Source organism: Bidens hawaiensis, unplaced genomic scaffold (assembly GCF_021521415.1).
Source record: "Bidens hawaiensis isolate Kalapana, Puna unplaced genomic scaffold, B.hawaiensis_p1.1 tig00017667_1, whole genome shotgun sequence".
Taxonomy (NCBI): Eukaryota; Viridiplantae; Streptophyta; class Magnoliopsida; order Asterales; family Asteraceae; genus Bidens; species Bidens hawaiensis.
In genome coordinates this window covers 162,027-306,205 of record NW_027492667.1, presented here as the reverse complement: position 1 = coordinate 306,205, position 144,179 = coordinate 162,027, and positions in this window count along the sequence as shown.

Here is a 144,179-nt window from a genome sequence, read left to right as displayed (position 1 = left end):
TAGGTTGCAACATAGGGAAGGACTGTGGACCTTGTACGTGTTGTGGATGTAGGATGGTATAGGGAAGGACTGCGGAGCTTGCACGTACCCTAAATGGTGAACGCTATTTAAGGTAGCTTGTCCATGAGGCTCTCGATGTCTCAAGTCCCGTCTCGTCCTTCCAAGGGCTTCCTTTCATGCTTTTGTGACAGTTTGGCAACTCTCTTAGCATATATGACTACAAGCTCCAAGCGTGACTTCTTCATTACTTTTTGCAGTTGGAGTCATGTTGTTTTCGTATATCGCTCTGCCTCAGATCCTTCTCGTGTCTGCCTCTTTTGTAACAGTCATCTATCCTATCTCTAAGGAAACACAAATGTTATCACTCTAGGAATTATTTAGCACGCGATTCGTAAGGTAAGTAGTTAATGACGTTGATCAAGTGTAATTAACTATTTGCGTTACTCCTCAGGTTCTACATACTTCCCTTCATGATTTCACTTGTGCTTGTTTATACTCTTAAACAGTTAATCAGTTAAGATCAATTAATCCTATCCCTAACCTGCACTCATTCTTCATTTAGCAAATAAGCCAACATTAACATACACCATTTACCATACACTTTACCTTTACTGAGCTTGCTTGAGTGACACATGGCTATCATGAACTGGCATCTTCTTTCTTTCTCATTTTAAATCTCATTCTCTGTTCGAGTCTAAGCATGTAGGATGCTTAAATCTCTCGAACTTATGCTCTGATACCAACTTGTAAGGCCCCGAACCCGGTAGCCCTACTTTAGCGTTGGATTTACTCATAAACACAGTTCTTACAAATCAGAGTTCATTAAAACTTTTGCGGAATATAAAAACTTTCATGAAACATTACAGCAATCCAAAACTTGCCTTAATTAAACATTCTTGTCTTTCAAAATAAACGTCAATTACATTAAAACATTTTGTGTCTTCAGATGCCAGTCTCCTATTCGCCCACCATGTGCCCGCTCAAGCTAGCTGTCTCATTCTACTCACCTGCGTGCATACTAAAAGTCAGCTACGCTGAATGAGTTCTAGTTAATCGGACGCCATACAATACATACACATACATACATATCCGAAGATACATATCCATACTTAACTAGTTACCCTTCTGTTCTACATACATACTTACTACCATACATACATACATATCTACAATCACTAACCTCAGTCTACCGAGAGTACGTTCATAGTCCGCCTTCTATACCTGTACTTAAGGTCGAGAACACGTAAAAGGTCCGCAGTCCTTACCTATGTTCACCATTTAGGGTACGTGCAAGGTCCGGAGTCTTTCCCTATACCATCCTACATCCACAACACGTACAAGGTCCACAGTCCTTCCCTATGTTGCAACCTAATTCATAGCACGTACGAGGTCCGCAGTCCTCCCCTATGCTACCACATCACAAATACAGCACGTATAAGGTCCACAGTCCTTTCCTATGCTGCAACCTAATTCATAGCACGTACGAGGTCCGCAGTCCTCCCCTGTGCTGCCACATCACAAATACAGCACGTATAAGGTCCACAGTCCTTTCCTATGCTGATGCCTATCTATAATATGTATAAGGTCCACAGTCCTTAACTACGTTGTCGTCTATTATCTGTAACACGTATAAGGCCCACCGTCCCTATCTACGTTTACATCTATCATCTACATTACGTATAAGGCCCACAGTCCTTAACCACGCCATCACCAGCCGAATCTATGTCCGACAGAAGCTAGAGGGATTTGCCATCCTAACTTACTATGTCGAACATAGAACTCACATACCATTCGTGTACCTGTATACACATACTTCACATATACAATAATTACATTATAGCATAAGAACACTCTAGGCGTTCTTTACATCATTCATTTAACAACCATGCCCCTTGTCGATACGTGCAATATCCGAAGATCGTTCACGCCCCGACAAGTATTCATTTGTATTGTTCATACATCTTCGATATATAATATTCGTACCTTTATTTTTAATCTGACAGTACGCGCAATATCCGAAGATCGTTCGCGTACCGACAAGCAATCATTCATATCCATCACATATATCACATATGGCATACACTTATCACTTAGGATAAATGTATTAACAACACATCGAGTATGCACATAGCCCCGAAAACATAACAAGGAATGGGGCTAGAAACTCACCTGGATCCTGTTTCTCTCCCCGTTTATCGTAATTCCCTTCTTTAATTGTGCCCTGCTAACTGTATATAGGATACACGTATTAATATCCGTACTTGGTCTGGAGTAATCTATGGGCATTGTTTTAGATTACTTTATACTTAGGTTATTTGTATAAGTCCAAGGTGTACAGCTTTTAATTATTTAATATTCCAACTTTCTTTCTTTAATGTTTTAACTTAACACCCTAGATTATTCTTTTGACGTATAATGACATGGGTACGGGTATATGTATGTTTAATAACCCATATTTAACTCGAGGGCACTTATACGTACTTAATACCATGAATTTGGGTCTTTATTATTTTTAATTATATTATCAATAAGCCAAGTCATTGTAAACAAGTTCAATTATTTATTTTGCGATCGAGTTCATAAGTTCCAAGTGTTTTAGGTTTCGGGTTTACATTCAGGCCTGGTTAGAAGTCGGGTTTGCAATTGGGCTTGGCTAAGTTCTAAGCCAAGACATTGTAGACAGTTTGGGCTAGGGGCAGGTCCTTGGTGCTAGATCGTCGTGACGAACCAAAGCAACATCAGAGACCAGCTCGTGTTCGTAGTTCGACTCGTTTACGGTACGTTTATATCGAGAACTTGTTCGTTTAGGTTTGGATTAGTATAGAAATGATAGATCGGTGTTTGTATGGTAAAAACGAATCCTACAAAACTAAACTTACTGAAAATGGTTAAGATTCGATGGGTTAATCGATTGATAAAAGAACCCGTAACCTATATGTCTAAATCGCACCCTTTAAACATCGATGTTAGGTTGATTTGATGGTTGGGGTTTGTAGGCGCTGGTCAGACAATTCCGTGGATACCTAAATCGAGTTATTTGGTTAAGAAACGAAGATGATTAAGGGATTCAAGAACGAACAGTAGCTGCAGTTGGACAACTTCGCCTGCAAAACTAAGTTCGCCTGATGACAACTTCGCCTGCAAAGCTAAGTTCGCCTGATGACAACTTCGCTGCAAAGCTAAGTTCGCCTGATGACAACTTCGCCTGCAAAGCTAAGTTCGCCTGATGACAACTTCGCTGTAAAGCTAAGTTCGCCTAATGACAACTTCGCCTAAAGCTAAGTTCGCCTAAGGTTTAACTTCGCCTAAATCTAAGTTCGCAAAAGGTTTAACTTCGCCTAAAGTCAAGTATGATTAGAAAATAAATTAAAAACTATAAGTAAAAGTAAGCTAATACTAGGCCACCAGATTAGATCAGGCGAGTATTGATACGTGTAACTTATACAGTCAGCCGAGCTCAGTTAAAGAAGGGATTTACTACTATCGGAGGAAGAAGCAGAGTTTAGTTGAGTTTCTAGCCCCATTGCTTGTTATGTTTTCGGGGGCTGTGTGCATACTCGATGTGTTGTTAATACATTTATCCTAAGTGATAAGTGTATGCCATATGTGATATATGTGATGGATATGAATGATTGCTTGTCGGTACGCGAACGATCTTCGGATATTGCGCGTACTGTCAGGTTAAAAATAAAGGTACGAATATTATATATCGAAGATGTATGAACATTACAAATGAATACTTGTCGGGGCGTGAATGATCTTCGGATATTACACGTATCGACAAGGGGTATGGTTGTTAAATGAATGATGTAAAGAACGCCTAGAGTGTTCTTATGCTATAATGTAATTATTGTATATGTGAAGTATGTGTATACAGGTACACGAATGATATGTGAGTTCTACGTTCGACATAGTAAGTTAGGATGGCAAATCCCTCTAGCTTCTGTCGGACATAGAATCGGCTGGTGATAGCGTAGTTAAGGACTGCGGGCCTTATACGTAATGTAGATGATAAATGTAAACGTAGATAGGGACGGTGGGCCTTATACGTGTTACAGATAATAGACGACAACGTAGTTAAGGACTGCGGACCTTATACGTAATTACTTTATATGAGTGATGTGAAGAATGCCTAGAGTGTTCTTATGATATGATGTAATTATGTTATATGCGAAGTAGGTGTATGCAGGTACACGAATGGTATGTGAGTTCTACGTTCGACATAGTAAGTTAGGATGGCAAATCCCTCTAGCTTCTGTCGGACATAGACTCGGCTGGTGATAGCGTAGTTAAGGACTGCGGGCCTTATACGTAATGTAGATGATAGATGTAAACGTAGATAGGGACGGTGGGCCTTATACTTGTTACAGATAATAGACGACAACGTAGTTAAGGACTGCAGACCTTATACGTATTATAGATAGGCATCAGCATAGGAAAGGACTGTGGACCTTATACGTGCTGTATTTGTGTTGTGGTAGCATAGGGGAGGACTGCGGACCTCGTACGTGCTATGAATTACGTTGCAACATAGGGAAGGACTGTGGACCTTGTACGTGTTGTGGATGTAGGATGGTATAGGGAAGGACTGCGGACCTTGCACGTACCCTAAATGGTGAACATAGGTAAGGACTGCGGACCTTTTACGTGTTCGCGACCTTTAGTACAGGTATAGACGGCGGACTATGAACGTACTCTCGGTAGACTGAGGTTAGTGATTGTAGATATGTATGTATGTATGTATGTATGGTAGTAAGTATGTATGTAGAACAGAAGGGTAACAAGTTAAGTATGGATATGTATCTTCGGATATGTATGTATGTGTATGTATTGTATGGCGTCCGATTAACTAGAACTCACTCAGCGTAGCTGACTTTTAGTATGCACGCAGGTGAGTAGAATGAGACAGCTAGCTTGAGCGGGCACGTGGTGGGCGAATAGGAGACTGGCATCTGAAGACTCAAGAAGTTTTAATGTAATTGACATTTATTTTGAAAGACAAGAATGTTTAATTAAGGCAAGTTTTGGATTGATGTAACGTTTCATGAAAGTTTTTATATTCCGCGAAAGTTTTAATGAACTCTGATTTGTAAGAACTGTGTTTATGAGTAAATCCGACGCTAAAGTAGGGCTACCGGGTTCGGGGCCTTACAAGTTGGTATCAGAGCATAAGTTCGAGAGATTTAAGCATCCTACATGCTTAGACTCGAACAGAGAATGGGATTTAAAATGAGAAAGAAAGAAGATGCCAGTTCAAGATAGCCATGTGTCAATCAAGCAAGCTCAGTAAAGGTAAAGTGTATGGTAAATGGTGTATGTTAATGTTGGCTTATTTGCTAAATGAAGAATGAGTGCAGGTTAGGGATAGGATTAATTGATCTTAACTGATTAACTGTTTAAGAGTATAAACAAGCACAAGTGAAATCATGAAGGGAAGTATGTAGAACCTGAGGAGTAACGCAAATAGTTAATCACACTTGATCAACGTCATTAACTACTTACCTTACGAATCGCGTGCTAAATAATTCCTAGAGTGATAACATTTGTGTTTCCTTAGAGATAGGATAGATGACTGTTACAAAAGAGGCGGACACGAGAAGGATCTGAGGCAGAGCGATATACGAAAACAACATGACTCCAACTGCAAAAAGTAATGAAGAAGTCACGCTTGGAGCTTGTAGTCGGATATGCTAAGAGAGTTGCCAAACTGTCACAAAAGCATCAAAGGAAGCCCTTGGAAGGACGAGACGGGACTTGAGACATCGAGAGCCTCATGGACAAGCTACCTTAAATAGCTAAAACACATGACCACCATTCGATGGCTGCAAGGTCGGGAGTAAGAAGGATAACTCAGAAAGCAAAGGTGATTCAATAAAGTGTGCGACTATAAAGAAAAAGGTATTCCTTTTACATGAAATAAGCTAGGTTTCGGGGACGAAACCTCTTTAAGGAGGGAAGACTTGTAACATCCCGAAATTTCTAAAGTAATATTTAATATATTATTTTGTCGGGTGAAATAAACGAGTTAGTGGAACGATAATAATAATAGCAAAATATGAAGACTTAGTAGGATAATTAGATGGGATTAGATATGGACCAAAATGAAATATGGGCCCTCGGTCCATGGGCTTAAGGGAATATAAATACCCCCTTAAACCCTTGTCCTTTCCATTCCATCCATTTATCCATCCTAATCTCTACACACTCAAAAACACACACAACCTGAACCAAGATCCAAAGGCGAGGACCCGAGCTTGTTGGTGCTAGATCGTCGTGACGAACCAAAGCAACATCAAAGACCAGCTCGTGTTCGTAGTTCGACTCGTTTACGGTACGTTTATATCGAGAACTTGTTCGTTTTGGTTTGGATTAGTATATAAATGATGGATCGGTGTTTGTATGGTAAAAACGAATCCTACAAAACTAAACTTACTGAAAATGGTTAAGATTTGATGGGTTAATCGATTGATAAAAGAACCCGTAACCTATATGCCTAAATCGCACCCTTTAAACATCGATGTTAGGTCGATTTGATGGTTGGGGTTTGTAGGCGCTGGTCAGACGATTCCGTGGATACCTAAATCGAGTTATTTGGTTAAGAAACGAAGATGATTAAGGGATTCAAGAACGAACAGTAGCTGCAGCTGGACAACTTCGCCTGCAAAGCTAAGTTCGCCTGATGACAACTTCGCCTGCAAAGCTAAGTTCGCCTGATGACAACTTCGCTGCAAAGCTAAGTTCGCCTGATGACAACTTCGCCTGCAAAGCTAAGTTCGCCTGATGACAACTTCTCCTGCAAAGCTAAGTTCGCCTGATGACAACTTCGCCTGCAAAGCTAAGTTCGCCTGATGACAACTTCGCTGCAAAGCTAAGTTCGCCTGATGACAACTTCTCCTAAAGCTAAGTTTGCCTAAGGTTTAACTTCGCCTAAAGCTAAGTTCGCCTAAGGTTTAACTTCGCCTAAAGTCAAGTTCGATTAGAAAATAAATTAAAAACGATAAGTAAAAGTAAGCTAATACTAGGCCACCAGATTAGATCAGGCGAGTATTGATACGTGTAACTTATACAGTCAGTCGAGCTCAGTTAAAGAAGGGATTTACAACTATCGGAGGAAGAAGCAGAGTTCAGGTGAGTTTCTAGCCCCATTCCTTGTTATGTTTTCGGGGCTGTGTGCATACTCGATGTGTTGTTAATACATTTATCCTAAGTGATAAGTGTATGCCATATGTGATATATGTGATGGATATGAATGATTGCTTGTCGGTACGCGAACGATATTCGGATATTGCGCGTACTGTCAGGTTAAAAATAAAGGTACGAATATTATATATCGAAGATGTATGAACATTACAAATGAATACTTGTCGGGGCGTGAACGATCTTCGGATATTACACGTATCGACAAGGGGTATGGTTGTTAAATGAATGATGTAAAGAACGCCTAGAGTGTTCTTATGCTATAATGTAATTATTGTATATGTGAAGTATGTGTATACAGGTACAAGAATGGTATGTGAGTTCTACGTTCGACATAGTAAGTTAGGATGGCAAATCCCTCTAGCTTCTGTCGGACATAGACTCGGCTGGTGATAGCGTAGTTAAGGACTGCGGGCCTTATACGTAATGTAGATGATAAATGTAAACGTAGATAGGGACGGTGGGCCTTATACGTGTTACAGATAATAGACGACAACGTAGTTAAGGACTGCGGACCTTATACGTAATTACTTTATATGAGTGATGTGAAGAATGCCTAGAGTATTCTTATGATATGATGTAATTATGTTATATGCGAAGTAGGTGTATGCAGGTACACGAATGGTATGTGAGTTCTACGTTCGACATAGTAAGTTAGGATGGCAAATCCCTCTAGCTTCTGTCGGACATAGACTCGGCTGGTGATAGCGTAGTTAAGGACTGCGGGCCTTATACGTAATGTAGATGATAGATGTAAACGTAGATAGGGACGGTGGGCCTTATACGTGTTACAGATAATAGACGACAACGTAGTTAAGGACTGCGGACCTTATACGTATTATAGATAGGCATCAGCATAGGAAAGGACTGTGGACCTTATACGTGCTGTATTTGTGTTGTGGTAGCATAGGGGAGGACTGCGGACCTCGTACGTGCTATGAATTAGGTTGCAACATAGGGAAGGACTGTGGACCTTGTACGTGTTGTGGATGTAGGATGGTATAGGGAAGGACTGCGGACCTTGCACGTACCCTAAATGGTGAACATAGGTAAGGACTGCGGACCTTTTACGTGTTCACGACCTTGAGTACAGGTATAGACGGCGGACTATGAACGTACTCTCGGTAGACTGAGGTTAGTGATTGTAGATATGTATGTATGTATGGTAGTAAGTATGTATGTAGAACAGAAGGGTAACTAGTTAAGTACGGATATGTATCTTCGGATATGTATGTATGTGTATGTATTGTATGGCGTCCGATTAACTAGAACTCACTCAGCGTAGCTGACTTTTAGTATGCACGCAGGTGAGTAGAATGAGACAGCTAGCTTGAGCGGGCACGTGGTGGGCGAATAGGAGACTGGCATCTGAAGACTCAAGAAGTTTTAATGTAATTGATGTTTGTTTTGAAAGACAAGAATGTTTAATTAAGGCAAGTTTTGGATTGCTATAACGTTTCATGAAAGTTTTTATATTCCGCGAAAGTTTTAATGAACTCTGATTTGTAAGAACTGTGTTTATGAGTAAATCCGACGCTAAAGTAGGGCTACCGGGTTCGGGGCCTTACAAAATTCAAGTTATACATATGCAGAAGAATTAAACATAAAATTAATTTAAAAATGAATATGAAACAAAAATAAAAAAAAGGTTAAAAAGGAAAAAAAAAACCCTTATGTGGTATAGTATATTTAAATCTAATGGTTAAAATCACTTCCTACACTTTTTGGGAAAAAGACATTTCTTATTTTAATATTGCTATATATATATATATATATATAGGATGAGTATCATTACATAACTGTTAAATTATTTAAGACCTTGAAGGAACCATTGAAACCTAACGTTTTTTATAAAAATTTTGTATGTTAATATTATTTGAGTGTAGTTTCATCATTTTGTATATCTATAATTACAATTACAATTTTGAAAATTATTTTTTTACATATCTATGTTTTGTGTTACACATATGTAAATTTGATAGTACATAAATTTTACACATATGTAAACTTATGATTAATATGTGTAATCAAAATTTTTTATATTAAATATGATAAAACTACTCTTAAATAATGTTAGTATATAAAAAAATTAAAAATTTTTTTGATTGTTTAGAGTTCCTAAAAGTTCTTAACTTTTTTAGAGTTCTTAAATGATACCAACCCTATATATATATATATATATATATATATATATATATATATATATATTGAAATTTGCTCATACCTGACGGATAATTACCCTACAAATACCCAACAGATTATGGACTTTGATAAGTGGGTATTGGAATACCTAAACTTGTCTCAAACCCAACTCATTATCATCCCTACTAGTACATGCAAAAAGAACTAATAAATAAACAAAAATAAATGATTTAGTGACTTGGGCTATATTAAAATGGGTAAAATTGTATCTTTATTATAACTAGTAAACGGTCTATGCGTTGCTGCGAAGCGTTGAAGCACGTTAAGACATAAAGTTATTAACCTTTGTACGCACGTAATGACATGTCTGGTTTTAACAAATCTATATCAAAACGCAGATAGAAATAAGAAAATATTTATACAAAATTAAGTTGTCGTGAAGAAAGCATAAAAAATATATAATATTTAACCATTTAATTTGGTTGCGCATTGGTTGAGCTTGTAATTGAATAAAATTTTATTAAGGCTATGTAGAAACATTAGGGTTTTTATTCGATATTTAGAGTAGCATTACTACATGAAAAGATTAAAAAAATATATTATATTTGACCCAGATTGATTTCGAATGAAATTTATACTGAAACGTAAATATAAATAGTCACGTCACAATTGTGTATACATAATTTAAGAAACATAATATTTTCAAAGATAAAATATGTCAAATGTTAATTATAAAAGTCTAATTTTGTAAACGCATTGAATATGAAATATATGAAATAATATCAAAAATCAAGCTTCAAAATAACTACCACAAAATGACTTGTAATAAAGTAATTGGCTTATTTCATGAATAGTAAATTTTGTGAGTTAACCATTTTATAGTTTTTAGGGTTGAGTTATTCTACAAAAGCCAATAAAAATGAGAAGTGTGGAAAACTATAATAAATTGACATGTGTCAAGTAAGGAACCAAAGGAAAAATAATATAAAGATAATAGTACACATGTTCTCTTTTCACATTCAAGTGACATGGTAACTCTCTCCATCATTTTTAAACATCTAAAATTTTTTCATATGATATATATTTTTTTAAAGTAAAATTCAACATAATAACAAGGGTTTTTTATCTTTAATATAAGTATGATTTTATTATATAAAATAAAATAATTACTTCATTGTGTATTTTTGCTTACCATTGTTTTTCGTCATTGTGTCTTTCTTTTTATCATTGTGTTTTTTTCGCCATTGTGTCTTTCAACCGAGCATAGTGTTTTTTTTAAATACTAATAACACCATTGGGTAATAATATGTAAATATAATGAAAAATACCAACAAATTGTTTTATATATAAAACACAATGATGAATACACATTACACAATAATCTGAAACGTAAAACACAATAATGAATACATATAACACAATGGTCTGAAACGTAAGACGCAATGGTAAATATATATAACACAGTGACCTGAAACGTAAAACACAATGGAATCTACATATTACACAATGACTTGAACGTAATAGACAATGAACATAATATTATTTTCTCAAATTAAGTGAATGTTGAGCACAATGACTGAAACACAATGATAAGTAAAAAGACAAATGTTGAGCACAAAGACACAATGACGAACAGAAAGACACAATGACGTAATATTTATTTTATTTTTTATCTTTAATATGAGTATTAACTGAAATAAACAATGACCAAAATCTATAACAAAATGCATAGAAAAACTCAATTAAAAAACACAATGGACAACCAAATAACACAATATAGAAAAACCCACTATTTTTTTATTTTTCTATACGAATATGATATTAATATTAAAGATAAAAAAACGCTTATTATTATGATAAAAAAATCTTCTAAAAAAATGTCGTATGAAAAAAATTATGTACGTTTTGAAATGATGGATAAATTGACATGTGCCTTGCATGTAGAGAGAGAATGTCATCATAAGTTGGTTACTACCTTCATGTCTTTTTCATCAATTTTTATTCTTAAATTAATCTCCACCATCCAATCTACGATCAATGGATTAGATTTATTTTCATCATTCTCATTTTTGTTGACTTTGTATTTTAATTTTACCAATGAATTTATATATATATATATATATATATATATATATATATAGGGTGAGGTTAAAATAAGAATTAGGGTGTGTCTAAGAAGGGTAAGAAGTAATCTGGTGCATTAGATATGTTGATCTGATGGTGGATATAAAAAGTGTGTTTATTGTGCGGTGTGTTTTATTTTAGTTGCGGTGTATGTATTGTGCTGTGTGTTTTATTAGATATAATGGTGAAAAACACCTTCTACACGTTTTAGGAAAAATCTATTTCTTATTATAACCTTGTTATATATATATATATATATATATATAACTAGTTTTAGAGCCCGTGTAACACATGAGATTATTCAAATTATAAAATTGAGTTAAGTGCCATTTTAATACCTGTGGTTTGGCCAACTGCGCAACTTTAGTACCTATTCTTTATTTTGTGCAAATGGCTACCTTAGTTTTAAAAAACTTGCATTTTTAGTATTTTTTTTCTAACCCCGTCTATTTTTTCCATTAAGTTAGAGATAATTTGATAACTTCGTTATTTTCTTTGTATTTTTCTTTTCTTTTTAACTCTTATATCTTATATCTTGTAAACCCTAAATCCCAAATCATAACATCAAAATCCAAATCCAAAATCCCTAAATATCGTAAAAATTTAAGCCCTATGATGATATGGAGAAAGGGTTTGGGATTTAGGATTTGGATTTTGATGTTATGATTTGTGGATTTCGTATTTATAAGATATAAGCGTTTAGAAGAAAAGAAAAAAACAAAGAAAATAATGAAGTTACCAAATTATCACTAACTTAACGGAAAAAATAGACTGGGTTAGAAAAAAGTACTAAAAATGCAAGTTTTTTGAAACTGAGATAGCCATTTGCACAAAATAAAGAATATGTACTAAAGTTGCATAGTTGGCCAAACCACAGGTACTAAACAATGTCATTTAACTCTTATAAAATTATAAGTAAAGAAAATAATTGCATAATGTATATGAAAAAAATTACTACATCTATGCTTGTATCAATACTATATGTATAAATTAATTTTATTTATATCACAAAATAATTTTTTTTAAATGAACTTAATAAAAAATACACGGATAAAAACGTACCCGAGAACGCTCCTTTAATTGAAACTTTCATTGTCAGTATCATATATGTATAAATGAAAGAATTCAGAAAGAAGACTTCTCATACAATAGTCATACAATTGTAATTATGATCACTCAACCTAAATACTGAAAGGACGTTACCTTTATTGATGTATTTATCAATTTATAACCCATAGAAGGAAATGAGAATATTAAATTATAACGACGGATGTTCTTCAAGTACTATGCTTTTCTGAGCTAAACCATGGAAATGATTTTGATAAGTTAGAGAACATAAAAAATAACATGTTAACCCATTAAATTTTGTTAATATTTTGCTTCATTTGAGAATAGTTTTGCATGTCATGATTTCCACACAATGCTCTGGTCACCATTGAAGGAAAAATTAATGCTGACACAAATGTTCAAATTTGATACAAGTTAGAAGCATTGATAGGTCTGGGGTGGCATGACGTAAGTGTCCACTATCTATTTTTAAATTTTAATAGTCGAGGGAAAAATAAGCAATTTACCAAATCTCGACCTTTTGATTTTTTTTTTTCCAAAAATATCATTGAAAATAAATTTGAAACCCAAATCATTTTTAAAATTCTAACTTTCATCCATTTTACATTTCAAGTCAACACTTTGAACCCGTAACAAATTTGACAATAAATCTATTTGCATTCTCAAATTTTTAAAAATACTTATATTTCTCAATTTTGACCCATAACCTCAAATATAGTTAACATGTACCAAACAATCTATTTACCATTTTTTTACTTTAAAAACTAAATTTAAGTTTTACAAAACCCGAAACAATCCTTGATAAAAAAACCAAGAAATTAAATATGATAAACTTTATTATATATGACAGTGATTGGTATATATATACTAAATTAACTGAAAATATATATAGTTTACTAAATTAACCGAAAAATAAATTGATGGATTTAAAACATATATTTATAATTTACAATTTTTAATGCCAATTTACAGAAACAATAATAATAATAGATAAATGGATTGATTTTTAAAAAATGGATCAACTTTTAAGCATAAATTTATGATTTCATAATTAAAAAATTACTTCATAAAATGAGAGCATGTTCGTGTTTTGTTATTCTTTATAATATTCAACAATATACAAAAAATATGTTAATTATAACATTTAAAATTATATCTTCTTTTCAATCTTTAACAAATTAACATGGTGTTTGTTGTTAATTTTTGGATTTCACCAAGTATTTTGAAATACATTGTAAAATAATATGTTAATAGTTATTTTTATAAAAATGTGTTTATATAATATAAATAAAATGTAAAAGGAAAGTGAATATGGACATGTATTAGGGTCAATTAAGATATTAGTTTTGAAGGGAAAAAAGTTGTAAAGTTTAACCATAAACTAACACGTGTAACAATTATTTTACTTTATTAGAAATTTAGAATAGATAGATTTTCTCTTCTATAAGGGTGTGTGAAATGGGAAGGAGAAGGGGGCGACAAATGGGAGTTTTGGGGCGATAAGGGGCTACAACACCTCCCCCCTGACTACAAATGGTCGATTTTTTTTTTGGGGGGGGGGGGCGACAATTGTTTCTCGCCTGTTCTCTCTTTTATTATTATTATTATATTATAATGTGTCCTATATATATATTATTATTATATATATATATATATATATATATATATTATATTATATATATACAACTGTTTCTCGCCTGTTCTCTCTTTTATTTTATTATTATTATATTATAATGTGTCTTTTATATATATATATATATATATATATATATATATATATATATATATATGGGCTACAACACCATTACACCCAAAAAGTAAAAATTATCCTTAGCTGACTGGGCGTCACATGACATAAAACATCCCACTTTATAGCATCTCCACTACACATAACCTAACAGATTCCTATTTAAATAGAAGTACTAAACTCTTCAACATATTATCGCACCATGGTGAGGCTTGTGGCTCATTTATTGGTGGTTTGTTTAATCTTTCTTGTTTTGTTGGTTCCTCATCGGTGTAAATTCGCTAAAATCTTTTTCGATTTTCCAAGTAAAAATTAAATTTTGGATATTACTTTAGTCTTATACTCATTCGAGTTACCAATAATAATGAAATAAATAATTTATAGTTGACAAAGTTAAACATATATATTTATTATTATATGCATGCATATAACTTTAGGTTTCCTCTATATTTTTTCTCTGTACGATTTAATTGTTTTACATACTTTTTGTAATCAATTGGCTTCTAATAAATCAACAAAATATCATATCATATTGGGAAATGCTTTTTTTTTAAAAAATCTCATCCTATTTAAATGAGGGAAGAAAGTAATACAAAAAAATATCGTTGCACTTCCATATTTTATGTAAGGCCTCGTTACCGGTAGCCCTACTTTGTACGTTGGATTTACTCAAAAACGCAGTTCTAAATATCAGAGTTAATAAAAACTTTCGCGGAATAATAAAAATTCAACCATAACATTTTTCATAACCATCAAATCATGTCTTATAAAACATTCGTAGTTAATTAAAACAAAACATAGTCTTTAAAACATCACAACATTTCTCCGAGATGCCAGTATCTTCGATTCCATGTCATGTGTCTTCAGTCACGCGAGCTGCCTCAACCTATTTGCCTGTGTGCATACTAAAAGTCAGCTACGCTGAGTGAGTTCTAGTTAATTACATAACTTACTTTTCATACGCATATACGTGCCCGAAGGTACGCATTACATACATATCATGATCAGCATTCGTCCATACACATTCATATCTAATCATACATTATAAAGGGCGTTTCACCCTACATACCTCGGATATTATTAGGGTCCGGTCACCCTTCATCCTCGGATATTATTAGGGTCCGGTACCCTTTCTTCCATCGCTTCATACTACACCTGTTCTTAAATACTCTTCCTGACAATACGTGCTATCTTCGATGAGCGTTCACGTACCATTAACATATCATACGTACATTATGCATACATCATATATATTATACATGTTCTTAGATACTTTTCCTGACAATACGTGCAATCTCCGAAGAGCGTTCACGTACCATTAACATATCATACGTACATTATGCATACATCATATATATTCATTCATGCATTTTATCTTACATCGTACATAGCAATCACATCTTTAGCTACCACCTGACGGTACATGCAATATCCGAAGATCGTTCAAGCACCGTCAAGCAATCATCATACATACATCATTAGGATTTTGAACCATTAAATAATTTGCTACTTAAAGTCCAAGGGCTTCTTTGTATTTAAATCATTCTTTTCTAAGTCCAGGGACCATTTCTGCCATTCTGGTAAACTTCTAGTTCGTTACCTATTCTTAGCGAATTGGGTTATCATAACGAACTGCTTCTCATAGCGAATTGACCCCTTTAACGAACTGGACTTCTTAACGAATCAGTCCATAGCGAAGCGGTCCAAGTAGCGAACTGGACCTTCTAATTCGTTATCTCTTTTAACGAATGACTATAACGAATTTGGGACTAATTCGTTATCTTTTAGCTATAGAGAATCAAGGGTAATTCGCTATCTTTTCCCTTAACGAACTGAAGCTAATTCGTTACATTTCTACAAACGAATTAGCTTAGCGAATTACTTCTAATTCGCTAATTACCCTTAGCGAACTAGGGTTAGGTCAAGGAATGTCAGAACATTCCCTGACATTCCTTATCCTCGTACCACTATTCCGGCGCCACCTTTGCCGGAAAGCCGCTGGAAAACGGCGAACACGTCGGAAAAACGAGTTTTAACTCGTTTTTCACCGTTTTTCGTCCCGTTCGATCCAGATCTGAGCTAGGGTGACCCCTAAGCTCATCATAGGTTCGGTTTATACCCGATTCCACCCGGATCTCGTGACTTAAACGGTTTAACGGTGTCGGCTCGTCGTTTCGTGACCATAACTAACGGATTTAAGCTCATACAACAAAATACTATCATACCTTGGGTTGGGATCCGTTTCTTCCTATATATTTCGGCTAGAGTGAGAGAGAAACTAGAGAGAGCTTAAGTGTGTGTTTTGGTGGTGTAAGGGATATGTGTAAATGAAGGATTAAATGAGTAATTAATGGTTTATATAATTATTGATCATGGGCTTAAGCCAATGGTCTTTCCTTATTTCTTCCATAACCCAAATCCATAACCCATATCCATTTATCCAACACTAGCCCGACTCATAACAACTCATATTTCGTTTATTAACTGAAATCAGAAAACGGGATGTTACAATTTATAGAGAAGATAGTGCTAGCAACAAATATATATTTTTATGAAATGTTACTTTTCAAAATATTTATCAACTAATTCATCAATTTGCACTTTATTTTTTTTAAACACATGTTATCATTCATAAAGATTTTTCAAGCCTTATAAATATATTCAAATTTAGTGAAGCAATATTTGTTTTCTTTTTCATATATTACCTAATACTCTATATATTAAAAGTCATGTTTTTAGTAACAACCTAATCAACATCTACATTTTTGGATTTGTAGGTGAAAATGATGAAGTAAGGATCATCATACCCTTTAACGCACCACCACCAAAAAAAATACGTTGTGTTAAATCAAACAATGGATATGACTATTGTTGTTGTAACGACCACAGTGATGACGGGAAGTGGTGCATTAAGGATGAGAACATGTGTGAAAAGAGATGTAAATGTTATAAACCTAATTGATAGTATTGTGGTATAATTATATTATCAAGAAAGTTATATATATAACGTGCTAAACGTGAAAATAAAGTAGAGTAATTATACATACAAGTAGAGTAATTATGAAATTACTCTATGATAGTTACTCTATGATGTAATTACATAATTACTCTACTTGATTCTCACGTTTAGCACGTTAATTTCATTTGTACGTTAACATTCCCATATATATATATATAGGTATTGGATCATTTATACATTAAAATATCATCTATATCATTTTTAATTGCATGAATATACACACACGTCACACGACACACATTAAACACAAACACAATTTTTTCAAGACTTTACCTAAGTTACTTATGTATTATTAAGTATGCTAAACCACTTTCCGGACATCCAATGTATTTATCAATACAACTTACATTTATTAGTGGGTGTCTGGCTCTCTGCGACGGGATTATAAGAGTTAAATCAAACCAAATGTTTAATCTAACTTGCCTTAAACATCGATTATATTTGAGTACTAAGTTATTAACCCGTGTACAGCGCGGGTGGAAATATAAACAAGGTCAAATAAAAACACAAACACATGAATATATAAATGTAATAATAATTGTGTAGTCGTGTTATCGAACTAAAAGTAATAATTATTGGTACTACACGACCACACAGGAGGGAATATAAGAAGGGAAAATTCTAAGTATAACCTTTTAATGATGGGAGATTCCAAATTTGTGCCCTCAACATCGTTTTTCCAGATTTGTCCATTTTTTAACGCATTGCCGACGATGTGTTAGTTAGTCTCGTCGACGAGTTAGCTAACACATAGTCAACGATGTGTTATATCTCAAAACACATAGTCCACGATGTGTTATACCTCAAAACACATAGTCAAAGATGTGTTAGGCATCCAAACACATAGTGAAAGATGTATTAGTCTCTTCTTTATTTTTTTAATATTATAATATTACAATTAATTTTACTTATATTTTGTTTTCTTTTATAACTTTTAATTTTAATATATAAAGTTTTATATAATTTCGAATATACCGTCGAGACATGTTTTTTTTATCTACATGTTGATATAATTTTTTTTAAACCATGTCGGCTCATTTTCGAGTAAAATTTATGTCAGCCCGTAGATAAAAAACACGTCTTAATGGTATATTCAAATTATATAAAACTTTATATATTAAAAGTTTTAAAAGAAAACAAATTATAAGTAAAATTAGTTATGATTTTATAATATTAAAAAAAAGAAGCTAACACCATGTGTTTGTATGTCTAACATATCTTTGACTATGTGTTTTGAGTAACATATTGTTGACCATGTGTTTGAAAGCCTAACACAACATTGACTATGTGTTAGATAACTCGTCGGCATGACAACTCAATACATCGCTGGTGATGCGTTAAAATAGGACAAATCTGGAATAATAATTTTGAGGGAACAAATTTAGAATCTCTTATCATTAAAAGGCTGGAATTTTCCCATATAAGAATCGTAAAACAAAGATAAATATAAAATGCACATATGTTTTAAGATTATTTTCATATTAATATTATATTATTATAATTAATTTTACTCATCATCATATTTCGTTTTTCTACTTTGGTGATCCGCCTATCCCTATAGAATATAAATGTCAAGGTATAGAAATTTGGATCGAAACCTGGTGTTATAACAACAACAAACCCATTCAGTCGTGAAAGGAATGAGATTAAATTGATTTTTTTGCAATGATGTATTACTTCATGTTGTCAGTGTAATACATGTGTTGGTTGGAAATATATACACGTGAATGATATAATTTGAAAGATATCACATGTTCAAGGTGATACACAAAGATCAGTTAGCTCGAATTCATAAGATAATTACCAAGTTTTCATCAACGGTCAAAGCAAATAATAACATTGTTTTACAAAAGTCAACAACCGTCTCAATGCCACATCTTCTTTCTTTTAATATCATTACAACCAAAAACCCGAATAAAATGCCCTTTTACCAAATTTGAAACCCAAGACCAAAATCTAATCTGAAATCTGTTATAAAAAGTTGTTGTAACCCAAATTCCAAACTTGAAACATATCACATTACCTGTGAACCAAAAATTAATTAACTCAAAATGACCACTTTGAATCAAATGACTTATATAACTCGAACCAAAAATATCTTAGGTCTCTTTACCAATTTATGATATTGAATCTCTGATGCGTGTTTAATGAATGCCCTTTTTAAATAATCCACGACTAAGCTTTAAATTTATAAACGAAAATTCTAACGAATCCATACACAACCGGCAAGTGTAACGATCACTAATAGTATAAACCTAAGGAAGTCCGAGTGTCGAACACAAGGACACGTGAAAACGTGTTTAGCACTAACCCTAACCAAGACTTACCTAAGAATAATAATTTTTTAATTGATTTTAATTATTAACTACTTGACCTAACTTACTTTAATTAACTTAAAAGACTTAAATTAACAAGACTAGACAAACCTTTGAGAATAAGGCTTATCAATGGAGAAAATGTCTACCTAGGTAAGAATCCTATTGAAGGTATAATAAGCTAATGGATTGTAGAATCTCACGACACCGGTATCTAAGGATGACACAACTAAGGTTCACTCCGGAAAGCTAGATCACCTCTCGGTCTCACTAACAAACCCTAACCTACACTTAGTTGATAAGAACTAACCGGGTAGCGAATTGTTAAAGTGTTCTAATGCCGACTCTCCTCTCGGTCTCACCGACACACTACCCTAATGGAGACGAATACTACGCAAACAAGGATAGAGGAACAATTTAGTTTAACTTAAACTAGGTCAACTAATCGCTCATAAACCCAAACCCGACAAGAACCAAACCCGCTCTTGCGCGATCCTAATCCTAACAAGTAAAAGCTATGAGACGACCCTTCTTCCTATCACCTCCCGGTCTCTAAGAAGGTTCCTACCCGCTGATTTTAACTAATTAATATACCCAACTAAACCCTACGGTTGATCACCCCGCAAACAATCTCTAAACACAAAGTAAAGAGTTCAAACAAGCTAAAATTAACCAAAACCGATTCAATCAATCAAAGCAAGAGGTAATTGAGTATAATTAATCAAAACACAGCCAATAAACACAACCTAATTCAATATTAAACCAAACTTTTCATTAACAATTCAAGTCATGATCATCAACAATCCAATTTACTCATTAAAACCTAACAATATTCATCTAACCTAGGTAGAACTAACTAGTTTAGCCTAACATTAGTTTTGGACAGCAGCATATATTCAAGTTAAACATCATAAACATCAATATAAACATAAGTAAACTCATTCAAGATTCAATAACAATAAAACACAAGTCAATCTTCAAGTTACTTGCAAAACAAACCAAAGTAAAAGATCAAATTAACTAGTTAAGTATCTTGAACAAAAACACAAAGTTTATGAGTGATTACTTAATGATTATGGCTGAGTTTATGGATGTATATTACCCCTAGCTGCTGTACCAAACCCTCCTTGGTCTTCTTCTCTTCTCCCAGCCGTCCTCTAGCCACCACACAGCCGCCACTTAGCTTTTTTGTTTCTTTCCCTTGCTGCTGATTGCGATCGGAAGTTAGGGCAGGAGTTAGGGTTTTTATTTTTTTTATTTTACTTAATATAATATGCATGTAAGGCTTGTAACTTGTGGGCTTGGGTCGGGCCTTGAGTTGTAATAAAAAACTTGATCAAATAAGCCCCTAGAGTCCCCTAGAGTCTCCAAACTTTACTCTTTTTTCCTTAAAACACAAAACCTACAAGTAATCTACTTGTCTACAACACACTTCCTATCAGTTTAACATTTACATAATAAGCAGGTCACACCATACCATTCACACACTTATAATCACTTAGAGACCATTTCTTTTGCCGACACGTGCAATATCTGAAGATCGTTCACGTACCGACAAGCTTTCTTTCATAACGTTCATACATCATCTTTACATTACATACAATATTCATATCTTTATTTATAACCTAAAAGTATGTGCAATATCCGAAGATCGTTCACGTACCGACAAACAATCATCTGTATCTATCACATATATCATACATGGCATACACTTACCATTTAAGGTAAGTTTATTAACTATCACATCGAGTATGCACACAACCCCGAAAACATAACAAAGAAAGGGGCTAGAAACTCACCTGGATCCTGTTTCTTTCTCCGTTTATCGTGACTCCCTTCTTTAATTGCACTCTGCTAACTTTTCAGTTCGTTTGTTGTCGTTTGGCTTAGTTATGATCTCTAAATCTTGGATCTATCTTATATATGGAAGATCTAATAATATTTAGCGTTTGATCTTGCTTCTCCTCTCTTTCTTTCTCTCGACCGTTTATAGTAAGGTGTGTGTGTGTTCTTGAGTGTGTGTAAAGATTATGGAAGATGGAATGGGGATTTAGGGTTTTAGGATGGTTTAAGAGGATATTTATATCCCTTAAAGCCCAAGGACCTAAGGTCCATTACCTTTTAACCCACCTTAATTATTCCAAGTCCATGCTCATTTCTTTCTTTAATACTAATTAATTATTTTACTCACGACAACTTAACGAAATCTTTCTTTATTTAATATTAATTAAATATTAACACACGATATCTAAACGCGACTTTCTTTATTTAATATTAGAATATTTAGGATGTTACAAGTCTTTCCTCCTTAAAGAGGTTTCGTCCTCGAAACCTAGCTTATTCCTTGTAAGGGAACACTTCTAATATTCACACACTTGCCGAATCGTCTTGTTTTCAGGGCTATCCTTCTTTCTCCTGACTTGCATTCACCGAGCGACATTCACGGGTTTTAGCTATTTGCGGTAGCTTGTCCATGAGGCCCTCAATGCACCAAGTCTCGTCTCGTCATTTCAAGGAACGTTGTTTCATACTATCTAGCACTATTGTTTAAAACGACATTTTATCATAACATAATAATCATTCAAAACCAAATTCAATATATTACACGTCATATATAAGCATAAGTTTTAAACCTTAACACAGAACAAGTTCTTAGGCAATCGTACCTAAAACATAGTAAAACTATTACGTAAGCAATTATTCTCCCAACGAGCGCTGCTCTCTGCAGTTTCCTAAGCCTTTTCTCTTTCGCACCTCACGCCTCTATTCCCTTGCATTACCTAGCTATGTGACCTGACTTACCGCACTTGTAACACTTCTGGTCCTCGGTGCATTCACGAGAGATGTGTCCCTTCTTCCCGCATCGGTAGCACTAGTTCGGACCAGCCTTGCATTCTCCCAAGTGCATTTTTTCACACACTTTGCATGTTTCATTGCCTGCAATCTTTTGTGTCTTCTTCCCTGTATACTCCATGACATCTGCAGACCATGTGGTTCCTTTCCCTCCTTCCTTATTTTCAACTTCCACATCATCCGCCGCCAGATCGTCATAAACCATCTCTGCTAACTCAACTACAACTCAAAGGTAGCATGTTTGTTAGCCTTGACTAACGTTCGGACCTTCTGGGGAAGCCCCCTAATGTAGCACTTGATCCGTTTAGCCTCAGTGTTCACCATGTCAGGCACCAGCCTAGACATGCGGTTGAATTCAATGGTGTACTCGCGATGTGTCATCTTGCCCACTTTCAGATTCAGAAACTTCATCTCGGCCCTCTCAACCTCGGCATCAGCACATAACCTTTTCATCACTAACTCTTTCATATCCTCCCACCTAATTGCCCTATTCTCCTCCTGACCTTTCCTCTGTTCGACCGTCTCCCACCAGTACATTGCTTCATCGCCGAATGATTGAGTAGTATAACCCACAGCTTGATCAGGATGGCATTCGCTAATGCAATGATTTTATCCATGGCGGTTATACATTGAAGAGTAGCGATTGCGTCTTCCAATCCAGTTAGCTTTGGCGGGTCACATACTTTGAAGGACTTATAGTTGCACCCACCTCAGCCTCTCTTCCTGTCGTCGAATTTCACAGACTTAACCCCACTCGAGGCCTCCCTCTCTCCTTCCTCATATCTCCTACCATCACCACTCACCCCTTCACCAGTTCTTTCATGGCTTCCAGCAGACCCTTCAGGAGTCATATTGTTCACAGCAGTGGCTACAGCTTGATCAATAGCTGCTTGAATTGCGGGATGCAGTTGAACCCCTTCATTGTTGTTCGGGTTTCTTCCAGCTGCGCTTCCTTCATCTCCGGTGTTGGAAGCTGTCTCAACCGAAGGTTGTTGGGTACGACGACTCCTGCCACGACGTCCAGTGCGACCTCCAGCTCTCATAATTCCTCCAGCTCCCATATTACCTCCCGTTCCAGCCATTGTATTCTAAAAGGGAAAACACAAACGTCATCACTCAAGGAACTATTTAGTACAAGGATAGTAAGGCTAAAAGGTAATAACAGTGGTCAGTTGTGATTTGGTCAGTTGTGATTAGCTGATCACGTTACTTTCCGTGTCCTATACACTTCCTTTTATGAATCTATTGTGCTGCTTCTAGTCTCAAACAGTTAAACAGTCAAACAAGCAAGAAATTCTATCCATATTAATCAAGATAGCATTAACATTTATTATTTAACCATACACTTTACCTTTACTGAGCTAGCTTGAGTGACACATGGCATTCTTGAACTGACATCTTCTTTCTTAAATCCCATTTTCTGTTCGAGTCTAAGCATGTAGGATGCTTAAATCTCTCGAACTTTGTTTTGATACCAACTTGTAAGGTCCCGTTACCGGTACCTCACATTTGGACGTTGGATTTACTCAATAACAGAGTTCTAATCATCAGAGTTAATAAAAACATTCGCGGAATATAAAAACTTTCATAAAACATTACATAACAATTCATAACTTATCTTGAAACATTCATCTTGTCTTTCAAAATCAAAACATAACTTATAAAACACAACAAGTCTTCAGATGCCAGACTCTTATTCTTCTGCCAAGTGTCCCCGCTCAAGCCAGCTGTCTCATCCTATTCACCTGCGTGCATACTAAAAGTCAGCTACGCTGAGTGAGTTCTAGTTAATCAAGCAACTTATATACAACCATTACATGCAATTATATACGTTTCCGAAGACACATAATTCACTATCTATACTTCTTACCTTACCGCTTAACCACTTACCTGTCACTTACGTCTTAGCCACTTTTTTGCGGGAGTACGTAGAGGCTTACCCTCCCACGTTCTCTCGTTATGCCACTTTAATAACGGAGGCACATAGAGGCTTGTCCTCCCACGTTCTCTCATTATTCCACTTTAATAATGGAGGCACGTATAGGCTTACCCTATCACGCACTATCGTTATGCCACTAACACCCTTAATAGACCCCTCACCACTTCTATCACACTTTCATCTACTTGTCTACAACACACTTCCTATCAGTTTAACATTTACATAATAAGCAAGTCACACCATAACATTCACACACTTATAATCACTTAGAGATCATTTCCTTTGCCAACACGAGCAATATACAAAGATCGTTCATGTACCGACAAGCTTTCTTTCATAGAGTTCATACATCATCTTTACATTACATACAATATTCATATATTTATTTATAACCTGACCATACGTGCAATATCCGAATATCGTTCAAGTACCGACAAGCAATCATTCGTATCTATCACATATATCATACATGGCATACACTTCCCATTTAAGGTAAGTGTATTATGTAAGGCCCCGTTACCGGTGCCCTACTTTGGACGTTGGATTTACTTATCAACACAGTTCATAATATCAGAGTTAATAAAACATTCGCGGAATATTTAAAACATTCAAACCATTACATTACATAACTATCCTTTCCTGTCTTAACGGGCATTCAAATTACTTAAACATAAAACATTGTCTTTAAAATAACATAATATTTCTTGAGATGCCAGCTTCTTCAAGTTCATGCCGTGTGCTTCCTCTTATGCAAGCTGCCTCAATCTACTCACCTGCGTGCATACTAAAAGTCAGCTACGCTGAGTGAGTTCTAGTTAATCATACAACATACAATCTGTTCTCATACTTGCACACGTGCCCGAAGGGGTGTACATTATTCATACTTACTATTCATATATAACTATCCATCCAATTTAAAGAGCCTTCCGCCCTATAACCTCACAGATATTATAAGAGTCTGGTCCCTAACATCACAGATATTATAAAGGGTCTGGTCCCCAACATCACAGATATTATTAGGGTCTGGGCCTACCACCACATATATTATTAGGGTCTGGTCCCTACCATCACAGATATTATTAGGGTCTGGTCCCTACCATCACAGATATTATTAGGGTCTGGTCCCTACCATCACATATATTATTAGGGTCTGGTCCCTTTGTTTCATACAACTGTACCATACCTGTTCTTACATACTTTCTTTGACAATACGTGCAATCTCCGAAGAGCGTTCACGTACCATCAAAATAGCATACATACATTATGCATACATCATACATATTCATACATACATCATATCTTACATCATATATATAAATCATATCTTTAACTACCACCTGACGATACATGCAATATCCGAAGATCGTTCACGCACCGTCAAGAAATCATCATACATAAATCATACAAGGTATACACTTACCACTTAGGGTAAGTGTATTAACTATCACATCAAGTATGCACACAGCCCTGAAAACGTAACAAGGGAGTGGGGTTAGAAATTCACCTGAACGCGATTACGTTCATCGTTTATAGTTAATCCTTTCTTGAGCTGAGCGTGACTAACTGTATAACAATTACACGTATCAATTAACTATCACTACTCACATCGCGTTTCTAGTATAATTATTACCCTCAACGAACGGGGGTCCGGGGGCAGCGCCCCTGGAAACGGGGTCTAGGGGCGGCAGCCCCTAGTAGGGTCCAAGGGGCAGAGCCCCTAGCTAGGGTCGAGCTGCGAGGTCAGCTTGGAATAATTTTATTTCCATTAACTGTCTTAACACATTTTCCATTAGAAATTTTGAATCATTAATTAATTGGCTAACTTAAGAGTCCAAGGGCTTCTTTGTAATTAAATCATTCTCTTATAAGTCCAGGGACCATTCTGCCATTTTATTAAACTTCTAGTTCGTCCCAGTCTTTTAACGAATGGGGTTCATAACGAATGAACCCATTCGTTACTTTATAACGAATCGGACCTCATTCGTTTGGTCTGGTTAACGAATTGAACTCTTATAACGAACCAGTCCTCATAACGAAAGACCTTTTAACGAACTGGTCATCATAACGAATTGGACTCTTTATAACGAACTGGCATTATAACGAACCGCTTAGTGAATGAGACTTAGTTCATTATTCCTCCCTTAACGAACCAACATACGAATTACTTGCTAATTCGTTACGCCCGCTAACGAACTAGGGTTAGGTCAGAATATCAGGGAAATTCCCTGATATCCTTACCTCGTACACCATTTCCGGCGCCATCACCGGAAAACGCGGTTTCGCCGAAAAAACGAGTTTTGACTTGTTTTTCACAGTTTTCGCCCCATTCGATCCAGATCTGAGCTAGGGTGATCCCTAAGCTCATCTTAGGTTCGGTTTATACCCGATTTCATCCGGATCTCGCGGCTTAACTGTTTAACGGTGCCGGCTCGTCATTTCATGACCATATCTAACGGGTTTAATCTCATACAACATCATACTATTATTACCTCGGGTCGGTGTTTGGTTTTCTTCTTGATTTCGGCTAAGATAAGAAGAGGATTAGAGAGAAGGCTTAAGCGTGTGTTTTGGATGGTGTATGAAATATGTGTAAATGAGGAATTAAGTGGTGTTTATTTATGGATCATGGGCTTAAGCCCATGGTCTTTCCTCCTTTCCTCTAACCCAAGTCCATGACTCATCTTCATTTAACCAACACAAGCCCAACTCCTATTCTATTTATCTAAACCGATAACGACCCACTATAAAAATAGACGAAATTCATTTATTATTATAACAAAAAGTAGGATGTTACATATTAACTATCACATCGAGTATGCACACAGCCCCGATAACATAACAAAGAAAGGGGCTAGAAACTCACCTGGATCCGTTTATCGTAATTCCATTCTTTAACTGCGCTCTGCTAACTTTTCGAGTTTGTTTGTTGTGGTTTGGCTTAGTTATGATCTCTAAATCTTGGATCTATCTTATATATGGAAGATCTAATAATATTTAGCGTTCGATCTTGCTTCTCCTCTCTTTCTTTCTCTCGGCCGTTTATAGTAAGGTGTGTGTGTGTGTGTTCTTGAGTGTGTGTAGAGATTATGGAAGATGGAATGAGGATTTAGGGTTTTAGGATGGTTTAAGAGGATATTTATATCCCTTAAAGCCCATGGACCTACGGCCCATTACCCTTTAACCCACCTTAATTATTCCAAGTCCACGTACCTTTCTTTCTTTAATACTATTTAATTATTTTACTCACGACAACTTAATGAAATCTTTCTTTACTTAATATTAATTAAATATTAACACACGATATCTTAACGCAACTTTCTTTATTTAATATTAGAATATTTAGGATGTTACATGTTACCTATATATATTGAAGCCTCACGAGCATCATAACCATGCTAGAAGTATCGGCCACAACGGTAGTATGTTTCATGACAGATTCTTCACGCCCATCAGGCGATGTCGTAGTTAATTAAGGGAAATTCATGAGAACCTGCCCAGTTATTATAAAACATTAAAGAAAAGTGTAAATCTATTAATGACATAAAAAAAACGTATAGAACATATTTTCAGTAGGATTAGAATCCCACGACTTGCAAGCTGCAAAAAACTATAGAAATCGTTCAACTAAGTGTGCTTATTATACATCATAAAATTAACATATCTCACTGTTGGCGGTAGCTACAAATAAAGTTTACAAATAAACCATTAAAATTAAAATGACATAAAAAAATACCATCTTGTCTTGCAAAATCACCTCAATGGATCATTCTTCACCGGGTTTGTTATTGTCCTTTAGACGCCCTAACTTCAGTATACGGACCATGAGGATGCAATCATTGTTAAGGACATCCAACTCGTTGAACATGATAATGTTTGTTGGCTCTATTGTGTTGTTTGTAAAATAATAAGAAAACAAACAAAATATTAAATTGATAATAATTATAATGCATGATCAAAAGAAATAATATGAAAGAATTAAATAAGTAGATCAAAAATAAATGAACCTTGCAAAGAAATTTGAAATTGTCGAAGGTGATGTGAAAATTCTTGTGTCAAACTTACAGTATATATAGATAGGTATTTGATTAGTATTTTTTGGATAGTTAAATAAAAAAATAATGTTAACCTAAATTTCAGTCATTGTAATCCGTTTAATATAATTTTGAAATTTGAAACATATTGAAATATAGGATTAATATTTTTGGGTAGTTAAATAAAAAATGAATGTTAACCTAAATTACAAGTCAAGGTGATCCATTTAATATAATTTTGAATTTAGAAACAAATTGAAATATGGTACAAAATTAGGAACCTTGAAATCTATAATCAATATAATCAATTATGAAACGGTTTTAACTGTTAAAACCGATTTCATATTGATTTGATTTAAGATATATGTATATATCTACCTATTTAAAAAAGGATTGAATAAAATTAAAGAATATAACATATATACCATATAAAGGTTTTGTAAATATTTCTCAAAAATACAAAAGATCATAAATGCAAAACTGGTGAGTTATTGAAATATTTTTTTATAAAACAACTGTTTTACAAACTAATAATTAGATGTTTTCAAAGTTAAGGTATTCGTAATGTAAATACCGGAATAAGCATACAATTGTATAAATGATTAATCGGTTTTATTAAATAGTTAAACAAATATTTACGTGTAAATATAACTATGAAAGTTTTGGCTGTTAACAATCTGAAATATAAAATTGTGACCCACGTTCCCATTTCATAAAAGACTAAATAACATAAAAAATCTAATGGAACAATGAAGTCAAATTGTAAAACAAAATTGGGAAAGTATAACTTGAACTAAAGTTTATTTTCGCAATCTGAAGCCAAATTCACGTCCTAGTGAAACAAATTACACATATAATGGTACACATAAAGAAGTAAATATAATCATTCTGCCAAAAGTGAACGTCCTAGTGAAACAAACTACACATATAATTGAAACGATTAGTAATTCATTTAATTGATGCAGAAAACACCATTTTTTTGGAAAATTAGCGTTTATCAAAGTATCGACATTAAGCAATAAGGATGTATAAACGAATAATTGAGACAAAGTAAGATTATATCGATATCATCCATCAATGAAATCAAAACCATTTACTACCGGAAAACAGTAATCGGGGTTTGAAAGAAAATTTACAGAAAGAATTAAAATCGAAATAATACACTAACCTTGTTGATTATCAATCTTTATTATGAATATGCGATTGATTGAAGGAGATTATGCAGAATACAACACTATGTTGAGAGCGGCGGAAAGGAAGTGGTGATTGAGATCGTGAATTAGGGTGAAGTTGTGTTATGTTAGGTAATCTGATGAATGTATTCAATGGGGTTATGAAAACACAGAATTTCGTTCAGGATCTGGAATTGGATTTTGAATAACCGAAGTTAGTTGATTAAAAACTGTGCAGATAAAAAAGGGAGGATGATAGTGGCGAGAAAGATGCTAGTGTGAGATGGTGAATTAGGGTAAACTGGATACGTTATTTGATGACGAAAGATAATGGGTGTGAGGTCTTACATAAGCTAAATGGGTTATTGATTATTTTAATTAACTTTTGAATTATTTAAATGTTAAGAAATTCATAGAAGTGGATGCTATATATGGAAACAATAGATTTGGTTCAATAAGAAAATGCCAAGTGTACACAAACTCAATTGTTTTAATAGTATAAGTAGATTATTACAATTTTTTATATAATAATAATTATTAGAGGTTGCATTAAATAATTTAGTGAATTAAATATGTATATGCATTATTTAATAAAGCATTTTAATTATTAGTGGTTAAATAAGACAGTTTTACCTTTTAAAAAATAGTATTGCTTAAAGTGAATGCATCAAGTGTTGTACTATATGAATAAAAATTTATAAAACTCTTAAAAATAAAAAAAATTCTTAACATATACCTCCCAAATGTAGTGTTGGATTATATTTTAATACTTAAAACACTTTCAAATTAACAAAATGTTCTGACATTTAAGGATTAGATACACATTGATTGAATTTATTCCTATGTGAATTGTCAGGTCCCCGATTTCAGCTGGATCTTACTCAAATCATGTCATAACTCACACAAATAAATGTGTCGACAAGGGAGTTAATGACGGGTTGCTATATTTTGAAAGATTACTGTTTATTAAAGGCGGAATCAATAATAAACAGGGTAGTTGCTATCAATAATCAAAGGTAACTAACACACACAAGATTCACTCAAAATATTTTCATTCATACAAAGTTAATCATACAAAAGGATAATCGATTTAGGGTTTCTTGAAGGAAAGTTATGTCCGTACTATTCTAAGACAGCCGTCACACTCAAATATTCTTTATGAATTAAATGAGTCTGTCTGCCTTGCCTTAGTAGGCGTGCCCTAAATTATTCTTTTTATAGGCCTGACACCTCCTTAACAGCTGTCATTCCTTCTAAAAACCCTAAATACTATAACATATTCTAATTACATATTCAAAATTATCCTATGTGTAAAACAAGTCCTCCGGGTAGTCTTTGCATCAATTTTGTCTTTCCGAGTAAGCTGTGTGCTCTGCCATCCTTCAGAACTTGGTAACATAGAATTTTGCCTGGGATCAGTTTCTGGGTAGACTTTACTTGAAGAGTATTTTACCAAGTAAACTACTCACCGGGTAGACTTCAATCTTTTTGACTTTGCCCGACTTTGCCCGACAAACCCTTACGAGCAACCTTGTTCTAAGGTGTGTACGGTTCCATACTTAGTCATTTCTGAGGAGGTTGAGAAGATTCCAATCTTCAGTCTGATCAGTTTTGGATCAAATCTTGACTCAACAATCTCCCCCTAGATTTGAACACCTCAGCTGTCCCAAAACACCTCTACAGTTACTTACACAGGATTAAAAATACACATCATATTCAAAATCAAATTACATATTCAAATGACATAAACAATTACATATTCAAAAGCTGTCTAAAGACATTACAAAATAAAGCCTACTCTATGAGTCTTGTCTCTTCCTTTCATTGTAGGCAGCCTGTCTTCTGTCAACTATTACTGATGCAGCTCTTAGCTTAAAAATATCAAGGATTTGGTAGTGAGTGTGACTTTCTGGAATGACCAAATCCCTTATATCCATCAGATCTTCATTATGCAAATAAGTCAAGTCTTCATCTCTTTTGATTATCCCCAGTACCTTTCCATCAGAGTTTCTCAGCACATAATGATCAACATCTTCTTTATATTCAATCTCAGTTATGATGCCATTTCTTTGAACTGTGTAGTTGGGGCGTGTCATTATTCTTTGAAGACTGATGCATGTATTCATGTTTGACAAGGGATTCCTATCTCTGACATTCATCTTGTAGTTAGTTTCAGCAATGTCCATTTTCTTCAACTTTCCAGTCCTCTTAGATCTGTGAAATTGGATAGTTTTCCAGCTTCTTTTTTTTTTAGGAATCTGAATCCCTTGTCAGCTTCACCTTTCAGCAATGTCCATTTTCTTCAACTTTCCGGTCCTCTTAGATCTGTGAAATTGGATAGTTTTCTAGCTTCTTTTTTCTTTTAGGAATCTTAATCCCTTGTCAGCTTCACCTTTTAAGAACTTAGAGAGATCATTCATTTGTCTTCCAACCATCTAATTTCTGTTTCGATAGTCATACAAATTGAGTGTGGCCATTCTTTCCAGCTGTTCTTGAGTGTACTCATAAAAATCACTACTCACAACTATGTCTCTAAGCTGTCTGCTCATCATAATCAGTTTCAGTGTTTCGGTGACAGAGTCATAGTAGAGTTCCTTGGAAGATCCACATCAGACTGTGGTCTTTCTGTTCTTTGAGATCCGTCCCTACTAGATTCACCTCTTCCACCTCTTGGATATCTTCTTGAAATTGGCGGCCTGAAAGGAATAGACTTCATGGGTTTTCTAGGACCCAAATTGAAAGTTTTTTATGTAGATTGACTCTACCATTTTAGGTGGAATGTGAATAAGTTCATCAATATTGTGTCCTGCCACTTTCCAGAGAATTTTTATCATATTTTGTATCCCAGGATTGTTTGACTTTCCTGCAGGCACAAATACTCCGTCAACAAAGCTTCTAGGGTTCTCACTTTCCCATAGAGCCTTTTCCCAATCAGCCTTTTGAATGTAGAAAAGATTTCTCAAATCTTCCTTTTCTAAGCATCAAATGAGGCTTCATCCATTCCCATTTGATTAATCATTATGCCCCTTAGAATATTGATCATCTCTTCATTCTCCCAAGGAACAATTGGTTCATCTTCAGGTTCAGGCTTGACTTCTTGTGGGGTAGGGGTTTCAACCGGTCTGACTTGTTCTTTTAACTTTTCCCTCAAGGTTTGAATTCTTCTTTTCTTTGTTTGAGGTTCATCAGTTGGTTCAGACTGCTTGGATGAGCTCTCAGTTTGTAACCTCTTCAATTTTTCTTTTCTTTTAAGTTTATTGTACTGGTGCAACACTGATTCTCTTGATAGACTGTCAACTATTTCAGGCTTCAATCCCTTTTCCAAAAGGTATCCACACATGCCTCCAAACTTATTTTTTTAAAGTTTCCATATTTTCAATCTTTTCATTCTCCTTGACACATTTTTCTATCACTTTTGCTCTTTCACTGTTATAAAGGTCTTGGAGTTTGTCAAATTGGAAGTGTGTGAGATCCTTTTCTGAATAACCATGCCTTCTAAGATATTCTCTGTATTTCTGATCATCTCTGTTTTTTTGTTGCATGGCTCTTTTGATCCTTTCATTTTCTTCCTCAAGTCTCTTATTTAACTCATTATCATTTATATGAGCAACACTTTCAAATTTCACACCAAGTGCCTTCAGCTTCATAATCAAAGGATTGTTCATTTTGGCATTCAACAAACTCTGCTAAATGTTATCCCTTTGTTTATCAGTCATTGTCACATTTGGGGACTCAACATTGGCAGTCTTGGCACATTTTCTTTGATCATCATTGTCATCATCATCATCAGATTCATCAGAATCATCCTCTTCTTCAGTTGAGTCATTTACTGCATCTATTTTGGGTTCATCAGAAGGTGGATGATCTGGGATTGGCACATTTGGCACTCCTTGGATGTGTTCTTCAGGCCTTAAGGTTTGCAAAGGTATTGCCCTGATTGGACTTGCCTCATCATCAGGAGTCTCTACAAAGTATTTATTTTGATTATCCTATCTTCCTTTCTTTGCAGACTCAGTTCCTTCAGCTGGCATAAATGATTCTGGTCTATCCCTTTTTCTTGAGTATTTCTTTCCATACTTGGGATCATCCACACACTCCCATTCATTTGGGTTCTGTCTGATGTCATCTTCAATCTGTTGAGCCCATTTCTTTGCAGCCATTGAGGCAATGGACTCACCAATCTCCTCTTCAGTTATCATTTTAGTATTCAAATATGTAGGTTCAGCAGTTTCATTTGATTTCTTTTCAGGTTGGCTTTGGGATTGAAACATACTAACCACCATAGTTAAGGAATTGTCTGCTTCCTCATCCCTTTTCAAATTAATCAAAGCTTCAATCACATCTTGATCAGCCTCATCTTCATTTAACATTATGGCAATATTGGCCTGAGTGATCGGTGCTTCTTGTTCTGCCAGCTCCTCTGGAGTCAAGGTTTGGGCCAAAATTTCCTTCTCCCTTGTTTCTCTCAAAATATTTTCCTGTTCTTTTCTGGAAGCAGCAGAGGCTTCTTCATCATCTCTAAACAAAATGTCTTTTTCAGGATAAGCTTTAACAGACTCTTCTTCTGTCACTTTTTCTTTACCTTTATTCATTCTTTTCTGCACTACTTCCTCTTCATCAGTTTGATGATAATTATCAATTTGTTTCTTAAGAGCTTCTAACTCTGAGTCATGCTCTACTCTCTTGGAACTTGCTTGTTGATCAATTTCAGTTTCAGTGAGTACAAGTTCCTCAGTAGAAGCTCCTTCATCTATTTGAGCATTTGTTGGCACATCAGTTTCAGTCACTAATTCATCAGTTGCAGCATCTTGATCTGTCAACTCATCAGTTTGAATATCAGTGGCTACATCAGTGTTTGCCACATTGTCTTTAACATTTATCTTTTCAATTCCTTCACCAGTTTATTCTTCACTTCTCATTTCTTCATCCTCCTCACTCCATACCACAGTCATAACTTCATCATTCACATCATAATTTTGCTCTCCTATATTAGAAGAATCTGCTTCATAATTAACATCTTCCAATCTCCTTTCATCACTTTCCTCACCATCATCATATGCATTCAGGATGCATGTCAATCCATTAAAAGTCTCTGCACCTGTTTCCTTCTCAGTTTCAACATTTATTACATCATCAGCAGTCATATTCACATTCCCCCCTGTTTTGGGGAAGCTGAGGTTTTCTCAACCTCCTGCTCCAGGGCTTGAATTCTCATTTTTTCTCTTACTAACTGATCTAAGAACATCACATTTTCCATGGTCACCTCCTCATTCCTCTTTCTCAATTCAGAATTCTCTTTTAACAAATTCAAATTTCTTTGGAATAAGTCTGTGTCAGTGGGTGATGTTGTAGGTGGTGATGTAGAGAAAGGTTCATAATCAGGTTGTCCTTGAGTTGTAGTTTGAGTTTGAAGTATGGATTGTGGTGGTGATTGTGTATGAGATGTGCTTGGAATAAATGGATCAGTGTGAATTGGGCTAGTGGTTGGTGGTGTTTGTGGTGTTGGGGATATATGAGTTGATGTTTTAGGCTAGCTCATGGTTAAGATTTGGGTTGGAGATTGAGTGGTTTGATGTGTTTGTGAGTGTGGTGGTGATGGTATAGGTTGGTCAATGGGTAATGGCGATTGTGGTGGTGATGGAATAATGGGTTGGTCAATGGGTAATGGTTGGTGTGGTGGAGTTTGTGGTGGCTCTTCAGATTCTTCAAGTTGCTCCCCTTGATCCAGTGCAACATCATCCATGGCTACTCCAGCCCCTTCATTATTTCCGTCATCATCATTATCTCCATCATCAGAATCATCACCATCACTCTCAACATCATCATCCTCTACTTCCTCCTCTGAGCTAAACTCAAGTACCGGCATAATCTCCAAATCATGGTTCAATAACCACGGCAAAATTTCAAATGGAGTGTTGGGATTGAATCTGTTAGCACTTCTCGGATTTGCAATTCTTTTATATGTGTTGGGATTTTGCAACAGATGTGTAGTGCCAATAGTAGGTAAGTCTTGCAATTCCCTGTTAAATATTATCTGTAAGAATCTGGGATATTGAAGAAATCTATCAGCTTCGGCCTTCTTCAAGTTTCCAACCATGCCATCAAATATCATCTTTGAAAAATTGAAAGGCAGATCATATATAATACCAACAGTGGCATTTGCTAAATCACGACTCATCAGAGTCCATGATCCTTTTCTTGGAGCAAACCCCTGTATCACATGGTGAATTAAGAACCTATACAACATAGGGAACATCCCCTTTTGAAATTTTCCATCATGGACAGTTCCCTGATACCCCATCGTCTGCTCAAAGATCCTCATAAAATGATCAGTATTGAAGTTTATATGGTTATGGTCATCATCACGTAACTGCAAACATCTTCTTATCATCATTTCTGTTACATGTATTTCATGGCTTGCAACAGTTGCTTCGATTCTTTTCCCATTTATGTCATAAACAAGTCTTGCAGATCGCCAGAAATATAGTGAATGATTTCTGTAGATGATTGGGCATTCTGTGAAAGCAAAGCTCACATTGGATCTAGCCATCCAAGTAATCATCCTCTCAACTGGCTCATTTCAGGAGTGACCTCTAGCAGTGCGCACAATATGTGCTTTGGTTCAAAGGAATATTTAGGTTGAACTTCTTCTTCTTCTGCTATATCTGAACATCACAATGAAACACATTCAAAGTGAAATTAGCATAAAAGTTCATTACTTTAAGCAATTTCAAGTTATAAATTTGAAGAAGAAAAAGAGAAATTTTATTAAGAACCTATTCTTCGACAAATTAATAACCTAAACACAAAAACAGAGTGTTAGAATATAAATACATAATCGAAGCCCATTATAGTTTAATCGTTATTAGAAAACACATTATCATTGCTTACCGAGTCGGAATTAGGGGCTGATTAAAATTAGGGTTTGTATTAGAGACGAATATGATAAGTCAGTTTGGGTTTCTTTGAGAGTAAGCAATTATAGTGGAAGGAGAGAGAGAGAGGGAAAATAATGTTGAAAATATCCCTAACTCCCTCTTATACACCTTTTGAAAGTGGGTTTTAAATGCATTTTTTCGTGTAGTGAATTATTAGCTGTCAAACATAATAATCTTATCCAATTTAAAACCTTACCCGATATAAAAAAGGTTAAACTTTGCTCGGAAAAATTTTTATTATTAATTGACAAAGTTTACCCGGCATCTTCCACTTACAAACCTTGCTTGGTCAAGTTAACTAATTTAAAGTCAAGTAAAGATGAAGAAAGCTTATCCGAAATACCAGATTTCTTGAGAACTTAATCACAAGACAAATAATCAAGTATAAAATATCAAATAAGCATTCTTGCTAGGAATCAATTAAGATACCCAAATAAATTTCTCAAATATAAATCAAGTAACTCAATCTAGCATAAACCCAATCAAAATCAGAAACTCATTCAATCAAGTGTACTTTGATGCATAGTGTGCCCGAGCAACCTTCCTAATGTATAGTGTGCCCGGACAACCTTTTTTTCAAAGTATACCCGAATAACCTTTCGTAGAGTATAAAGTGTGCCCGAAATGATATCTAGCAGACAGTGTACTCGAAAAGTTAAATTTTGAAATTACCAAGTATATTGAGGGAACAATAGTGTGCCCGGAAGACAAAGTCTGCCCGAAAACACTTGTAATTTCAATGCAATCATAATCACAAATAATACATAGCATTCCTGGAAATAGATTAAACATAAAACACCTAAGTGTGCTATAGTCTAAAATTTCAAAGCTTGCTAGGATAATCATATTCAAACATCAGGTATGTTTGGGAATTAAACTTAACAGTGTACTCTACCCGAGAAACTTCAAAACATCAAATCATACCCGAAAATGACAAACTTAGATAAAAACATCTAAGTGTGCCCGGATAGGTTAAAAAGCATAAGACCTTACCCGAAAAACATATTCAATCATAAACAGTCAAGCTTGCCCGGAAAGTGACTAATCTTAGTAAACTCTACCCGAAAAGTATTAAATACTTAAAAGCATGCCAGAAAATAGTAAACTTAGATAAAAGTATCTAAGTGTACTCGGAAAGGTTATAAAACATTAAACCTTACCCGAAAATACATATTCAACTGTTTTGTGTCCGGAAAGGTTAGAGAGCATCAAACCTTACCCGAACTTACATATTCAACCTATTAAAGGCAAAAATGCAACACTTTTTGACTTAAACAATTTGTCAAAGACATTTGTTAGTTATGTATCATTACAGATTACAGTTTAAGAGCAAATGGTGCATTTAGAGATCAAATTTCAGTTATGTTTTTCTTCAAAACAATTTCTTTTATAAACTGAAAAGATCTCAGGAATGGGATCATGTTGACTAAGTAGCTTTCTCAATACTTCATTCTCAGCATTATTATGACTACAAAGACAAATCAACAGCAGGTCTAGACTTAACATGATTTTCATTTCTTCGATGATATGATTAAGTTTCAATTAAGTTGCAGAAAATTTAATGGATAACACATGTTGTGTTCTGATGCTTCTTATCTATCCTCAAGGCTTATTTGGCTTTCTCCAGATCACCCCAATTTGACTTTGACCCCCTGGTTTTGGTTAAATTTTTTTTTAATGACAGAACATATTTTTGAAAATTTATAAGATATTTCTTTTCAAATCTACAAACATATATGAGGTTGAACGTTGGACTTACATGCCACGCAAATCGGACTTACAGGCCTTTCATTCAGGATGTTTAAAGGACTTATATTATTGCCTCCACCCTTGTAGTTCTGGAATTAACCCTCATGTTTGTATTTTCTCAATAAAAAATTTGTGAACATTTATCAACCTTTAATTGATTAAACATTTGAAATAAAATAGTTCACATTTGTTCTTTGTCATTCATTATAAGATGATTCATTTTGGGTAACCAAAAACCAACAGGCTTGTGTATGACTAGATAATCACTTTTCTGCCTATCATTTGAAAAGATTTATCTAGGAACATGCATAGACAACAATGTAACTCCACATAAATCTTAGCATTTTCTTTATGTTTATATCACCTTAGATTTTATATATCATGAGAAAGCAACCATACATGTTAATGACTGTACTAAGAGTCCTTTTAGCCTAATAAATCCATATGATTGGCTAAGTAGTCAATGTACTATCATTTCCCAATTTAAACAGTTTTAAATTCAAATACCCCAATATCTTCTGTTTGACTGGTAAATGGCTGTTCTGTTTGACCACAAGTGGTCAGCAGGACCAAACATATATGTGAGTATATGTCCTTTCAAATCAGAATTATTGACATAGTTCTAAGTGTATGAATAGAAAACAAGTTACAAATTGCCCCAAATGCCTTCAATTTTCCTGGTTAATGGCTATCCTATATGTCTGAAAACAGATGACAGGACCAACATATACAAGTATATGCCTTTCCAACTTGAGCAAATGACATAATTTTCAGCAAAAGTAACTCTTGAGACTTTTCATTGAAAATCTTTTTAAGCTTCTTTAAAGCTTGAACTGAATAGTATTATCATATCTCTACACCATTAAAAACTTGCTCATGTTTTGATCAAAATTTTGTGATTAGGCAAAAATTCATTTGATAATTCATTTGAAATCTTTAAATTGACATAAAGACATATTTTGACACAAACAGTTGTAACATATTCAAATCTTAATCATTCTCAACATAATTAAAACAAGCAGACATTTCTAACATTCACAGTCTTTCCTATTCTAATAACATCAAGATGATCAGATAACTCACATAATCAAGCATTTAAGCAAAAATGTCAGATAAGCATATAATCAAGTATTTCAAATCAAGAGCACTTATCATGAGATCACAACTACACATCAACTGATAAACATGCAGAAGTATCAAAGATACCTAATTTTGCACATAAAGTCAGATAGGGCACATATCAGTTAACATGAAAAAGTTTCATATTTAAGCATATTCACTCAACATTCAGTTCATGAGACCTCTAATCATATAATCAATTAACACATAGAGATACACACAACTCAGCACACATCATTAATCAGACCTCATCAGAGTTGATCATTCCCAGGCTTTTTAAAGAAAGTTGAACCTAGTCCTATCAAGTGGTTTGGTGAACAGGTCTGCCAAATTTTCACTTGTATCAACTCTTTGCATTTCAATCAAACCTTTTTCACAACAGTCTCTAACGAAGTAATGTCTGATTTCAATGTGCTTAGTTTTAGAATGTTGCACTGGATTCTTAACAGTAAAATATGCAGCAGTATTATCAATGAGAATAGGGGTATTCAGAAAATTCAACCATAATCCAGTATCTGGTTCTGAATCCATAGAACTTGTGCACATCAGGCAGATGCAGCAACATATTTAGCTTCTGCAGTTGAGATTGAGACAGTTGTCTGCTTTTTGCATTGCCATGACACTAGTCTGTCACCCAAAAATTGACATCCTCCTAAGGTTGACTTCCTGCTCATGTTACAGCCATCATAGTCACTGTCTGTGTAACCAATCATTTCAAAAGATTGGTTCTTTGGATACCAAATCCCTAAGTCTGGTCTTCCCTTCAAATATCTGAATATTCTTTTAACAACATTCATGTGGGAGACTTTTGGACTGGCTTGGAATCTTGCACAGACACACACAACATACATAATGTCAGGTCTTGTAGCAGTTAGGTATATCAGGGATCCAATTTTGGCTCTATATTCATGTTCATTCACAGGCTCCCCCTTTTCATCAGCAATCATCTTTTCATTGGTGTCCATTGCAGTTGAAGCTGTTTTGTATTCATGACATTTGAATTTTTTCAAAATGTCCTGCACATATTTAGTTTGGTGAATGAAGATCCCATTAGCCTTTTGTTGAACTTGCAGTCACATAAAGAAGTTCATTTCTCCCATAGAGCTCATGCTGTACTTGGACTTCATTACCTCTTCAAACTCCATGCACATTTGTTCATTGGTTGAACCAAAGATGATATCATCCACATAGACTTGTAATAGTAGCAAATCTGATCCCTTTCTTTTGTAGAAGAGGGTCTTGTCAATGGCTCCCCTTTTGAAACCATTTTCAAGAATATGATTTGGCAGCTCATCATACCATGCTCTAGGAGCCTGATGCAATCCATAAAGGGCTTTATTTAGCTTATACACCCTGTTTGGATACATTGGATCCTCAAAACCTGGAGGTTGAGAAACATACACCTCTTCATCAATCTTCCCATTTAGGAATGCAGACTTAACATCAAGCTGGAACACCCTAATGTTCTTTGAGACAGCATATGCAAGGAAAATCCTGATAGCCTCAAGTCTTGCAACAGGTGCAAAGACTTCCTCAAAATCTATTCCTTCTTCTTGAAAGCATCCTAGTGCCACAAGTCTAGCCTTATTCTAACTCACCAAACCCCTTTCATCCCTTTTGTTTCTGAAAACCCATTTTGTGCCAATTGCTGACTTGTTTCTTGGCCTATCAACCAGATCCCAAATATGTAGATCTCTGAACTGTGCCAATTCTTCCTGCATTGCCTCCACCCAAATGTTGTCCTTTAGAGCTTGAACAATGTTCTTTGGTTCTATTTGGGATAGAAAGCAGGAGTATAAACAGATGTTTGCAATTTCAGAGTGGCTTCTTGTAACTCTTTCATTTATATCTCCAATGATGTTTTCAGAGGGATGATTCTTTTCTACATAGGGAGTTTGAACTATCATATCAACAGACACAGTTGTATAAAGATTTGATTCATTGATTTATGGTTCTTTAATGATCAAATCTGTTTCAACAACATGAAACTCTGGTGCTTCTTCAATGTTCTGTATTGAGGTAGATGCACCATTGTTTCCAATATTCAAGCTTTCAAACAAATGTTGAAATCTTGCAGTAGTCACATCTTCTTCATTTGAATGGTTGCTTGGGTTCTCCTCAGTCTGAACATGATCATTCTCTACTTCTTGATTGTGTAGATTGAGATCTGCATAATCTTGTTCTTGGTCAACAATGTCATTTGAGATACCCTTGATAAATGTATACTCCTTTTCTTTTCTAGCAACCTTCTTCCATAACCCTTCTAAGTCCAATGTTTTCTTCTTTTTCTCTTCAAATACACTGGTCTTGTAGAATGAGTCATAAAAGTCTTCAGGATAAATTTTGAAAGACCTTATCAATTTTTCATGATCAAACAACCATGCTGCACCATCAACTGTATTGAACTGATTCTCATTGATGATGTCAGATGATTCAATAATACTCATATGGTCTTTCACATATACTCTGTAAGCTTTTGAGTGTGTAGAATAACCAACAAAGAAGCAATCCAAGGATTTAGTTTGAAACTTGTTCAAATAGTCCCTGGTGTTTAGAAGAAAACATTTGCATCCAAAGGGCTTGAAAAACTTGATATAAGGCTTTCTGTTGTTGAATATTTTATATGGAGTCTTGTTATGCCTTTTGTTGACAAGTACCCTGTTCTGAACATAGCATGCAGTGTTTATGGCTTCAGCCCAAAATGTCACTGGTAAATTTGCGTCTGCTATCATGATTCTTGCAGCTTTAATAAGTGTTCTATTTCTTCTTTCTGCTACACCATTTTGTTCATGAGTTCTAGGAGCTGAGAATTGCTGTAATATTCCTTTTTGTGTACAAAATTCTTCCATTACACCATTCTTGAACTCTGTGCCATTATCACTTCTCATCATTTTAACTTTCTTATTCAGTTTGTTCTCAATCATAGTCACACAGCCCTTAACCAACTCTGTAGTTTCATCCTTTATACTTAGGAAATAAACCCAAGTATATCTTGAGTAATCATCAATGATCACAAGACAATATTTCTTCTTCCCTATACTTGGAATACTCACAGGGCCAAAGAGATCCATGTGAAGTAGTTCAAGTACTTGATCAATCGAGTTGATGAGTTTTGTCTTATGAGTGGATTTGTGCTGTTTTCCTTTCTGGCATGAACTACAATGATCATCCAGTTTGAACTCTCTTATAGGTAAACCAATTACATGCTCTCCCTTAACAAGTCTGTTCATATTTTTCAGATTCACATGACATAGTTTCTTGTGCCACAATTTTGACTCATTTTCAGTGGCCTTGGAGACAAAACATGTACCACCCCTTGAAACAACTTCCTTCATGTTGAGCTCATATAGGTTGCCATTTCTAGGTGCCATCATCATAATCATTTCTGGAGGGATTACAAATTCAGGTTTTAAGATGAAACAGTGTGAGTCATCAAAACCAACTTTGTATCCCTTATCACACATTTGTGATATGCTTAGCAGATTGTATTGTAAACCTTCAACATGAAACACATTATCAAATGAAACTTTTTCATTTGTTAAAATTCCTTTCCCAACTATCTTTCCACCATTTTCATCACTTCCAAATGCCTCGGGACCTTCAAACTTTTCTTCATAATTAACCAGTGACCTCCTGTCACAAGTCATGTGCCTAGAACATCCACTATCCATGTACCATATGTCATTCAGTGGAGTGGACTGTTCCTGCACAAAAGAAAAGGTTTGATTAGTTAGGTGATGAAGTGCAAGTCATTTCAACTTGCAACTCATCAGTTTCAATTTCAGTGGCTGCACTAGAAGTGAGTGTTGTTGGTTCAGGATCTTCATGAGTCAACTCAAGGTTGTCTGAGTTATCTGTTTCATATCCACACTCTCTTGGAGTTTTTACAAATGAGGTTGTGATCTGTGATTCTTCTGATGCATTGTCAAGCTCTTGAATTACATAATCTTTCTTTTCCGAGTCTTCTCTTACATCAGCAATTCTTTCCACTTTAGTCTCATCCTTGGGTTTCTAAAGAGATCCTTCTGGTTCATGTCCATGTTTTAACAAGAACTTCTCATCACCTGTCAGTTATGTTGATTTCTTTCTTGAAAAGACACCTTTGTTTCTTGTCTTTCTGTTGGTAGGTGAACCTTGAGAATTATCAGACTTGATTGATTGTGTATCTTGTTTGGGTCAGATTCTCAAAGGTTGAAAGTTCTTCTTGACGGCTTTCTCATGCTTCTTAGGAGACATACTTCTTCTTACTGATTTAGTCACTTGTTTCTTTGATTTGACTTCAGTTTTCTTCTCACTTCTTGTCTCTTCAGCTGATTTCAACTCATCTTTCTTTGTGGTTTCATTTTCACACACCTTTCCTTTTCTCAGGTATGCTTCATACTTTTGCTTGTACTGAACAAAGTCTTGGCCATACTTTGTTTCATATGGGACATGAAAGGGTTTGAATTTGAATATTTCATTACATGAATCTGTGTGGTGACGATTCATCACACTTTTTTCACCAAACCTTTCCTTTGAATACTGCATGCTCTTTTGGTTTCTTGAACCTTTCACTTGGCTTAGGTGACTTGACTCACAGAGTCTTCTGATTCTTTAAATTATTAAAGTTAATTGAGAATGACACAAACTCCTCAATCTTGATGTCTTGTCCTTCAAGTTTGCTTTTGACAAAGACAATTTTCTCCATAATCATAGGTTCCTCATCACTGCTTTCTCTATGCCTTGACTGTCTTTTCTCATATTCTTCCATGGTTTCCACTTCTCCAACATCAAGAACTTCATGACTGGAAAAGATTGGATAAACAGGGATAAAATTTTCTGCATCAACTTCTTCAGTTACTCTCTTCTTTTTGTTTTGTTTTATTCTTTCCAACACAGCCTTGCTTGGTGGCTTGACTGCATTGTAGCTCACCTTTTTCCTTTCACAAATATCAAAAGAAACATGTTCTCATTTCATTTCATCATTCTGTTTCTTCATTTTTGATGTTACAGGTGGATACATAGGAAGTTTGTCAATTGACTCTAGTTTCTTGTATCTTCTTCCTCTTTCAGCAGCTTTGATTTCCTTATCAGTGACTTGATCACTAAATCAGTTAAATCATCTTGATTCAAATCAACAGAGTTAAAGTCATCTTCAGAGACTTGAATTCCAATTGATTTTTCTTCCTTTACCTCTTCCTTAACCACAGACTCACCTTCTGCATCTACTTCAACAATTCTGTATAAATCAACAAATTCTTCTTTATCTTGAAAGACATATCTGAACTGTTGCAGGTATGCATCTCTTTTCTCTTTATCAACTTTTGGCATAAAGTTGTTGTTGAAGGGTGGTGGAACAGCTTTATATCTGTCTTTTTCACTTACTTGGTTTAGAATACCACAAATGTTTCCTGTAGAGACCAAGTTCTTCAGGAATTCATTCTCAAGTTGCAATTTTGTGTTCTGCACCTTCTCTTCAACAATCATCTTCTTTAGCCCGTCAATCTCAGTGATTTATCTGGTTTGATTTCTGTAACTGATCATGCAATCATCTTCCAAGCTTTTAATATTTTCTTCACTGATCAGCTCACTAGACTCATATCCATTTATGATACTTTGTTTCCTAAAACACTCACTTTCCAGCTTGCCTACTTTTGTTTTTAGTTCATTGATAATTTCATTTAGGTCAACAGTAGGAGCAGAGTGTACCTGAGATGATAATCCAACTTCTTTTTCAATCAAGGCTATGAAAGCCACATTTGCCCTCTTGATGTCATCTGCAATGTCTTCTTCATGATTACTCCAATCAAAATTACCCTTATGCTGTGAAGTTACAGCAACATTTCCTTGATTTCTGGGTTGATTTTGGTTGGTTGGAACTGAATTATTTGGAACAGTTTGAAGATTCTGATTGTTGTTCCTTTGAAAGCCTTGATTCTGTGGCACAACTTGATGATTATTGTTCATTGGAGGCTTTTGGAAGTTGTTGAAGTTGTGGTTATAATTGTTGGAGTTGTTGAAGTTGGGGTTATAATTGTTGGAGTTGTTGTTATTGAAATTGTTCCTTGGCTGAGTGTCGAAACTGTCGTTGATGCTGCTGGTTTCTTGGTTGATTTTGAAATTGATTCTCTTGATAGTTCCTTGGCATGTTGCATTCTCTAGCAAAATGACCTGACTGTTGGCAGTTGTAACAGATGGCCCTTGACTTGTCAAACCCAATCCTTTCATTTTGCCCTGATAGAAGTGATCTACCAGTTCTGTTATACAGCCTCTTGCTTCTGATTGCCAACATGGTAGCTTGCCATTTCAAATCCATGTCCTCCAAATCATCAACATCTATCTGCTCTAGATCATCTTGTACAATGCTTGTATGAACCGTGTTCTTTGCAACAAAAGCATTATAAGACTCAGTGAACATTGAGAGCAAACCATGATAATCTGATCCATGACTTCCATTACCACCAACATAGGGTCCATGTCCACTAGCCATTGAGGCTGAATCATTTTCTTCCAAGAGTTAGACATTAAACCTCTGCTGGTTTTGTGACTTGCTTGAACTACCACCAACAAAAGCCTTAGGTGTATCAACACCATGTTCATTTGGTTCTTCAATGATGGGAATCTGTTGTTGGTTTTTGGTTGACAAGTTCCCCATAGGTGCAATGAGAGCATTGGTTACTTGAAAACATGGCTTTTCTTCTTTGATCATTTCATTTTCAATCATTTCTATTTCTACAGCCTGAAGGAAGCATACCACATCTTCCACCTTCAAATCATTGAAATTGGTCCTTTGAAGGATGAATTTGCAGGTAGTGTACCATTCCTTAGGCATTGAGTTGAGCAGCTTAGTATTCAGGTCAAAATCAGTCATGATATAATCAGTTGTCCTCAACTTATTCACAATAGCTAGAAATCGTTCTAGAATTGATTTCAATCTTTCTCCCTCCTTATACTTGAACCTTTCCAACTGTTGCTTCAATCTTTGCTTCTTTATGTTCTTCAGCTCAGTATTCCCCTCATACATCTCAAGGATGGCATCATACATTGCCTTGGCAGTTGTATGATGTGCCACCTTGGTTAAAATATCCCAAGACAGTCCTAGTTTAATCATAGCTAAGGCCCTGTCATCTATCTTTCTCAATCTTTCACGCACAGCAACAGTTGCATTTGCATTTGCACCTTCATTGTTGTCCCGTGGTCCATTCTTGATTGAATTCCACATATCCATATCATTATAGCATACAGCTGCTTCAAAGAGTACTTTCCACTTGGTAAAGTTTTCCTGTCCATACAATCTTGGAATCTTGTTAGTAGACACTTCTTGTTCCTCATATCCAGACACTTTTGAAAGAATCAAAATCAGTTTCTTTGTAAAAACAGAGTTTCAAAATAATCAGATTTGAAAACAGGTTGTTCAGATCTGATGTGTCTGATATGATTAGAGCAAGATTTATAAATAAAGATTAAAGCTTTAATTGAAATAAGGAAGAGAAAACACCAATAGATTGTAGATCTGGAAGAAAAACGAAGAACAGAGCTGCTGACATCACTTTTCAATGGAACAGTTGTCTGCTTATGTCATCTTTCTTCAAATCTTCAATCATCAACAAGAATCTTACTAAAATAGCAGCAACGAGCTCTGATACCAATTGTCAGGTCCCCGATTTCAGCTGGATCTTACTCAAATCATGTCATAACTCACACAAATAAATGTGTCGACAAGGGAGTTAATGACGGGTTGCTATATTTAGAAAGATTACTTTTTATTAAAGGCGGAATCAATAATAAACAGGGTAGTTGCTATCAATAATCAAAGGTAACTAACACACACAAGATTCACTCAAAATATTTCCATTCATACAAAGTTAATCATACAAAAGGATAATCGATTTAGGGTTTCTTGAAGGAAAGTTATGTCCGTACTATTCTAAGACAGCCGTCACACTCAAATATTCTTTATGAATTAAATGAGTCTGTCTGCCTTGCCTTAGGAGGCGTGCCCTAAATTATTCTTTTTATAGGCCTGACACCTCCTTAACAGCTGTCATTCCTTCTAAAAACCCTAAATACTATAGCATATTCAAAATTATCCTAAGTGTAAAACAAGTCTTCCGGGTAGGCTTTGCATCAATTTTGTCTTTCCAAGTAAGCTGTGTGCTCTGTCATCCTTCAGAACTTGGTAACATAGAAGTGTGCCTGGGATCAGTTTCCGGGTAGACTTTACTTGTAGAGTATTTCACCAAGTAAACTACTCACCGGGTAGACTTCAATCTTTTTGACTTTGCCAGACTTGGCCCGACAAACCCTTACGAGCAACCTTGTACTTCAATGGTCCCATCAACCCTTTGCTAGAGATTAGCTTATTAGCAAAGTGTGCTTGGTAGCACTGTTCTTTACTTGAATTGAACCTTGCCCGATGTTACTTAGAGATATTCCATTAAAACATCAAGCCTACTTGGACCACTGTATTATTAAAGAATACCTTGCCCGGTCTTCCAATCACTTGGCTTCATGAGCTTGGTTAGCCTAAAGCTTACTCGGGAGTTAGCTTTATTTGGCTATGAAGAACAGACTTTCTTGATAAAGTGATCCTTTCCCGGACTTGCATAAACTAGTGGACCTTGCCCGGTAATACACTAATTTGCAAACCCTGCCTGGATATCCACTAAAGAAGACTTCAAGAAGATAACCTTGCCCGATAGACAAAATATCGTACCCGGCTAAGTAAAAGCTTGCTTGGAAGTCTAAGGTGTGCCCGGTTCCATACTTAGTCATTTATGAGGAGGTTGAGAAGATTCCAATCTTCAATCTGATAAGGTTTCGGTCAAATCTTGACTAAACATGAATTAATCGATTATAGTTTATGTAGCAGAATTAAACTGAAAACAAGCTAAGAACTCATATGAGAAAACATCATTCTCATTAAATTAAAAGATTTCAAACAATGTTATAAAAGTCAGATTCCAGGCCTTGGAATCGGCGATTACTCAGTCCTCGGACCTCCACCTTGGTGACTTTTCCCAACTCAGCCACTGTACTTGGCCACAGTCAAACTTAATCAAGACTTTGCCTACTCTACCAACATCAATTTCGACTTTTTTGTTAGTGAAAAGTATTAAAAACAAGCTAAAAACCCATATTCTATCACAAACATAACGAATTGTTTCAAATTGTTATTCTAAACATGTATAATTTTCATTTATGTTTATTTTTCAACAGAATTATGTTTTTTTAACGTGAATTATGCTTGTTTTGACATATATATAATGTCCAATAATTAATTTTCGTTATATTTATCATGTTCGAGTACACCCCGAGTACTTCGAGTACTCCCTCCAATGGGTCGGCCGCATAAGGACCGCCTAGCGACTTTGCAGCATTAATTACAATACACATTGCCCCCCTCACCTTTAGCTCATCAATGCTTCTGATTTTACAAAATTGTACTTTTATCATAGAGAATTATTTGTCAAGTGTTGATGAACAAGAGACTCTCTTGTTCATTTTATATATGTGATGATGAGCTAATGACTAAAAGCGACATGTAAGAAATTATAACAAACAACTAATAAATTACAAATAAGATAACTAAACTATATCTTTAGAACAACTGATGATGTCCATAAGTTGTTTGTCTTTAGTCTTTTGATCTTTGAGCATATCAGTTCATTCTCTTAGTAGCTGTTTCTTTAACGTTTTTCAGCTGTTTGCATATCTGTTCTTTTAGAGAAATTATTTATTCCCTATAGTTTAAAGTGGAAAACAACTTATTTTCATGATAAGTTATTTGGTCTCTAGCACATCAGTCATTTCTAGGATCTAACAATCTCCCTAGACTGATGATGCCAAAACCATTTATGTTAAGCTCCACTAATTATTGCTTGACAATCTTTTATCAGATATATCTATGAAATGCTTTTCAAAGTTGATTCATAGGGTGTCATCTTCTTCCATTTGGAAAGGAAACCTATCAGCATTTTCAAATCTTCAACTAAAGCATTATCACTTTAGTCCACAATTTTCCAACTCTAGAATAATAGATGACTCAATTTTCTGATGTCTCCATCTAGTTATTCTTGGGTTTGGTAAAATATGGTTGAAGTTGTGGTGAAGGAAGTGCCGTTTGAGGATTTTGAGTTGCAGCATGTTTGATATCATAACCAAAGCTTCTTTTTTTTTTTTGCTTCTCAAGCTAATAGTTCTTCAGCATGAATATTTTATTCTTCAGTCATCTTCCTTTTCAAACATGAACTTATACTCATTGCCCTAGAATTTGTACTTGTAGTGACCAAAGTAGTACCTTGTGTCTTTTTTCCTTGTTTCTTTGACAGTTGTTTGAGATAAAGAAGTTGATCAAGATACTTACTAGGATAGATTTCGTGAGCTTTAATATCCCTAATCTTGTTAACTCCCCATTGAGAAGTCACTTTTCTTGTGTAGAGCCTTGCATTGCTTAATTCTATCTTTGTCACACCTCGCCAAGTCAGAAATGCAGGCGCGTGATGTTAATGGATGATCTTAGCTATGGATTAAAGCACTATTTTTAATTGAGACACTTCATATTGATTAGTTGCCTTGAAAACATACTTTAAAATTGTCTTTCTTTCGGCCTAGTAGCTCCTTTAGGTGGCCTTTGTAGAGAAGATAACTAATTTATTTTCTCAAGGCTATACAGTCCTCTGTTATATGCAACGTTCTCATGACCGGACGGGATGGTTAAACCGGAGTTCGGCGAGGCTAACGGTCCAGTTTTGCATAGTTAGCTTGCCTGTAAACCGGTTGTTCAAGAGCAATCTGTAACTTAGGTTTTTCAGATATTTTGTATTAATAAAATCTTGTATTTATTAGTATTTAACCTTGTTTAATTCATTTTGTATCATTGTAACTTTCAAACTCGTCAAACAACTTTTAGAAACCCTTAAAACCACTTAAAAATGGCTAAACATCGCATTTATAAAAGTACATGTAACACCCCGACTTTAAGTTGAATGCACCTGGGTGCAATATACTATTAATCACTCATAAGCACGTAATAATATTAATAGTGACAATATAATTATTTCACAAGTACACAAATAGTTCGATAATAAGACAAATAACATCACATCAGAATGAAACAGTTATTATTAATTTAAATAAAACTAGGGTCGACCTAGTTTTCTTTTCCTTGCACTTCATGGTATCAACCTATAGGACGTTTAAAATAAATAATATTTGCCAACAATATATGTTGGTGATCTCTAAATAAGTTTTGCGTGTATAGACACACACACACACACACACTAGACGGATGCCACCGCGATGTGGCGGGTATTTGGTATTCATGGTTTGGTCTAAACCCTTAAAACCAGTCATTGGTGTGGTTTCATTGTTTGTTTTTGACGTCAAAAAGATGTTACTAACGGTTGGACTCACGAGTTAACATAGGGCCATCAAAACTGACTGTGAACACCCAACATAGTAATTTATTTTATTTATAAGACTACAGCAATATCATACTCAAATTAAAGAGAATAAAATGCTCAGTTTTCTGGTGTAACTTTTTTAGAAAAATATTAATGTACGAAAAATTTATGGTCGTCTAAAATTTGTGGGGGAAAGTTGGTTGAAATTGAAATTTAAGTTAATATATGGTTAAAGATGAAGGGAAAAACATGTAATTATTCTTTCATTTGACAAAAGTTGGGGGTGCAAAAATATAAATATTTTAAAGAGTTAAAATAAACTGTATGAATTGTGTGTTTAAAAGACAGGTTTGTCCTTTTTTATACATGTACCTTGTGCATTGTTGATTGTAAATTAATTAAAATCAAGTTTCTTAATTCTCCCTTTCTCCTATATATATATATATATATAAAGTGCGATTCAACAATCGTTATGCAGTATATATTATGACTTAAAGTAAATGAAAGCAAATAATGTCGCCCTCCCGTTCGTTTAGCCGAAGCCGTAGTAATAGGGGAAATGAGAACCACTAACCATAACAAGTGAAGTTGAAGCGTTAAACGACGCAGGTACGTCCCATCGGACCCTTGCGTTTGCTTATCTTCCACCATAAAAATAGTAAACACGTTGCTCATAATTCATGTATATATCATATACAAGATGCGAGAATAATACTAACACGAACTATAAATGTGAATCGGTTTATAAACAAATACATAATCAACGAGGTAAAAATTGTGATGTGCTACACCCCAAAAATGTTAAAAGTAAAAGGGGGGGGGGGGTTGAAAAATTCACCTTGAAAATGTGGATGATATTTTGAACGAGTCGAACAAACGAGGCATAGAATCACAACGGATTATCCTAAACAAGTAAATACGTATGCTAGATTTTTAACAATGAGTCTAAACGAAAAGAATACTAGGAAAAATTGGGACTTTGGAATTTTTATTTAAAAATGAATGCAGCTAAGAAGAATTAAAGTTTATATAAATCATTTGATATTTGTTAGTTGAAGAATGATTTGTAAATGAATGATTTTAACTTATTAATATAAGGTTAAATAATATTATTAATTATTAAAATAATTCATGATTAAATGTTTCGTTTTCGAGTAACATAATAAATTCATTTAACTAATTAATTACTATGAAAGTTTTTCAAGAATTATTTTAAAGAAATTACACATATTGGTTTACGTTGCAGAAAAAACAATAATTAATTTACTCAATTAGTTATTTAAAGATATCAAGTATATTATTCCATTTTAAATAAAAATTTAAATTAAACAATTCTATACAAGTCATCTTATTTAAAAGAAAGCGTGATCAGATGAAAATAAGATTTAGATAAATTTTCATGCTTGTTATTGAAAATTAACTATGTTTGATCAAAGATTTTAGAAAATCAAAGTGTTTATCTTGGATATACATGATCATAACGATTTTTAAAACCAAAATATAATATTTTTACTATAAAAGTATCATGGCCATGAAGAACAAATTATGAATATTCAACGTAAAACCAAAACAAAAACTATAAAATGCATGAAATCATAAAACTTACTTATCAGTGATTTCAAGATTAAGAAAATAATGTATTGAGGTGTGAAAAGAATGGAAGATTAGTCCTCCTTTATAGTGAATTTGTAAAGTGGCTATGTTTGTAGATTTTAAGAAATTAAATCATGTTTAATATAATTAAAACACAAATTAATATAGTTTAATGGGATTTTCAAGAGGTCTAACTCTTTCAATCAATTTTATTGAAAAAACTTTTATTAGTTTATATTATTAGTTAAATGCATATGAAAAGATGATAATTATAATAATAACAGTTCAAGAATAATTCAAGTGAATTGCATGGGATGTGTACATGAATAGATGATCTTGATTGAGAATGTTTTAAATGAGAATGCAATACAACAAGGGTGGTGAAAAATATAATTTAATAGAAATGATCACATAAAATACATGAAACAAAACTAGAGATTAATTAATATATATATATATATATGTATATATATATATTAATATTATTAATTAATCTCTTGTTTGAAATTTAACAAATGTTATATATAGTACATGGGCTAAATATGTCAAAAAATCAAAGTTTTTATAAATCTGGCTCAAGATGTCGTGCGGCGGGGTCATATTTATTCCCCACATGCTTGGTTTTAAAAAGAGAGAGGCGAACAAAAGCGTTGAGGTCTAAAACTGAAGCGCGGAGCGCAAAAAGCGAAAGCTTTTCGTATATGAGGCGTAAGGTTTTTATATAATTTTTTTAAATATATATCTTATGTTTTTAGCATCCCAACTCTAAATGTAGCAATAAATAGATGTTATATATGATTCAATATATAAATTATCTACATGTACAACCTAAAAAACATGTTTTACAACATTTTGATGCAAAAAAACGATATCTGTACGAAAGGTGCTCGCGTCGGGTTCGCCTCAGGCTTCTTTTTGCCTAAAAATAGCGCCTCACTCTCGCCTTTTGAACATTGCTCTCCTTGAGTAGGCAAAAGCGATGAAGCTCTCGCCTTAGGTTGCCTCTCGCCTCGGCTCGCCTTAGGCGCACTTTTTTAAACCAAGCCCACATGATGTGGCTAGACACTTGATCAGCAAATTCGTTTATGATCTCATTTTAATGTTATATCCTTCCTAATTCGACCCCATTTACGAAAATGAAACCCTAAGTTAAGTCACGATATTATAACATGTCGAAGTTCGTTTCCTTGATATTGGAACCCAAATCTTGAAGTTATTGGGCTCGATTCATCATTAACTGATTATTCGGTTTTCCTAAACGAGTATGTTAACTAATAAACAAATTTAGGGTTTTGTATTAAAACTAACATATCAAAAAAAACCCCAAAAAAAAGAACTTCAACATCAGCCATCATCTCTGCAAATCTCAAATATCGTATCCTCTATTGACGATTTCTTCAAGAATCTTGTAGTTCTTTAAGACTCCGTTGACCTTTGATATCATACCCCAACCTAACGGTAGAACATGCCAGGTGTAAGTCCCCAGTCTCGGTGCCCTACTTTAGCGTTGGATTTACTCATAGACATAGTTTTAAACATCAGAGTGAAACAAAACTTTTTGCGGAATAATAAAAGTCACACGTTTCTCACAAACCATATGATACTTGTCTTAAACATCACAGATTGTCACAACATAAAACATAAAAATAAAGCATCATGTCTTCCTTCTTAGATGCCAGCCATTCAATCCAGACCATGTGCCATCATCAAGCCAACACCTTTAATCTATTTACTTACGTGCATACTCAAAGTCAGCTACGCTGAGTGACTTTTAGTTAACCAGATAACATATATTACATACACATACTTACATATACAAAGATTCATATTATATACTTAACCTGTTTACCTTCCTTTCGTACATACACACATTCACACATTCCTTCTTACAGACATACATACACTCTTTGATACTTTCATATTTTCACATGTATAATTATCTTTACCATCTAGAATATTAGTAGGGTCTAGTCCCTTCTATCCCAAATATTAGTAGGGTCTGATCTCTTCTATCTCATATATTAGTAGTGTCTGGTCCTGTCTATCTCACATACTATTAGGTTCTGGTCCCTTCTTTCCATACAACCATATATACATTTCTTTAATATATATTTATATATATACTTTCATACATATTTTTAACATTTTCTATATCATTCATTAAACAATCATATAACATACACATACCACTTAAGGTAAGTGTATTAACTAACCACATAGGAGTATGCAAACAACCCTAAAACATAATAGAAAAAAGGGGCTAGAAACTAACCTGTGTCATGCTCTTCTTTGAGTTAACTGTAATACCCCCTTAACTGTACATGGCTAAATGTGTAATAATTATAAGTGTTAATTAACTACCATTAACTATATCATACTTCTAGGTTAGTGAAACACCTATCTAACGGGGGTTCGGGGCAGCGCCCCTGACAACAGGATTCTAGGGGCGGTAGCCCCTAGAGGGGTCCAAGGGGCATAACCATACAATAATACATACGTATCATTCATATATCATTATTAAACATACATATAACATAGACTTACCACTTAACGTAATTATATTAACTAATCACGTTGACTATGCACACAACCCCCGAAAACATAACAAGAACATGGGACTAGAAACTCACATGAGTTGGTTCCTTTCTGAATTTATGGGTACACGTATTCTCAGCTGGGCACGACTAACTGTGTAACAATTAACAAGCATGATTTAACTACTCCTAATTATATCATATTTCTAGGTTAGTGAAACCCCTAGCTAACAGAGATCAGGGGCAGCGCCCCTAACAGCGGGGTTGCAAGGGAAGCAGCCCCTAGAAGGTTCCAAGGGGAAGAGCCCCTGGCTGGGGTTGAGCTGAAATTTAAACCAAACGAATGGAGATTTTAACCCAATCGAATGGAGTTTTAAAACCAATCGAATCAACTTTTCAAACCAATAGAATCGAGTTCTTAAACCAATCAAATCAAGTTTTCAAACCAATCGAATCGAGTTTCAATTCAATTTTATTCATTTCAATTCAATTCGATTCATTTTCCAAACGAATCAAGTTTCTCCAGAACTCGATTCAAACATGGTTTTTCGTGTATTTCCGTTCTAATCACTTCCTTACATCCCGTCATGCCCGTTTGGCTGATAAAATGAGTTCCGGGCCATACAACTTCATTTACTCATTCTAACACGGTCCAAAAGTCACTCGTTTGTCCCGTTTCATTCCAAACAACTTGTTTACGTTCAACTTTACATTTTTATTACATAATAAGGCTAGATTTTCCTTAGTATCAAATTCTAGGGAAAACCGACCTCAAAAACTTAACCTTTAACCTAAAACGTACCTTTTTGGGTCACTTCTTACTTTGGGCCTGATTCAAAACGTGAATCTAGACGTTTTTCTTGTTTCTTGACGATGATCTAACACAAAATCTTATTTCTGAGGGTTCGAAAACTCGATTCGATTGGTTTGAAAACTCGATTCAATTGGTTTAAAAACTCGATTTGATTGGTTTTGAAAACTCGATTCAATTTGTTTAAAAACTCGATTCGATTGGTTTGAAAACTCGATTCGATTGGTTTAAACTTCCACTCGACCATAGCCAGGGGCTCTGCCCCTTGGACCCTGCTACGAGCTGCTGCCCCTAGAACCCTGCTGCTAGGGGCGCTACCCCCAAAACTCTTTAAGTTATTGGCTTCACTATCCTAGAAATATGATATAATTAGGAGTAGTTAAGTGATGCTTTTTAGTTGTTACAATGTTAATCGTGCCCAGCTGAGAAGAGGTGTGACCATAAACTCCTAAAGAAACAGGACACGGGTAAGTTTCTAGCCCAATTTTCTTGTTATGTTTTCGGAGCTGTGCGTATACTCAATGTGATTAGTTAATACACCTACCTTAAGTGGTAAGTGTATGTTATATGTATGTTTGATAATGATAGATGAATGATATGGAAATGATTTTGGGTATGCGTTTAGATGTAACATCCTACTTTTGGTTATAATAATAAAATAAATTTCATCTATTTTATAGTGGGTCGTTATCGGTTTGGATAAATAGAATATGAGTTGGCTAGTGTTGGGTTAAATGGATATGGGTTATGGACTTGGGTTATGAAAGAAAGAATGAAAGACCATGGGCTTAAGCCCATGATCCCTAAATATATAAACCATAATCACCATTAAATCCCTCATTTACACATATCCCTTACACCACCAAAAACACACACTTAAGCTTTCTCTCTTGTCCTTTCCTTACCTAAGCCGAAACCAAGAAGGAAACCGAGCACCGACATGAGGTAATGATAGCATAATATTGTATAAACCCAAACCCGTTAGATATGGTCACGAAATGACGAGCCGACACCGTTAAACCGTTTAAGTCATGAGATCCGAATGGAATCGGGTATAAACCGAACCTAAGATGGGTTTAGGGATAACCGTAGCTTAGATTTGGATCGAACGGGGCGAAAAACGGTGAAAACGAGTCAAAACTCGTTTTTCCGGCGAAACAGCGTATTTTCGGCGACGGCGCCGGAAAGGCGGCGCCGGAAAAGATACGAGGTTAAGGGAATGTCAGAGAATGTTCTGACATTCTCTGACCTAACCCTAGTTCGTTAACGGAGGATTAACGAACTAGAGGCAATTCGTCAGCTGATTTGCTAAGGAAAGATTAACGAACTAGCTTTAGTTCGCATCCAATTCGTTAAGGGAAAAAATAACGAATTACCCTTGATTCGTTATAGTCATTCGTTTACAAAGATAACGAATTACCCTTGATTCGTTATAGTCATTCGTTAACAGAGATAACCAATTAGATGGACTAATTCGTTTTATGGACTGGTTCGCTATGGACTGATTCATTAAGAAGTCCAGTTCGTTATAGGGTTCAATTCGTTATAAGGACCAGTTCGTTATGAACCTAATTTGTTAAGAACCAGGTAACGAACTAGACCATGTTGAGATAACGAATTAGTTAACGAACCAGACCATGTTTATATATATATATATATCTAAACGTATGTATGGTTGTATGGTTATACCCCTTGGACCCTGCTAGGGGTTTCCACCCTTAGAACCCCGTTGTCAAGGGAGCTGCCTCGAATCCTGTTAGCTAAGGGTTAACTAACCTAGAAGTATGATATAGTTAGAGATGGTTAATTGATAATTATAACTATTACACAGTTAGTCGTGCACAACTAAGGAGGGGTATTAAAGTTAACTCAGAGAGGAACAGGACACATGCGTGTTTTTATCCCCTTTTCTCTGTTGTGTTTTCAGGGCTGTGTGCATACTCCTATGTGGTTAGTTAACACACTTAACTTAAGTGATAAGTGTATGCTATATGATTGTTTAATGAATGATATAGAAAATGTTAAAAGTATAAAATGTTAAAAGTATGTATGAAAGTGTATATATATATATATATATATATTAAATAAAGGAAAATTGGTTTTAAAAAATCCAAACTATGCCCTATTGGTAAATATCAGTCCCAACTTTACACTTGCCTGCTGGCAGTACCAACTATTTGTGTATTTGTTTTTAACGGGCCGCGACTAACGGATGTTAACTCCGTTAGTCTTGGTCTGACGTGGCCATCCCAGTTGGCTAAAACTTGATTACGTGGAACGTTACGTGGCGGCTGACTGTGTCCATCCCACCACTAAACTAATCATCTTCAACTTATTACCCTTTATATGACAAACTGAAATTTTTTTTTTCTTGCTTTCTCAGACACCCATCGCGACTTGAGTCAAATTTTCGGAACGAAAATTCTTTAACATGGGAATGATGTGACACTCGTCAATTTTAGGTTAACTCCGTTAACTCAAACTCCGTCAATTCAAACTTAAGATCACTTGATCTATAACGCACATCTCATTACATTTAAAATAAGGTTTTAAATGACGCTTGACAATTACTACATGGTAGTCTTTCGGGATTGCACCGAAACGCAAACGAGTTGACGCAAACCATTGGTGAATAAATGAAAAACAACCAAACATTAATTATGTGATAATTATGTGTTAGGCTTATGTGCTATTTGATAATATTGTTTAAAACACTAACTCAAGATGCAACAATTTAATTTAAGCTAGAAAAGTAAAAATTAGAAGTTGAGGGGCCTTGATGTAACATATTATTATTAATAATAATAAAACCCTAACTCTTTCCCTCTCCCCACACAACCTGATCGGACCCCCCTCCCCTCTCTTTGCGACGGCAGCCAACACCCACACCCATATCACACCCGTTTGATCTTGTTCTTCATAATCGGAGCATCCCACACTCGTTTCTAAGCACCTCTAACCTTCCTCTTGGTTGTTTCTGCGTTTTTAAGGTATAAACATGAAACCCTAACTTTATAAAATTATGTATTAAGTGTTTATATGCTTGATTTTGATTAAAGGATGATTGATTATGTGTTGGTTATTGATATTGATGATCATATGTGATTTTGAACGGTGAAAGATTGTTGAATCATTGATTGGTTGTAAACCCTAGAGGGTTACTACTGAGTTTTGTGATTAATTATGTTTATTGCATGTTGGAGTTATGTCGTATGCTTAGGATGCATGTTAGACGATTGTTTGTGCTTGCTGAGTTTTGACAGCAGAGATTGTTAAACTTGAACGACATGTAACTTGTTAAATATAAAAGCAAACTGAGCTATTTATGAGTCTAAAAGGTATTACTCTGAGTCTAGTTTCTAGAAAACCCAACCACGCCTAATTTGGAGGTGTTTGGGTTGTTCAAACGATTTAAATGTGATTAAAGGTCTAAACTCGTACTGGACAGATTGTAAGCTATGATTAGACAACTGTAACTAAATGTTAATGTGGAAATTGGTCGAGGTTGTTAACACTACAGGGTACTATGTTGAGTCTAGTTTCTATGAAGTCCAAAATTGTAATTTTTGGACGAGTAAAAGTTAACTTTTATTATTTTACAAAACTGAAGTGCAAATCTGAATTGTGAGACCTGCTGTTAGGTTGTTTTGTAATTATCATATCTCATGAACTACAAGACCAAATGGGTTGGTTCCACTTCTGGAAGTTAACTTGTTGAGTTAAGAACCTAACCCAATTGGTCTTGTATTAATTGTATTTTTCATTTAACGGTAATAAAAAATAACATTCTGTTGCGCATGATTTTGACTGCTGTGAGTTTGCTGTAATGTTTTGGTCATTGTGAGAAATCTATGGGGAATAAAAATACAATAAAATATGTTCTGGAAACCTAACTCATGTATGTTTTTTGTGACGATTTTTGGTGAATTATTTGATATGTCGCGACCTACTGAATATAGTAATCTTTCAAGTAGGATTCTGTGTTGATAAAACTAGCTGCTGAACTATGTAAAAATACATGAAACATGCTTGTTGTTAAATAAATGCTACGTTTATGACCAAATTGCCCTTGTGGGGATAATTGCTAGTAATGTACAATATTAATACATGATATGTAAATAGTTGTTCACACATGTAATCTATCATCAATGTGCTTGTTGAGATACACAAAATTCACAAACGAAACACGAAACGTATTTTATGCATAGGAATTATGTGACGAGTCTAGAGACTCGATAATAGTTCCAACACTTAGAAAATCTCCTTGTTGTTTTATAACGCTAGTGAGGGTTTTCTGTGACGCGCATCACTTGGGTGACTTGTTTTTGGAATTCTACGCAAACAGTGAGTTTCACGTTTCCCCTTTTAACTCTTTTAAACGCTTTTCACTTGGGGGAGAATACATACTCCGAAATGCTTTCAGATTTTGTTATTAGATTATATATCACTTGTAAAGGCTAAGTGGCAAACGAAACAACTGAAGTCCTACACATCGAACCGTTTAGTATTGGATAATAGCGAGTCACTGTTGAGTAGTACTACTGGGTTTGACAAACCCCACCCAACGCTAAGCTGGACTGGAGGTCGAGTGGGTGTAATTTTGGCTAACACATTACCATCGTCGGGATAGACCTGGTGGCAAGGCACATGATAAACAGTCAGCTTCGGTGTCTAACACTTAGTAATACTTGCTTTATAGGCTAGCTACCTATAGATATATAATTGATTTAACACTATATGGTAACGCAAAACGCTAAACGCTTTATTTTATATAAACTTGTGAACTCACCAACCTCGTGTTGACACTTTTAGTATGTTATTCTCAGGTAGCAGAGGCGGGCGCGCGGTATAGGATCATGCATTACTTTGAACGCTTTTGTTTATGCAAACTTGTTTTAAACTGTTATTTGGGTTTTTAAGTCGTCCTGCGTGACGCAACACTTGGCTTATGGTTTTACGCTTCCGCACTTATTTACACTTAAATGTTTTCGTGGTTTGAAAACTTTACTTATGGTTTGATTATAACTAATGATTACGATCCTGTTAGTTCACACCCTCTGACGGTAAAACTCCGTTGGTGGATTTTGAGGGTGTGACACTTTACAACCCCCAGCCACCACAACACCACCAGGCCACTACCCCAGCAACCATCGCCGAAACCCTGACCACCGCCATGCCCATCCACAGCAGCCACCACTGTAACCCACCACCTGCAACTGACCATCTTCCGGTCATCTTCTCCGACCCCTAACTAGCCGGATTTTTGCCCTAATCTTGCCGGAGTTCACAAACCCAGATCCACCACTGGAACCCACCACCTCCAACTGGCCATCTCAATTCACCACCACCAATTCAAACAACGCCACCACCAGAGATGATCTTTCTCCGGCGATTGGGAACAAGATCTCGCTGTCTCATCCCTCGCGGCCTCCACACACAGTCCACATATCCACCTGTCGTGGATATTTCCCCTCACCGTCGTGATGTACGCCACCGGACACTCTTCCGTCACCAATATCTCCGCCGTGAAATAATCAAGCCAGATACCCAATTCTCGAGCCATATAAATCCTAACCCTTGAAAAAGAAGCAGATGATGAAGATTAATATGATTAGGGCTTGATGGTAGGTGCTGACAGGTAGTGGTGCTGGTGGTGGCAGGTGATAAGTGGTGTTGGAGGGCCGGTGGTGGTGGAGTTACTGGAGTAGAGAGGGAGAAGAGAAGAGAGAGATAGAGAGAGTGATTAGAGAGTGGTGATGGTGGTGGTAATGGTAATGGTGATTGTGTAATCTGCCACGTAAGCTCGATCTTGCCATGTATTTGCTATATAAGCACGTTTTTGACACGTATGCATGCCACATCATCATCGGACTAACGGGGTAAGTCCTCCGTTAGTCGCGGACCGTTAGAAACAAATACATATTTAGTTCGGACTACCACCAGAAAAGTGTGAAGTTGGGACTGTTATTTACCAATAGGGCATAGTTGGGATTATTTAAAACCAATTTTCCTTAAAGAAATATATGTATGGTTGTATGGAAAAAAGGACCAGACCCTAATAGTATCTGAGATAGATGGGACCAGATCCTACTAATATCTGAGATGGTAAAGTAAGGGACCAGACCCTAATAATATCTTAGATAGAAGGGACCATACCCTACTAATATCTGAGATGGTAAAGATAGTTATGCACGTAGTATGAAAATATGAAAGAATGCATGTACGTAAGAAAAAAATGTATGAATGTATGTATGTACGAAAGGATGGTAAACAGGGTAAGTGTATAATATATATCTTCTGATACGTATATTTAAGTATGTGTATGAAATGTATGTAGCCTGATTCACTAGTACTTACACAGGGTTGCTGACTTTTAGTATGCATGCAACTAAATAAGCTAAAGGAGTTGGCTTGATGATGGCACATGGTATGGACCGAATGCTGGCATCTAAAGAAAGAAGACATGACGCTTTAATTTTAAGTTTTACATTGAGACAATTCGTGATGTTTAACACAAGTATCGTATGGTTTGTAAACAATGGTTGACTTTTATTATTCCGCATAAAGTTATAAATCACTCTGATATTTAGAACTTTGTTTATGAGTAAATTGAACGCTAAAGTAGTGCAGCGATACCGGGGCCTTACACATGGCATATTCTGCTGTTAGGTTGGGGTGTGACATTAAAGGTCAATGGAGTCTTAAAAAACTGTAATATTCTTAAAGAAATCGTCAATGAAGGAGATGGAATTCGAGCTTTCAGAGATGATGGCTAATGTTGCCGTACTTTTTTTTAGGATTTTATGATATGTTTGTTTAAATTCAAAACCCTAAATTCGTTTATTAGTTAATCTACTCGTTTAGGAAAACGAATAATCAGTTTTTGATGAATCGAGCCCAAAAACTTCGAGATTTGTGTTCTAATATCAAGGAAACAAACTTGGACATGTTATAATATCATGATTTAAATTGGGGTTTCATTTTCGTGAATGGGGTTCAATTAGGAAGGATTTAACATTAAAATGAGATCATAAACGAATTTGCTGATCAAGTGTCTAACCAAGTCGCGTGGGGAAGAAACGAAACCTCGCCGCGCGACACCTTGAGCCAATTTTATAACAAAAACTTAGATTTTTTGACATATTTAGCCCATGTGCTATAACATTCGTTAATTTTCAAACTTGAAAACCTACCCATTTTAAATTTTTCTGTTCTGTTTGTTTATATATATATATATATATATTATAATATTATTAATTAATGTTAACTTTCGTTTCATGTATTTTATGTGATCATTTCTATGAAAGTATATTTTTCTCCATCCTTGTAGTACTGCATGCTCATTTAAAACTTTCACAATCAAGATAATCTATTCATGTACATATCTCATGCAATTCACTTGACTTATTCTTGAACTATTATTATTATTATAGTCATCATCTTTTCATATGTTATTTAACTAATAATAAAAATAATGAATTGTTTTTTCAATAAAATTGATTGAAGTGAATTGATGATCTTGATTATGAATGTTTTAATGAGCATGCAATACTACAGCTCGAACCCAGCTAGGGGCTCTGCCCCTTAGACCTTGCTAGGGGCAGCTGCCCCTAGATCCCTGCTGCCAGGGGCGCTGCCCCTAGACCCCCGTTAGCTAGAGGTTTCAATAACTTACAAATATATGATATAATTAGGAGTAGTTAATTGATGTTTGTTAATTATTACATAATTACTCATGCCCATATGAGAAGGGGTGTGACCATAAACTCAGAAAGAAATAGGTCACATATGAGTCTCTAGCCCCATTTTCTTGTTATGTCTTTGATGCTTAAAGTAAGAGTATCCTATATGTATGTTTAATAATGATATATGAATGATATGAAAAGGATTTTGGGTATGTTTATAGACGTATCGGAATATATATATATATATATATATATATATATATATATATATATATATATATATATATATATATATATTAAAACATATTTGTGGATGTGTGGCTGCCGCCCCTAGAACCCTGTTGTCTGGGGCACTGCCTCAGACCCCGTTAGCTAGGGGTTTTACTAACCTAGAAGTATGATATAGTTATAGGTAGTTAATTGATACTTATAATTATTATACTGTTTGCCATGCAAAGCTAAGGAGGAGTATTACAGTTAACTTAGAGAGGAACATGACACATGTGATTTTCTAGCCCCTTTTCTTTGTTATGTTTTCGGGGCTGTGTGCATACTCCTATGTGGTTATTTAATACACTTACGTTAAGTGGTAAGTGTAACACCCCTACTTAAGCAGAAATGCCCGAGTGTGACTTACAAATTGCTTAAAACACATGTGCCATTATTAAGTGACAATATTATCATTAATTAATTTAAGCATAAAATACACAAGCTCAAAGATAAAGAAATACAAGAAAAAAAAAATACAATTACCAACTTGACCATTTATTATATAATCTAAGTTCTAGTGTCTTCTCCAAGTCTCATCCTCTAATGAATTATACATGTAACATATATATAAAATAAAGTCAACTAAACGAATAGTTGGTGAGTTCACATAAGTTTTGATATAAATACGTAAAAACCATACAATTCCAAGAGACAAATGTAATAATTGCGTAAGTAAGGTCCTTTCCAGTTGGTAACAACCAACATAATCGGATAATGAGGCCATTTTCCACGCATAACAAAATGGTCCTAAGTGCAAAGGGGGGGGGGGGGCGTATGATCATACTTATTGAGGCTATCACATGCAAGTAAGTTCGACCAACTAATCATGTAAACATACAAGTCCATGTAATGAATTGTAGTTTGTAAACGTAATTGTAAGTACTTGAGTTTATAAGATACATATGCTACCCCCAAAATGTGTAAATATATTAAACAATAGGTGTGAAAAACTCACATTGAAATTGAAGCTAAACTTGAAATAACAGCTGAAAGCGCGTTAAATTAATTGAAATGACCGGGCCTCACGAACTATAAGTAAAAAAAAAAATAAAAAAAAAAATAAAAAATACAATATCTAAAGATTCCTAATGGGATTTTAAAGGTTGAATAATATAGTTTTAGGAATCATGAATTATTATCATAATATTTTTATGCTTTATGAACTTTTAATGATTTTGTTATGGTTATGATATTATTTAATTATTAATTTATCACTAAAACGAGGATTATAACATGTATTGAACACAGATTTTAATGGTATAGTTTTATCTAAAAAAAATTAGGTTAGGGTATTATGAAGATTAATTAAATACAAGAATGATATAATATTAATCGGGTTTTCACTAAAACTTTAGGTTGGGTTCGTTTACGATATGGTAAAAATATTATATTTTAAAGAGTGAGGTGAAAAGAACTAGTTTTAGACGTTGAATAAAGAAAATAACTATACCAAACCAAATAAATACATAAGCGAGTCAAGTTCGTTTTTGATAAACTAACACTAATGTTAGATATATTATAATATAACATTAAGTTCTAAACGACAGGAACAAGCAAAAATATACAAACATGACATACCCGAAAAAAGAACTTAGATAATAAAAGAAGAAATCTTGAACTTCATGGTTTGACTTCATAAATCAAGTAGGTGAAAATCACCAAAATGAGAGAATATTAACAATCTTTTGGAAATTGAGTTATGAGAAAATGAGAAGGAATATGGCTATATTTATAAGTGAATCGAGCTAGAGGTGTTTCAATTGAATTAAATTGGTCAAAATACTTAATGGATCATGAATACCATTCAAAGCTTGTAATTGGTTGTAACGCCCTGAAATTCGATTGGTAAACTAGGATCGTGAAATCATCGGAAACTATAGACTTTGGGATTCTGGACGATAAGTTCGGAACCCATATCATTGGAAAAATCTGCTTTTATCATTTAAAATGTTTATTTTATAAAACGACATTTACGCCTGAAAAATATTAATTTTTATGCTTTCGAAAAATTAAATGTTCTTATTTAAAAAGATTTCAAATAATTATTCGGAAAATGGTTTTATAAAAGTTTTGCTGAAAAAGTTTTAGTTTGTTTAAAAACTTATGAACTCGACTAGTCTTGACCCGTCGGTAGCCTAAACCCGAACCCGAGTCACCCGAGTATTTAAGCGGAAAATCAAGTATTCTTACACCATCTCTTTCATTTCCACCAACACTTCCCACCCAAACACTCTCATTCTAGAGAGAGAAACTAGAGAGAGAAAGTCTTCAAACTTCAAATCCGAGTCCACAAATCTGTTTGTTGTTATTCTTGGTAAGATCTTCTTGAAAATCATCCATTTTCATAACCATTTTCGGCCTCAAATCGAGCAAAAACACCCATTTTCGTTTCTAGAGTTTTCGGGTCAAAAACCGTCTTGTTTTGGTGTCAAAATGCAGGCTTTTGTGTTTAAAATCACTAGGAATCGATAGCCCTTTTCAATCCCGAGCATTTCCATGTCAAAAACTTCGATTTTGGGTCAAAAATCTGGAAAATCTGAAAAACCCGTAGGTTTCTCCGTCGCCCAGCTTGAAGGAGTCGAATCAGACTCATTCGATCGAACCAGTCGATCGAATCAGTCCAGTCGATCGAATAGGAAAGCAACCGAATGGTCTCCAACTCATTCGACCGAATGAGTTTCGTATTCGATCGAACGAGTGTCTATTCGATCGAACAAGTTCCATGTTCGACCGAACGAGTTTTTCCAACTGGTTCGACCAAATGTGTTTCTAGTTCGATCGAGTGTGCCTCAGATTCGACCGAATGTGTGTCTATTCGATCGAACGTGTTCCTATTCGATCGAATCAAGCCAGAACCAAGCTGTTTTCGTCTTTAAAACCCAGTTTTTGCTCGAGGCCGCGTAAGCTCGTTTTCTTAGACTTATAGCACGTTGTTAACCTTATATATATGTTCAACTCTAGGCTAAGGAGATCTATTGTAGCACCATCCTAACCCGAGATCAAGGTGAGTTCATAGCCCCTATTTAAGCTTTTCAAAACTATGGGGTGGAAACATGGTAACTTTACACGTTTGGATAAAATCATTTATGCAAACACTCTTTAAACTATAAACTTTTGGATTTCTACACACGTGCGGAAATCCACAAGCTTTTTAAGAATCTATAAACTTTGGAAATCTATGAACATGGGGAAAACCCATCAACTTATGGAGATCTAAGAACATTGGAAATCAATGAGTATGGGAAATTCTATGAACATTGACATCATGGGAATGGGAATCATATTCATATCATCATAGTCATTGTGTCAGCATGGAAATCTAGAGATCAAAGCATCATGAGTTGAATTGGACGCGAGAGTCTATTCTACTCTCGGTAGAACTCGCGACCATGAGTGGCATTCTATTCTCGGTGGCACTCGTAACTCATGGGATTTCATACTAGTCTCGGTGAAATCCATAACTCTTGAGGACCTATACTAGTCTCGGTAGGGACCAAGGGAACCCAGGATTCTTTGGGGAGTCTATCCTACTCTCGGTAGAACCTAGCTGAGTCCTGGATGACAAGAACGAGGTAGTCTTGGTTTAAGTCTTGCGTGGGATCAATCAAGTCTTGTGTGATCATTGAGTTTCATCATCATTCATCATCATCATCATTTATTCACCATCATCTTGGATACTAGTAAACAGTGGGATCTTGGTGTTGGTTTATCTAGTAAACTTAGCATGCTCAAATCTATATGTCCTTATTTATGCTTAACTGCTATGTGCTACATGTACCGTTGGGAGACCACAAATCTTTGAGTAATCTTATCACAAACGACTCTAATGGGAGAATAATAAGCCCGCTGAGAGTCCAGGAGAACATTTCATGTTTTACTTACTACAAAAACCTCTTTGGGAAAACCAAGAGACCTTTTCTTACAAACCATCTTAAAACCGGGTATTATATCCAAACATAGTAGTATAAGTTGTAGGAGTGGTGGGTTAGCCGCAGGTACACCCTATATATAAACCCCTAAAACCTATACTAGTATGTTTGTGTATAAACTCTTTTTCTTTAAACCTATGAATTCACTCATCTACTTTATGTAGTTGACAGTTTGTTACATGTTTTCAGGAAATAATGCAGCAAGAAATCCCTAGCAAGTTTAGAGGCCTTAGAGAGATGAAGGCTAGTCTAGGAGTTGTTTGGAAACTTGATATTTTGTATTAAAACAATTTGTTTCATGTTACCTGGATGGTGTAATATTTGACATTTTGGTTATGTTTATGCATTTAGACTTTTATACTATTGTGCTCAACAATCACGACTTAGTCGCCGCGCCTCGATTATTCCGCCATCACGATCGGGGTGTGACAGATTGGTATCAGAGCCAGTGGTTATAGGGAATTAGGAAACCGACCTAGACTATAACCTAGGATCCTTGACTCTAGATAGCTCATGCATCACAATCACATGTCTACACTTATATACGTGTTGCGTGCTTATGTGTTGTATATTAACTGTTAATCTCTTGAGCCATGTCATTCTGTGTTCTTGGTATAATCTATGTCCTCTATTCTTAATCTTTGGCGTGTCATTGTTTCTATCTAACGCTCGTTTTTTTTTTTTTTTTTTTTTTTTTTCTTCGTTTTGTCAAGAATGCCTCCCAGACGTGCACCCGCCCCCTTGGACTCCGCTGATCTAGCCAACCTTATAGCCCAGCAGATCGCGGCTGTGTTACCAGGCATGGTAACAGCCATCAGCCAGGGGCTGAGGCAAGAAGGAACCTCTGGGGCCAACCAAATTCCAGCTCAGAACGCAAATGAACCAGCAAATAAGCCATACAAGGACTTCATGGCTACCAAACCCACTAGCTTCAGCGGTTCAGAAGGCGCCGTTGGTCTCCTCCAGTGGATCGAAAAGATGGAGGCTGCCTTTGTTATTAGCTCGTGCCCTGAGACACTGAAAGTCACGCACGCGGCAAGCATGTTGTCTAAACGCGCGCTGACCTGGTGGAACAACGAGATAAGAACCCGCGGGCGTGAGGCTGCCTTGGCCATGACCTGGTCGGAATTTGTAGCTTTGGTTACCCGCGAGTTCGTACCTCGCAGTGAGGTGCAGAAACTTGAAGCTGAGTTTTGGGTGCACAGAATGAAGGGCGCTGATCACCAAGGGTACACGGAGCGTTTTCACGAGCTCTCCCTTCTCGTACCACACTTGGTCACCCCTCCCTCCCGGGCTATTGAGCTTTACATCAATGGCCTACCTGACACTGTCCGTGGAAATCGTTATCGGGGCTGACCCATCAACCCTACAAGCGGCCATTGAACTAGCTGCCCGACTGACCCAGGACCAGGTTAAGACTGGGGTCCTAGCCAAAGGTACGGGCAAGGCCGCTGAGGGCTCATCCAATAAGATCAACCACATCAAAAAGCGTAAGGCTAGCAGTTACGCGATGGTTACTCCCGCAACCCCAATCAGCTCTGTCGCTCCTGCTCCCACCCCTTCTGGAAGGCCAAAGAGGGAGTACACTGGGGTTCACCCCAAGTGCGGCACTTGCCAATTTCATCACCCTGCCGGAACCCCGTGCTGGAAATGCACGAACTGTGGACGTTTGGGGCACCTAGCGGAACGCTGCAGATTTCAAGGTAATCAACTGGCAATACAGAGCAGCAGTTCCCAACCCAGCAACACTCGAAGCTGTTTCGAGTGTGGAGCCACGGACCATTTCAGGAGCAGGTGTCCTCGTCTTGCAAATCTTCCTCCGGCCCGAGGCCGAGCCTTTACTATTGGCGCTGCTGAAGCTCGCCAAAATCCTGACGTCATTACTGGTACGTTCATCCTTAACAATCTCTGGGTTTCTATTCTATTTGACACGGGTGCAGATAGGAGTTTTATTTCTAGCGAGTTGGTCCCATTGCTTAATCTAGGAACCTCTGTCTTAGACCCCGCTTTCTCTGTCGAAATGGCAAACGGAGAGTCTACCCAAGTGAACAAAATCGTTCGCAATTGCACGCTTACGTTTGATCAGACGTCTCTTAACATTGACCTCATCCCTATGCAATTAGGAAGTTTCGATGTAATTGTTGGGATGGATTGGTTGTCCATCAACCACGCGGAAGTGGTGTGTGCTGAGAAGCTCATTCGCGTTCCTTGTTCTTCTGGCGAGTCCATAATTATTCAAGGAGAAAGATCAGGTAGATGTCTGAAATTAATCTCCTGCTTTAAAGCTCGGCGATGCCTTCGAAAGAAGTGTCTCGCCTTCCTAGCTCATGTCTCCATCAAGAAATCTTTGGGGAAGAAGCTCTCTGATGTCCCCGTTGTGCGTGAATTTCCAGACGTTTTTCCTAAAGACTTACCCGGACTACCTCCTAGCCGACAAGTCGAATTCCACATCGAATTAGTTCCCGGTGCAACCCCCGTGGCAAAATCTCCGTATCGTTTGGCTCCGTCAGAAATGCAGGAATTATCGAGCCAGCTACAGGAACTACTAGACAAGGGTTTTATTCGCCCTAGTTCATCTCCATGGGGAGCTCCAGTCCTCTTCGTCAAGAAGAAGGACGGATCTTTCCGGATGTGCATAGACTATCGTGAGCTTAACAAACTCACGGTCAAGAATCGGTATCCATTACCAAGGATTGACGATCTTTTCGACCAGCTGCAAGGAGCCACTTACTTTTCCAAGATCGACCTACGCTCAGGTTATCACCAAGTACGCGTCATGGAGGACGACATCGCGAAAACCGCTTTCAGAACTCGTTATGGACACTACGAGTTCCTAGTCATGCCTTTTGGTTTGACGAATGCCCCTGCGGTGTTCATGGATCTCATGAATCACGTTTGTCGTCCATACCTGGACCAGTTTGTTATCGTCTTCATTGACGATATTCTCGTTTATTCCCGCTCTAAAGCCGACCATGAGCTTCATCTCAGGCTTACCTTGGATCTGCTGAGGAAAGAGCAACTCTACGCCAAATTCTCCAAATGCGAATTCTGGCTAAGGGAAGTTCAATTCTTAGGTCACATCATTAACAAGGAAGGCATTCATGTCGACCCTGCCAAGATTGAAGCCATCAAAAATTGGGGAGCGCCTACAACGCCAACCGAAATTCGTTCATTTCTTAGTTTAGCTGGGTACTACCGTCGATTCATCTCGAACTTTTCAAAGATCGTATTGCCTCTCACAATGTTAACTCAAAAAGGGGAACCATTCATTTGGAACCAAGAGCAAGAAGAGGCTTTCCAAACATTGAAACATAAACTCTGTCATGCACCAATCCTGTCACTTCCTGAGGGTAACGATGATTTTGTTGTTTATTGCGACGCCTCGAGCCAAGGTCTAGGCTGCGTCTTAATGCAACGCGGTAAGGTCATCGCTTATGCCTCGCGCCAACTCAAGAGTCATGAGAGGATTTATGTCACCCACGACTTGGAATTGGGTGCTGTGGTCTTTGCCTTAAAAATATGGAGACACTACCTATACGGTACGAAATGTGTCATCTTCACCGACCACAAGAGCCTACAACACATCCTCAACCAAAGGGAGCTAAACATGCGAAAACGTCGATGGGTTGAACTCCTAAGTGACTACGACTGCGAAATCCGCTACCACCCTGGAAAGGCTAACGTAGTGGCTGACGCGTTAAGTCGCAAGGAAAGGACCCAGTTGCATGCGATCCGTATTCAGTCCAATCTTCCCTCCTTGGTTCTTGAAGCTCAAAAGCAAGCGATTGCTGGTGGTGATCTCAAAAATATGCTATCTTGCGGTGCCGAACGGAAGTTTGAAACCAAGTATGATGGTATACTTTACTACTTAAATCGCATGTGGATTCCAAACTCTGAACCACTTCGAGAACTTATCCTGAACGAAGCGCACAAATCCAGATACTCTATTCACCCGGGCAGTGATAAAATGTATCAGAATCTCAAGTCTCACTTCTGGTGGCCGGGTATGAAGAAAGTCATAGCTTTGTACGTCGGTAGGTGCCTAACATGCTCGCGGATCAAGACTGAACATCAGAGACCATCTGGCCTGTTACAAAAACCGATCATACCGCAGTGGAAGTGGGACGAAGTCGCTATGGACTTCATTACCAAACTCCCGCGGACACCCAGCGGTTATGACACGATTTGGGTTATCGTGGATTACTTGACCAAGTCTGCCCACTTTCTCCCTGTCCGCGAGGACTACACTACGGAGAAGCTGGCGCGGATTTACATTCGTGAGATCGTAACCCGTCACGGTGTGCCTAAGGGCATCACGTCTGACCGTGACCCCTCTTTTGCGTCAAGGTTCTGGAAGTCATTTCAGAAAGCCTTTGGGACAAGTGTGAAACTTAGCTCTGCCTATCATCCTGAAACGGACGGACAGAGCGAAAGGACCATACAAACCCTGGAGGATATGCTCAGAGCCTGTATCCTTGAATTCGGTAGTAGCTGGGAGACTCACCTTCCTCTTGCAGAGTTCTCATACAATAACAGCTATCATGCTACCATCAAATGCGCACCATTCGAGGCACTCTATGGCAGGAAATGTCGTTCTCCACTGTGTTGGTCCGAGACCGGAGATTCTCAAATCCTCGGCCCGGAACTGATACAGGAAACCACTGACAGTATCGCCATCATCCAGCAAAGACTTAAGGACGCCCGCTGTCGACACAAGTATTACGCTGACAAACGCCGCAAACCTCTGGAGTTCCAAATAGGCGATCGCGTAATGCTCAAAGTTTCCCCCTGGAAGGGCATTGTTCGCTTCGGGAAAAAGGGAAAGTTTGCTCCAAGGTACGTAGGACCTTTCAAGATCATCGAAAAGGTCGGACCCGTAGCCTATCGCTTGGAATTGCCTCCAGAACTCAGCCGTGTTCACAACGTTTTTCATGTGTCGCAACTCAAAAAGTGCCTCGTTGACGAGACCGCTCAAATCCCGATCGACACGGTTCGCATCGACGACAAACTACACTTTGTTGAGGAACCTGTCGAGATCCTAGATCGAGAAGTCAAAAGGACTAAGCGAAGCCGGATACCCATAGTCAAGGTACGTTGGAACAACCATCGTGGACCCGAGTTCACATGGGAGCGAGAGGATAAGATGAAGGAGGAATACCCTCATCTGTTCGCATAGTCATCATCTTTGTAATTCTAGAAATCTTGGAGTCTATGTAATCGTAATCATGTAATCAGGGACCAATATCAATCAATGAAGTATCATGTTGTTCCTATTTGCTTATAAATATTCTCTTATTTGCATAACACCAAGTTTGGCTACCCATGACCCGTGCTGGAAAACACAAGTTGTGCATACTTAATCATGTAAACATTGGGGTAAACTATGTATCATTGAGCCAAAATTTGTCATCATTCTAGCATTCATGAAGCATGGTTGTGTGTGTGTGTGTGGTGTCGTGTCGATTTTTCTAGCCGCACACAATGGAGTTTATACATTGATACAAGGTGAACTCGTAATTATAGTCCGGAATATAATTACATCAAGTTCACAGGTGTATACGTGTATAAACAATATGCTATTGTGTAACTATGAGTCGTGAACTCAAGCTTCGTGTAGGGAATTAATCAATGAATGTTGAAGGAGTGGTGGGTTAGCCGCTGGTACACCCTATACATAAACCCCTTCGGCACAAGTTGATTATGTCTGAAGCGAGACTTGGAATTAGGGACTCATAGTTAGCGTGGCAGCTGTGAGGCGTTAAATTCAAGAGTTATTGAGGGAATTATTCATTGGAGATTGAAGGAGTGGTGGGTTAGCCGCTGGTACACCCTATATATAAACCCCTTCAATCCGAAATGAATATGTCTGATGTAAAGCTTGAAGGTGATGCCTTGTAGTGGAAAATAGTGTGTCGTCCTGTGTGTCATTGAACTAATAGGAGTCGAAAGAAACACCCAAGTGGAGTTGAGGGAGTGGTGGGTTAGCCGCTGGTACACCCTATATATAAACCCCTTCAACTTGATTTGGGTGGTATCCAAGACGAAAATTAGGGGTAGTGGCGCATAGTGGTCATCATGGGATCATTTGATCTAAAACATCATTGCATCAACTATACTAAGTTCTAAATTTCGGGACGAAATTCCTCTAAATTGGGGAGGATGTAACGCCCTGAAATTCGATTGGTAAACTAGGATCGTGAAATCATCGGAAACTATAGACTTTGGGATTCTGGACGATAAGTTCGGAACCCATATCATTGGAAAAATCTGCTTTTATCATTTAAAATGTTTATTTTATAAAACGACATTTACGCCTGAAAAATATTAATTTTTATGCTTTCGAAAAATTAAATGTTCTTATTTAAAAAGATTTCAAATAATTATTCGGAAAATGGTTTTATAAAAGTTTTGCTGAAAAAGTTTTAGTTTGTTTAAAAACTTATGAACTCGACTAGTCTTGACCCGTCGGTAGCCTAAACCCGAACCCGAGTCACCCGAGTATTTAAGCGGAAAATCAAGTATTCTTACACCATCTCTTTCATTTCCACCAACACTTCCCACCCAAACACTCTCATTCTAGAGAGAGAAACTAGAGAGAGAAAGTCTTCAAACTTCAAATCCGAGTCCACAAATCTGTTTGTTGTTATTCTTGGTAAGATCTTCTTGAAAATCATCCATTTTCATAACCATTTTCGGCCTCAAATCGAGCAAAAACACCCATTTTCGTTTCTAGAGTTTTCGGGTCAAAAACCGTCTTGTTTTGGTGTCAAAATGCAGGCTTTTGTGTTTAAAATCACTAGGAATCGATAGCCCTTTTCAATCCCGAGCATTTCCATGTCAAAAACTTCGATTTTGGGTCAAAAATCTGGAAAATCTGAAAAACCCGTAGGTTTCTCCGTCGCCCAGCTTGAAGGAGTCGAATCAGACTCATTCGATCGAACCAGTCGATCGAATCAGTCCAGTCGATCGAATAGGAAAGCAACCGAATGGTCTCCAACTCATTCGACCGAATGAGTTTCGTATTCGATCGAACGAGTGTCTATTCGATCGAACAAGTTCCATGTTCGACCGAACGAGTTTTTCCAACTGGTTCGACCAAATGTGTTTCTAGTTCGATCGAGTGTGCCTCAGATTCGACCGAATGTGTGTCTATTCGATCGAACGTGTTCCTATTCGATCGAATCAAGCCAGAACCAAGCTGTTTTCGTCTTTAAAACCCAGTTTTTGCTCGAGGCCGCGTAAGCTCGTTTTCTTAGACTTATAGCACGTTGTTAACCTTATATATATGTTCAACTCTAGGCTAAGGAGATCTATTGTAGCACCATCCTAACCCGAGATCAAGGTGAGTTCATAGCCCCTATTTAAGCTTTTCAAAACTATGGGGTGGAAACATGGTAACTTTACACGTTTGGATAAAATCATTTATGCAAACACTCTTTAAACTATAAACTTTTGGATTTCTACACACGTGCGGAAATCCACAAGCTTTTTAAGAATCTATAAACTTTGGAAATCTATGAACATGGGGAAAACCCATCAACTTATGGAGATCTAAGAACATTGGAAATCAATGAGTATGGGAAATTCTATGAACATTGACATCATGGGAATGGGAATCATATTCATATCATCATAGTCATTGTGTCAGCATGGAAATCTAGAGATCAAAGCATCATGAGTTGAATTGGACGCGAGAGTCTATTCTACTCTCGGTAGAACTCGCGACCATGAGTGGCATTCTATTCTCGGTGGCACTCGTAACTCATGGGATTTCATACTAGTCTCGGTGAAATCCATAACTCTTGAGGACCTATACTAGTCTCGGTAGGGACCAAGGGAACCCAGGATTCTTTGGGGAGTCTATCCTACTCTCGGTAGAACCTAGCTGAGTCCTGGATGACAAGAACGAGGTAGTCTTGGTTTAAGTCTTGCGTGGGATCAATCAAGTCTTGTGTGATCATTGAGTTTCATCATCATTCATCATCATCATCATTTATTCACCATCATCTTGGATACTAGTAAACAGTGGGATCTTGGTGTTGGTTTATCTAGTAAACTTAGCATGCTCAAATCTATATGTCCTTATTTATGCTTAACTGCTATGTGCTACATGTACCGTTGGGAGACCACAAATCTTTGAGTAATCTTATCACAAACGACTCTAATGGGAGAATAATAAGCCCGCTGAGAGTCCAGGAGAACATTTCATGTTTTACTTACTACAAAAACCTCTTTGGGAAAACCAAGAGACCTTTTCTTACAAACCATCTTAAAACCGGGTATTATATCCAAACATAGTAGTATAAGTTGTAGGAGTGGTGGGTTAGCCGCAGGTACACCCTATATATAAACCCCTACAACCTATACTAGTATGTTTGTGTATAAACTCTTTTTCTTTAAACCTATGAATTCACTCATCTACTTTATGTAGTTGACAGTTTGTTACATGTTTTCAGGAAATAATGCAGCAAGAAATCCCTAGCAAGTTTAGAGGCCTTAGAGAGATGAAGGCTAGTCTAGGAGTTGTTTGGAAACTTGATATTTTGTATTAAAACAATTTGTTTCATGTTACCTGGATGGTGTAATATTTGACATTTTGGTTATGTTTATGCATTTAGACTTTTATACTATTGTGCTCAACAATCACGACTTAGTCGCCGCGCCTCGATTATTCCGCCATCACGATCGGGGTGTGACATTGGTCATAAAATTTAAGCCATAACATACAAATTATATTCAAACAAATTTATTATCATCATAAAAATTTTTGACCAAAATTTTAATGTAGTAGGAATGTATATTTCATCGAAAAAAAAAATAATAATGACTTTAGGTAAAAATAAATGTGACATAACTAAACTAAAAGGATGCACTTTGGTTATGCGTCAATAATGTTATTTATGTGATATTTGAATAAAGAACCATGAGTGTCATAATTTATATATACATACATATATATATATATATGTATATATATATATATATTAGTAATGATTAATATCATTAAATAACTTTTGGAAAGAAAAACTATTACATACGAAATATGCAACATATGGGTATATGTATAACTAACTGAATAACACCGAATAATAAAACGGGTCAGTTTAACGAATACAATACAAATTAAAGAAATTAACGAATGTTATAGGATTCACAACTTTTAGAAATTTCGTCCCTAAATTAAATAAAAATAAAATTTTAAAAGAAAACAACTAGTACATAGAGCTGTTAAAAGTTTTAACAATTTTATATATACATAATTAAATAAAAGGAATAACACCGATATTTGAATTGCCCAAAAGACCCCACAAATGTGAAATATGATAAGGACACTTATATATAGGATGTACCGGCGACGTACCCACCATGCCATTATCATATTGCCTTTCTCCTGTTTTTCCAAAATCATTCCAAGTTTTGAGTTATTGCACACAGCCGTACTTATTATGTTTTCCATGCGAGGACTTTGATAATTACGTGTCGACGCATAATTACTTTTATCATCGGATGGTTCACATAATCCGTCCCATTGCGTGGTTTTTAATAAAAAAATAAAAACTTATATGAAAGTATGGAGATCAAGTATAATGAACTATAAGGATCAAAATTAACAAAAATATATAAGCGAACCCTTGAAATCAAGGATAAAGTGAAAATACTAGGTCAAAATAGTTAAATGAAACCATTAAGGTTTAAACAAAATAAACGACATTTATGAAGTTTTAAATGAAAATAAGTGAGATTCTAGATTATCTTAAAATAATAAGAATAATGGATGAAAACATTATAAATCATTAACATCGAAATAAATAATTGAAATAATGAGGTCGAGAATAACATGATAAATAAATGTAGCATTGAGCAAACAAAATATCGACTTGTAAATCGATTACGCATTGGAATAAAATAGATAAATGAAACTTGAATATCAAAATAAATTTAGTTCTTGGAGTCAATAGTGGCACGTTTAACAAATGAAAATTTCCAATAAAATGTGAATAAAGAAAATAATTGAGATTAACAATGTAAATAATTGAAACTTCAAGATCAAAGTAATACCTTGGTCTCAAATTGATGAAATGTTGAGATCAAGAATAACAAAGTGATTCGAATGAACATTGAATGGAAAGAAAAGCAACCAAATATGCAAAACGATTCGTGTAAAAGTAAATATAAACTCAACATGTACACATAACATCAGGGATGAGCAAAATCGGTACCGATTTGGTACCGTCGGTACCGAATCGGTACCAAAGTTTTGAGTTTTGGTACCGGTACGGGACCGAGACCGGTATTTCCCGAATTTTTACCTCTAATACCGGTATCGTCCCGGTAACGTACCGGTGCCGGAACCGAACTGAATATTTCGGTACCAGTACCGGTACCAAGAATTCGCGATTTTCGGGACTGGGATTTTCGGGACCGGGATCGGTCGGTACCGGTACGGTCCCGATCTCATCCCTACATGACATTTATTAGATAGCTATAAACATAAACATGTTCATAGTCCCAAATTTTCACTAAACTCTTATGTTTATAGGGAAATCGGTCATAGACCGCGAGATTGAGATAATGAAAATAAACCGATTCAATAATGTAACTATGAATTGCAAATTAAAATAGCTCAACAGTCAACAAATAGCCAAACTCAACTATGAACTTCCTAAATAACCATCAAAAGAATTAGATACATAAAGTTCTTTTGATTATTCCAAATAGAATGTTATATATAAAAAAATATGTACGTGATGAAGAAAGAAAGAAAAAAAAAACCCGAAACTTACGAGGCTTATCTTCTCGAAGTAGGGTTTGTGGTATGAAGGCTATAGAGAGGGCGGTTCCATGATTTCTTAATTGTAACTCGTTGGTGTTGACGGGGGGGGGGGGGGGGGGTGATTTTTCAGATTCATTTAAGTTTGTGAAAAATCGATTGCAAAAATGTGATGCTTCTCTAATAATAGTCTTTATGATAAGAAAATTCTTAGCTAGCGCTAAAGTTTGTGAAACTTTATGAAATTTTTAGTGTAAAAAGTTTCCTGTTAGGAGATGTCATAGAGATTAAAGGGTCACCAGATAAAATGACTCGTTGAAAAATAGCCTCAGAGGGATTAAGAATTATTTGAAGTAAAATATTCTATTTCCTTTAATTTAAGATTTCATAATAATAATAATAATAATAATAATAATAATAATTATTATTATTATTATTATTATTATAACTATAATAAACCGTATGATTTTACTTGAAGTCTTTTTGAAGAAAATCATCTTAATTAAATAGTTGTTATTTAGTTATTTTAAAATAGTTTAGGATTATAGGTGTAAGGTGTTCATAAAAACAAAATAAATGCGGAGAAACATGCGTGGTTTAAAAAAATAGGTATGCTTGACGAGTATAAAGGGACTAAAAATTGGTGCAAGGCTACCCGTGAGCTTCAAGTGGTTAGAGAATGCGGTTAAAAGGATTGCATGGTGGAAACAATTAGGCCTTCCTAAGCATAGCGGGTGGGTTTGGGTAACTACAATGGGAGCATGCTTGAAGCGCGAGCATATGGTAAGGAATATGGTTGGGTAACAGGTCGTGAGAAGAAAATGAGTGGTGTTGTATAAGTTCTTCAGCAAGAGATGGTGGTTGAAACTCCCGCAATTTTGAGCATTTTGACATTGTATGGTAATAGAGTGGTGGGATTTACACACGTTACACAAAGGGTGTGTTCCGTGCAAGGCTTAGTGTTCAGGAGTTGTGTTGGGTTTGGATTGGTTCAGACATTGTTTTGAATTTACTATTGATGGATTTTGGGCTATCATAGTTGGGATTACGGCGGTCAGTAGCATGAAAAATCTGGATTGTCATTTTGCGGGTTGTTTTTTGAGGGCGATGTCGAGAAAAAAAAGAAGACATGTTGGGAAACGTGAATGATTAGCGTGACATGGGACATAAATATGAAATTCGTATTTACAACCAAAGGAAACATTAGAATCAATCTATATAAATCTTGAAAAAAATAAGTAAAGAAATAAAATCGCATAAAATAAATTTTGAAATAGAAATTGGAATGCTCATTTCCATAAAAATCTCACAAATTTTTGAATAACCATATGAAAAATAGATCAAACTTAATATAAGTAGTGAAGTCGAATTGAAAATCGAGTGTTCATGTACCACCATGACTCTTCGTATTCCAAATTCAGACCATAAGAATAAATTAATATATACAAATAAAGAAAACAAACTAAAAATCTACTATTCATGCATCACCATGACCTTTCAAATTTTCAATTCTGAACCATAATAGGAAATGAATATAGTAATAACAAAATCGAATTGAAACTCGACTATTCATGTATCACCATGACTTTTCAAATGTTCAATTCTAAACCGGAATAATAAATGAATATTAACTGTTCTCGTATTTCAACACAAAAATCAAAATGCGTAATCAAATTGAACCGAAAGCTAGGTGTTCGTATATCACCAGGACTTGACAGACTTTCTGTTAAAACACATTGTAAAACATTGAGGGTCAGAGTCACATGTCGCATGAACCACCATGACTTGTGTGACATTCTTAGGAGTGCAACCATATTCTTTTTCACAAAAAGGACATGATCACATTCAAAGCTTTTTAGTTGTGATTCATATGGCGTTGGGTGCGGTATATTTTGGCCTAATAAATCTCATGCACATTTCGAACTCTCAAGGTAAGCAACCGGGTCCTGCGTTTGATTGGAATTTATGCGCATTGCTTATCCTTAGGTTTCAAAAACCTTTGTGTCAAGAGTTCAGAAAATAAGCATGATTGTAATAAACTCGGCTTCAAATGGCTAATCAAAACTATGAGATCAAACGAAGATAATTACAACAGACAACCCTGGATACGTACTCACCACCCGAATTGTAACAGAAAAGCAAAAATGAACCCGTAACAAGATACAGACTCACCACCTATCATGAGTAGGTATCCAAAGTTCACCTCTCAAGTTGCTAAGCTTGGGATAGAAATGGAATATTGTAAGGCCCCCGGTCCCGGTGCCATAACTTGTACGTTGGATTTACTCATAAACACACTTCTAAATATCAAAGTGAATTAAAACTTTTTGCGGAGTATAAAACATCAACCATTCAATACAAAATATTCAAATCTTGTCTTTAAACATAACATAAAATATCATGACAATTTTTCTTCAGATGCCAGCCCCTTCAGTTCATGCCATGTGTCTCCTTCAAGCCAGCTGCTTTAACCTATTTTCCTGTGTGCATACTAAAAGTCAGCTACGCTGATTGAGTTCTAGTTAATCAGACAACATACATTACATTCACATACTTATACGTATCCGAAGATACATATGTCTTATTTAACCAGTTTATCTTTCTTTCATACATACATACATACATACATACATACATGCATGCATGCATGCATACATACATACATATGTACATACATTCATTCATACATACATACATACATACATACATACATACATACATACATACATACATACATACATACATACATACATACATACATACATACATACATACATACATACATACACACACATACATACACACACACACACACACATACATACATACATACATACATACATACATACATACATACATACATACATACATACATACATACATACATACATACGCACACATACTTTCATGCTGTCATACTTTCATTCCTTTATACTTTCATACCTTTATTAATTCATACTTTCATACTTTCTTGTTTTATCTTACTTATACATACATAATTATATCTACGATTTAAAGAGCCTTTCGCCCTATAACCTCACATATATTATTAGGGTCTGCCACCCTCCTTCACAGATAATATTAGGGTCTGCCACCCTACTTCGCAGATATTATTAGTGTCTGCCACCCTCGTACCATACAACAATATATACTTTTCTATATATATATATATATATATATATATTACTTTCATACATACTCTTAATCTTTTCTATATCATTCATACATCATTCGTACATCACTCATAAAACAATCACATATCATACACTTAGCACTTAAGGTAAGTGTATTAACTAATCACATCGAGTATGCACACAACCCCGAAAACATAACAAGGAAATGGGGCTAGAAACTCACCTAGATATGGTTACGCTCGGAGCTAACAGTAATCCTATTCCTTAATTGTGCGCGGCTAATTATTAAACATATATATATATTTGTTAAGTAACCGTGTAATTATTTTAGTTGGTATTTTAGTTAACCAACATACTTGCTAAGTTAGGCTCATTAGTTTAGTTTATACATATTGGCTAGCTTCGTTTTTATTAGGATATAGGCTTAGTAAGCTCGTGGGCTTAATTAGATCACGCCCAACAGTCAATAATTGCATCTGGGCCCAACTGGAACCAGACCTAAAGCCAAAACAGAAAACTGAGTAGCCAAGAACTCAAAGGCATAGAACTCAAAGGCACCGAGAACTCACATATGATGCTTTTCTTTTATTTCTTTATATTTTTCTTTCCTTTCATTCTTTTCTTTTTCATTTTCTTTATTTTTTTTTTCTTACGTTGCTACATCTACTTATTAATAATTATAAAATTATTATCATTATCGTTATCATTATCATTTTCATAAGCTGCAGGCTGCAGTAGTAGCTTATTATTATTGTTATTTTACTATTTATTTATTATTAATATTTAACATTTTACTATTTTCGTCATTACACATATTCAAGATCTAGCTCGTTTATGATAAAGTTCAAACCTTTATATATTTTAAAGCTTATTTTAGCTAGATCTATAATACTAAACGAGCGGAACTTAACTAATGAATTGAATGACTCCGACCCATACTGTTCACATTTTAATGTCAAGATTATATTTTTATTAACCCTTAGATCCCGATCTAAGGTTCTACAAATTTTCATAGAAAACCAATATCAAATGAACGATTTTTAGGATAACACGTACCTTAAACGAACCGATTTTTAGGCTTAAATTTTTTCCGAGTTAAGCTTTGATGATCTCTTGTTATTGTAGTGATAATGTAAAAACTCGATATTTCTTTGATATGGTCCGAAATCTCTAAGAGATTTGGAGTGTGTGTTTTGAGTGTGTTATGGAGGCCAAAAGATGGAAATGAGGGTTTTAGGGTTTTAGGGAGGTTTAAGGGGTTTATATACCCTTAAGCGTTGCTAAAATAGAATCATGTCTTGCAAACAGTGATTTGATTGATAATGAAAAAGAGAATCTTTATTCAGTTCTCCACCTTTACGACGGACCTAAGACCCATCACCATCCCTTATTCCATTTTTTATTGACCAAGCCCAAACACTAATATTTCATTTATTCTTAACTAAATATTAACACGCCCTTAGGTAACAAAATTTATGTTATTAATTATTATTAAAAGTAGGATGTTACAAGTCTACCCGCCTCCTTAAAAGGGGTTTTGTTGGTACATGATGTCAGTAGTTCAGTATCTAGGGTTATGTTTGTGTCTGTAATCGTGTTAGTTTATTTTGGTTTGATTTAGATAGGTTGTCTCACAAGTTCGCCTGATATAAGCGAACTTGTGGACAAGCGAAGTTATTGACAACTTCGCCTAGTCTGTTAGGCGAAGTTGTCGTAACATATATATACATATGTTACGGGTTGTATTGAATGGGGATTCCAGTACGTGTAATTGTGATTGAAGATCACGTGTTGAAGGGTTGCAATACAACGTGTCTTTTGAGTATTGTAACGTGTGTTCGTGTTCGGTATTAACATAGTTTACATCCTACGCTCGTATCGTCTTACGTAGGGATTCCGCACCTACGTACTACGAGATACTTCCGTGTAGATCCTGCTGGGAACCTACAATTGGTATAAGACATTTGCTCGTGATTGTGTGGTTCGGGATTATCACACGAGTGTAGAAATCGTTCCGTTCGACTATTCGCGGGATGAGTTTACGTTGAAATACCGAGTTTTTGTGTCCTTCCCATCTCCCACTATCGAATATAACCCATTACACTTTCGCATACATCACAATACGTCAAATTATAACCTGCAAAAACCTTGTGTTCATCAGGCGAAGTTGCCGTCACTGTTCGTAGGGTTTGGGCGAAGTTATAAGTTTAAGCGAAGTTATAAGTTTAAGCGAAGTTATCAACCAAGCGAAGTTGTCATCAAGAGAAGTTCAGTAACAAGCGAAGTTAAGAGTTTCAGCGAAGTTAAGCTTAAGCGAAGTTAAGCATAACTTCGCCTACTGATCACTGTTCAAATTAAAAAAAAAAAAAAAAAAATTTGTGTGTTTTCAAGTCGTGTTTCTTTCAGCGATGACTTCGATAAACATTACGGAACTGGTGAAAATGGAAGTTGAGGCCGGTTCAGCAACTAAGGCTTCGAAAATGCTTAAGGGTACCGATTTCGTTGCTTGGAAAGATCGGTTTGAACAGTATGTTAAATATCAAGATGCTAAGATGTGGGTGTGCATACAAGATGGATACATTCCACCAACGGCCTTGTTTGAGGGTCGTGATCAAATAAAGAAGTACAGTAAGATGGATGAGGAGGAGAGGAAAATGTATGAGGCAGAGAGTAAAGCTCATGCGGCGATCACCATGGCTCTTCCACAAGAGATTCTTCACACCTTCAGGAAATACAAAACCGCTAGAGAGCTATGGGAAGCGCTAGAAAATCGATATGAAGGTAATGTGGGGATACCTGCATCCAAAATTAAGCTACTAAAAACCCAATTCTCGGTGTTCAAATATTTGAAAAATGAATCACTTGATGATATCATCACAAGATATTATCACCTGATGACCGAACTCAGCAATTACTCCATTGTATACAAAGAAGAGAAGATAGTAGAGAAACTTCTTGATGCTCTTCCACCGAAATGGGAAACGTACACGGTTTTGATGAGAGGAGATAAAGAGTTTGCTAATATCGATTTAGAAACAGCAGTCAATAAATTACGAACTTTTGAACTTAACATGGTTCGGAAAGAGACACCAACTGATCAGGTTCAGATCCGAGAATGTATTGTGCAAAAGTTACTTCAAGTTCAAGTTCAAAGTCAGAATCCTCTGCTTATTACTCAAAAGGAGACTCAAACTCAAATTCAACTCATGATGGTCATGTGACTCTTAACATGGATGGTGATGTATGTTTCGTAGCTGCAGGAAGTAATTCTTCAAAACCTCAAGCCCCAACTGGTAACATTTCATCAAATGTTCCAACCAACAACTACTCACAGATGCCCATGAGTGTTAAATCAGCTGAACAGCAGTTTGCTCTCTATGCATCTTTCATTGCATCTTATGAGAATTACATCAAAGGTAAAATAGTCGATCCCGCAACGTTGGATGAAGACTATGATCAGATTGATGCTGATGATCTAGAAGAGATGGATCTGCAGTGGCAGGTGGCTATGATAGTAAGACGGGTTAAAAGATTAATGAAGAAAACAGGTAGAAAGTTCGTTGGCGAAAGACCAGGTTTTGACAAATCAAAGGTTAGATGTTACAACTGTCAACAAAATGGTCACTTTGCCAAGGAATGTACAAATGAGAGAGTCGAACGTAGTCAGAACAGGCCTGCACAACAGAATGGGGGAGGTAGTGAGAATAGGGCTATGGTATCTAGACACAATGGTGGGTATAACTGGAATCTACAGGTTGAGGAAGTCTTCGAACAAGCAAATTTGGTGAACATCGAAACTGCAGGAAGTGAGAAAGAGACGATAGAAAATCAAGCTTACATGGCAGAAGTGAACGATCAGCTCTCTGAGGTAAGTTCTGAACTTCATTGTATGCAATGTGAAAATCTGTCTGAACAACTGAAAACAGTAACTGATCAGTTTGTTAGTTTGGACGCTCAATTTAAAACGCTAAAAGAAGATCATCATTACACTAAAACTAGAGAAAACAGTTACTCGGTAAAAATAAAAGCTAGTGAAAAAGATATCAGAAGTCTTAAAGCCAGTCTAGCTGATAAAATACAAGTAATTGATCTTAGTTATGAAGTGTTAGAGGAAAAAACCAAACTAATTGCTGAAAGGGATAAACAGATAGCTGATTACCAGGTAAAAGTGGTGGAATTAAACAGAAAAATTGAACAATTTAGAAATTCCTCAGTAATGCTTGATCACATTGTAAGTGTTCAACGTTCCCCAGTTAACAAAGGGGGAATTGGATTTTCTGAAGTTCCACCACCATATAACCATAATTACACGTATGATCCTAGTAATCAGAAATCTGTTGATGTTGAGATTAGTCAGACAGTTCCTGTAAAAATTTCGATTAAAGAACCTGAAGTTAGTAAAAACGAAACAAGTAAGCCTGTTTCGAATGTTAAGATTTCTGTCCCTAGTTCTGTCTCATCAAATTCGGACAAGACATCCGAATCTAGTGAGATAAAAGAAGAGGTAGTGTTACTAAAACGTGGGGAGGAATATAAGCCAACTGAAAAGAACTCTCCCCTGAATCCGTTTGTCCCACCATATGTTAGACAAACGAATAGTAATGCAACCTCAACATCTGAAACAACTGTTGAGACGAAAGTTGAACACAGGAGTTGTTTCAGATGCAATCAAATAGGACACCTGATTGCTGATTGTCCTCTAAATCAGAGATTCAGAAGTATGAGGCCTCAGGAAACTGAGAATAAAACGAATAGAAATTACTATAATGGTAAGAATGCTAACTCACCAAAGTTCAGACATTGGACTAAACCAAGATTTCAAAGATATCAATCTCAGTTTTTCCCAGTTAACAACCAAACCTACCATCATAATTCGGTAAATTCACTAAGGTTTGGAAAGCCTCATAGTCAATCCTCAAGAAGGTTTCCTTTTAGGACTTACAGAAATCATTCTCAAACTGACTTTGGACAACCAAAGTATGGGATGTCGTTTAACAGATTTAATCGACCCAAGACCAATAGGTCTTGGGTTCCCCAGATTTTAATCTTTTCTTTAACTGTGCAGGAACAGTTGAACATGACCGTAAACAATCTGTGGGTTGTGGATAGTGGCTGTTCCCGGCACATGACTGGTAACAAGAATTTGTTACACGAATGGAAACCTGTTCAATGAGGTAGGGTAAGTTTTGCTGGAGAGAGTGGTGGTAGAATTACTGGTATTGGAACTGTGACAAATGGTAAAATGAAGTTAGAGAAGGTGAATTTTGTTGAGGAGTTGAAGCATAATTTGTTGAGCGTGTCTCAGATTTGTGACAAAGAGTACACAGCGCACTTTACTAAAAATGAAGCAATTGTTCTGTATCCTGGTTTCAAGATACCAGAGGCATGGGTGGCGACGAAAGCTCCAAGAGAAAAGAACACATATGTAATGGATATGAGATCAACCGTGATGGCAATAGAAGAATCATGTCTTCTGTCAAAGGCAACTGAATCTGAGTCCGAGTTATGGCATCGGAGAATGGGACATATACATCTTCGAAAAATGAATTATATTGTCAAGAATGGACTAGTGCTTGGTGTTCCCCTGAAGAATTTCAACTTTGAAGATCAATGCTTATCGTGCAAGAAGGGAAAACAACACAAGAAACCTCATCACTCTAAGAAGGTTAACTCAATTGTCAGTACACTAGACCTACTACACATGGATCTCTTCGGTCCAGTGAATGTAAAGAGTCTAGGTGGAACGACATACTGCTTGGTAGTAACCTATGTTTACTCTCGATAATCTTGGGTGTATTTTCTGAAGGCAAAGGATGAGATGGTTCAGTTGGTAATTAACTTGATTACCAAGGTTGAAAACATTGTTGGGAGAAATGTCAAGTACATCAGAAGTGATAATGGGACTGAGTTCAAGAACTACCAGATGGAGATGTTCTGTTTACAGAAAGGGATAGACCATCAACACAGCGCCCCGTATACTCCGCAACAAAATGGGGTGGCTGAGAGGAAGAACAGGATGCTAATTAAAGGAGCCAGAACCATGCTGGCTGATGCTAAACTTCCCGTGGTGTTCTGGGCTGAAGCAGTTGCCACAGCCTGTTATATCCTTAATCGTGTTTTAACTGTTAAAAGGCTAAATAAAACTTGTTATGAACTTATGCATGGTCGAAAGCCAAACTTTAATGGTCTCGAACCATTCGGGTACCCATGTACGATATTAAAGACAAACTCAAAATTTGGTGAGAAAGCCGACGAAGGTATTTTAGTCGGATATGTAGTTGGGACACCCAACAGAAGAGTCTTTAACTTATCGAACAGCAAGGTTGAAGTGGTATGTAACACTGACATCACGAGTTACAAACCACCAAAGCCTAGCATGGGACCTGATGAGGCTTTTGACTATGATAGACTGTTCAAATCTTTTAATGTGCCTTACTTGGATTTTGCAGAAGTTGATGAGAAAATTGCTTCACGGATCATGTATGACGAGGAGGAAAATGTTGTGCAACGTCCACGATACGATGAAAGTCAACCTTCCACGTCAAGTGCCGTTAATACTCCTGCCACCTCTACTGAAGAAGAATTTTACAACCCTTTTCACTCTCAACATCAATCACCCATTGAAGAACTCTCTTCGAATTTGGAAAATAATTTGGAAGTCGGACCGGTTCAGACTACTGCTATTCACAAAAATCACCCCTTGGAGAACATGATAGGTGATCTGTCTGACGGTGTTCAAACAAGAAGAAGTTTGAATGAGCACACTTGTGTTTACGCAAGCATTAAAGAAACGGGTATCATAAATGAATGCTTGTAGACCTGCTTCATCAGCCAGATTGAACCAAAGAATTATCAAATGGCTCTCAAGGATAGCTCGTGGGTAGAAGCCATGCAAGAAGAGTTAGCTCAGTTCGAGAAGATGGAAGTCTGGAAGTTAGTAGCAAAACCGAAGAATGTACATGCTATTGGCACAAAGTGGGTCTTTAAGTGTAAGAGAGATGAGAAAGGAATAATCATAAGAAACAAGGCGAGGCTGGTAGTTAAAGGGTTTAATCAGCAAGAAGGAATCGACTACAATGAAGTATTTGCTCTTGTGGCAGGATTGGAAGCGATTCGACTATTTTTGGCATTTTCTGCACACAATGAGATGAAGGTGTTCCAATTAGACGTGAAAAGTGCTTTTCTTAATGGTAAAGTCGATGAGGTAGTATACGTTGAACAGCCTCCGGGTTTTCCTGACCCTGACTTTCCTGATCATGTGTACAAGCTGAGTAAAGCGCTATATGGACTACATCAGGCCCCTCATGCTTGGTACGCCACCTTATCTGATTACTTACTTGAGAATGGGTTCGAAAGAGGAAAGATCGACAGCACGCTGTTTGTTAAGAGAAAAGGGTGAGATTTTCTACTAGTTCAAGTCTACGTGGACGACATCATATTTGCTGCATCAAAAGTCGTCATGTGTCAGGAGTTTGAAGAAGTCATGAAAAAGAGGTTTGAAATGAGTGCAATGGGTGAATTAACTTTCTTTTTAGGATTGAAGGTTGATCAGAAGAAAGATGGGATGTTCATCCATCAAACTAAATATGTCCAAGACGTTCTCAAACGCTTCAAGATGGAGGACAGCACTCCATTTGATACTCTGGTTTGCGTCAACCACAAACTGGGTGCTGATTCGGACAGTGATGAAGACGTGGATCCCACCCAATATCGAGCAATCATAGGTTCTTTAATGTATTTAACTGCATCTAGACCTGATATTATGTTTGCAGTTTGTCTCTGTGCTCGATTTCAGGCAAGCCCAAAGGAATATCACATGAAGGGAGCGAAGAGAATACTGTGATATCTCAAAGGCAAGCCTACGCTGGGATTCTGGTACACGAAAGGGGGAGACTTGGATTTGGTCGCTTACACAGATTCTGACTATGGAGGTTGCAATAAGAACAGGAAGTCGACAACCGGTGGATGTCAGTTTCTGGGAGGAAGATTGGTGTCATGGCAGTGCAAGAAGCAGACCTCAGTAGCCATTTCCACCTGTGAAGCAGAGTACATGGCAGCATCAAATTGCTGCTCCCAGGTTCTTTGTATATAACAGCAATTGCGCGATTACGGTCTGAATTTCACTCAAACTCCTATTTGTATTGATAGCACTGCTGCAATCTCAGTAACTAACAATCCCGTAAAACATAGCAAAACTAAAAACATTGACATTCATCATCATTTTATACGGGATTGTGCTGAGAAGAAATTAATAGTGCTCGAAAAGGTTGATTCGTTAGATAATTTCGCTGATCTTTTTACTAAAGCGTTTGACAGAACTCGTTTTCAAAATCTTGTTGAGCTTAATGGGATGATTGTCACACCCTCAAAATCCACTAACCGAGTTTTACTGTCAGAGAGTGTGAACTAACAGGATCGGAATCATTAGTTATAATCAAACCATAAAAACGTTTAAATGAAAATAAGCGCGGAAGCGTAAAACCATAGAAACCAATGTTGCGTCACGCAGGATGACTTAAAACCCAATGATAACAGTTTAAAATAAGTTTGCATAATTAAAAGTATTTCAAGCAATGCATGATCCTAAACCGCGCGCCCGCCTCGGCTACCTGAGAATAACATACTAAAAGTGTCAACACGGGGTTGGTGAGTTCACAAGTTTAAATAAAATAAAGCGTTTAGCGTTTGCGTTCAGCGTTTTGCGTTAAGCGTTTTGCATTACCAGATAGTGTTATGTCAATATATATCTATAGGTAGCTAGCCTATAAAACAAGTATTACAAAGTGTTCGACACCGAAGCTGACTGTTTATCATTTGCCTTGCCACCAGGTCTATCCCGACCATGGTATGTGTTTAGCCAAGATTACACCCACTCGACCTCCAGTCGAGTTTAGCGTTGGGTGGGGTTTGTCAAACCCAGTAGTACTACTCAACAATGACTCGCTATTATCCAATATTAAACGGTTCGATGTGAATGAAGGACTTTAGTTAACGCGTTTGCCACTTAGTCCTTACAAGTGATATATAATTTATACTAACAAAATCTTAAATGTGTTTTTTCGGAGTATGTTATCTCCCCAAGTGAAAAGCGTTTGAAAACAGTTTAAAAGGGGTAAGTGAACTCACTGACTGCGAAGAATTTCCCAAAATAATTCACTAAAGGATGCGCGTCACAGAAAACTCTCTCTAGCGTTCTAAAACAACAAGGAGATTTTCTAAGTGTCGGAAATATTATCGAGTCTCTAGACTCGGCACATAATACCTATGCACATAACATGTTTCGTGTTTCGTTTGTGAATCGTGTGAGACTTTAACAAGTACACTTGTGATACGATACGTGTGTGAGCAATTATTTACGTGTCATATATTAATAATGTACATCACTAGCAATTACTCCCCGTAAGGGCAATTTGGTCACATATAACAATTAACTAGCAATTATTCCCCACGAGGACAATTTGGTCAAATCATGACAATCAATTAGCAATTATTCCCCGCAAGGGTATTTTGGTCAAAACATGACAATTAATTAGCAATCATTCCCCTCAAGGGCAATTTGGTCAAAACACGATAATAAATTAGCAATCACGTTGTTTCATGCAACTTTCACAAAATTCAGCAACTAGTTTCTTAACGACAGAATTTCTACTTGAAAAACTAGTCTATCCCACCGATCATAGCATCACAATTAATTTACCAAAAATCATCACAAAAGCATATATGTCCTAGGTTTCCAGAACATAATTTATTATATTTTTATTCCACATAGGTTTCTCACAATAATCAAATCATTACAGCAAACTCATAACAGTTAAATTCATGCGCAACAGAATGTTATTTGAAATTCCCGTTAAAAGAAAAATCCAATAAATGCAAGACCACTTGTGTTAGGTTCCTAACTCAACAAGTCAACTTTCAGAAGTAGAACCAACCCAATTGGTCTCGTAGTTCATGAGATATAACATTTACAAAACAACCTAACAGCAGGTCTCACAATTCAGATTCGCACTTCAGTTTTGTAAAATCATAAAGATTAACTTTTACTCGTCCAAAAATTACAAACTTGGACTCTATAAAAACTAGACTCAACAGAGTACCATGTAGTGTTAACAACCTCAACCAATTTCCACAATAACATTTATTTACAGTCGTCTAAACATAACTTACAATCTGTCCAGTACCAGTTTTGACCTTTAATCACAATTAAACCGTTTGACCAACCAAAACACCTCCAAATTTGGCGTGGTTGGACTTTTTGAAAACTAGACTCAGAGTAATACCTTGTAGACTCATAATTTGCTCAGTTTGCTTTTATATTCAACAAGTTACACATCATTCAATCTTAACAATCACTGCTGTCAAAAACTCAGAAAGCCTAAACAATCATCTAACATGCATCCTAAGCATACGACATAACCCAAAACATGTAATACACATAATTAATCATAGAAAATCAGTAGCAACCCTCTAGGGTTTACAAACAATCAACGATTCATCAATCTTCCACCGTTCAAAATCACATATGATCCTCAATATCAACAACCAATACATAATCAATCATCCTCTAGCAATAATCAATCATAAGAACACTTAATATGATATTCAATAGTTAGGGTTTCATATTTATACCTTAAAACGCAGAAATAAACCAAGGGAAACGTGAGGGGTTATTAGAAACGAGTGTAGGATGCTCCGATTATGAAGAATCAAGCTTAAATGAGTGTGATATGTGTGTGTGTGAGGCTGCCGTCGCAAGAGGGAGGGGAGAAAGGGGCTGGCCGTCGGCTATAGTGAGGGAAAGAGGGAATGTTAGGGTTTTATGATTATTTTTAATTAATAATAACATATTACCCTCAAGTCCCTCAACTTTCAAATGTTACTTCTCTAGCTTAAATAATTAGTTCTAGCACATTGAGTTAACGTTTATAACAATGTTATCACATAACACATAAGTCTAACACATAATTATCACATAATTAATGTTTTGACGTTTTTCGTTTATTCACTAATCGTTTGCGTCAACTCGTTTGCGTTTCGGTGCAATTCCTGAAAGACTACACATGTAGTAAGTGTTAAGCATCATTTAAACCCTAGTTTAAATGTAATGAGGTGTGCGTTATAGATTCAGTGATCTTTAAGTTTAAATTTATGGAGTTGAGTTAACGGAGTTAACCTGAAATTGACGGTTGTCACATCATTCTCATGTTAAAGAATTTTCGTCCCGAAAATTTGAGTCAAGTAGTGATGAGTGTCTGAAAAAGTAAGAAAAATTTTCAGTTTGTCATATCATCCCCTAGTAGAAAGAAATTTCGTCCCGAAATTTAATTCATACCTTCGGTGATTTCTGACGGTTTGTCGGGTTTCGCGGTTTCGGTGTTTGGTCAGCCCTTCAAAAAGGTGAGGATACTTTTTCATCATTTGATCCTCGCGTTCCTACGTGAACTCCGGTCCACGTCATGAGTTCCAACGAACCTTAACAATTGGAATTTTGCTGTGCTTGAGCGTTTTGGTTTCCCAATCCAAAACCTCAACTGGTTCTTCAATGATGCGTAACTGTTCATCAACTTGCAGTTCATCCAAAGGGACTACTTGGGTTTCATCAGATAGGCATTTCTTCAAATTGGATACGTGGAATACATTGTGTACGCCACTGAGTTCCGTTGGTACGCCACCGGACCTATGCGCTCCGTTATCCGGTAAGGACCAACGTATCGTGGGTTGAGTTAGTTTCGCTTTCCAAAACGAACCACACCTTTCAAAGGTGAGACTTTGAGTAATACTTGGTCGTTCACTTGAAATTCGAGAGGTTTTCGGCGCTTGTCGGCGTAACTCTTTTGGCGATCTCGTGCTGCTGCCATGCGGTTTCGGATTTGAACAATCTTTTCCGAAGTTTCGAGTACTAGTTCTGGACCAGTGATTTGGCTGTCACCCACCTCTGCCCAGCAGAGAGGTGATCAACACTTCCGTCCGTACAGTGCTTCAAACGGCGCTGCTTTAATACTTGCGTGGTAGCTGTTATTATACGAAAACTCTACCAAAGGTAGGTGAGGTTCCCAACCTTTTACGAAATCCAACACACATGCACGCAACATGTCCTCTAAGGTCTGAATAGTTCGTTCACTTTGCCCATCCGTCTGAGGATGGTATGCTGTGCTCATATCAAGACGGGTGCCTAGTGCGCTCTGTAGCGACTTCCAAAAGTGCAAAGTGAAACGAGAATCTCGATCAAAAATGATTGAGACAGGCACTCCGTGTCTAGACACTACTTCCTTCATGTAGACGCGAGTCAGACTTTCCATTTTGTCCGATTCCTTAATCGCTAGAAAGTGTGCGGACTTAGTCAACCGGTCAACGATCACCCAGATGGTATCGCATCCCGTCGGTGTTTTAGGTAATCCTGTGATGAAGTCCATTGAAATGTGTTCCCATTTCCACATTGGAAGTTCCGGTTGTTGCAGTAGACCAGATGGTTTCTGGTATTCTATTTTGACTCGGGCGCAAGTCAAGCATTTGCTCACGTAGGTGGCAATGTTGGCTTTCATGTTTGGCCACCAGTAAAGTGCCTTTATGTCATGATACATTTTATCTGAGCCAGGGTGGATAGAATATCGGGACTTGTGTGCTTCGTCCATCACTAGAGTTCTCAACTCTCCGTATCGTGGAACCCAAATCCGGTTCTCAAAATATCGGACCCCGTCCGATTTGGTTTCAAGTTGCTTGCTAATGCCCCGCATGAGTTCAGATGGAAGATTATCATCTTTCAAAGCTTCGAGTTGCGCCTCGCGAATTTGATCGGGTAAGTTGGCATGAATCGTGAGTTGCAATGCTCGCGCTCGCCTGGTTTATCGGTTTCTTTTCTACTGAGAGCGTCGGCCACTACATTGGCCTTGCCAGGGTGGTACTTGATGGCACAATCATAATCCTTAAGCACCTCGACCCAACGACGCTGTCGCATGTTCAGCTCCTTCTGATCGTAGATATGCTGGAGACTCTTGTGGTCGGTGTAAATGGTAAACTTGGTACCGTACAAGTAATGCCTCCATATCTTAAGGGCAAACACTACAGCTCCGAGTTCCAAGTCATGGGTCGTGTAGTTCTTCTCGTGAACCCGTAGTTGTCGAGAGGCATAAGCTATAACCTTCTCGAGTTGCATCAGCACACAACCGAGACCTTGTATCGATGCGTCATAATGTAACTCAAAATTCTCTGTTCCCTCGGGTAGGGCTAGAATAGTGGCGCTAGAGAGTTTGGTTTTCAACAGTTGAAAAGCAGATTCTTGCGCGTCACCCCAATTGTACTTAGTACCTTTGTGAGTCAAAGCGGTGAGAGGTTGAGCAATCTTTGAAAATCCCTCGATGAAACGTCGGTAGTGGCCGGCCAGTCGTAGGAATTGCCGCACCTCAGTCGGAGTCTTAGGTGTTCCCAGTTTTTGATGGCCTCTACCTTACCTGGATCGACATGGATACCATTCTCGTTGATCACATGTCCTAAAAAGGGAACCTCGCGAAGCCAAAATTCGCATTTCGAGAGTTTTGCGTACAGTTGTTCCTTCTTCAACAATTCCAGAATTACCCTTAAGTGTTCCTCATAGTCAGCCTTGTCCTTGGAGTAGACGAGAATATCATCAATAAACACAATTACAAACTTGTCGAGGTACGCCTTGCATACTCGATTCATAAGATCCATAAATACGGCTGGTGCGTTGGTTAGTCCAAAAGGCATAACCGAAAACTCATAATGACCATACCGTGTTCTGAAAGCCGTCTTTGAAATATCTTTCTCGCGCACTCTTAGTTGATGGTAACCAGATCGCAGATCGATCTTCGAGTAATAACTCGATCCTTGGAGCTGGTCAAACAGATCATCAATTCGAGGTAGAGGATAACGGTTCTTGACCGTCACCTTGTTCAACTCCTGGTAGTCGATACACATTCTGAAAGTCCCGTCCTTCTTTCGGACAAATAAGACAGGGGCTCCCCATGGTGATGAGCTAGGTCGGATAAAACCTTTATCCAATAAATCTTGCAACTGAGTGGACAGTTCCTGAAGCTCCGCCGGTGCGAGCCGATACGGGGCTCGTGCTATGGGCGTTGCACCGGGTGTCAACTCGATTTGGAATTCGACTTGTCGAATAGGAGGGAGTACAGGCAAATCCTCCAGAAAAACTTCCGGAAAATCTCGCACAATCGGTATATCTTCTATTCGCTTCTCTTTCGCGGGTTTCTCAACAATCTGCCCCAAAATTGCCGGATGACCCTTTCGTAGATACTTCTGCACCTTCATGAGGGTGATAACGCTGGTGGTCATGCCGCTTCTCTCACCCCGGATCGAAATGATCTCGCCGGAAGTGGTAGTAATGTGGACTATCTTGTCGTGACATATAATCTCCGCTCGGTTCTCGGATAACCAGTCCATGCCGACCACGACATCGAAACTACTAAGCGTAAAAGGAATAAGGTCGATATCAAAGACATGACCTGACAGTTTTAACTTACATCCCGCAAGTACATGAGTCGTTACTATAGTCTTACTGTCAGCTAATTCAACAGGAAACTTAGCATCTAACCGGGTTGGCGTTAAGTCTAAGAGTTGACTAAAGGCTTTCGACACAAAACTCCTATCAGCTCCAGTGTCAAACAATACAGAAACAAAACAATCGTTCACAGAGAACTTACCAGTCACCACGTACGGATCATTACGGTCTTGGCCCGACCCAATAACGAAAGCTCTTCCTTTACCATTGCTTCCACCACCACTGCCACTTCCATTACCTCCATTGTTGTCGTTCTGTTTCAGCTTGGGACAATCTTTCCTGAAATGACCCTCCTGACCACATTCGAAACATCCCTTAGTCGTCATAGGTGGTTTAGGAGCACCCTTTGCCGCAAGGTTTGGTGACCCATCTTTCCGCATCTCAAACACTTGACACAGTCACACGGGCCAGCATGATGATTGTTACACCTGTTGTACTTCGGGTACTTCCCAGCATATCCGCTCGAACCCTGCCCGCCACCGTTGTTATTGTTGTTGTGACCCTGATGGTTGAAACTCCGGGTGAATTCGGGCTTACGGTAGTGTTGTTGCTGTGGGGGGTTCGAGGATGAGGATCTGGTGTTGTCAAACTTTCTCTTTCCATTGCTCGGGTTGTTGTTTCAGTTGTTGTCAGTGTTCGGGTTGTCACGGGCTTTAGTGGTTGAACCCCTAGGTGGTAGCGCACCATGGGTCACTGCTTGATCCGTTAGTTTGTGAGCTAACCGAATCGCTTGTTGAATCGTGGCTGGCCTGGAAGACGTCACCATGCCCTGAATTTGCGGTGCTAACCCATCAATATACATTTCAATCCTCTTACTCGGCGGGTCTACCATCCGTGGACACATCACAGCCAACTCGTGAGGACGGGTGGTGTAGGCTTCGATTTCTGAACCCACCATCTTCAATGACCAAAACTCGGATTCCAACTTTGCAATCTCCTCTCTCGGACAGTACTCTTCTAGCATCATGTTTTTGAACTCCTCCCAGTTCATCCCGTTAGCCAGTTCCAATCCAAGGATCTGTACGTTCGAATTCCACCAAGTGAGGGCAGAATCCTCAAGTGTTCCAGCAGCAAATTTGACCCTACTGGCAGGGGGACAAGTACACATCTCAAACGCCGATTTGGCCTTCTCAGCCCAACGCAGGAAGCCTATAGCTCCCTCAGTGCCCTTAAACGTACTGGGCTTGCAGTCAAGGTAGTTTCTTGAAGGTACACGTTCCAATTTGACCTCCAGCTTGGTTCTGTACATGTGCGGCTAGAGCGGCCGCCGCGTGGTCGTTCAGCAGAGTTTAGAGTTCTGCTGCAGTCAGGTTGATGTTACCACGTCCGTGTCCAGCGTTTCTTCCAGCCATCTAGGTATTATCATCCCGAGATGTCGTCGCCTGAGGACACGTCCGAGTGTGCCTCTGGCTCAGCCGATTCTTCCTCCGGTTCCTCCTCGGGATTTTCCTCGGTTTCCCCTTCAGGCTCTGCCTCAGGTTCCGCTGCGTTCTGAGCAATTTGCGTTTGTAAGACATCACAACGCTCTTAAGCTATCTCGGTTCGGGTCCTTGCTACTTGGAGTTGTTCTTGCAAGTCTATCATCTCGGCTTGCATCTTTCTCATAATCTTCATCTGTTGATCACTAGCCTCTTGCATTTCCTTCATTGCCGCTGTCATGCGGGAAATTTCCTCCTTAGTCTCGGTTCCATCTTTTAACAGTCCGGAAACGTTAGCTCTCGTATAGCGCATGTAACCCACATCGCGCTCCAAACAAGAAACAACAGCTGCGAGAACTCGCTCCACAGGTTCGGTTATGGGTGGTAGGGTGTTGGGGTAAGCAGGATGGTTCGGGGGTGGTAGCGGGGGAACTTGTTCATGGTAGACCATACGCCTGATCATATTAGGGTACCAATCCCAGCTAACTTCGTTGTCGTACATGCCTTCGGATAAGCGATACCTCTTCGGTGTAGGAGCTTCGAGCTCCGGGACTACTCGGGGTGGCGATGAGTTGGGAAGATGCGGTTCCTTTCCAGGGGCGTGAGACATCGGGTCGGATGATGATGACGATGGTGTCGACATCCTTACAGGTAAGCCGTGTATGCGCGCGCGTATGAGTGAAAGAGGTAAAGAGATAAGATTACAAAGACTACACAAACATATGCAGTGCGTATCATTATAACTAATGGGTCGTCGCGGTTATAGTCTAGTATGCATGCATCTTCTAGTTCGCTATAACCAATGGCTCTAATACCAATCTGTCACACCCTCTAAATCCACTAACGGAGTTTTACCGTCAGAGGGTGTGAACTAACAGGATCGGAATCATTAGTTATAATCAAACCATAAAAACGTTTAAATGAAAATAAGTGCGGAAGCGTAAAACCATAGAAACCAATGTTGCGTCACGCAGGACGACTTAAAACCCAATGATAACAGTTAAAAATAAGTTTGCATAATTAAAAGTATTTCAAGCAATGCATGATCCTAAACCGCGCGCCCGCCTCGGCTACCTGAGAATAACATACTAAAAGTGTCAACACGGGGTTGGTGAGTTCACAAGTTTAAATAAAATAAAGCGTTTAGCGTTTGCGTTCAGCGTTTTGCGTTAAGCGTTTTGCATTACCAGATAGTGTTATGTCAATATATATCTATAGGTAGCTAGCCTATAAAACAAGTATTACAAAGTGTTCGACACCGAAGCTGACTGTTTATCATTTACCTTGCCACCAGGTCTATCCCGACCATGGTATGTGTTTAGCCAAGATTACACCCACTCGACCTCCAGTCGAGTTTAGCGTTGGGTGGGGTTTGTCAAACCCAGTAGTACTACTCAACAATGACTCGCTATTATCCAATATTAAACGGTTCGATGTGAATGAAGGACTTTAGTTAACGCGTTTGCCACTTAGTCCTTACAAGTGATATATAATTTATACTAACAAAATCTTAAATGCGTTTTTTCGGAGTATGTTATCTCCCCAAGTGAAAAGCGTTTGAAAACGGTTTAAAAGGGGTAAGTGAACTCACTGATTGCGAAGAATTTCCCAAAATAATTCACCAAAGGATGCGCGTCACAGAAAACTCTCTCTAGCGTTCTAAAACAACAAGGAGATTTTCTAAGTGTCGGAACTATTATCGAGTCTCTAGACTCGGCACATAATACCTATGCACATAACATGTTTCGTGTTTCGTTTGTGAATCGTGTGTGACTTTAACAAGTACACTTGTGATACGATATGTGTGTGAGCAATTATTTACGTGTCATATATTAATAATGTACATCACTAGCAATTACTCCCCGTAAGGGCAATTTGGTCACACATAACAATTAACTAGCAATTATTCCCCACGAGGACAATTTGGTCAAATCATGACAATCAATTAGCAATTATTCCCCGCAAGGGCATTTTGGTCAAAACATGACAATTAATTAGCAATCATTCCCCTCAAGGGCAATTTGGTCAAAACACGATAATAAATTAGCAATCACGTTGTTTCATGCAACTTTCACAAAATTCAGCAACTAGTTTCTTAACGACAGAATTTCTACTTGAAAAACTAGTCTATCCCACCGATCATAGCATCACAATTAATTTACCAAAAATCATCACAAAAGCATATATGTCCTAGGATTCTAGAACATATTTTATTATATTTTTATTCCACATAGGTTTCTCACAATATTCAAATCATTACAGCAAACTCATAACAGTTAAATTCATGCGAAACAGAATGTTATTTGAAATTCCCGTTAAAAGAAAAATCCAATAAATGCAAGACCACTTGGGTTAGGTTCCTAACTCAACAAGTCAACTTTCAGAAGTGGAACCAACCCAATTGGTCTCGTAGTTCATGAGATATAACATTTACAAAACAACCTAACAGCAGGTCTCACAATTCAGATTCGCACTTCAGTTTTGTAAAATCATAAAGATTAATTTTACTCGTCCAAAAATTACAAACTTGGACTCTATAAAAACTAAACTCAACAAAGTACCCTGTAGTGTTAACAACCTCAACCAATTTCCACATTAACATTTATTTACAGTCGTCTAAACATAACTTACAATCTGTCCAGTACCAGTTTTGACCTTTAATCACAATTAAACCGTTTGACCAACCAAAACACCTCCAAATTTGGCGTGGTTGGACTTTCTGAAAAGTAGACTCAGAGTACTACCTTGTAGACTCATAATTTGCTCAGTTTGCTTTTATATTCAACAAGTTACACATCATTCAATCTTAACAATCACTGCTGTCAAAAACTCAGCAAGCCTAAACAATCATCTAACATGCATCCTAAGCATATGACATAACCCAAAACATGTAATACACATAATTAATCATAGAAAATCAGTAGCAACCCTCTAGGGTTCACAAACAATCACCGATTCATCAATCTTCCACCGTTCAAAATCACATATGATCCTCAATATCAACAACCAATACATAATCAATCATCCTCTAGCAATAATCAATCATAAGAACACTTAATATAATATTCAATAGTTAGGGTTTCATATTTATACCTTAAAACGCAGAAATAAACCAAGGGAAACGTGAGGGGTTCTTAGAAACGAGTGTAGGATGCTCCGATTATGAAGAATCAAGCTTAAACGAGTGTGATATGTGTGTGTGTGAGGCTGCCGTCACAAGAGGGAGGGGAGAAAGGGGCTGGCCGTCGGCTATAGTGAGGGAAAGAGGGAATGTTAGGGTTTTATGATTATTGTTAATTAATAATAACATATTACACTCAAGTCCCTCAACTTTCAAATGTTACTTCTCTAGCTTAAATAATTAGTTCTAGCATATTGAGTTAACGTTTATAACAATGTTATCACATAACAAATAGGTCTAACACATAATTATCACATAATTATTGTTTTGACGTTTTTCGTTTATTCACTAATCGTTTGCGTCAACTCGTTTGCGTTTCGGTGCAATTCCCGAAAGACTACACATGTAGTAAGTGTTAAGCGTCATTTAAACCGTAGTTTAAATGTAATGAGGTGTGCGTTATAGATTCAGTGATCTTTAAGTTTAAATTGACGGAGTTGAGTTAACGGAGTTAACCTGAAATTGACGATTGTCACAATGATCAATCCTGAGTAACCGTATTTTTCGTTTTTTACTTAAAAAAAAAAAACGTCACTATCGCTTAGAATTATGTCGGTTGCTTCATTTTGAAGGACATATCTTCGGATGTGTTTGGTCCTCACTTCTACCAGTATATTATGAGGATAGCCATTAACCAGATGACTGAAAGTGACCGGGGCGGTTTATGATGTGTTTTTATTCTTTAGCTGAAAAATAGTCGTTCATACTTAGTTAGAAGGACACATATTCGTATGTGGTCGGTCCAGCTGATCCATTGGATCTTCAGGATAGCCGTTTACCTGAAGACTTTGACTTGATCGGGGCGATAGAATTTAAAATTTTTTAGGGAGATGATATAATTTTTCAAGTCTACAACTTCGTAAGAAGTTTCTATACAATGTTTCTAAGAAAGTTGATCCAACCTTGGAAAGTGATACAAAAACTATTTCTGTGTGCTTAACTAGTGAAGTAATTAGGCCTAAAAGTCTCTGGAACAGTCATTGTATGTTATGGTAGCTTTTTATGGTGCGTAAAAGGGAAGACTCATTCAGAGTTGTGTATGTCTCTATATACGTCTTTCCGAATGATAGGCAGAAAAGCGATTACCCAGTCATACACGAGCTCGTGAGTGTTCTGATTTCCGAGAAGATAGTATGTCAAGTACCTGAAGTGATCCAGATTCGGGACTTGCAGTAGTTTACTGTTTGAAGCTATGTAAATCTTTATTATTAAAAAAAAAAAAAAGGTTAAGCCTTCTGAAGCCTAGTGTGTTATAATTGTCAATCAAGAGGCAAGAAAGAGAACGAGAAGAAGACTCTAAAAGATCAAGATGTACTTACAGTTTAATCAGACACTACGGGTCGAGGTCAACTCATGGGTGACTTGGGGAAAGCCAAATAAGCTTTGAGAATAGATAGGAGGCATCACAATCTCTGATGTGTTGTCTGTTTAAATTTTGAGCCTAATTGAACCTAATGCGTATCACAGAGGCGATGAAAACCATACTAAGTTGTTTACCTGCTTACAACCTGTTTCTTTATGTCATAATACCACTGAACATGGATCTATGTGACAATCACTCAACTAGTATGATTCCTGTTCGGATCTTTTCTAAAACATGCTAGTCCCTGTCAAGACTGAAATTTGATCCCGTGTACTTTATTTCTAAAATTTTCATTGCATATGTCGTTTTATGGTATAAAACTTGGTTACTTGGTCGTTGAACGTAACATTTAAATCTTTAAAGGAAGTTTTAAAAGACAATTGCATAATGTTCAAATTTATAAGGGTCTGTAGTGTAAATTTTAATACTAAGCGAAGTTGCTATAGGGCGAAGTTATGGATAAGCGAAGTTAACCATAACTTCGCCTGAGCTTTTTCAAGCATATATAAAGGTCAACACAGTCAAACCTTTCATATTCTCAAATTTCAAGCGAACTTATCAGACAACATAACCCTCGGCGAACTTATTTCCTCGAATCAAACCTTATTATTTTTCGTTTCCAATCCGTGTTAAAGGTGTGTAGGGTCGATATTACGTATAATTCTTGTTGATTATATTATTTAGATGTCGTTTTGGTCCGATTTGAGATCTCGTTCATGCAAACCTTTAAACACCCACTTTTCAAACTCCTTTTAACGTGTTCGTAACCAATGTGATCGTCTAGATCTCTTTAGTAACATGTTTTTATTGTCCACAATCACCAAATTCACCAAACATGCATCGTCTGTCCTCTGAACATTCGCCGTTTCAGTTCAGGCGAAGTTATAGTTTAGGCGAAGTTGTTCTCAACTTCGCCTTAGGCTTAACTTCGCCTGCTGCTTTAAATCCTTAACTAATTAGGGGCGAAGTTGTTCAAGGAGCGAAGTTATGATTAGGAGAAATTATCATTAACTTCGCCTTGTACCTAACTTCGCCTGGTTTTTTATATTATTAAAAAGCTTATCTGTTATCAGGTGAAGTTGTAGTAAAGGCGAAGTTGAACTCAACTTCGCCCTTTCCCTAACTTCGCCTGTACACCAGAAGCTATCATAACTTCGCTCATAGTAATAGGAGAAGTTGTGATCTGCTTTGACGAATTTTCTAACTTAAACCGTTTGTTATGCAGATATGGCAGCTGTGGCAGGAGCCGGTGGTGCTGGTGGTGATAACAATTGTCAATTCTTTCCGGGTCACAATATGTACATCACGCTGGACCCGGATGCTGGCGGTGTTGATGATTATCGCGAGATCATCTCTTTCCTTATCCGCTCGCGTATCTTCAATGCTATTACTACAACTCTGCCCATTTCTCTGCCGAACATTTAAGACTTCTGTCAAACGGTAGAATATGATTGTAGAGTCGAGCCTCCAGTCATGCGCGCCACAGTTAACAATCAGGAGGTGCATTTCTCATCTGAGCAGATAAGAGTCGCCTTGTAGTTCGGGAATGAAACTAGAGATGATCCTACAGACTTTACTGCTCCATTCAGAGATGGCGCATTTTTACGAATGGGCTATTCCGGTCCATTGGGTGACACTCAGAGGCGTAAGGTATTTTTGTTGGACCAATGGCGTTTTCTCATGCATGTGATGATCGTGTGCATGTCGGGTCGTAAGGCTGGTACGGACGGTATGGGTGCAACGATGCAATCGGCTATGACAACACTGACTTACAATAAGCCTTACAGCTTCAGTCATATGGTGTTTTATGAAATAGACCGTCAGAGACGGGCGATAGCTCGTGAAAGATTCTTGATGTATCCAAGATTTTTACAAATGATCTTGAATCATGTGGCTCCTACGCTACCTCAGCGCCGTCCAATTCGATATGTAGAGAGTGTCAGCAAGAGGATATTCGCACAATGCATATCGTTGAGTGCTCGAAGTAAACCAAAGCTTCGCCCTCGGCATACTCCGTTATTTGGGTATTTGATAAACCCGGCGTATGTTTCTCCTCGTGGAGACGAGTTTCGGGATCCGGCACCGCAACAGGCTGTTGTTTCACAACCACCACCAGTGGTACAGCAAGCATTGCCTGCTGCTCCTGTTGTGGCACCAGAGGAACAAGTAGACCTTGAAGCTGCTTTTGGTGGCCAAGGATTCTTTGATATGGAACGAGTTGATTCTGAGGCAGAGGTTCAGGTCTCAGTAGCAGAGGTTTCTGATGTTGATGTGTCGATGGTAGCTACGTCTGTAGCTGATTCTGAAAGAACCGACTCTGACTCCTCAGCTGATGATGTTGCTGAAGCAAGACAGATACTGGTCGCCCAAGAAAGAATTCATGGAAAAAGAAAGAAAGACACAGATGACAGTGAATCTGACTATGAGGAGCAGTTAGATTGGCTGATTCGTCGATCAAAAAGGGTTAGAACGGGTGAAGGCTCGGGAGCTGGTGAAAGCTCGAGGGTGGTTCGTTTCTCTCCACCCGCCTTATCTGGTATGACTATGGTCCATGCATCGATGACTGTGACAGGACCAATCACCTCGGATGTTCCCGTGATATCTACATCATCTTCCTTTGGCATTCCACCCACTACTTTTCAGTTTTCGGCTCCAGAAATTGTTTCCTTGCCACCTCCTACACTTACTCCATCGGAGGTTGTTGCAAGATTCGTTGAGTCGACACTGGTTGCCACTGCAGGGTTATCTGTTACAATACCACCTGCGGTTACTTATCAGCCTGTTTCTGATGTTCCGGCTACCTTGGGAATCCCTCCACCGTATGCTCAAGACATTTCTCATATGAGATTTGATCTTGATGCAACTTTATCTTACTCAGACAGGATAGCAGCTCTTGAAAGGGTCGTGGCAGAACAGTCAAGAATCAACCTGATCCAGACTCACGCTATCCAGCGCCTTGTTGTAGAAAATCAAATTCAGTCGTCCATCCTGATTGAGCACGGTAAACTTTTTGATGCTTTAAAACAGTTCTTAGCATCTCAGGGGAGACGAGCGGTAAGGGCGATGAGTTGAGGACGAAGAAGAGTAACGATAGAGACGATGATCCCAATGCATCGAAAGATGCAGGTGGTGAGTTGCCAAGAACTGAACAAAGTCTTGGGACTTCCACATCTCAGGGGGAGTCAGCTGGTGCAACAGGTGGATCAGGGGGTGATGATGTGGTGGTAGTGGATGATGAGGAGATGTTGGATGATGATACTATGGGTGACGACGATGTGTTACCGGTTGAAGAGAGTGAGAAAATAGGAGCTGAGATTGTGATTGACAGTGAAATTGAAGAGGGAGAGATTGTGGAGGATAATGTTGAGCATGAAATTCCAGAAGTTGATAAGTCAAATGTGGGTCAAGATATTGTAAGCGATGAGACTGAATGGGAAGAGCAGCCGAGATGGAAAGAAGGCTACGCTCAATGGTTCGTAAAGACAAAGAAACCAGCGGTTCCAACTATGTTTAAGAAGAGTTATAATATCAAAGGGTATGCTGAATCAAAGAAGGGGATAATATGCTGGTTGTATGATGAGCAGTTGAGGCTGTTTGTGATTAAACGTTTTGACGGAGTTCAGTACTTCAAAAGGTTGTTGAGATCATTGAATACCTTGCCGGAGTGTGAGGTGAAGGATTTAGCCACGTTGGGGTTGATAAACAGGAGTGATGATAATATGGCTAGGATTATTGGAAATATCGTGTAGAAAGAAAGTAGAAAAGAGAAAAAGTTCGAGTTTCTAAAGCCGCAGAAAGGGAAGCTTGTTGAAGATAAAGAAAGAGGAATGAGAGCTGATGGCAAACCTTGGATGGTAATGAAGTATAAACCTATCCGATGTTTAAAAGAAGTGCCGATGAAACAAATGCCCAAGGATGTCTTAAAGAATCTGATTTGGTGGTATGACGATAGTCAAACAGCTGAAGCGGTCATGGAGGATGAAGATGAACAAGAGGTGCTGAGAGTGTATGATCCTATGCACTTGGTGAATTTGTCTCAAGCTGACTTGCAGGTGCTGAATGAGAAAAAGATATTCTATATTCCTGCATGGAAAGAAGAAGCCAAGAAATACCAGAGAGTTGTCACTGTCTGTGTAAGACAGGGAGTTCATGCTTGAAGACGGGAGATACAAGATTTTGGGATTACCAGACACGTGATTAAAGATAGAGATATGAAGCAACTGCCAAGGGGGAGTCTGTTGGTACATGATGTCAGTAGTTCAGTATCTAGGGTTATTTTTGTGTCTGTAATCGTGTTAGTTTGTTTTGGTTTGATTTAGATAGGTTGTCTCACAAGTTCGCCTGATATAAGCGAACTTGTAGACAAGCGAAGTTATTGACAACTTCGCCTAGTCTGTTAGGCGAAGTTGTCGTAACATATATATACATATGTTACGGGTTGTATTGAATGGAGATTCCAGTACGTGTAATTGTGATTGAAGATCACGTGTTGAAGGGTTGCAATACAACGTGTCTTTTGAGTATTGTAACGTGTGTTCGTGTTCGGTATTAACATAGTTTACATCCTACGCTCGTATCGTCTTAGGTAGGGATTCCGCACCTACGTACTACGAGATACTTCAGTGTAGATCCGGTTTGAGAATGATACTCCGTACTGATGTTCAGTCTTGTTTCCATAGCTTCATGGAATTTCTTCCAAAATCTTGAAGTAAAGAGAGTATCTCTATCAGACACAATCGACAATGACACTCCACGCTTAGCCACGACCACTTTTATGAACACATTTGCTAACGTTTCAGTCGAGATGGCCTCTCGTATAGGCATAAAGTGAGAATTTTTCATTAAACGGTCCACTATCACCCAAATGGTATCATGTTGTTTAGCTGGACACAGTAGCTTAGTGATGTGCTCTCATTTCCATTATGGTATTTCCTAAGGCTGCATCTTTCGATAAGGTTTCTGATGCTTTACTTTGACTTGCAAGCAAGTTAAGCACTTGCTAACACAATCTACTACATCATTCTTCATACCCAGCCACCGGTATCTCTATTCAGAACTTGATACATCTTGTTGGATCCTTGATGAATCGAGTATCTAGACTTATGAGCTTCATCTTGGATTTAAACTCTAAGATCCCTATGGCTTGGAATCCACATACGGTCAAACCTAGCCTTAACACCATGAGTGTTATCCCTCAAATCGTCTTGTTGTCCGAAGACTTTTTCCTTCTTCATTAACCCTTCGTATATGAGTACCTCATATTGTACCTTGATGATCTCTCCAAAGAGATGTGAGTTAACGATCAACTTATAAGATTTCACTGTTGCAATGACTTCTTCATTCTTATGGCTTAGTGCGTTGGCGACCACATTAGCCTTACCATGATAGTATTTAATATCACAGTCATAGTCCTTGATCAACTCCAACCATCTCGTCTGTCTCATGTTCAACTCTTCTGCTCGAAGAATTACTTTAAACTCTTATGATCTTTATAAATAGTACACTTAGTACCATACAAATAATGTCTATATATCTTGAGAGCATGCACTACAGCTGCTAGCTCCAAGTCATGCGTCGGGTAGGTACTTTCATGAAACTTCAACTGTTTGGACGCATAAGCTATCACCTTTCCTCGTTGCATTAACACGCAACCTAACCCACGATGCGAAGCATCAGTACAAACAGCCAAATCCTCGTCACCATCAGGTAAGGAAAGGATTGGATCTTGCGCGAGTATTTTCTTCAATTCCTCAAAAGCCTCCTCCTGAAACTTACCCCAATTGAATACTACAGACTTTCAGGTCATATTGGTCAATGGTGCGGCTATCTTAGAGAAGCCTTCAATGAATCTCCTATAATAACTAGCGAACCCTAAGAAGCTGCAATGTTGGCCGAGTCCGCAGTAATCTGATGTGTTGTAAAACACACTTACTTTCCGTATCGTTTTGTCATGTTTTACATACTTAATTGTTTAATTAATGATAGTTATGGGTGGTTTTTGCTTAATTTTACAAAGATTGAATGTTTACTTGTAGGTTATGAAAGTTGATGGAAAAAGAGTTAAATTTGAATACTTTAGGGGCTTATTTGGTCAAGTTTTAATACTACAAGTCAAGGCCCGACCCAAGCCCACAAGTTCAAGCCTTACATGCATTATTATATTAATTAAAAGAAAAAAAATAAAAAACCCTTACACCTACAAAGTTCCGATCGTCCATCAAGGAGAAAGAAAGAAAGAGGGCGGCTAGGCTGTTTTGGTGGCTAGGGAAGAAGAAGGAAGGCTCGGGTCAACTTGGTATAGCTGCTAGGTGCTTCATTCACTCATTAACTCATCCATATATTATACGTAATCATCCATAAACTTTGTTCTTTTGTTCAAGAACCCTAACTTGTTAAGTTTAATCTTTTATGTTGGATTGTTTTGCAAATAACTTAGAGATTGACAGGTGTTTGATTGTTCTTGAATATTCAATGAGTTTTATCATGTTTATGTTGATGTTTAAATCCATTATTTGATGATGTCCAAAATTAATGTGTAGCTAAACTTGTTAGTTCTACCTTGGTTAGATGATTATTGTTAGGTTTTAGTAAGTAGTTTGGATTGTTGATGATCATGGCTTGAATTGTTAATGAAAAGTTTTTTTTAACATTGAATTAGGTTGTGTTTAGTGGCTGTGAATTTGTTAATTACACTCTTTTACCTCTTGCTTTGATTAATTGAATAAGTTTTGATTGATTGTTGCTTGTTAGAACTCTTTACTTGGTGTTTAGGGTTTGTTTGCGGGAAGTACAACCGTAGGGTTTAAGTGATTGTATGTAGGCACCTTCTTAGAGACCGAGAGGTGATAGGAAGTAAACTCGTCACATAGCTTTTACTTGTTAGGATTAGGATCGCGTGAGAGAGGGTTCAATTCTTGTCGGGTTTGGGTTTGTGGGCGATTATTTGACCTAGTTTAAGTTGAAATAAACTGTTCCTCTATCCTTGGTTGCGTAATATTCATCTCCATTAGGGTTTGTGTCGGTGAGACCGAGAGGAGAGTCGGCATTAGAGAACTTTAAAAATTCGTCACCCAGTTTTGTTCTTAAAATCAATTAAGTGTAGGTTAGGGTTTATTAGTGAGACCGAGAGGTAATCGAGCTTCCTGAGTGACCTTAGTTGTGTCATTCCTTAGGAACCGGTGTGGTGAGATTCTACAATCCATTAGCTTATTATACCTTCAATAGGATTCTTACCTAGGTAGACGTTTTCCCCATTGATAAATCTTATTTTCAAAGTTTCGTCTAGTTTTCTTAATTTAAGTCTTTTAAGTTAATTTAAGTTAGGATTAATAGTTAATAATTAAAAATCAATTAAAAAAATATTATTCTTCGGTGAGTCTTATTTAGGGTTAAGTATTAAGTACGTTTTCTTGTGTCCTTGTGTTCGATACTCGGACTTCCTTAGTGCTATACTATTAGAGATCGGTACACTTGCCGGTTTTGTGTGGTTTCTTTAGGATTTTTGTTTAATAAATTTAGAGCTTAGTTGTGAGGGCATCATTATACACACATCAAGTTTTTGGCACCGTTGTCGGGGACACGGTTAGAGGCGTATTGAGAACGACTAGACTTAGGACTTACCTTCTTTGCTACTTGTTTTTCTTATTTTCTTTGTTTGTTAGTTTAAAATAGTTTAGCTAATTTTAGTTTATTTTGTTTATTTTAATAGTTATATGCGACATACTCGATCTGTAGGACCACCAGAAACCGAAGGATTTTCCGAACCAGAGAGAGAGCTTCGTGAGAGACGTCGTACAAAACCGTCTTCTAGTTCATCTACGTCCGTTGGTAATACATTCTTTTCTCCTACTTTTTCTGAACCCGTCATTAGGGATAGGATTATGGGCGACGCGAATCCACCACCGAGGAGGACAATTGCAGACCTGGCCCGTCCGGTCGACGTTGGCGTAAGATCCAGCGTTTGTTAGTGCACGGTTTTGCGTCTTGAGCCTTTGTAATTGTCGTTAACATATGTGTGGTTTATTTAATGTAATAAACAATTATTATTCCATGTAATTCGTTAAGGTATTAGGCTAGTTCGCTAAGGATGTTTAGCGAACTAGTCTTTAAGTTAAGTCTCCCCTGATTCGTTAGGGGATGTTAACGAATCAGGGGGTGTTTCGCCTATTTAATGTATGTAACGAAGTTGGATCTGGTTTGCTAGGGGATATTAGCGAACCAGTCCTATCTTCTATTTATAGTGAACAATGTTCACACATAATTTAAGTTTTGAGAGTTTAATTAACGAATCTCTGTTCAAATCCTCTCTCGATCTTCAACCTTAATATTATACAATTACATATACTGATAATATATATACATACACAACATCTAATCATACGTAATTATGAGTTAGATCTATTGTTAAAGTATTAATCGATTACGTTCAGATCTGAGATCTGCTAGTGTTATTGTTATTGAGATTGATACACAATCGGGATCCAACAAGTGGTATCAGAGCTTTCGGGCTCAATTACACTTGATTTGGTGTTAATTTGGAATATTAGTTTGTTTATGTTCTGTTTTTGTGAATTTGGTTTAATTCAGAGGTGTTTGGATTGATTTATGGTTATTTTGGATTGGTTTTGAGGGGTTAACGGTATTGGTAAGGTTTTGTGAAGTGGAATTGAGGTTTGATTTGGTTTCGAGTGGATTCGGTATGGTTTTGGATTATGGCCGAAACAGAGTTGAGGTTTTGGGTTATTTGAGTTAGTTATCGAGGTTAATTGTTTACGAGGTTAGTGATTTTGGATTCGTGATTGTGCTACGAGTATTTTGATAGGTAATTTGTAGATTTTGGTTAAGAATCGAGTGTGTATTACGAATATGGAATTTCTGGTTTTCTGGGTTTCGTGTTCATTATTTCCAATTTTCTGGAAATTCCTGTTGAAGATTTGAAGATTCAAGTTGAATATGATTCGCTATGATTGATTCGCTATCAAGTTCACTTTGATTCGTTCATTAAATTTATCAATTCGTTACATATTTCTCGTGATTCGCTAACCAGTTCGCTATATTAGCTGATTCGTGTTATCTAATTCGCTGATTGGGTTAACTGATTCGTGAGACACGTGTCCAACTTGGGATTTGTGTCATTACAACCTTTGCCACGTGGCATAAGGTATCAACGTTTGTTACAAACGGTTGTAATAACCTGTTTCGTTATAGTTGATTCGCTAAATCAACTGTAGCTGATTCGTTATAGTCTGTTCGCTATCAATTCGTTACAAGAAACCTTTAGTTCGCTAAGCTTGCAGTTCGTGTTTAAATTAGTTAATTCGTTAGTTTTGAATTGTTCGTTGACTGATGTGTTGACCATCTGATTCGTGGTCTGAGCTGATTCGTTAATCATTTGATTCGTTAAAATCAATTCTTGTTCGTTAACATTAATCTTTATTTCGTTAAGGATTGATTCGTCAATTACTGTTCATAGTTTGCTATAACTGTTTACAGTTCGTTAAATCTTATTCATTATACCCTTGAAGTTTTAATACTTGTCAAAGATGGCTGGTATGTATGCATTGGCTTCTCAAAACATGTTGATGCAAAAAATGTTGTAACTTGATACCGAGATAGGTTCACATTCTAAGTGTCCAAGATTGATGAAGTTTAGTGACTTTGTCAAGTGGGACCTCGGTTTCGTGCTCATTTGGGGTCTGTTCATCCTGATTTCTCATATTGTCTTGATGAAGTATATAAGGAACCACTGATTGGTGATGATACTATTGGTTTTGTTCCTAAAGTTGTTTCTTAATATTCACAAGAAGAGAAGAAAGCTTATTCCACTCTCACTATGGCATTGCCAGAAAATATCTTTCATCAAGTGGGTAACATTAAGAGATGTTCTTCTCTATTCCAACATCTTCGTATGAGAAGTATGGGGAACACAATTGAAAGTAAGAAAGTGATGCTCAAGTTTCAGTTTTGAAACTTTAATCTATTGAAGGGAGAAACAGTTGAAGAAATGATTACAAGGTTTATTCACTTATTTGCTGAAATGGACAAGATGAAATTGGAAATTTCTGAAACAGATAAAATTGACACCATTAAGAGTGTGCTTCCAAGTTCTTATTCAACATTTCTCATGGTTTTTAAAGAGAATGACTATTTCTTGAACGAAGACTTGACTGCACTTGAATTTTTACAAATGATCGAAGCCAGGGAATATGATCTTAAGTGTCAAAAATCTTCCAAGGAAAATCAAGATCCAACTTTCTTTGGTGGAAGTATGCCTCTTAGTTCAACAATCTCTCCAATCAATGCTTTTCTTACTCAAGCTGCAAGTGAAAAAGAATCAACTATGTTTAATTATCCAAAAGTTTGTTTCTATTCTGATGGTAATTCTGGGTTGTCTGGTGGTTCTGGAAGTTCAACTACTACTAATCCATTTGCTTCACCACCTAGGGTCAATATAAAGGAAGCTGAGCAAAACTTTGCTTTTCTGACAGCTTTCATGTCTTCATATGAAAACTTGGTAAGTAGTAAAATTGCCACAAGTGATTTAACTAATGAGGACTATGATGAGATAGATCCTGATGATCTGGAAATCATGGATTTAAAGTGGAACATGGCCATGATTGTTCGTAAAGTTAAAAGATTCATGCAGAGAACTGGAAAAGATCTTCCGGCTTTAAACAAGAAATTGGGTTTTGACAAGTTGAAAGTAAAATGCTATAATTGTCAAGAATTTGGGCATTTCGCAAAGGAATGTGACAAACCAAAGAAAGAATACACTGGTTCTCGCGGTCAACATCAAAATGCTTCTACACCACGAGGTAGTGATGTTGAAAAGAAACCATCCTCTTCTACAACACAAGCAATGTTAGCAGATGGTAATGACTGGTCACAACAGTTATTATGTAATGATGGTCAAGCAAATTTGGCTATGTTTGTATTACACAAAGATTGTCAAGATACAAGTGGGAGTGAGATGTCTTATGATAATGATTCTGGATCTGATTCTGACGACTCTAGCGACAAGCCTCCAACAGTATCTGCTTGCATGGCTAAGATCAACGAGATTAGTCATTCTATCTCTGCTACTTCATCTGTTAAAGTTTCATGTGTTGATTGTGAATCTAACAAACCTAAGTTAGAAGCTTTGAAAAGTCAAAATGATAATCTTGTAAGAGAAATTGCTTCTTTAAAGGATACCTATCGACAATCTCTTGAATCTCAAATGAGATATCGAGAAAAGATTGAAGCATTGTCGACAAGTAACCATGATCTCAAGGCTGAGTTATCTGTAAAAATGACGATTAATGACCAAAAGTTTCAAGAAATTCTTAAACATCGTTCAAAGATAACTGAGCTTGAGAATGCGGTTCTTGAGTTGAATAACAAACTTGGAAAGTTAAGAAATTCTTCTTTTCTGTTGAATGAAATTATTGAAGTATCTGGTAAACAAAAGGATTCAAAGAAAGGTATTGGTTTTATTGAAATTCCACCATTATTTCACAATGATTACAAAATTAATCCTTTTGCTAGAAAAGAAGAGGATTTGATTGAGAAAGAAACTGTGATTTCTGAAAAACCTAACCCAGTTAAAACAGAAAAACAAGTTAAAACAGAAACTGTTAGTACCCAAGTTGCTCTTCAAAAACCTCATGTTCAAAGTAAAAATGTCTTTGTTGAGAATGATGACAAAGTGATCATTGAGGACGTGTTTGAACCTGAGATAATACACAAGAATAAGAACATCCCAAGTTCTAATCATATTCTTTGCGAACCTCAAAAATTTGAGGAAGCTGTGTATGGTTCATTCAAGTCTCACATGAAAAAGGAAGAATCTGTGCAAACTAAACTAGTGAAAGAAAAGAAGTCAGATAAACCAAAGATTTCTGATGAGGACTTAATGCGATTTGTTAATCCTCCTAGTTCTAAGCCTTCACCTGTTAGAGTTTTTAAGTTAAAAGGGATGGACACGATGTTCACGGAAAAAGATATTCCAATAAGTATCATTAAACCTGAACTTATTGAGAGTGTTTTTATCAATGAAACGTCACAGATTCAAGATCTTGAACGTAGATATGCTCAAGCAAAAACATCAGTTCCATCTGATCCATTGACGAAAGCAAAACAAGTTTTAAAACAAGCCAATAAAATTAAATTTGTGAAGTCAACTGGGACAAATACGTTGAAGAGTTTCTCAGACTGTTCTAATTTGGATTTTTACTTGAAAAAGAAATCTGAATTATCTGATGAGTTTCCTAAAAGCATGACCAAAAACGTGAGTCATCATCAAACTTCTGCGTCATTCATTCCAACTACCTCTCAACATCATCGTGTAGACATGCGAAGTTGTTTTCTTTGCGGCCAACATGGTCATGTAGTGAGGAATTGTAGTCAGAAGAGCTATCAGAATATTCATCCTTTTATCAAGGATAATTCTAAGCCAATTCCATTGGTAAAGGAGATTCTGAAACGACCTGCGTCGGATGCTGATGACACTCATATTATGTTCTCTAATGTGAATCCACGGAAGGTTATTCATGTTAATGAGAAACATGGTCAGGTTAAACCAAAGTTTGTCCCGCATGAGCCAATTTGTAGGAACACGAATTCAAACATTGTTCAAGCAGCTTACATAAGAAGAAAGTCTATGAAGACAGTAACTTATTCACAAGTGGCTGAACAACATTTGAACTCTGTTAAAGTTAATGATCAAAGAGAAAACCAAAAGGTGCCCAAGACTGAGGCCTGGGCTGCCTTTTTGAACTAATCATCTTTATTTTGTGTGTAGGGTTCATCCAAGACTGTATCTGGTGAAAACTGGATAATGGATAGTGGATGTTCTCGTCATATCACTGGGAATCTCGACCTATTAACAAACGTGAGAAATATTCAAGGGGGTTATATAGCTTTTGCTGGGAATTCTGGGGGCATGATCACACAAGAGGGTGAAGTTTCAAATGGTCACATCACGTTTGAGAAAGTAAATTATTGTGATAAAGTGGATCATAACTTATTAAGTGTATCACATATTTGTGACAAAAAGTACACAACGATATCCACATCGATCGAAACATGTTTTGTATCGAAAGCAACCGAGAAAGACTCGATTCTATGGCATCGTAGAATGGGTCACATACATGTTAGAAAGATGAATTATTTGATGGCTAATGATTTAGTGGAAGGTGTCTCATTGAAGAATTTTAAATTATCCGATCACTGCGTTGCATGCAAAAAGGGCAAGCAGAAGAAGAAGACACATCCTTCTAAATTATTGAATTCCATTAATACTCCTCTTGAACGACTTCATATGGATTTATTTGGTCCTGTGAATCGTGCGAGTATTTCTGGGGATTGGTATTGTCTTGTGGTGACTGATGATTATTCAAGATACTCATGGGTGTTATTTATGAGTTCGAAAGATCAAACATGTCATTTTGGTACAAAACCTTATCACCAAGATCGAATCACTGTACAAACAAAAGGTGAGGAGAATCCGAAGTGATAATGGTACTGAATTCAAAAACACTGTCTTGGATTTCTTTTGTGCTCACAAAGGAATTCATCGAGAATACAGTGCACCTTATGTACCTCAACAAAATGGTGTTGCGGAATGAAAGAATCGAACCTTGATTGAAGCTGCACGTACAATGCTCGTTTATTCTAAGCTTCCCATCCAATTCTGGAATGACGCGGTGAATACAACTTGCTATACTCTGAATCGGGTTCTAACCGTTAAAAGACTCAAAAAGACAAGCTATGAGTTTTTGAATAATCGAAAACCTAATTAAAGTACCTGGAACCTTTTGGGTGACCATGTACGATGTTGAAGAAGGATGAAGGTAAATTTGAAGAAAAGGCTATCGAAGGTTATTTCTTGGGATATGCATCTCCAAAGAAAAGGGTTTTTAACTTTACATCCGGTTGTGTTGAAGAATGGTACCATGTGGACTGTCAAAAGTACACTACTCCTCCTCAAGGGAAAGGACCAGATTGGATGTTTGACTACGATAGTTTATTTAATTCATTTACTCCATCAACTTAACACATAGACGAAGACCTGGTTCGAGCATACTTTGAGGATCTTTTGGCAATTCAAAGATTTTCAAGTTCTAATGACGTTGAAGCTCAATCTATTTCTCCAACTGAGGAACCTCAAGTTGCTTCTCCAGTTGCTATTGATAATGTTTCAACTTCTTCTGATGATGATAAAGCTGAAGATCAAGTTATTAACCTTGACAGTGATAATGTTTCATCTCCTGAACTTGGTGAACATTACACTAACTTATTTGAAAATGTTGTTGTTCCTGAGATTCCCACTCTTCGGATTCATGGATATCATCCACAGGAAAACATCATTGGAGAACTTGGTGTGGGCGTTCGTACCCGTCATCAAGTTGCTTCGTCAAGTGATAATAACATATTGTGTTCTTACACTGATTTACATTCATCGGGAATTGTAAATATTGCTAAATTCACTTGCTTTCTATCTCAAGTTGAGCCAACGACAGCTCGTAAGGCACTTGAAGATCCTTCTTGGGTAGAAGCTATGCAAGAAGAATTGCAGCAATTTGCACGTTTGGGTGTTTGGGATTTAATAGACAAGCCTGCTAGAGTCAAGAAAGCGATTCCGACTAAGTGGGTATTTAAGTGTAAGAAAGACGATCGAGGGGTGATTGTCATAAATAAGGCACGTTTGGTTGTGCAAGGCTTTCATCAGCAGGAGGGTATTGATTACACAGAAGTTTATGCTCCAGTTGCAAGATTAAAGTCGATTCGAATCTTCCTGGAATATGCTGCTTATAAGAATATCAAGGTCTACCAAGTGGATGTTAAGAGTACTTTTCTCTATGGTGAACTACACGAAGAGTTGTTTGTCCAACAACCATCTGGTTTTGAAGATCCGGAGTATCCGGACCGTGTTTACCGATTAAACAAGGCCCTGTATGGTTTACATCAAGCCCCGAGAGCTTGGTATGGCACGCTCGCCAACCATCTGACTGATACTGGCTTCAAACGAGGGACTATATACTGCACTCTATTTCATAAAACTGTTTGTGATGAACTTCTCCTAGTCCAGATTTATGTTGATGATATTATTTTTGGGTCTACAAACGACACATTGTGTAAGGAGTTCGAGAAGTCCATGCAAAGAAAGTTCGAGATGAGTTCGATGGGAGAGATGAATTTCTTATTAGGGCTGCAGGTTCACCAGTCTGCTAACGGAATCTTCATTCACCATACTAAGTATGTGAACGACGTCTTGAGCTGATTCAAGATTTCTGCCGGAAAAATCCCTTCTACTCCTCTCCCCGTGGGTCACAATTTATCACCGGATGAATTGGAGGATACCGTTGATCCTACCCTCTATCGTGCCATGATTGGTTCTTTAATGTATCTAACGGCTTCTTGCCCTGATATTATGTTTGCTGTATGTCTTTGTGCTAGGTATCAAGCAAGTCCACGAGTGACTCACCTAGCTGCGGTTAAGAGAATTCTTCAGTATTTGAGGAGAAATCCAGACATCGGGTTGTGGTACCCCAAGGATGATACTTTCTATCTTACTGCTTATTCAGACTCTGACTATGGAGGTTGCAAGATCAACTTCAAATCAACGACTGTAGGATGTCAATTTTTAGGAAACCGACTTGTTTCCTGTCAGTGTAAGAAGCAGAAAACGGTCTCCACTTCAACTGCCGAAGCTGATTATGTTGCAGCCTCGAGTTGCTGTTCCCAGGTTTTGTGGATACAACAACATCTTCGCGACTACGGTTTGAAGTTTCTTACTACTTCTATTCTGATTGATAACTCTGCTGCAATTTCTATCACAAAGAATCCCGTACAACATTCGAAAACAAAACATATCAAAATTCGATATCACTTTATACGGGATTGCTTTGAGAAGAAGTTGGTTGACCTTGAGAAAGTACATACTGACTTTCAGAGAGCCGATCTGTTTACCAAAGCTTTTGAAAAAACACGTTTTAAATTTTTGCTTGGTTTAAACGGATTGAAGACCCTTGCTGATATCCTTAAACAAGGATGACTATCTTTATTTTCTGTTATTTCTTTTAAAATTTATTTTGGTTTTAGGGGGTGAAAATCTAGAAAATACAAAAAGATTGTGTTTTTCGTTTGTATAGATAAAATCCAAAAACATTTAAAAAAAATTCTTAATCCAAAAACATTAGAAAATTCAGAAAAATCAAAAATATTGTGATTTCCTTTCCTTAATGTTTTCCTTTAAAATATTTTGAAAAACCAAAAACATTTTAAAATTTAAAAATCCAAAAAGAATGTATTTTTCAGTTTGTACAGAAAAATCCGAAAATCCAAAAAGAATGTGAAGTTTATTTTGTTTATTAGAATATTGAAAAAAACAAAAATATTGTGTTTTTAAAGTATGTATAGAGAAAAACCAAAAAGATTTTTGCATGCGTTTGCTGAAAATTATGTCAATTATCTACATTAGACGGACATGTACGTGTATATGTTTGGTCCTGACATTTACTTGTAAATGATTAGGTTAGCCATTTACTTGATAATGTAAAATAGTTGGGGCGTTCGTTATGCGTTTTTAGATTATTTTCTCGCTGAAAATTATGTCGGTTATTTAAGTTTGTGAAGTATGCTTGCATGTCTTGGTCCTATTATTCACTTGTTGAATTGATAGAACAAACATTTATTTATAAACTTAAGTTAACTGGGACGATTAAATTTATCTTTATTTTATTTTTTTATGCTCCTCAAAATTTTGAGTTTTTTGAAGCAAAAAGGGAAAATGATAGTACATTGATTATCTTTACCCAAAGTCTAGCAAGAAGTAAGCTTAAAAGACTGTGTTCTTAATTGCATTGGTGCATTGGTAGGTCTTAAAATAACCAAGTAGAGTAAAGTATGTGATATAAACATAAAGAAACGCCAAATTGAAAGGGGTGTTAGTCTCTAGGAAAAGTCTCGGTAAGGATGGCAGAAATGTAATAACCTGTCATACTCAAGCCTTATACTTGTGTGATCATCCAAAAATAAAATAAAGCAAATAACAAGCTTTGAGATTTTGGACACTGTGAGTCTTTATGCGGCTTAATCATCTGGGTATTCATATGCACGAATATTTCATTCGCTGTTAGAGCAAACCCAAAGTCATTAAACTTGATCACTGCTGTACTTCGTACAAATCCAAATTACTGACTTGATCAAAATCCGCTGTTAGTCATACATGGTTTCTCCCTTGTGTGTGTCTTAATACCATTAAGAAACGGACCCCAGTGGATACGATGTATGTAAGCCGACAGATGGACACGTGCATACTCACTCATAATAAAGGAAACTTGATGCATTTCTCAAAATTTCTCAATTGGTATCAAAAATTTTTTGATCAACAATATAATGGTTTAAGTCAAGTTGGGGTGATATGGAAAAAATCAAATTAAGCTTGAACCGAGATTAGAGGCTGATAGTTTCTGATATTCTGTGCTATAATTGAATCAATTAATCATATCACAAAAACACTTGAAAGTTTGTTTTTAGATTTAAGTGGATAACAATACCAATGACCGACTTAACTCCAGTCATAATATCGCTGAAACATAAAACTGTGATGGAAGGGCAATGTGGTCAATATGATTCTCTGCTCAAACTCACCCAAAACATAAAAATATGTATTGCTTTTGTTAAAATCATAGAAAAACACAAGAAGATTGTTCAATTTTTAAAAGGTTCAGATATTTCTTTGTACATACATTCTTTAAAATTGTTTACAAAAATACCAAAAATATTTTATTTTTCTTTCTTTACATATTATTTAAATAATTTAATTTATGTTTCGTAAAAGTGAAACGTTTTTTAACGTATTCAATCATCGGGATACAAGGCTCTCAGTAATTCTTTTAAGTTAAATCTCTTCATTATTTAATTCATTTATTTATTTAAGTTAAAATTAAATAATTTTTTTTCAATTCGTTAAAAGTTAATTAATTAAGTATGAATAACGAATTAGGTGATTCTTTAGCGAACTACTTTCTAGTTCGCTCACCTAATTCGCTTCCGCACTTTGTAACGAATCATCTCTACTTCGTTATACATATTTAACGAATCAGGATTATGAGTCATGTCTAATTCGTTATGCTGAGCAGACGAATTAGAATAGCTAAGTGTCTAATTCGCTAACTTAAATTTTCAAACGAATCACTTAACTCGTCCAAATAATACCTTGGGCAGCGTGTACGGCCATATAAGACAAGCACACGAATCGTCCATTCACTATTCATCTTCTTTCTTCAACACTAAGTCACCCTTTTTCAAATTTTTTCCTCTGATTTTCGATCTTCAAATCTTGACATTTCAAGGATATCATTGTGACACTAAGGTATAAATGATCAAAACGATGTGATTTTCGTCAAAAAATGATGGTGTTTTAATACACTAATTCTGGACTTTTGTTTTCAAGGGTTTTTCCGAGTTTTAAACCCTAATTTATGTATGAAATACTGTGATAATATAGCTTATTTTTGTGTCAATGTCACCGGAATGTGATTCCGAGATCTTGGGTAGATGTTAATCATCGATTGATTATCGTTTCCTAGGTTGATTGTCCATTAATCAGTTTGGGGTTTTAGCCTCTGTTTAGCTTATTTAATCGTGTTGTTTATATCATGGTGTAAAGCCTCAATCTTCACACCTTGAGCTTCGGATTGCGATTCCGAGTTGGACAGATTTGTTGTTTTGATTACTCAACGATAAGCATGAACAAAATGAATCTGTTTTGGCTTAGTTGACTGTCGATGTTCTTCGTGATTTTGACTTTGACCAGGATAGTCAAAGATTAAGCATTTATGGCCATTCGTTAACTTTAGCGAATTGGAACTATTTCGTGTCCAATTCGTTAAAGAATCAAACGAATTAGAATAGCGAATAATTTATCTAACGAATCAGATGTGGATTCGTCAATTCTTAACGAACTAGTTTCTAGTTCGTTCTCTTTTATAGTAATTCGCTAATTTTAATTCGTTAGCTTATTTACCTGATAGCGAATCACTTGATTCGCTACTGAATAGTAACGAAACAGAGTCATATCTCACACGAATGACATTATTTTTTTTAATTTTAATTATTTATTCATTTTTAAGATTACTTTTTAATGAAAATAATATTACTCCAACCGTATAAACGCGTAAATAAATTAATTCCAAATATCATATGAAATTAAATACACCATTTAGAAATATATAGCTATATCACCTTTTCATATTACTTATCTTGGTTTATCTTCATTCAGTAATATGGCTGAACAAGTGAATCAAGATCCACCAATTGCTGATCAAGATCAAATAGAACAACCTGCTGTTGATCTAATATTCTGAACATGATTGCTCATTCTGTTCAATTTCACGGGTTGCTCCATGAGAACCCACATGCTCATCTCACTCGCATTACACGAATTTGGGACACATTTCATCTTGTCGTCGTATCCGAAGATGCCATCAAACTCCGCATTTTTCCGTTCTCACTCGTTGATCATGAGAGTCTGTGGCTTGAGTCCCTCCCGCAGTGATCCATTTCTACTTGGGCTGCCATGCAGACCCAATTTCTTGAAAAATACGATCCTCCGGCTAAGGCCGCTCGTTTGCGCAACCAGATTCATTCTTTCCAGATGGAGGACACCGAGAGCTTCTACGAGGCGTGAGAGAGATTCAAAAATATACTTGCTTTATGTCCGAACCACGGCCTACAAGACTAGGCGGTTGTTGAGAAGTTCTGTAATGGAGTGACGTACGCGACTCAGAGCATGCTCGAAACGGCTGCAGGAGGTTACTTATTTACAACGAAGGATACTGATGAGTGCATTGATTTGTTTAACGGATTAGCCATGAATGGATACCAGCGACCACCAACTAAGAGTACAAATACCGTCGACTCCTTATCACGTGGCATGCATTCGGTCGACACGAGCATCGCACTTGCAGCACAGGTTGAAGCGTTGGCAAAGATAGTGAAAGACTTGCAGGTGAAAAGTAAGTTATACGAGATCTGTAGAGGGGGGCATGATACCGTTCAGTGCCCCGTAGGTTTCCAGGAGGAGGCAGTCGACTTTGTTAATAATCCAAACCGAAATTACAACTCTTTCAATTCTTATAATTCGGGGTGGAGAGGTAACCAAAATTCCAACTGGAGGAACGGAAATCAGTCCAACTTCTAGTAGCGTTAGAGCCTATTCCAGGATTCCGGTGAGGGAACGTGTATTGGGGAGAAAAAGCCCACGTTAGAGGAGATGATGGCACAACAGACACAGATGCTGTCGCAGCTTATGACTTGAGAGGACTCCCGTAACAAAGAGACTCAAGAGAAATTTTGGGAGCACGAGTCATTCATGAGAAATCAAAGTGCGTCAATTCAAAATCTTGAGCGGCAGATGGGAGAGATAGCTAGTCGTCTAAATGAGAGGTCGCCAGGTACACTTCCAAATAACACTGAACAAAATCCGAAGGCGTTCGCGAAGGCTAGGACGACGAGGAGCGGTGCTGGGGCACGTAGCGAGCCCGTGATTCAGGAGGCGACGAGAGGAGTCGTTGAGGAACCTGCAGTAGATGTAGAGGAGCAGGTAGACAAGGAGATTCAATTAGAGTCTCCACCTGCAAAGGTGCATCAGAGGCACAATCCAGGAAGTACAGAACAAGCCGAGAACTAGCCATTACCCAGCACACCACCGAGAGTCTACAAACCTAGACTCCCATATCCCGAGAGAGTCCGTAGGGATAGAGACGAGGAGCAGAACTCCAAATTTCTTGATCTTCTTAAGCAGCTTCATCTTAAAATTCCATTCTTTGAGGCACTTACGCAAATGCCCAAACACGCAAAGTTCCTGAAGGATATTCTTTCGAACAAATAGAAGTTAGCCGAAGTCTCTTCCATTCCTCTGAGTGCTGGTTTCTCTGCAGTCTTGCAGAGAAAGTTACCAGAAAAGATGTCCGATCCTGGGAGTTTCACGATTCCCTGCATCTTGAGTGATAATATGGTTGTTCATGCGCTGGCGGATCTTGGTGCCAGTATTAGTCTCATGCCGTATTCCGTGTATCGCAAGTTGGGTCTAGTCGAGCCGAGGCCTAGCCGTATGAGTATCCAGCTTGCTGATCGTTCCGTGAAATACCCCCGAGGGGTGGTCGAGAACATGCTTGTTCGTTTCGACAAGTTCATCTTCCCGATGGACTTTGTCATCTTGGACATGAACGATGACGATAGTGTCCCACTTATCTTGGGCCGACCATTCCTTTCCACTGCACAGGCGTTGATCGACGTCAGCGAGGGTAAGTTGATCTTAAGAGTTGCGGATGAGAACGTCACCTTTGACGTTCAACAGTCACTGTAACACCCCATGTCTGCTGATGACTCCTTATACTTCATTGATACCATCATGGAGCACGTCGAGGAGTTTCTCAGAGAAATATAAGGAGGATCTACCTCCGACACCTAGATTCTCGATAGAGAGATTCCGGAGATTGAAATGGTTTCCGTAACCAAACAGTCCTTAGATGACGACACCGAGTCGCATATCCCTGAATCTGGCGTGTCTGCTGAGATCGTACGAGACGATCCTATGGATCGACCTTCGGTCGAGAGTCCTCCTTCTTCCTTAGAGCTTAAGGATTTTTCTGCCGGTTATCATTGCATCTGCTTTGTCGGAGGTCGAGAAGGAGAAGTTGTTGAGGGTGCTACGAGAGCACAAAGAGGCTATTGCATGGAAGATTATCAACATCAAAGGTATCAACCCTTCATTTTGCACTCATAAAATCATTATGGAGGAAAATTTCAAAACTGTCGTTCAGCCGCAGCGGCGGCTTAATACGAAAATGCAAGAGGTCGTAAAGAAGGAGATCATTAAACTCCTTGATGCGGGGATCATTTTCCCCATTTCAGATAGTGCTTGGGTGAGTCCAGTCCAAGTGGTTCCTAAAAAGGGTGGCATGATTGTCGTCACCAACGAGAGGAACGAAGTTATTCCCACCAGGACTGTGACGGGATGGCGAGTCTGCATCGACTATCGCATACTAAATTATGCCACCAGGAAAGACCACTTTCCTCTACCCTTCATTGATCAGATGTTAGAGCATTTAGCAGGTCAGTAGCACTACTGCTTCTTAGATGGTTTCTCCGGGTACTTCCAGGTTTCGATAGCTCCCGACGACAATGTGAAAACAATTTTACCTGCCCTTACAGAACGTTTGCCTATAAACCTATGCTGTTCGGACTTTGTAACACTCCGGCCACATTCCAAAGGTGTATGGTGGCCATTTTCCATGATATGATTGAGGACTCCATGGAGGTGTTCATGGACTATTTTTCCGTATTTAGGAGTTCCTTCGATCATTGTTTATCAAATCTTGAGAGAATGATGTCCCGCTATGTCGACACTAACCTAGTCCATTTCTAGGGCATCGGATTTCAAGTGCAGGGAGAGATGTTGACCGAGCAAAGGTCGAGACCATTTCTAATCTTCCCCCGCCCACTTCTATGAGATCCATTCGTAGCTTTCTAGGTCATGCCGGGTTCTACCGCTGGTTCACAAAGATTTTTCTAAAATCGCGAGACCCATGACCAAAAGTTTGGAGAAGGATGCTCCATTTGTTTTTGCTGAGCAGTGTATTGAGGCGTTTGATATTCTAAAAGACAAACTCGTTAACGCCCCGATCATGGTTGCTTCCGACTGGTCGTTACCGTTTGAGTTGATGTGTGACGCGAGCGACTTCGCAGTCAGAGCGTTTTTTGGATAGCGGAAGGATAAACACTTCCATCCGATCTACTACGCTAGCCGGACCTTAAATGGCGCACAGGAAAGCTATACTACCACCAAAAAAGAGCTTTTAGCTGTGGTGTTCACTTTCGACAAATTTAGGTCCTATCTGGTCCTGTCCAAGACGATTGTTTACACGGATCATGCCGCTATTCGATATCTCTTCAGCAAGTAGGATGCTAAGCCTCGACTTATCCTATGGATCCTGTTGCTTCAAGAGTTTGATATAGAGATCCGTGATAAAAAGGGGGGCCGAGAATGTGGCGGCCGATCATCTTTCACGTCTAGAGGGAGTTGATTTAGGAGATTCGGGAATCAGGATCGACGATCGTTTTCCGACGGAGAGTCTGATGTTTTTTACTGCACAAGAGGAAGGTTTTCCATGGTTCGCTGATTTCGCGAACTATCTTGCTGACAGATCCCTCCCAAAGATGCCTTACAAGGAAAAGAAGAAATTCTTTGTTGACATCAAATTTTACCTTTGGGACGACCCGTATCTTTTCCGCATCGTTGCTGATCAGCTAATTAGGAGGTGTGTAGATGTCATGGAAGGATGGAAAATTCTGAGCCATTGTCATGTGGGACCAACAGGAGGTCACCGCGGTGTGAGTTCTACGGCAAAGAAAGTCTTTGATTCTGGTTTTTACTGGCCGTCTATCTTTTAAGATGCTCATTTATTCGTTAAGAGTTGTGATCGATGCCAACGTGTCGGAAACATTTCTTCGCGAAACGAAATACCCCAAAATGCTATTCAAGTGTGTGAGGTTTTAGATGTGTGGGGCATTGATTTCATGGGACCGTTTCCATCTTCGCGTGGAAACAAGTACATACTAGTGCCTGTCGATTACGTGTCTAAGTGGGTTGAGGCCAAAGCTCTACCCACGAATGATGCCCGAGTGGTAGTCTATTTTCTAAAAAGTCTATATGCTCGTTTTGGAGTCCCGAAAGCCTTGATCAGTGATTGAGGTACTTATTTTTGCAATTCACAGATGGATAAGACGTTGCAGCGCTGTGGGGTCACCCATCAGCCTATGACCGCCTAGAACCCACAGACTAGTGGGCAAGTAGAAGTGAGTAATCAGGGAATCAAACGTATTCTCGAGAAAACAGTTGGTTCAAATCGTCTGGATTGGTCCGATAAATTAGATGAAACTTTGTGGGCCTTCCGTACAGCCTACAAGACTCGGACTAGTTCCACATCATTTCGGATGATTTATGAGAAGGCCTGTCATATTCATGTTGAATTGGAACACCGTGTTTCATGGGCCCTTCAAACGGTTAATCTTGATTTATCTACCACAGAGGGTAATCGTTTCCATCAGTTACACGAGTTAGAGGAGCTTCGGGATCACTCATATGCACAATCATTTAGGTATAAGGAGCACACAAAGGAACTGCATGATAGAAAATTGAAGGGTAATAAGCAGTTCAAGTGTGGGGATAAGGTCTTATTGCATAACTCCCGGTTGAGGTTATTCCCGGGAAAGTTGAAATCTCGATGGTCGGGACCGTTCACGGTCACTGAGGTATTCCCGTATGGCACCATTGAGATACAAGATCAAAGGGGGAAGTTTAAGGTGAACAGTCATTAATTGAAGCACTACATAAGCGAGCCGATAAATGATCAGACAGTCGAGGTGTTCTAACTTGACTCATTCACCGAGGCGTAGACGTGATGGATGCATCATTCGGGAGACAGCCCGAGTTGTAGAGTTTGTATTATGATTCTCTTTATTACCTGTTTTTAATTATCTTATTTTTGTTATTTATAAAAACATAAAAATACAAAAAAATTAAAAATTTTCAAAAACACAAAAATATGTTTATTTCTTATGTTTCTGTTTTCTGTTTTGTACGCCGCTACATGCAAGCAAGTTTGAGTTATTGCATGTATTATTATGCGCATGGTAGCTCTGATGGCATTGTAGAACTGGTTCACTCGAGGTTGAGGCCAATGATGAAGAAAGTTATGTATTGTAAAATGCCAAATGAGCATTGTTTAAAGTTATAAAAAGAGGCCAATGATGCACATACTAGACAGGACTTAGAGTTTACGTGTTACCTTGGGGATGGTGACTCTGAGGATACACTATTGGATCTCGAAGGTTCTTAGTCAATAAATATGAAATTAGGAATTTATAGGACAAAGTCCAATACTATTTAGGAATAGCTCGTACGACCTCCACATGACCATTCATCCATCCAAATTTCACCTAGCGCATCTAATTAGTACCATCAACGAGTCATTGGCTTATGGTGATTTTTCGAACCAGTTTGCTTCGACTCTAGTTTTTCTAGCTCTCTTTGTCTGAGATGGGGTAGGTGTAGCCTTAATTTTTAGACTTTAAACGTTTAATTCAAAAGGGGGGCTTGATTGGTTGGTGGCTGGGTTTAAGTGGACAACAATATCGGCAATCGCGGTCAATATGTCAGGCTGTTTCTTGTGCTTTGAAAATGATAATAATCTGAGAGTTTGTTGTTTTTCACTTGGTTATGATCCTGTGTAGATTTCTTTTTCAGGGACGAAAAAGTCTTAAGTGTGGGGATGTATTTTTACTTAGTTGTAGGAGTAAAAAAAAGTTAAAAGTTAAAGAAAATTAAAATTAAAAAGTTTGAAAAATTATATAAATAGTTTTTTTTTAAATTGTCCATTGAAAATTGTTTTTTGTTCTACGTTAAGCTGGAGATGATATTATTACCAATGTGCTAACGAACTCTCGGAAATTTTGAAATATATAATATAATAATAAAAGGGATGGTTTGCATATCTGATTTGGGATTTGTCGGTAGGCCCAACTAGCTTTGATAGTCCTCTTTAGCATGTTTTTATATATATAATAATTTAAAAAACAGTGAAACCGAATTTCGATGCTTAGGGAGGATTACCATAATCTAAAAACTTTGAGATGGTAAGAATTAACTGGACACAAATCAGCACACACCACATGTTCATCTTTTACGAGCTTAGAAATAGTTATATATTTTAGGGTGATATAAAAGATTGAAAAAAAAAGAAAAAAAAGTATGTTTTGAAAGTTTGTTATGTCTTGTATTATCCAAAGTTGTTCAAGACAAGCAAAATGCTTATGAAGAAAGTTATGTATTGTAAAATGCCAAATGAGCATTGTTTAAAGTTAGAAAAAGAGGCCAATGATGCACATACTAGACGGGACTTAGAGTTTACGTGTTACCTTGTGGATGGTGACTCTGAGGATACACTATTGGGGCTCGAAGGTTCTTAGTCAATAAATATGAAATTAGGAATTTATAGGACAAAGTCCAATAATATTTAGGAATAGCTCGTACGACCTCCACATGACCATTCATCCATCCAAATTTCACCAAGTGCATACAATTAGTACCATCAACGAGTCCTTGGCTTATGGTGATTTGTCGAACCAGTTTGCATCGACTCTAGTTTTTCTAGCTCTCTTTGTCTGAGATGGGGTAGGTGTAGCCTTAATTTTTGGAATTTAAACGTTTAATGCAAAATGGGGGCTTGATTGGTTGGTGGCTGGGTTTAAGTGGACAACAATATCGGCAATCGCGGTTAATATGTCAGGCTGTTTCTTGTGCTTTGAAAATGATAATAATCTGAGAGTTTGTTGTTTTTCACTTGGTTATGATCCTGTGTAGATTTCTTTTTCAGGGACGAAAAAGTCTTAAGTGTGGGGATGTTTGATGTGTTGTAAAACACACTTACGTTCCGTATCGTTTTGTCATGTTTTACGTAATTAATTGTTTAATTAATTAGAGTTAGGGTGGTTTTTGCTTAATTTTACAAAGATTGAATGTTTACTTGTAGGTTATGAAAGTTGATGGAAAAAGAGTTAAATTTGAAGACTTTAGGGGCTTATTTGGTCAAGTTTTAATACTACAAATCAAGGCGCGACCCAAGCCCACAAGTTCAAGCCTTACATGCTTTATTATATTAATTAAAAGAAAAAAATAATAAACCCTCCCCTACAAAGTTCCGATCGGCAAGCACGGAGAAAGAAAGAGGGCGGCTAGGCTGTTTTGGCGGCTAGGGAAGAAGAAGGAAGGCTCGGGTTAACTTGGTACACCTGCTAGGTGCTTCATTCACTCATAAACTCATCCATATATTATAAGTAATCATCCATAAGCTTTGTTCTTTTGTTCAAGAACCCTAACTTGTTAAGTTTAATCTTTAATGTTGGATTGTTATGCAAGTAACTTAAAGATTGACTTGTGTTTGATTATTCTTGAATATTGAATGAGTTTTATTATGTTTATGTTGATGTTTATGATGTTTAAATCCATTGTTTGCTGCTGTCCAAAATTAATGTGTAGCTAAACTTGTTAGTTCTACCTAGGTTAGATGATTATTGTTAGGTTTTAGTAAGTAGTTTGGATTGTTGATGATCATGGCTTGAATTGTTAATGAAAATTTGTTTTAACATTGAATTAGGTTGTGTTCTGTGGCTGTGAATTTGTTAATTACACTCTTTTACCTCTTGATTTGATTAATTGAATAAGTTTTGATTGATTGTTGCTTATCAAAACTCTTTACTTGGTGTTTAGGGTTTGCTTGCGGGAAGTACAACCGTAGGGTTTAAGTGAGTGTATTAATTGAATATAATCAGCGGGTAGGCACCTTCTTAGAGACCGAGAGGTGATAGGAAGTAAACTCGTCTCATAGCTTTTACTTGTTAGGATTAGGATTGCGCGAGAGCGGGTTCAGTTGTTATTGGGTTTGGGTTTTCGAGCGGTTAGTTGACCTAGTTTAAGTTGAAATAAATTGTTCCTCTATCCTTGGTTGCGTAGTATTCGTCTCCATCAGGGTAGTGTGTCGGTGAGACCGAGAGGAGAGTCGGCATTAGAGCACTTTAACAATTCGTCACCCGGTTTTGTTCTTAAAATCAACTAAGTGTAGGTTAGGGTTTGTTAGTGAGATAAACAGGTAATCTAGCTTCCTGAGTGAACCTTAGTTGTGTAATTCCTTAGGAACTTGTTGGTACATGTATGTCAGTAGTTCATAGTCTAACGTTTGTAATCGAGTCTGTAATGTAATTATGTTTTTGATTATGTTTGTGTTTATGTAACGAGCGAAGTTGTCAACAAGTTCGCTCAGGCGAACTTGTTGAACAAGCGAAGTTATGGACAACTTCGCCTGAGGCGAAGTTGTCGTGTTTATATATACTGTTCACCGTAACAGTTGAGGAGTGTTCGTGAGGTTGGTTAGGGTTCGTTTCAGTTGATTAGTTCGAGAGTTACGTGTTTACAAGTCAGAGTCTGTAATAGTGACCTCGTGTCACGTGTTCGGGTTATCAATATAACGTGTTTCGGTTATTGCTCGTGTGTTTGTTTTATACGTATTCTACGCTCGTATCTACCTACGCAGGGATTCCGCACCTGCGCAGATAGCGACATCCCGTGTTCGATCCGTCCAGGAACCTACAATTGGTATCAGAGCCATCGGCTTGATTGTGAGGTTCGGGATTTCACGCGGGTGTAGAAAACGTCACGTTTGACCTATTCACGGGACGAGTTTTTGTTCGTATTGAGTTCTAATCACTATATACAGTCATTTTCAAGCCTTTACAACGACCGGAAACTGCAGAATCATCGACAACAGATCTGAATATTTTCAGTGTTCATCGGGCGAAGTTACTGTTCTTCAGGCGAAGTTGCCGTCACTGAAAGTAGGGTTTCGGCGAAGATATAAGGTTAAGCGAAGTTATTCACAACTTCGCCTGCCTCATAAGTTCGCCTAAGCGAAGTTATCCTCAACTTCGCTTACCTGCTAAGTTCACCTAAGCGAAGTTATCCTCAACTTCGCTTACCTGATAAGTTCGCCGAGTCACACGAATTTAAGAATTTTTCCAGCGAAGTTAACACTTAAGCGAAGTTATTCTTAACTTCGCCTTTAGTACTGTTTGGACAAATTTTTGAATTTTTTGGGTTTTTTAGAAGATGTCGCAAATTAACATCTCTGAATTGGTGAAAATGGAAGTCGAAGCGGGGTCAGCCACTAAGGCCCCAAGGCTGTTAAAAGGAACCGACTTTGTTGCATGGAAGGATCGGTTTATTAAGTATATTAAATACAAGGATGCAAAGATGTGGGTGTGCATCCAGGATGGATATATTCCACCGACCATGGAATATGAAGGTCGGGATGTGATAAAGAAGTACAGCAAGATGGAGGAAGAGGAGAAGAAGATGTACGAAGCCGAAAGCAAGGCTCACGCAGCTATCACTATGGCTCTTCCACAGGAGATCCTTCATACTTTCAGAAAGTATACATTGGCTCGAGAGCTTTGGGATGCTCTTGAAAATAGATTCGAAGGGAACGTGGGTATTCGTGCCTCGAAGATTAAACTGTTGAAGACTCAGTTCTCTGTCTTCAAATATTTGAAGAACGAATCTCTGGATGATATTATCACTCGATATTATCATCTAATGACAGAGCTAAACAACTATTCGATTGCTTACAGAGAAGAGGAGATAGTTGAAAAGCTTCTCGATGCTCTCCCACCGAAGTGGGAAATGTACACAGTTCTGATGAGGGAAGACAGAGACTTTCCTAATTGTGATTTGGAGACAGCAGTAAACAAGCTCAGAACCTTTGAGCTTAATATGGTTCGTAAAGAGACACCAACAGATCAGATTCAAGACCCTAGTATGTATGGTGCCAAACTTAACTCAGGCTCAAGTTCGAAGCCTGAATCTGCTGCTTACTACTCCAAAGGAGAGTCAGGTTCTAACTCTTCTCATGAAGGAAACATTTCAGTAAACATGAACGGTGATGTTTGCTTTGTTGCTGTAGGTTCAAGTGCTTCGAAACCTCAAACATCCAACAGTAGTTTCTCTCCCAGTGCCTCAAGCAATAACTATTCCAAGATGCCAATGAGTGTCAAATCTGCTGAAGAGCAGTTTGCAGTCTATGCATCTTTTATTGCTTCATATGAGAACTACATACAAGGGAAGATTGTGGACCCTGCTGTTTTGGATGAGGATTATGACCAGATTGATGCTGATGATCTGGAGGAGATGGATTTGCAATGGCAAATGGCCATGATAGTGAGGCGAGTCAAGCGTTTCATGAATAAGACGGGGAGAAAGTTTGTTGGTGGTAGGCCCGGATTCGACAAGTCTAAAGTGAGGTGCTATAACTGTCAACAGTATGGGCACTTTGCTAAAGAATGCAGAAACGAGAGAGTTGAACGGGGTCAAGGCCGGTCTGCACAGCCTACTGGGATTAGTAAAGAAGTCAATGCCATGTTGTCTAGAGAAGCCGGTGAATACAACTGGAACATGCATGCGAATGAAACTGGTGAGCAGGCTAATATGGCTAAGGTAGAAAATGAAGATTGTGAGAAGATGACTGGAGAGGAGAAAGCTACTGGTAAGGAGAAAGCTTTCATGGCAGATAACGATGGTCAACCCTCCGAGGTAAGTTCTGAACCTGTTTGTACAAAATGTGAGAATTTGTCTGAGCAACTTGCTACCATAACTGATCAGTATGTTCGTTTAGATGCTGAATTTAAAACTCTTAAAGAAGATCATCATTTTACTAAGGCAAGAGAAAACAGTTACAAAGTTAAAATAAAAGCATGTGAAAAAGATGTCAAAAGCTTAAAAACTAAACTTGCTGAAAAAATTGATGTAATTGACCTAAGTTATGAGGTTTTAGAAGAAAAGACTAAACTTATTGCTGAACGAGAAAAGAAGATTGCTGACCACCAGGTGAAAGTGGTGGAACTGAACCGAAAACTCGAGCAGTTCCGAAATTCCTCAGCTATTCTAGATCACCTCGTTAGTGATCAAGGTACCTCTGCAAAGAGGGGAGGAATTGGTTATCACGAGGTGCCACCACCTTATAACCACAACTACACTTTCAACCCTAGTATTCAGAAATCTGTGGATTTTGAAGTTCCTCAGACAGTTCCAATCAAGGTTACATGTAAAGAACCAACTGTTAGTAATGGCGAAACGAGTTCGCCTGTTTCTAGTGTAAATATTTCTGTTACGAGTCCAGTCTCATCGGATTCGGATAAGTTGTCCGAATCAGGTAAGACGAAAGAGAAGGTAGTGTTACCCACTGGTGGAGATAAAAATAAATCTTCTAAAAAGAGTACTCCACTCAACCCGTTGTCCCACCTTATGTGAGACGAACGGCTGGTAACACTGCCTCTACATCCAAACCAACATTTGAAAAGAAAATGGAGAGTAGGTGTTGCTTTAGATGTAATAAATTAGGACATCTTGTTGCAGATTGCCCTCTGACGCCGAGATACAGAGGTGTGAGGCCAAATAAAACTGAGAATAAGCATCAGTTTGATACTGCTAAAAATGAAAACTTTTCAAAATGCCAAAATGTAACTAATTCAAGTTTTCATAAAAACAAACCTCAGTTTTTCAACCAAACCACAAGATATAACACTTTCAATTCACATAGGTTTGGAAGGCATCACACTCAATCTTCAAGGAGATTTCCTAACAGGACTTACAGGAATTATCCTGATGCTAACTTTGGAAAGCCAGGGTACGGGACGTATCGATCCAAGACCAATTGGTCTTGGGTCCCAAGATTCTAATTCTCTGTTTTATTGTGCAGGAACAGTTGAACAGGGCTGGCCACAGTCTTTGGATTGTAGATAGCGGCTGTTCCCGGCACATGACGGGCAACAAACACTTGTTGCAAGACTTAAAACCTGTTCAGGGAGCGAGAGTTAGTTTTGCTGGTGAAAGCGGAGGAAGAATTACTGGTAGAGGTACTGTGTCAAATGGAAGAATGACACTTGAGAATGTGAATTTTGTGGAGGAATTGAAGCACAATCTGCTGAGTGTGTCGCAGATTTGTGATAAAGATTACACTGTCCATTTCACGAAGAATGAAGCGATTGTGTTGAAGCCTGGTTTCCAGATACCAGACGAGTGGATAGTAATGAAAGCTCCACGTGAAACAAATACATATGTGATGGATATGAGGTCTACTGAAATGGCCACGGGAGAATCTTGTTTAATGACGAAAGCAAGCGAATCAGAATCTGAATTATGGCACAGGAGAATGGGGCACATTCATCTTCGGAAGATGAACTTCATTGTCAAGAATGGGCTTGTGATGGGCGTTCCCTTAAAAAGTTTTAACTTTGAAGACAAATGTATAGCATGCAAGAAGGGAAAGCAACACAAGAAATCCCATCTCACCAAGAAGGTCAACTCTATTGCCGGTACTCTAGAACTACTTTACATGGATCTCTTCGGTCCCGTGAATGTAAAAAGTCTAGGAGGTACTTCTTACTGCTTGGTGATCACTGATGACTACTCGCGATATTCGTGGGTATATTTTATGAAATCGAAAGATGAGACGGCTCAAATGGTGAAGAATCTAATTACAAAAGTTGAGAACGTCATGAGTAAATCAGTTAAATACATCAGAAGTGACAATGGAACAGAGTTCAAGAACTTTGAAATGGAAATCTTCTGTCTTCAGAAAGGAATTGAACATCAATACAGCGCTCCGTATACTCCGCAACAGAATGGAGTGGCTGAAAGGAAGAACTGAACTTTAATTGAAGGAGCCAGAACTATGCTGGCAGATTCAAAACTTCCTGTGATATTCTGGGCTGAAGTAGTTGCTACAGCCTGCTATGTTCTGAATAGGGTGTTAACCGTTAAGAGACTTGGAAAAACATGTTACGAGCTTATGCATGGAAGGAAGCCCAACTTGAGCGGTCTTGAACCATTCGGGTCTCCTTGTTCGATTTTGAAGACTAATTCGAAATTTGGTGAAGTAGCCGATGAAGGAATCTTAGTCGGTTATGTTGTTGGGACTCCCAACAGACGGGTCTTCAATACGTCGACTTGAAAGGTGGAGGTGGTGTGTAACACCGACATTACTAGTTACCAATCGCCAAAACCAAGCAATGGACCTGCTGAGCTTTTCGACTATGTTAAGCTGTTTAAGTCATTTAACATCCCTAATTTGGAAATTTCTGAAGAAGAAGAAAGAATTGCGTCGAAGATGATACTTGATGAGGAAGAGAATCTATTGCAACGACAGCTTATTGAGAAAAGTCAACCTTCCACATCAAACACTATTGATACCCCTGCTGCCTTACCTGAAGATAAGTTTATCAATCCATTTCACTCTCAGCCAGAAACAACCATTGATGAGATCTCTTCAAATTTGGAAGATAATTTGCATGTCGGTGCTGTTCCGACCACGAGAATTCACAAAGATCACCCATTGGAGAATATTATAGGTGATGTGTCCTCCAGTGTACAAACCAGAAGTAGCTTGAATGAGCACACCTGTGTTTATACAAGCATTAAAGAAACGGGTTATCTCAGTTGGAAGGACATGTCTTAGGATATGATTTGGTCCTCATCTTCTACTTGTAGATTTTGAGGATAGCCATTAACCAGATGACTGAAAGTGACCGGGGCGATTTATGATGTGTTTTCTTTCTTTCGCTGAAAATTAGTCGTTCATACTTAGTTCGAAGAACACATACCTGTATGTGGTAGGTCCAGTTGATCCATTGGAACTTCAGGATTGCCGTTAGCCTGAAAACTTTGACGTGAACGTGGCGATTGAAGTCAAAATTTTTTTTGGGAAATGAAATTACTTTTCAAGTCTGTTACTTCGTATGAAGTAAATGTGCTATGTTTAACAGAGAGTTGATCCAACCTTGGAAAATGATATATATACTGATTGTGTGTGCTTAACTAGTGAAGTTATTAGGCTTAAAAGACTTTAGGACAGTCATTGTATGTCATGGTAATTTTTTATGGTGCGTAAAAGTGTATGTGATATTAACTTAAATTACTCGATTTTACGTGGAAACTCCTTAAGAGTTTTGAATGTCTTCATGCATTTCTTTCCGAATGATAGGCAGAAAAGCGACTACCCAGTCATACACGAGCCCGTAAGTGTTCTGATTCCCGTGAAGAAAGCATTTCAAGACACTGCAGTGATCCAGATTCGGGACTTGCAGTGGTTTAGTACTCCGAAGTCTATAAGTATGTGTGGATAAAAAAAAAAAAAATTAAGTACTTATGAGTTATTGTAATAATCAAGACTTCTCAATTCTGGAGTAAGAAGAGAACGGGAAGCAGACAACGAGTATCTATAAGTTAATCAGACACTATGGGTCGAAGTCAATTCGGGGTGACTTGGGTATAGCCAAATACGCTTTGAGAATAGATAGAAGGCTTCATTATCTCTGAGTTGTTGCCCACTTAAATTTTGAGCTAAATTGAACCTTAATCCGTATCACAGAAACGATGAAAACCATTTAAGTTATTTCCATGCTTACAACCTGTTTCTCTATGTCATAATACGGCTAAACACGGATCTATATGACAGTCACGTAGTGAGTGTGATTCCTGTTAGGATCTTTTCTAAAAACATAGTGGTCCCTGACTAGACTGAAATTTGATCCCTTATTTCGTTAAATTTTTATAAGTTTTTCTATTTTTTGTAGTTGTATTATTTTATATCTGGTTACTTAGACATGATCATTTTTTGTTTAACTCTTTATGAAACTTTCAAATGTTAATTGCAAAATGTTCAAACTTAAAGGGTTGATTTTGAAATTATAGGCGAAGTTCTTGAATCCGGCGAACTTATGTTTAACTTCGCCTAGGCGAAGTTATCCGTAACTTCGCCTGAACAACACTGACCCTATATAAAGATTATTAAACAGTGATTTTCATTATTTTCAAAATTCTCAGCGAACTTAAGCTCCGGATTTTCCGGCGAACTTAAGAGATTTCCGGCGAACTTGTGTTTATCTCCGTTTTCGATCTTTGCTTCTAGTTTCTATTATCATTGAGGGTATGTGTTGTCGATTTCTCTCACAAACTTGTTTGTTCTTGATCGTTTTTACCCGGTTCGAGACCTCGGGTCGTCGGACCTTCAAAACCGAAATCTTAAAAACTTGTGTTAACGTGTGCATGGACATCCTTTTCAACTTCACATCCTTAATATCATGTGTATTGATGTCCTTGATCGTCGAACTTAGCCGAAAACACCGGATTTCCGGTGTTGGAATCCTAACAGTCGCCGATTAAGTTCAGGCGAAGTTAGGGTTTAGGCGAAGTTATCCACAACTTCGCCTGGGGCTTAATTTCGCCTAAGGCGAAGTTATCCACAACTTCGCCTAAAGCTTAATTTCGCCTAACACTTATCTTTTGCCTGAGGCGATGTTGTGATAAGGCGAAGTTATCTTCAACTTCTCCTAAACCAATTTGTTTAACAGTTATTTAGACGAACTTACAGATGAAGCGAAGTCGTTCCCAACTTCGCCTCACCTTTAAGTTCGCCTATACAGTTTTAATCACAACTTCGCTCATGGTATAACGCGAACTTGTGAGTTGCTTAACAGTTATCTAACTTGGTTCGTTTAGTGTAGATATGGCTGCTGTTGGCGGTGCTGGCGGTGATGACGGTAATGATCAAAGACAGTTCTTTCCAGCGCATAACCAGAACATCATGTTAGACCCAGACGCAAGTGGCGTGGAGGACTACAGGGAAATAATCACATTTCTCCTGCGCTCAAGGATCTTCCATGCGATCACGAATACCCTGCCTATTTTACTACCTAACATTGAAGACTTTTGGCAGTCGGTAGAGTATGATTGCCGGGTTGAGCCCCCGGTGATGCGAGCAACCGTAAATGGTCATGTTGTGCAGTTCTCTTCAGAAGATATACGGTTGGCTTTGCAGTTTGGAGAAGAAACGAGGGATGACCCAACGGAGTTCGTCGCTCCTTTTAGTGATGGGGCATATCTCAGGATGGGTTATTCAGGTCCGTTGGGGGACACGCAGAGGAGAAAAGGATTTTTGTTAGATCAGTGGCGCTTCCTAATGCACGTCTTGATCGTGTGCATGTCTGGGAGGAAGGCAGGAACTGATGGAATGGGCGCGACGATGCAGTCTGCCATGACTGCCCTGACTTACAACAGAAGATATTCATTTAGTCAGCTGATATTTTACGAGATTGATCGTCAGAGGAGGGCTGTGGCGCGTGAGCGATTTATTATGTATCCTCGATTCTTACAAATGATTCTCAATCATGTGGCTCCGTTGCTACCTCAGAGATGCCCTATTAGATACGTTGAATGTGTGACGAAGCATATCTTTGCTCAGTGTCGCACTTCTAGCGCACGAAGCAAGCCTGAGCTGCGTCCCAGGCATACTCCACTGTTTGGGTATCTTGTCAACCCGGAGTATGTTCCTGCTGGTGGGGACGAGTTCAGAGACCCAAGACCACAACAGGCGGCAGCACCTCATGCTGTATCAGCTGCGCCTGCTGTGCCTACTGCTGAAGACGTCGACCTTGATGCTGCTTTTAGCGGCCAAGGATTGTTTGATATGGATGTCTCGGGTTCTCAGGCCATGGATGTTACTAGAGCAGTTACTTCGGTAGCTGACTCCGATCTTGATGAGACATTTGCTGAAGCTAGACGATTGATGGTGTCTAGGGAGAGAACGATTGGGAAGAGGATGAGAACGGTTGACGACGATGACGAGGAAGATGATGAAGAAGAAGCAGTTCAGCTAGTGCTCAGACGTTCAAGAAGAGAACGGACATGTATGGGCTCGGGAGCTGGAGAAACTTCAAGGCTGGTACGTTTTGCTCCACCTGCCTTGTCTGGTATGTCTCTTATTCCTTCTACAGCACAGGTTACTGCCGTCCAGACGTCGACCCAACAATTGTGTCTCTACCACCTCAATCGCTTACTCCATCGGTGGTAGTAGCACGATTTGTTGAGTCTACAGTCACTACTACTGCAGGGTTACCAAGTGTACCACCTGCGGTCACTTCTGCTGCTGATGTCCCGCCAACTCCAACGCCTACTTCAGACTCCGAAAGGATAGCTTCACTAGAGCGGATCGTAGCTGAACAGTCCAAGACTATTCAAAGCCTAGTGGAAGCAAACCAACTACAGGCCTCCCTCCTGGTCGAGCATGGGAAGATCATAGACGCTATGAAAGCGTTCTTGGCATCTCAGGGGGAGATGAGCTGTAGGGGAGATGAGTTGAGGACAAAACGGAGAGAAGATCATGACGATGATCCCAATGCACCGGAAGGTGCAGGTGGTGAGCTGCCAAGAACTTCTATAGCTCTTGGTACTTCCGCAGCTGAGGGGGAGTCTACAAGCGCAGCTGGTGATGATGTGGTAGATATTGATGATGATGATGAAGTTGATGATGTAATCGACGCGTTGAAAGAGCTAGATGATGATGATGATTTTATGCTTGAAGAAGATGTGCTGCCGAGTGATGAGATTGAGAAGATCGGTGAGCAAATTATTGTTGAAAATGTGATAGAAGAAGGGGAGATAGTAGATGAAGATATTGAACACGAGATTCCAGAGGTTGAGATGCCCAATATGGGTGACGAGACAGTTGTGGAAGATACTGAATGGGAAGAGCAGCCGAATTGGAAGGAAGGTTGTGCTCAATGGTTCGTAAAGACGAAGAAACCGGCGGTCCCTAAAATGTTCAAAAAGAGTTACAATATTAAGGGATACGCTGAAGCAAAGAAAGGTATTATCTGCTGGATATATGATGAGCAGCTGCGGCTCTTCGTGATCAAAAGATATGACGGGATTCAGTACTTCAGGAGAACTTTGAGATCATTAAACACACTGCCTGAATGTGAGGTTAAAGACTTAGCCAGATTGGGGTTGATAAATCGAAGTGACAATAACATGGCTAGAGTCATCGGAAAGATCGTATGGAAAGAGAGCATTAAGGAGAAGAAGTTTGAGCTGCTGAAACCACAAAAGGGGAAACTTGTCGAAGACAAGGATAGAGGTTTGAGAGCTGATGGAAAGCCTTGGATGGTTATGAAGTATAAACCGATCCGGTGCCTTAAAGAAGTACCGATGAAGCTTATGCCCAAGGACGTGCTCAAAGACCTAAAATGGTGGTTCGTGGATTGTGAAACAGCGGAGGCGGTAATGGAAGATGAGGATGAACAAGAAGTGCTTAGGGTTTACGACCCGATGCATCTTGTTAATCTATCGCAAGCTGATCTGAAGATGCTCAACGAAAAGAAGATCTTCTACATTCCTGCTTGGAAGGATCAAGCAAGGAAATATCAAAGGGTGGTGTCGGTATGTGTTAGAGAATGAGCGCACGCGTAAAGATACAAGATTACAAGACTCAAGCTTTGAAGATCAAGATATGAAGCTACTGCCAAGGGGGAGTCTGTTGGTACATGTATGTCAGTAGTTCGTAGTCTAACGTTTGTAATCGAGTCTGTAATGTAATTATGTTTTTGATTATGTTTGTGTTTATGTAACGAGCGAAGTTGTCAACAAGTTCGCTCAGGCGAACTTGTTGAACAAGCGAAGTTATGGACAACTTCGCCTGAGGCGAAGTTGTCGTGTTTATATATACTGTTCACCGTAACAGTTGAGGAGTGTTCGTGAGGTTGGTTAGGGTTCGTTTTAGTTGATTAGTTCGAGAGTTACGTGTTTACAAGTCAGAGTCTGTAATAGTGACCTCGTGTCACGTGTTCGGGTTATCAATATAACGTGTTTCGGTTATTGCTCGTGTGTTTGTTTTATACGTATTCTACGCTCGTAACTACCTACGCAGGGATTCCGCACCTGCGCAGATAGCGACATCCCGTGTTCGATCCGTCCAGGAACCTACAGAACTGGTGTCGTGAGATTCTACAATCCATTAGCTTATTATACATTCAATAGGATTCTTACCTAGGTAGACGTTTTCCCCATTGATAAATCTTATTTTCAAAGTTTCGTCTAGTTTTCTTAATTTAAGTCTTTTAAGTTAATTTAAGTTAGGATTAATAGTTAATAATTAAAAATCAATTAAAAAAATATTATTCTCAGGTGAGTCTTATTTAGGGTTAAGTATTAAGTACGTTTTCTCGTGTCCTTGTGTTCGATACTCGCACTTCCTTAGTGCTATACTATTAGTGATCGGTACACTTGCCGGTTTTGTGTGGTTTTTTTTAGGATTTTCGTTTAATAAATTTAAAGCTTAGTTGTGAGGGCATCATTATACGCAAATCAAGTTTTTGGCGCCGTTGTCGGGGACACGGTTAGAGGCGTATTGAGAACGACTCGAGTTAGGACTTACCTTCTTTGCTATTTGTTTTTCTTATTTGCTTTGTTTGTTAGTTTCAAATAGTTTAGCTAATTTTAGTTTATTTTATTTATTTTAATAGTTGTATGCGATGTACTCGATCTCTAGAACTATCAAAACGCGAAGGATTTTCCAAACGAGAGAGAGAGCTTCGTGAGAGACGTCGTACAAAACCGTCTTCCAGTTCATCTACGTCCGTCGGTAATACATTCTCTTCTCCTACTTTTTCTAAATCCGTCATTAGGGATAGGATTATGGGCGACGCGAATCCACCATCGAGGAGGAAAGTTGCAGACCGGGCCCGTTCGTTCGACGCTGGCGTAAGATCCAGCATTACTCCAACAGCCATCGGAGTTCTCACGACTTGGCAAATTCCATCTAATATTCTGAACACGATTGCTCATTCTGCTCAATTTCATGGGTTGCTCCATGAGAACCCACATGCTCATCTCATTCACATTACACGAATTTGCTACACGTTTCATCTTGCCGGCGTATCCGAAGACGCCATCAAACTCCGCATTTTTCCGTTCTCACTAGTTGATCATGCGAGTCTGTGGCTTGAGTCCCTCCCAAAGGGATCCATTGCTACTTGGGCTGCCATGCAGACCCAAGTTCTTGAAAAATACGATCCTCCGGCTAAGGCCTCTCGTTTGCGTGACCTAGAAATTGTATCTCACGCAACCAGAATGCGCTCTTTGAAAACTTAGGATAAAGTTTCTTTTCCATCAAAACCTCTAATACTTCTCTTAAATGCTCATCATGGTTAGACTCTCTCTTCGAATAATGCAATATGTCATCAAAGGAAACGATAATTGACTTGTCAAACATCGGCCAACATACTCTATTCATCATGTCCATAAATGCCGCTGGAGCATTCGCCAGACCAAATAACATCACGAGGAACTCGTATTGTCCGTACCGTGTCTGAAACGTTGTTTTAGGGATGTCTACCTCTTTCACCTTCAGCTGATGATAGATTGATCTAAGGTCTATTCGTAATAACCAACTCACACCTTGCAGTTGATCAAACAAATCATCAATCCGTGGCAACGGTTATTTCTTCTTCACCGTCAGCTTACTCAATTTACGATAGTCTATACACATTCACATACTTCCGTCTTTCTTCTTAACAAATAACACCGGCGCACCCCACGAGGAAAAACTCGGCCTTATGAAGCCCTTATAGAGGAGTTCTTGCAGTTGGGACATCAATTCTCTCATCTCGGATGGTACCGGGCTGTACAGTGCTTTCGCGACGGGCTGTGCGCCTAGTATTAGGTCTAACTGAAATTCTACCTCACGCTCCGGTGGCAACCCCGGAAGGTTCTCATGGAACACTTCTGGGTAGTCGTGCACAACAGAAATATTTTTCACTTCTTTCATCTCGGCCGCAGCTTTGACAACATACGCTAGGTAGGCACCGCACCCTCGCATTAACAATCCTTCAGCTTTTTTACATCGAAATGACATTAAGCACTGAACTTTCTTTATCACCATAAACCATCACCGTACCACCATTCGAGGAATTTATCCTTATCAACCTATTCTTACAAACTCTCTGAGCCTCAAACTCAGATAACCAATTAATTCCCAAAACCACATCGAACCCTCCTAAGGTCATGACGTACAGGGTAACAGGGAACTCATGCCCCTCTAATTCTATCTTACAGTCCCTAACCATTCTTAATATTCTAACCGAGGTTTCACTCGCGGTTTCCACTTTAAAAGTTTCAGGCACACAGAAACATTTCATTTTTGCTAACTTACTAAATGTCGTAGCTACAAAACTTCTATTAGCACCTGAATAAAATAATACTAAAGCAGAAATATCGTTTACTAGAAACGTACATTTCACAACATCTGGGATCTGCTTGGCCTGCTCCTGAGTCAGCATGAAGGCTCTGGTCCTTGGCCTAGACTGGTCAGCATCCTTCTTTCCACTTCCTCTGCCTTTGGCACATTCCCTTGCCATATGACCCTTTTTACCGCACTTGTAACATGTGGGCTCGACATTGGATTCATGAGCATAATGCCCCACCTTCCCACATTTGTAAAAAGCATTTGACCCTAGCCTTCACTCACCACCATTAGAATTTCCACACTTATGGCACGCATTAGAACCAGTACCCCACTTGCACTCACCACCGTGCATCTTTCCACAAGTCTTGCACAGTTTCTTTTCCCACACTTTCTGTCTCTTATCCTTAGAGTTTCACAACTCAGTACCAAGTCGTTTAGCAGGAACACCCCATTTCTTCTCTTTCTTCTCTCCCTCCTCCACCACATCTTCTACAACCAGATCGCTGTAAACCATCTCTGCGAGTTCAACAGCAGAGTCAAAGTAGCAGGTTTACTTGTCTAGACTAAGGTGCGAACATTCTGTGGTAGTCCTCTGATGTAACACTTGATTTGCTTTGCTTCAGTGTTAAGAATGTCAGGCACCAACCTCGACATGCGATTAAATTCAGTGGTTTACTAGCGGTGCGTCATCTTTCCCACCTTCATATTCAAAAACTTCATCTCAGCCCTCTCAACCTCAGTATCAGCACAAAACTGCTTCATCACCAGGTACTTCAGATCACCCCATCTCATTGCCTTAATCTCTTATCGGGTCTTTCTCAGTTCAACTGTTTTCCACCAGAGCATAGACTCATCACCAAATGACTGGGTATCATAACCCACCGCTTGGTCAGGACAACACTCAATAATTCGGATAATCTTGTCCATTGTGGTTATCTACTAGAGAGTAGCGATTGCATCCCTTAAACATGTCAGCTTTGGTGGGTCACAACCCTTGAATGACTTGTAGTTACACCCACCTCGGCCTCTCTTCCCTTCACCAACTTTCACAGATTGAAATTCACTCGAGTAATCTTTCTCATTATCATTATCCTTTTTACCACTCTCTCATGTCTTCTCAGCAGTCCTTGCATGGCTTTCAGCAGACTCATCAGGATGCAGATTCTTCACTGCAGCAGCTACAGCTTGAGCAATGGCGGTTTGAACAACAGGATCCAGTTGATACCCTTCATTGTTACTCTGATCCCGCACAGTTGCAATTTCTTCTTCTCTCGTGTTAGTAACTAGTTCTTCAAAAGGTTCTTGGATAATACGTGGCCTACCACATGGTTTAGTACAACCTCCTTGGCCAACAACCGTCCTTTCTCTCGCCATTTGTATTCTATAAGAAAACACAAACGTTATCACTCAAGGAACTATTTAGTACAATGATAGTAAGGCTATCCGACAATAACAATGACTAGGTGTGATTAGCTGATCACGTT